The 134,028-nt window shown below is 36.5% G+C and overlaps 4 protein-coding genes, 1 long non-coding RNA gene and 5 pseudogenes across 7 annotated transcripts; 8 read left to right on the top strand and 2 right to left on the bottom strand.

Moving 5' to 3' along the window:
- The first annotated feature begins 51,970 nt into the window (after positions 1-51,970).
- LOC143535224 (uncharacterized) lies at positions 51,971-66,979 on the top strand. The gene is made up of 6 exons (XM_077029539.1): positions 51,971-52,214; positions 52,392-52,546; positions 52,631-53,055; positions 61,917-62,133; positions 62,681-62,963; positions 66,567-66,979. Exons 1-6 carry the CDS (start codon positions 51,971-51,973, stop codon positions 66,977-66,979), a joined length of 1,737 nt encoding a protein of 578 aa, XP_076885654.1.
- A 3,011-nt stretch (positions 66,980-69,990) lies between these two features.
- On the top strand, positions 69,991-71,415 carry LOC143535203 (uncharacterized). The gene is made up of 3 exons (XR_013135674.1): positions 69,991-70,071; positions 70,436-70,519; positions 71,144-71,415. It is a non-coding gene; the product is annotated as an uncharacterized LOC143535203 (long non-coding RNA).
- A 3,324-nt stretch (positions 71,416-74,739) lies between these two features.
- LOC143535201 (receptor kinase-like protein Xa21) lies at positions 74,740-77,825 on the top strand (annotated as a pseudogene). Its single transcript, XR_013135673.1, has 2 exons — positions 74,740-77,335; positions 77,405-77,825. The product of XR_013135673.1 is annotated as a receptor kinase-like protein Xa21 (transcript).
- An 18,345-nt stretch (positions 77,826-96,170) lies between these two features.
- LOC143535200 (uncharacterized) lies at positions 96,171-97,253 on the top strand (annotated as a pseudogene).
- Positions 97,254-97,512: 259 nt separating this feature from the next.
- On the top strand, positions 97,513-100,065 carry LOC143535227 (putative LRR receptor-like serine/threonine-protein kinase At3g47570; annotated as a pseudogene). Its single transcript, XR_013135676.1, has 3 exons — positions 97,513-98,670; positions 98,817-99,465; positions 99,540-100,065. The product of XR_013135676.1 is annotated as a putative LRR receptor-like serine/threonine-protein kinase At3g47570 (transcript).
- A 4,866-nt stretch (positions 100,066-104,931) lies between these two features.
- Positions 104,932-107,233, top strand: LOC143535199 (leucine-rich repeat protein 1-like). Its single transcript, XM_077029521.1, has 7 exons — positions 104,932-105,032; positions 105,113-105,245; positions 105,468-105,539; positions 105,884-106,027; positions 106,596-106,667; positions 106,736-106,807; positions 107,064-107,233. The coding sequence occupies exons 1-7, from the start codon at positions 104,957-104,959 to the stop codon at positions 107,137-107,139; spliced, it is 645 nt and encodes a 214-aa protein (XP_076885636.1). The 5' UTR covers positions 104,932-104,956; the 3' UTR covers positions 107,140-107,233.
- Positions 107,234-108,584: 1,351 nt separating this feature from the next.
- LOC143535223 (pyruvate dehydrogenase E1 component subunit beta-1, mitochondrial-like) lies at positions 108,585-109,554 on the bottom strand. Its single transcript, XM_077029537.1, has 6 exons — positions 109,465-109,554; positions 109,362-109,388; positions 109,194-109,256; positions 109,023-109,109; positions 108,821-108,946; positions 108,585-108,695 (listed from the first exon to the last, which is right to left on the bottom strand). The coding sequence occupies exons 1-6, from the start codon at positions 109,543-109,545 to the stop codon at positions 108,585-108,587; spliced, it is 495 nt and encodes a 164-aa protein (XP_076885652.1). The 5' UTR covers positions 109,546-109,554.
- A 3,849-nt stretch (positions 109,555-113,403) lies between these two features.
- On the top strand, positions 113,404-116,464 carry LOC143535228 (uncharacterized; annotated as a pseudogene).
- Positions 116,465-121,631: 5,167 nt separating this feature from the next.
- Positions 121,632-126,158, top strand: LOC143535222 (F-box only protein 6 pseudogene; annotated as a pseudogene).
- A 567-nt stretch (positions 126,159-126,725) lies between these two features.
- On the bottom strand, positions 126,726-128,989 carry LOC143535198 (uncharacterized). The gene has a single exon (XM_077029520.1). The coding sequence runs from the start codon at positions 128,910-128,912 to the stop codon at positions 126,990-126,992; it is 1,923 nt and encodes a 640-aa protein (XP_076885635.1). The 5' UTR covers positions 128,913-128,989; the 3' UTR covers positions 126,726-126,989.
- Between the last annotated feature and the right edge of the window lie 5,039 nt (positions 128,990-134,028).

Here is a 134,028-nt window from a genome sequence, read left to right as displayed (position 1 = left end):
ATGGGACTCTTCTTCTTTAAAAGGACAACTCTTGAAGCATGAGGCGATGCTGTAGAAGACTTTCATTCTTCTTGGAAGGGACTTTCCAATACCTCCTTCATTGGAAAGGGACTATTTTTCTTGGAAGTTTCTTTAATATGGTGATTTCTTTATGAGATACGTCTTCATGCATAAAAGCTGATGAATGGGGTCCCCCTTGCCTAAGTAAAGAGACTTTAATGACTAAAACCCACGACACAATGGTGCAATGTCAAATTAGTCCCCCGTCTCCATGTTGGTGTAGGGAGGGGGTTTCTTCTGAGTGGGATTGACCTTTCACGTGTGTCATCCCCTAGACGGGGATTTCACTTCTTTCTAGAAAACTCTTGTAGCATGAGATGTTGTGATGTAGTAAGGATATTTGGCGGAAAGAAGTACCTTTGAACACTCCATCCCCTGGAGGGGGATTCTTATCATTTGGATAAAATTCTTTTAATGCAAAAAGTTATTATAGAAGTCTCTCCTTTCTCACGGAAAGAACTTTTCAAATACCTCCTTCATTGGAAAGGGATTATTCTTCTTGAAAAATAAAATCTGGAAGCGGTTCTTTTCCTTTGCAGATAACTCTTGCCCAAATGATATTTTTTCTTCACGGAGGGAAGTTTTAAACACCTCATCCTTTGGAAAGGGAATCTCCTTCTTTAAAAAAGATTCTTATAATATGGAAAGGGGCTTTAATACGAAAGGGGCTTCAGTACGGATTGTCTGGGGATTGTTTAGAAAAGGACCTCGTTTTGAAGGTATTATTTTGTAAGAGGCTTTGTTCCAAAGGTATTTTTCAGTAAAGGGCTTCGTTCTAGGGAGATTTTTAGTGAATGACCTCGTTCTAAATGAATTATTTTTTTACGGGGGTTTGCTCCAGAGAGATGGTTTAGTAGGGGAGGGAGGGGGCGTTCAGGAGAGATTGTTCAGTAATACAAAAAGTTTAGTAGGGGGGCTTCATTCTGAAGGAATTGTTAAGTAGGGAGCTTCATTCTGAAGGAATTGTTAAATAAGAAGCTTCATTCTGTAGGAATTGTTAAGTAGGGAGCTTCTTTCTAAAAGAATTGTTAAGTATGGAAGTTCATTCTGAAGGAATTGTTAAGTAAAGAGCTTCATTCTGAATGAATTGTTAAGTAGGGAACTTCCTTCTGAAGCAATTTTTTAGCAGGGGGCTCATTCTGAGGGGATTATTTAGTAAGGGGCTTTATTATCCAAGGATTCGTCAACAAGTGACTCATTGTGGACTTGACCCGGAAGGGACTCCTTGAGAGATGTGTCACCTTAAAGACTTTCTTTATAACATATAGTACAAAAGCAGCATTTAAATAATATAGAACACATACATGTATGGTCATTTCACCCTTTTTTTTAAAGAATGGTGCATGTGGGCATGTATGGTCACATCAACTTTTTTTTAAAGAATTATGCATGTGGGCATGTATGGTCACATCACATTTTTTAAAAGCATCATTTCACATCAATTTTCCCTACTTTGAAAAACATGAAGCTTATGTTTGGAGAGTCAAACACATATGCTTGAAGCTTGTTCAATCCTTGTGACCATGTCTCACTTTTTTATGACAAATCAATATTAAATTACTACCTTTATAAAATTTCTTTACCATCCATGTGACTATTTCTTTTATTTTTTATTTTTAGATTTGTTTTGCTTTCTTATATGAATTCATATTTTGATGTTTTGGTGGAACTTCAAGTTTTAATGATGATATAAACCAATTCTTACAACCAAAGTAATGTGAACTGGATGCAGAGGACAAACCGATTATTCTCATTAGGAATGGAGGTGTCGACGAGATCTCCGGAGTCAACCGTAATATATCGTCAAGATTTTACTGTTCCACTGGATGGGGGTTCCCCTAGAAGATTAGCTATCCGAAGCTAAATAAGCTTGACCATGTGCGGAGGGGGGCTCCAAACTGAGCTGAAAGGGCTTCGAACCTACAAAGAGGGGGCATAAAACTGAGCTGCCTTTTCCCCCCATTTTGCTGAACCATGTGTAGACCTAAATAAGGTGTAGACATTTGCAATTTTCTTCCCACTTTTTCTCTTCGATGCATGCTAAACATCTCTGTGAGTTCATATGAACTTTGCGGTTATCATGGGCCTTTCGGCCGTAATGTCTACAACCTCCATATCGTCTTCATTTTCAAACAAAACTGGTCCACTGGTGTTTTTTATATCTTCCCGGTATGGATGTGCACTTGTGGGCACTACGGACTTAGTGAAGGTGTTGGTTCCGATGAAACCGGGGGCGGCGGTTGCGGTGGTCTGTTGCCGAAGTGGTTGAAATTAGTACCAGAAAACGAGCATGTGCCTTATTGGCTGAAAGCAATCGTCGTGTCCGACTTTTTAAGACCCGTCAGAGGATATTTCAAGATCCTTGATTTCATGGAATATTCTGAAGAGTCAGGAAAACGATTCCGACGTCGGAAATGACGTCGGAAATCCTGAACAAGGTTGGTGCTTGTTTACCGAAACAGTGGACGGACAAACCAAAACCTTTTTCCGGTGAGACAACAGTGGTGGCGGTGGATTTGATCGACCATTCTTCTAGAGGTTTGATGAGACCCTGATCAAGAGGTCCCACGGATGGCGCCAATGTTAGAAGCTATTCTTACGAGGGGGGTAAGGTGCCTAACAAGAGAGAGAATGGTGATCAAATGTGGTACTTGTAAGTACTAGTGAGTGTGTTTGGAATGCTTTACATTGTTCTTCCTCCTCCTTTTATAGGGGAGGGATATTATACATAGTGTCACTCCAATATTTCCCTCAAATATCTTTTCCTCTAAGGTTTCCCTTCAAGGTTTTCCTCCAAAATCTTTCCCTCTAAGGTTTCCCTCCCAATAGACTTTTAGAATGTTTCCCTTGCTGGGCTTCTTCTGTTAGGCTTCTTGTCACCTTTGTTGGATCTGAGCCTACTTATGAGAGCCGCTTCTTGAGTAGGCTCTTCAATTTTATAAAGACTTGGCATAACTTTTAGCGTCACCAAATAAAAAGGATCAAACCCATTACAATTGAGGGAACACTTTAGACCATATATATAATATTTGGAAGAAAAGTTAACCAAATCCATAGTATAGTGTTACCACATGAGATTTCATGCAATTTAATCTATAAGATTTGCTATGCCATGGATTCATGTTAGGTGATTCAGATTGTTTTATCTACGAATTCTCCTTAATCGAGTTATGTCACATGAGAGTAAATATCCAACCCGAGATCATAGTAGAACTTTCTTCGAACTCGTTTCAATTATTTTATCAACAACAATTATAGAAATAAACTATAAGAAATCGACGACATCGGTGCTCGATTTATTAACCTAAGCACAAACAAACGAAGGGCCGTAAACCTCACAACACTTCTTTATTTCTTTTCATGACTGAGTTATAATGAGCATGCATTCTTTGTTATAGTGATCAGGGGTGAATCTTCCTTAGGGCCATGGTTAGGCCCCGACCCCTCCTAACGTAGTAGTGTAAATTGACCATTTTTGCCTGAAAATTTGTATACGTAGTTTAAAGTTACTCGTTTTTGGCCAAAATTTTGAGCCCCCTGTCTATGAATTCTTTAATACATATTGAGTTTGATCCTCCGATGAACTTGTCCAAGCTTCACCACTGACGGTGATAGAAGTTCACATGACATGTTTTATATTATTCTAAGTCAAAACAATCAAATTGAGATCCAAATTGAAAGGATAATAAGTAAGAGGTGTTGAATGTTATTTATTTATTTTGGTTTAAATAAATGATAGTAAACTAGAAGAAAGAAACAAGAGTGTGGGAATCTAATTCTAAGATGGACAGGGGAGCTGGCTAAGTTTGTCTCGCATGACATGACAATAACATTACCCACCACCACCTTTTGTTGTCACACATGCAACCCACGTCCCTAGGTTTATACTTTCTTAAAAACTAATAATTAATGGTTGAGGTCAAATGAACCCGTGTCCTATAAGTAAAAAGTATAGAAGGGGTGCCTTATTTGGTAGAGGACATTTAACTGAAGGATGACAACAGGTCAGGTTTAGGCGTTTCCAAATTCATATATAAGTATTAAAGCTCGTTTCAAATCCGTCATAATTACTCATCGGGTTTTGGGTTTTCTAATCGGGTTTTGGGTTTCCTATCGGGTTTTGACAAAAAAAACCCGTCGGGTATACCCGGCCCAACATCCGTCGGGTTTCTATCAGGTTTTGCCAAAATATAACTAATTGATTACAAACAATGATCACCATAAAAATAAAATTTCTCAAATAATTGTTATAAACATATTTCGACAAATTATATATTTAAAATATTTAGAACGGGTACGCAATCGGGTAAATTGGTTAACGTTATCGGGTATATTACAAATCCCAAACCCGTCCCAAACCTATGAAAAATTTCAAAACTAATCTCAAACCCGTCTCAAACCCTAATGGGTCGGGTATTACCCGTCCCAATTATGTCAGAGTTCGGGTTTTTCCAATAGATTCAGGTTTCACCGCCATCCCTAAACACAACTCTGGTTAACGGATATTGATTTGATTTTTGCATAAACTACTTATTCAACGTGTAAATCGAGTCAAGTTTAAATGGGTTTTATGCTTTAACTTTTAAATCGCGTATAGGTCAAATTTTATATTGAGAATAAATATAGTTATATTATTTATAATAAAATTGGATAATTGGATTTTAATAATCTCAACTTTCATATATTGGTCGGAATTAATAATAACAGTTCCAACTTTAAATGTATTTACTAAAATAGTTTCATACTAACTAGAAAAAGTAATGCCGTTATGTTTTTGATGATGTGGAAGATATGTATAGGATTGTTGGAGGAAAATGCGTTTAAAGTTGAGACTGTTTCTAAACATTTCCTGAGTTGAGATTAATCTCGACTTAGGTGAAAGTTGAGATTATTGAAAATCCAATACCTCTTATTATATAATATATAACTCAAGCATATGCCAGTGAATGAGTTAGTGCCTTAGTGGTGTTAAAATGTTTAATATCCTTTAATGGCGGAAGCTTCAATACATTCTTTCTCAAATCCTGCTCTCTTCGGTTATATTGTATTATACTACTTAATTAACTCAATTGTTAAATAATAAAAAATTTGTCATTGTACTGTAGATTATGACTGACATTCAGTCAAATTCTTCTGTTTGGCTGTTTCTATATATTCCATATTTTCTATTCAATGATCACTGCTTTTAATATTAAAAAAAAAATCTGAATTATACTTGGAGTTCTTCTACTTTATTCTTGTAAAATCAATGAATAATGTAGCATCCTAAGAAAATCTTGCATAGTCCATGAACAAGTTGAACAATGAGTTTATAATATATGCTCACCCTTAAATACTTGTAACGCGCTTTAACAATGAGTTTATAATATATGTTCGCCCTTAAATACTTGTAATGCACCCTAGTGTTGGTAATTCTTGACCATATACAAAGATCGGTAAATATGAAGGACTAAATTTGACAAGCTGGTCAAAGTTGATTAAGTATCCAAGTTAGAATATAACAAGTCCGTTTAGTATAATCATAGTAATTTAGTTACCTCGCCCACAAGTTTGGTGGTGTTTGAATTGGACTATAAAATCTCCTATAAGTTAGCCAATTTGTGTTGTAGAGAGTCTAGGTTAATCCAATGTGCTGTTTGTTTTTTTTAAAAAGGTTTGTGCAGGCTGTTTTGTCTGCGACGCACAGACATTGCAATCTGCAGACTGTTTGTTTTCCCGAAAGCATTCCACTAAAAGATGTCTGCGCAAGCTCATTCTTGTTACAGACTTGGTCTATCCATTTCTGAGATTTTCTAAGGTCTGCAGAGGGTTAAAACACCACACCCTACCAACATCCACTGTCCACCACCATCCATCGTCCATCACCCACTGTTTGCCACCACCACCGTCCACCCCCGCTACCCACCACCATTGTCCACCACCACCACCCCGCACCGTCTACCACCACCATCCACCATCACCGTTTATCACCATCGTCCACCACCCACCACCACCGTCCACCACCATCACCACCCACCCACCCACCATCCGCCACCACCACCCATCACTACCACTATCACCATCCAGCAGCACCACCACCCACTACCACTGTTTGTACACCACTCCCAGTTTATTTTAGCAATCTACATACGTTAAAAAACAAATAGTTTTCTTCTTGCAGACTGCAGATGTTTAATCCACATTTTCTTCTACAGATGTCTACAGATGTGATCCGCAGAATGTAGACATTTTACCCCTGAAAAACAAATAACACCTAAATAAGCCGACTCACGGTTTAATTAACATTGCAATTAAGTTTTAGAGTTATATTATTTTAGTTATAATAAAGTATTTGAAATTACACAATTAAACGTGTTTGAGTGAAAGTAGCCCGTTGCAAAACATACGATATTATGATATTGGTTGATACTCGAATAATAATAAACAAATAATAATAATAAGAGTGGGGTTGAGGGAAAGTAATTCGACAAGAGGAATGCATAGGAGACCGGAAGAATATATAAATAGATACAAAAGGTTGTATCTAAAGTTATAGGTGGGGGTGGGGGGGGGTGGGGGTGGGGGTGGGGGTGGGTATATATTCGGTTCACGAGGGTGGGGGTGAGTGAGAGAGTAAAGTTGTAAAGATGATTGGTGTGTGTTTTCCTGATGTGGGAATCTCATCTGACAACTCTTTTTCACTTTCTATACATTACAGCACTACACCCATATTATCTCTCTCATTTATGTATCCACCATCTCTCTCTAGGATTTTTTTTTTACTTTCTTTACCTAAGTTATTTATTTTATAAAACACGTAATTTTAGCGGTGTGTTACGATGGAGCAGGTTAAATACGTTACGTATTTAAAAGCTACAGTATGTTATGATAGGAAGTTGGTCGGTATTAATTATATTTGTTACGGTAAAAGTTTCATTACAAAAGTTTTATTGTCAAAGTTAAGAAACAAAAAGTAAATATGTAAGTTGAGAAAGAAAATGTTTAATTACTAAAGTTGAGGAGTCAAATATAAAATATATAAAACTAAAATTAAGGTGCCAAAAAGCATATATGTTAAACTTTTATGACAAAAATTTAACGAATCAAAGTTTCTAAATGAAGTTAAAAGGTTAAAAAATATATGCAAATAAGTTTAGTGGCAAAAGTCTAAATATGTATAATGTTCTAAAATCTCCTAAAGTTCAACATACAAGTTCATAAAAAGTATTTTATAAGAAGGTAGGCTTTACAATTTAAGATTATTTTAGTGTATCATCTTTATTAAGTTAACAGAGGTTTATTTAATTCTTTGCTATGAAAATATAAGATACCAAATGGTGTTTCGATTTTCACCGATACAGTGACGGATCTAGACCATAACATTAGGATTAGGGGTAACGTTCAAAATTTATTTTTTACCGTATTTCATACAAAGTAAACGATTTTTTTACCGTATTTCATACAATAACCGAATTTTTTTATGATGTTTCATACAATAGTTTTTCATTTTTTTTAACTTGCCTTTGGACCGATATCATCATTTTCTTGTAATTTTCGTTTAAAATGATTACTAATAAGAATTTCTTGTTTCATCTTCCAAGTTCCCTAATTTTAGAAGGGACAAAATTTAAACAATAAATCTATAATTAATTTCAATTTACATATAAACCCTAAATCCCCAATCAATTACAATTTCCAATTTATATTATCCGAATATCCAACAAATCATAATCAATCATTTAATTGCTATCAATGTGGTGATACTCCATTGCCAAAGACAAAACCTTTAAAACACTTGGGTTTGGAGGGGAGGTCTTGGGTTCAAATTCTAAAGACAACAAAAATTAAAAAAAGTTCACTCTTAAAAAAAATCATTTAATTGCCCATAAATAATTCCAAATTAACAATTTATATAAACAAATAAACAATTACAATTTTAAGTAGAAGTTAAAAAATACCTAAATTGAACAAGTGGAATTCAAATCATGGACAAGGGAGTGAGGGACTAAAGGAGCACCGACCGTTGGTTACTCGCCTGCAGCATGCAGGGGGTTGGGGCAGTGTGGGGTGGAAGCCACGACTAAATGCAACTTTGTTTTGTTGAATGTTGATGTCCGACCTAAACCAAACGTTTAAGCATAAAGGTAAAGCAAACAAATGGTTTTAATTAGTTTGTGCTTAGATTTGGTTGGGCTTTTAATATGGTTGGGCTTCAAACAAACAGGGGTAACGTTATATTTTTTCAGGGGCAGTGAAATACGAAAACCGACCAAAACGTGTAAAATTTATACTACCGGAAAAAAAGTTAAGGGATAGCGGCACCCCTAGTTATATACTAGGTCTGCCGTTGCCAATACTTGTAAGTTTCAAACACAAATTTCCGATGCTATGAAATAATATGAATTAAAGTTAATTTTGAAAGCTACCAATAATAACATTTTTTTTAATTTTCTTTTATTTTTAAAGATGACATGAAAAAGAAAAAAAAACAATTATTGGCATGTGATATATATATTTGAAAAACAAAAACAAAACAAAATAATATAGCATGTCTGTTTAGCAATTTCAAGTTTCAACGTGGAGAGCGAAATTAAATTAGAATCCCGACCTTGTAGGATACGAAGAAAAAGAAAAAATAAAGACTCGACCAATTATATCAAACAAAATTGAAGAGTGCTTGTGTAAGGGTAAAAGTATTTAAGGTTTAATTGTTTGTAAAAAAGTTACATAGTGAATCTAGCCCACAAAAAGAAACATAAGGCCCTTCAAGAAAAGCCCACTTGGAGTTATACAAAATTACAAATTAAGCATTATTTTTGTATGAAACTTATGGCCATCTTAAGAAAGAACCATGGGTTTTAGGCCCAAAGGATATGGTCTACAAATAATATCTTCTCGTTATTTCAACTTCTTTAACATGTTAACTTAGAGGTGCACACCCGAATCCGGAACCGGACCCGAAAAAGAACCCGGAATCAGTTTTTTTATATTGAACACGTACCCGATCCTATCTGTAGGATACGGATAGGGTATGCATTTAAATACCAAAACCCGTACTTAGGGGTGCAAACGAGCCGAGCCGAGCCCGAGCTCGACTAGACTCAAGCTCGGCTCGTTTAACTTACACAGAGCTCGAGCTCGAGCTTGGCTCGTTTCGAGCTCTATTTTCAAAACTCAAGCTCGGCTCGTGAGTAGATTTTCAAACTCCAGCTATAAACTATTTTTTTATATAATTATAATTTTTATTATATATTTTTTTTCTATTATAATTTTGTGTATAAAATAATATATATTATTTAGTTATTTTTATTTACTTTTTCATAACATTACATATATTAATTAATAATTATTAAATATATTCTTTTAAAAGATTCTATAAATGGCAGGCTCGTTTAGGCTCGCGAGCCGGCTCGATCTCGACGGGTGAAACTCGGGCTCGAGCTCGTTTTTTAAACGAGCTTACTTTTAGGCTCGGGCTTGATTAAGCTCGGCTCGATCGAGCTTTTTAACGAGCCGATCTCGAGTAGCTCGGCTCATTTGCACCCCTACTCGGAACCGAATTCGATTTGTACCTGATAATACCCGAAAACCGGAACCGGTTCCATACCAAGAACCGGGTTTTTCCAATACTCGAAACCGGGTTTTTCAAATACCCGATCTATACCCGAATTACCCAAAAAATACTTTAGAAAGACCCAAAAAAAAATACCCCTAAAGAGTGCAACCTTAAAAAACCCAATCTATACCTGAAAAAAGCTCTAAAAAACCCGAAATAGGGTTTTTTCAATACTCGAAAATAGGATATTCAAATACCCGGTTTTTGAATACCTGGTTCTATACCCGACCCAAACCCGAGCTGTGCATTGCCAATACCCAATCATACCTAAGCCCAATTCCATACCCGGAACAGGTATTTGAAAACCCAATTTTTGCACCTCTATGTTAACTTCTCTTGTCATGTTCACTATTCACATGAACAAACATGCACAATTGCACGTTTACACAAACACATGTTTATTCAAATTAAAGGCATCTAAATACTTTCTTAAAGCTTGAAATAATCTTGAGTATTCAGCACTTGAAATTTAAATAAGAAAATATGAAGAAAAAAAAAGTTTACTAATGTTTGACCAAATACAAGCTGATTAAATTTACCATAAATCCAACAAACATCGAACACATGACAAACATGTCAAAATTCACTATTCTACCATAAATCTATCATCAAACGTTATTGAATATCTAATCGAGTTGAGCCATTTTAGTTTTTGACACCCCCTACCCTAACCAGCCCGTCTAGCTCAAAGTCTTCTATAATCTTTAGCCCACCTAACATAAGCCCAATTAGCTACAAGCTTCCATAAACTAACCCACAACAACTACAAGTCTACAGACTACAAGTCCCAAGACACACAAAATATGCATCAACAACTACACTCGCTATCCTCCCTAACAAGTTGTCTACTTTTACAAACAATTAAGAAAACCACCTATAAATACGAATTATTTTCCTATACCACCTAGAAATATAAAAAAATTCCCAGTTCAGGCTATGTGAGCCCATTAATTTATCACTCACGGGCTCGCGTCTTATAATTCTCACATAAAAATGAGTCGACTAATAGATATAATATGAGTCATGGCAGATTTTTACAACCTAATTGTTTACCATGATTAATTATTTAACTATACATTTTTATAATAAATTCTATTACTTTAAAATGGTTTAAGAAAAAGCATTATTCTAGATGGTAGACTTATTCATCCTAATTTGCTTTAGCTGGTGACAAATTACATGATTACTAATTAAACAATGTTAAGCACTACAAATAAAAAAAAATTAAGCCCTACAAATATAAAATTAAGCACTACAAATATAAAAAAATTATAAGTTTCTTTCATAGAAATTGGAGTACTGCCATAACATGCATATTAAAGGCCAACATTTATCCTTCTGATCTTAAGTTACTTTCCTAAAATTTCTTAAAATTAATTCAAAGCAAACAACCATTTCCTTACTATCTTCCTCTGTTAACAATTTCTTCTTTTATGCGCTTATCATATTTCTACACATCACCTCCATCTCAGCTTCCTATGACCACGGAAATGAGACCGATCATCACGCTTTGCTCATGATCAAGTCCATGATCGCTCAAGGAGCTCTGACCTCATGGAACAATTCCCTTCATTTTTGTGATTGGACCGGTGTTACATGTAGAAAGCACTTTTTAGGGGTATTTGTCGGATATTTTTCAGGTATTTTTCGGATATTTGAAAACCCAGTTTCGGGTGTTGGAAAAACCATTTTTGGGTATGGAACCGGTTCCGGTTTTCGGGTATTACCGGGTACAAAATGGGTCCGGTTCGGGTACGGGTTTTGGTGATGAAATGCATACCCTATCCGTACCCTACGGGTAGGGTCGGGTACGGGTATTAAAAACCCGGGTATAAAAAAATCAGTTTCGGATTTTTTTTTCAGGTCTGGTTCCAGGTTCGGGTTTTTTATGCATCTCTAGTCTCCCCCAACCATAATGCTTCCTTATCTTGTCCACCTTCAATTATGGGGTAACCAACCAACTGGGCCTCTCCAGCCATCCATTTCTAATTGCTCGAGGTTAGAATTTCTTGAAATGACTGACAACAAGTTTAGTGGGAAGTTGGAAATCGACTTTGAAAATCTAAGAGAGATTAATTATATACTTTTAGGTAATAACAACTTTGGAAGCAAAGAAGCTGATGAAATGAAGTTTATTGGTAGTTTCAAAAACTGCACTAGATTAATCATGTTAGAACTTCCTAGTTTCAAGTTACAAGGAGTGCTCCCCACATCAATAGGTAATATTTCTAATCAACTCCAATATTTAGATTTATATGAAAATCAATTACATGGAAACCTCCCTAGTTCGATCGGTAATCTCGGTTGTTTGACCAAGTTATCTTTGTATGCAAATCAATTCACGAGTAGCATCCCCTCAACCATTGTAAACCTTTAAAAGCTAGTAGCCCTTTACTTAGATAATCAATTTTCAGGGCAGATTCCTGATGCCATTGGGAACTTATTGTAACACCCCGGCTTAAGCGGAAACGTCCAAGTGTGACGTACAGATTGTTCAAACACACGTGACACTATTTGGTGACAATAATAACATTAATTCATTTCAAACATCATGTAACACAAGTTCCAAAGTAAACAAATACATCCAAATCAAAGAAAAACAATAATAATAATCCATTTATTTGAATAACCTAAATAAACTAAGCACTTCAATACTTCAACCTCTAATCACGGTACCTGTAACATATGTATAAAATACGGTCAGCTATAAATATAGCTGGTGAGATTTCCACAATTTGATATATTATATAAAAACCATACAATTCCATGAAACTTGTAAATGTGCAAGTAAGGGTTCTTTACACTCGATGCAATGGACATGAGTGTAAAGAACAAACGAAGGTCCTTTCTAGTTGGGGCTACCAACGTACTTGGATATGAGGTCCCTTTTCCACTCGATACAAAGGACCTGAGTGCGGGGGGGGGGGGGGTATGATCATTGAGGCAACCACTTGAAATCCATATATATAACAAATAAGCAAGTAAGCACACAAGTCCATGATATGAATTGTAGTTTGTAAACAAAGTTGTAAACCTTGAAGTTTGATAATAAATACATATGCCACCCCAAAATATGAAAGCATTTAAAAAGGGGTTATGAAAACTCACCTTAGCTATTGAAGCAAAAAGGAGAACTCGAAAGCGTTGAAAAATGGCAATCAACCGAACGCGTCATGAAAGCCGAAACAAGCGATCCGCACTAACTAAATTGAGTAAAACGATACTTAATTGATAATCGTACGGGATTGTTTATTGTATTACTTGTAAGGAATATTTATATTATTTTTATATTCTTGATTATTATATTGTTATTTATGCTTTAACGGCAACTCGTTTATTAATAAGATTTAAGTATTCTAACGGCGGGAATATGAAGTTTAAACGTTCGAAATACTTGAATTATTGTTTATAAGTCGTAAACATAATTGTTGCTTTAACGAAACGATTTTTAGAAAAATTAAAGTTTACGTTACGTTTAATAAATGATTTTTAATAACGGTTTACGAAAACAAGAAACTTGGTTTTTAAATGTAAAATGGTGAGATATACTTTATAGTTAATTTACATAATTTTCATTTAATTTAAAAAGATTTTTATAAATTTATTTTGATTTTTAATTGATTAAAATGTTTTAATTGTTATTAATAAACTGGAAATTGTTTAATAAAAAAATATGGGATTGACCCGGGTTTGAAACCCAGGTCTTGGTGGTATAAGTTCTGTGTTAACCATCTGCTCTAGGTGGGACATTCGTTTAGAACACAGTTTTAAATATACATATATATTAACAGATTTTAAAGGTTTTAACTAATAATAATAATAATAATAATAATAATAATAATAATAATAATAATAATAAAAAAAACTGTCTAAAAAAACGAAGAAGGACGCGCGACCCGGGTTTCGAACCCAGGTCTGACCAATATTGCTTAGACGTTCTAACTAGTTCCTCTATGTATTGAACTCGTTTTAGTTATGAAAAATATTATATATATATATAATACTTCAGAGTCATCTTCTTCACATAAACCCTAAATTTACAATTGAAGATTCTATTCTTTGTTTGTTAAAATTACTTTAGGGGTTTTGTTAATTGTGTTAACGCTAAGTAAAAGCATATTACAAATACTTGTTATTGTTACGAATTGCCTAAGATTGAGGTCGTCAGAAATAGAGGGGGGTTAAGAGGAATGAGCGAGTTTAGATTGATGTGAGCGTCCTATTTATACTAGTGGAAGGAGCGTCTACGCGTTAAATGCTTTGATTTGATTAACCCCAATTTCCGGTGAAAATCGCGGGTTTGATTTGGTGGTTATAGTTTGTTATAATGTAATTAACAGGTTAGATATCGATGTTAATTGACGACAAACGCGTTAAACTAAAAGTTCGGGCCAAAGATTATGTATTTAGGGGGTGTTTGGGATCTCTGGCGCCGCCACCGACGACGGTCGCCGGAAAAACGTGCAGGAGGGGGGGGGGGTAGGGTTGGGGTTATATTATTATATTAATATATTTTAAATACTATTTACAATTTAGTCCCCCTAAGTTTCAACTTCTTTTTAAACTAAAATTAATTTATAGATTACAAGAATGATCCCTCACTTTTAAGATGTTATTTAAGTTAACAAACTATGGTTTGGCTATTTACATGCTCAACCGGATTATCAATAAGCCTCGAGATTTCATAAATAAATAAATGAATGTTGATCACAAATGTCGGGAATAATTTATTAATGATAAATAATAATGACAAAATATCCAAACGACCTAATGGGTCGGGTTTACAAATACAAATACGAATCAAAATTTGACGAATGTCACACTTATCATCATTGACCATACTTCAATTATCTTCAAACATGATAGATGGGGCTATTCCATCAAGTTTGGGAAATTGCCATAATCTATTGCAGTTATACCTTGATAACAATAAAATTGAAGGGAGTATTCCTACAAAACTTCTCCAACTTTCATCTTTATCCTTGGATTTGGAGCTTTCTAATAACAATCTGGTTGGTCCATTGCCAATAGAAGTTGAAGACCTTAATATGTTGAGTGCATTAGATTTATCTGATAATAAATTATCAGGTAATATTCCTAGTTGTCACACCCCAACCTACGGCGGAATATACCGGGGCGCGACATAATTGTATCATAGCTCAAAAGACACTAAAATAAATCCACATGTCAATATCTAAATTATTAAATTCATATTATTCAAATACGCAAAAGCACAAACATTGTCTCATATAAATAAACATGACAATTAAATATAAAGAAATAAATAGTCTTTAATTAATCATGCATCCTAAGGTCCAACTACTCTTTAATCCCTTGATTCTTCATCCAATGTAGCTACTTGCGCCATGCGGGAAAATACATAGTTTGTCAACATAAAGTTGAGCAAGTAATCACGGTTTTTGAATACATATAATATAAAAATGACAATTCGTTACGATAATATGAAATAATACAACTAGCATAACAATATCATAACAATAATATAAAAGTCGTCTTTTCACTCGAATCCAATGGATAACGAGCTACTCCAATGGCGTATGATCATACTAATGAGGATGAGATACCAACCACCAATACATAAAATAAACACATAGTCACATTTGCACGTATAACTAATTGAACAATATCATACAACGCAAATAGTGGAATTGTAGTGAAAATGATTTAAAGCATAACGCCCCCAAAATATAAAATGGTAAAAAGGGGGATGTGAATTACTTACCTTTAGTGAGTGGATTAATGAGGATGAGATAATAATAGAAGAAAATGAGGATGAATACGTTCAAGCCTTCGAGATACGTCAACAAAGATGCCCTAATTGTTAATGATAATATAATTAATAAATGAGAAAAAAATTAATAACAATTTGAGGTTTCATGAGATGTCATTATTGTATCTTAATCGGTTTGAAATATTTGAGAGTCGTTTAGGGTTTTTTTTAGGAGATGCATTATTTGTTGTTATTATAATTAAAATTATTATTATTATTATTATTGTTAGTATTATTATTATTCTTATTATTATTATAATTATTAATATTATTATTATTATTATTATTATTATTATCATATTTATTATTATTATAAATCTTGGTGGGATATTAAATGATGACAAATATTATGTATAATCGTGTATATTAACGAAAAAGTTAAACGGAATACATATAATGAACTTATATATATAAATATATAGTTGGTTTAGATGGAATCATATTTTGTTATATATCTTGTGAACTCATATATTATACATATGCGTGTATATGTCATCAATAAATGAAGGTTCACAATAAGAAACATGAGACTTTGGGGTTCGGTTTCGCTAAAATATTGTTTATTTATTGTTATTCATATCAAATATTGATTTAAAAGCCTTAAATATTAAATAAAAAAAAGAAAACGGGTCCAGGGGTTTGAACCCTGTTATTCATATCAAATATTGATTTAAAAGCCTTAAATATTAAATAAAAAAAAGAAAACGGGTCCAGGGGTTCGAACCCGCGCCCTGGACCGTTCAGAGCCTTAACCATTTATGCCCTGGCTACCGGGCCAGTTTGTTTGTTTGTTAAAACCATGGAATCAGTTAAATAAAAAGACACAGGCAGTTCTTCCCCAATTCAAATGCAAACCCTAATTTAGTAAACAGTTTAATTGTTCCATGTTTGGTTAAATAGATTTGGGGGTTTTGTTAATCAGTTAAAAACGAATTGAATGCATATATAAATTACCAGAAATTGTAATGAATTGAAGGAGAACGATGATATAGATGTCGCGGCCTGAACTCGGACCCAGATCATGACTTAACAGCTGCGTATCAGGTAATTGAGCTAGGGTTCTGTGTAGCGAGGATGAGAGGAATGTGTGTGCATGTTTAATTGAATTATCATTGTGTTTATATAACGTTTTGAGGGTCGGTTAGGCCGCGGGTATGATATACGAAATTAATGGTCGTTTTGATTCGTTTTTCCAATTTTAACGTGTCGGTGAGATCGTTTTTGAGTGATAAACGATTTGGTGAGATCAATTCCTATATTATAACGAGAATTAAGGTCCAAGCAAAGGGTTTGGGAGAGGTTTGATGTGGTCTAAAAAATATATATAAATATATGAATATTTCCTACATTTTTAGATACTTTTGAGGCAAGTTTTTATTGAATATTATTAATAATTGGTTCACGTGTGAGTTAAATGGTTTTTAGAGACTATGAGCTAAAAGGGTGCAAGTTTACTAAACTTGAAACGGACAAACGAAGAGTCGAGCAAATATTATATATTACTAATTTCTATTATTACATTAACTATTATATATAGCATTTAAGAAAAAAAGAAAAGAAAAAAAGGGTTACGTAACATACTACTACTGCTACTACTACTACTAATAATAATAATAATAATAATAATAATAATAATAATAATGTTTGATGATTCTTATGTTTATGTTGTTGGTTTGTATTGGGCAGGCCCACATCACGTGGGGATTGGAGACAAAAGAAAAAAAAAAAACCTAGCAGGTGCAATATATATAACAGATTGGAGAGAGATCAGAGGATTATTATTATTCAGTCTTGAAGGAGCCGCCATCATCAGCACATACAGGATTCTTTTCGTGGTCAGTGGAAACAGAAGAAGGGTGGAGGAAAGTCAATGTGACATCCGTGGCAAAACCGAGTACACCTTAGCACTTACCAATTCGAATAAGCGTTTAACCGTTTATTGCGTAACGAACAAACGAATAACCAAACGGGTCTGGTTATGATCCGGATATCCCGGGGTGCCATCTATAAGTGATATACGTTTAATATAAGCTAAAATATTAGTAATATGGACTTAGTTCGATAGCAAACAAGTTAAACGAAAACATGCTCGTTTAACTACCCGCTATAGATTTAAACGCGAAAGATAGTTACAAACCAAGCATTGTATCATCCGTTAAGCCGAAAAAGACTTACCAAACACTTATTTGAAATGTTTTAAGAGATCCGTGAAAATATTTTCGATTTTTACAAACGTATAGTATGTTTTTATAATTTTACACAAAACTAGCCGAAAAACACTCGTTTTCGCTCCGTTTGTCGCACCCGATATATTTTTGTCGCCAAAAACCGAACCCGAAATAAATTTGGACTCGGCATTTCACGTTCGGGCATGTAAATCGAGAAAAGTGGGCCAAACGGGCCCAAAAAGGGGACCCAACGAGCCCAGCCCGCCAAAGAAGACTTTTACCCCTTTATTTTCCTTTCACATATAAACTAGATTTTAGATATTTTCACACAATTTTCCATATTCAACTTCTGGAACTCTTCTTCTCCTGCCAAAACCGGCAAGAAACAAGGTAAAGAGGTCTTAAATAATCGATTTTCGGCTTGTTTAAACTCGTTTAACAACATATAAACATGTCTTGATTGCCATAAATAATTCCTTACCATGTAAAAACCCTAAAAATGGTCCATAAACATTTTTTGAACATGCACATGGTGAGGAACCTGGTTTGATAGTTTTTTTGGCCATAAACACGGATTAAAGGGTTGAAACGGCGTTTCTACGGTTCAAAAGTTTGTCTTTGTGCACTAGCCGAAACCCTAAGTTAAGGGCTGTTATGTTGATGAAAAATTGCTTGGTTTGTGATATAGGACCTGAACCTAGCTTATATAGAAGCACAAGAACCCGAAAATTGGATTAAGAGAGCGAAAACGAACCAAAACCGCAAAGGTAATACCGATTTACTCGATTACGGGCTGTTTAGGTTAAGGTTGTGATGTGCATATTGTTAGGCCTTGAAATTTTTCAGGAACATCAGGGACCATGTCAATAAGTCCCTGTTTAAATTTGGTAATTTTTTGACCATCCGAGAATATTTGGCGAATTTATTACCGAATTGAGACATTTATTTGGGAAAAATATCTAAAATACTTCAAAAATTATGAAATTTTTCTGAGAACTCATATTTGATGTATTTTGATCACATGAATTTTGAGATCATTTGGAGAAGTCTAAAGGTGTTTTGTACATATGCGTTCATGCGAATTTTTATAGCCGAATTTGGGCCGAAAAGAATATTGAACAAGCTTTTTACATTCTGGAATTGATACAAGTTGTTTTGGGACATGATTTGAGTATTCAGGAAATTTTGTAGAATTGTTGGAAATTTTTTGGGATAAACAGACGATTTTCAGGCGAAATATAGCTGATAAAATGAATTTTTATAAATTATTAAATCATTAAATAATTCCAGAAATATTTTTATAAAAGTCTACATATTTTAATTGATAAGTGGCTAAATTTTCATAATTTAATGATTAACGGTTAATTAATTATGCTAATTTAAAGATTAAACAAATTCTGTTTTTATAAAACCGGCAAGTTCGTGACTAACGAACCTGCGGGAAAATCAAAACACCAAGAGTGATCAAAAATCATATTTTTGGACTAATTATGTAAAAACGAACTTTTCTATGAGAAACCTGGACAATCCGGATAGATTGTGCGCGTTTCTTCTTAAATCAAACTGAATAAATGGAAACGGGCCCCGAGGCTAATCCGGGACCCCAGTATGTGATCCTTCTTTATAACTTAATCATTTTATTAACCAATACATTTACCCAAGCTTATTTTCCCATAACTGTTTTCTGAACGCATAAACGAACAACTTGGCCCAGCTGGGAAAACAGGAATCTAAGCCAAGTTCGGTTTTAAGTATTAGACATTGAACAACATCACAACTTAAGCCTATTGTCACTTTCTGGGCGTTCCAGTTATACCCACACTAGTTATACAGCCCAGTTTAGTACTGAGATTATAATAATAATAAAATATTAATATTATTATAATATGGACTATAGGGACTAAGTGATAGCAAGGGAAACGAACCCCGAGCTGACCTCGCACTGAGTGCCTAAAAACTGTGAGTTTCATGACCCCACTTTTTAAACTATTTTACGAACTTTTGGGGTGGAAAGCATGTTTATACACGTTATCTATCTGAAAACGGATCAGGATATAAAATATCTGAACATTTATATATGAAAAGTCCCTACAAGCATAATGATTGACTACGTGCTGATGAAAGATGATTATTATCGTTGATTGATATATTGAGTGGAGATAATACAAATTGCAAAACATAATGAAATTACACGTGACAGCATGTTTATACAAACACGTTATGTAATGTTAAACATAACTAATTTGGGAGACAACGTGGTCTGTAATGGCCATGAGGATAACATGGTCTGTGATGATTATGGGGCTATTGTGGGCGGAAGTGGGGCCACAATAGTAACAAACTAAAGTTGTGTATGGCCTATGAGCCAAGTTCTGCTGCAACTTACTAAACTAAAGTTGAGTATGGCTTATAAGCCAAGTTCTGCTGCAACTTATAAACTAAAGTTGAGTATGGCCTATGAGCCAAGTTCTGCTGCAACTTACTAAACTAAAGTTGAGTATGGCCTATGAGCCAAGTTCTGCTGCAACTTATAAACTAAAGTTGAGTATGGCCTATGAGCCAAGTTCTGCTGCAACTTATTAAACGAACTAACTTGATTATGACATGAATGTGATTATGCGTATTGTGGGCGGATGGGGAGCCACAGTATTTGGTGATACGTGATAAATACTATATGTGTATATGTGTCTATATACATGCTATGTGATTAGCCGTAGGAAATACTATGTGTAGAATATACTAATTATTTGCGTGTACACTATATAATGTTTGAGTTTACGTGGAATCATTGTGGGTGGAAGGGGGGCCACAGTGGTTGAGTTTATGTGGAACCGTTGTGGGAGGAAGGGGGTCCACAGTGGTTGGTTAAACACGGAAATTGGAAACAGGTAGTACGAACAAATAATCACGATTTTACAGAAATTTCGAATTTATATTATAAACTTACATGTGTGCATATGCACACACAAGGATATGGCTGTACATATTTATTGTTGGTACATGATGTCAGTAGTTCAGTGTCAAGTGTCTGTAATCGAGTTTGTTAGATTTGTGTTTTTGTATGTAAGCGAAGTTAAGTTCGCTGATACAGGCGAACTTGTGAACTAAGCGAAGTTAGGGACAACTTCGCCTGAACATGCCAGGCGAAGTTGTCGCCTTTATAATCAGCTAGGTTACGGCAATATTGAAAAAGACAATCAGTTATTTGAGTTTACGAGTCAGAGAGTTTGTGTAATCAGTGATCATTGTATCACGTGTTTCCGGTTGCAATACAACGTGTTTGTGTTTATTGTAACGTGTGTTTAATCGTATCGTCTTCTACGCTCGTAACGTCTTACGTAGGGATTCCGCACCTACGTAGAACGAGATATCTCGTGTAGATCCGGCTGGGAACCTACAATTGGTATCAGAGCTTTTGCTCGTGATTGTGGTTCGGGATTATCACGCGGGTGTAGAAATCGTTCCGTTCGACTATTCGCGGGACGTGTTTATCGAGTTTTTGTGTTATACTCACCTCCTACCATCATAAACAACCCATTACACCTTCACAAACCTCGTAAAATCCAGAAATTAAACCTGCAAAAACTTCGTGTTCATCAGGCGAAGTTGCCGTCACTGTTCGTAGGGTTTCGGCGAAGATATAAGGTTAAGCGAAGTTATCCACAACTTCGCCTACCTTCTCAAGTTCGCTTATCTCAAGCGAAGTTATCCACAACTTCGCCTACTTCACAAGTTCGCTTACCTTAAGCGAAGTTATCTACAACTTCGCCGAATCAAGCGAATTTAACAAAGGGAGCGAAGTTCAGAATCAGCGAAGTTCAGACTTAAGCGAAGTTATCCACAACTTCGCCTACAGTACTGTTAAAAATAAAATTTTTATTTTTTCGGGTTTCTTTGTGTTTTGTGAAAGATGTCTTCAATAAACATTACGGAACTGGTGAAGATGGAAGTGGAAGCGGGTTCAGCTAAAAAGGCACCAAAGATGCTTAAGGGAACTGATTTTGTAGCGTGGAAAGATCGGTTTGAAAAATATGTCAAGTACCAAGATACTAAAATGTGGGTGTGCATACAAGATGGCTACATTCCACCAACTGCTGAGTATGAGGGTCGTGATCAGATAAAGAAATACAAAGAGATGGAAGAACAAGAAAAGAAAATGTATGAGGCTGAAAGCAAAGCTCATGCAGCGATAACAATGGCTCTTCCACAAGAGATTCTACACACCTTCAGAAAGTATAAAACTGCTAGAGAGCTATGGGAAGCACTTGAAAACCGTTTTGAGGGTAATGTGGGAATTCGCGCATCAAAGATTAAACTGCTTAAAACCCAATTCTCGGTGTTCAAGTACTTGAAGAATGAATCACTTGATGATATCATCACTAGATATTATCATCTGATGACCGAACTCAGCAACTATTCAATTACTTACAAAGAAGATGAGATTGTTGAAAAGCTTCTTGATGCTCTCCCTCCGAAATGGGAGATGTACACTGTGTTGATGAGAGAAGACAAAGACTTTGCCGACTATGACAAGGAAACAGCAGTTAACAAGCTACGAACTTTTGAACTAAACATGGTTCGAAAACAGACACCAACTGATCAGATTCAGGATCCAGGAATGTATGGTGCAAAATTTAACTCAAGTTCAAGTTCGAAGTCTGAATCGTCTGCTTACTACTCTAAGGGAGACTCGGGCGCTAACTCAACACATGAAGGTCATGTATCTCTCAACATGAATGGTGATGTGTGTTTTGTAGCTGGTGGATCAAACGCTTCTAAACCTCAAGCAACCAAGAGTAGTTTTTCCCCAAGTGTTTCGAACAACAACTACTCAAAGATGCTCATGAGTGTTAAATCTGCTGAACAGCAGTTTGCTCTCTATGCATCTTTCATTGCTTCGTATGAAAATTACATTCAGGGTAAGATTGTTGATCCTGCAACATTGGATGAAGACTATGATCAGATCGATGCTGATGATCTGGAAGAGATGGATCTGCAATGGCAGATGGCGATGATTGTGAGAAGGGTTAAGAGGTCTATGAAGAAGACAGGTAGGAAGTTTGTTGGTGAAAGACCAGGGTTCGATAAGTCGAAGGTCAGGTCTTACAACTGTCAACAGAATGGCCATTTTGCGAAGGAGTGCACAAATGAACGTGTAGAACATAGTCAAAACAGGTCTACACAACAGAGTGGGGGTGGTAGTGAGAATAGAGCCATGATTTCCAGACAAGACGGGGAGTATAACTGGAATCTGCATGTTGAAGAAGTGTTCGAACAGGCCAATTTGGCGAACATCGAAACTGCAGATACTGAGAAAGTGACTGGCGAAAGTGAAGCTTACATGGCAGAAGCTCAAAATGAAGCTTACATGGCAGATGTGAAAGACCAGCTCTTTGAGGTAAGTACCAAACTCCCTTGTACTAAGTGTGAAAATCTGTCTGAACAATTGACAACTATAACTGATCAGTATGTTAGTTTGGATGCTCAATTTAAAACATTAAAAGAAGATCATCATTTCACTAAAGCTAGAGAAAACAGTTATAAAGTGAAAATAAAAGCTAGTGAGAAAGATATTAGGAGTCTTAAAGCAAATCTAGCTGAAAAAATTAAAGTAATTGATCTTAGCTATGAAGTATTAGAAGAGAAAACCAAACTAATAGCTGAAAGGGATAAACAGATAGCTGATCACCAGGTGAAAGTGGTGGAACTAAACAGGAAACTTGAGCAATTCAGAAATTCCTCCGCTATACTTGATCACCTCGTTAGTGATCAAAGTTCCTCAGTTAAAAGGGGAGGAATTGGTTATCATGAAGTTCCACCACCTTACAATCATAATTACACTTATGATCCTAGTAATCAGAAATCTGTTGATGTTGATTATAGTCAGACAGTTCCGGTTAAGGTTAATATTAAAGAACCAGAAGTTAGTAAAGGCGAAACAAGTAAGCCTGTTTCGAGTGTTAAGATTTCTGCTCCTAGTCCTGTCTCATCAAACTCGGACAAGTCATCCGAGTCGAGAGAGACAAAAGAAGAGGCAGTGTTACCAAAAGGTGGAGAGAAACATAAAACAACTGAAAAGAAATCTCCACTAAACCCGTATGTCCCACCATATGTGAGACAAACGGGTAGTAATGCAGCCTCAACATCTAAAACAACTATTGAAAAGAAAGTTGAACACATGAGTTGTTTCAGATGTAATCAATTAGGACACCTAATTGCTGATTGCCCTCTAAAGCAGAGATTCAGAGGTATGAGACCTTCAAAAACTGAGAATAGAACTAATCACTATAATGGTAAAAATGAAAACTCTTCAAAGTTCAGAAATTGGACTAATCCAGGTTTTCAAAGAAATCAACCTCAGTTTTTCCCCGTTAACAACCAAATCATGAGAAATAATTCATTTAATTCTAGAAGGTTTGGATGGCCTCATAGTCAATCTCCAAGAAGGTATCCTTTTAGGACTTGCAGAAATTATTCTGATACTAACTTTGGACAGCCAAGGTACGGGATGTATCGACCCAAGACCAATAGGTCTTGGGTCCCCAGATTTTAATCCTCTGCTTTAATCGTGCAGGAACAGTTGAACAGGGCTGCAAACAATCTATGGGTTGTGGATAGCGGCTGTTCCCGGCACATGACGGGTAACAAGAGTTTGTTACACGAATGGAAACCTGTTCAGGGAGGAAGAGTGAGTTTCGCTGGAGAGAGTGGTGGAAGGATCACAGGAATTGGGACGGTGACTAACGGAAAGATGACGTTAGAGAAAGTAAATTTTGTTGAAGAACTGAAGCACAATCTTCTGAGTGTTTCGCAGATTTGTGACAAAGAGTACCCCGTGCACTTTAACAAGAATGAAGCGATCGTGCTATATCCTGGTTTCAAGATACCAGAGGATTGGATTGTTATGAAGGCTCCAAGAGAAAAGAATACGTATATTATGGACATGAGGTCGACTGAGATGGCAACAGAAGAATCGTGTCTCCTGTCAAAAGCAACTGAATCGGAGTCCGAGTTATGCTTGTTGAGCTGAATGGGATGATCAATCCCGAGTAACCATGTTTTTTTGTCTTTGTTTAAAAAAAAAAAAAAACGTCATTATCGCTTAGAATTATGTCGGTTGCCTCAGTTTGAAGGACATATTTTTGGATATGTTTGGTCCTCATTTCTACTTGTAGAATATGAGGATAGCCATTAACCAGATAACTGAAAGTGACCGGGGCGGTTTATGATGTGTTTTTATTCTTTCGCTGAAAATTAGTCGTTCAAACTTAGTTAGAATGACACATACTTGAATGTGGTCGGTCCAGCTGATCCATTGGATCTTCACGATAGCCGTTTACATGAAGACTTTGACTTGATCGGGGCGATAGAAGTTAAAATTTTTTTTTCTCTTTCGGGAGATGAAATTATTTTTCAAGTCTACTACTTCGTAAGAAGTTCCTTTACTATGTTTAACAGAAAATTGATCCAACTTTGGAAAGTGATAGATATACTGATTCTGTGTGCTTAACTAGTGAAGTTATAAGGCCTAAAAGACTTTAGAACAGTCATTGTATGTCATGGTAGCTTTTTATGGTGCGTAACAGTAGAAGTGATACTAACTAAACCTACTCGATGTTATGTGGAAACTCCTTATGAGTTGTGCATGTCTCCATATATATCTTTCCGTATGATAGGCAGAAAAGCGATTACCCAGTCATACACGAGCCCGTGAGTGTTCTGATTCCCGTGAAGATAGCGTGTCAAGATACTGCAGTGATCCAGATTCGGGACTTGCAGTAGTTTATCTGAAGTTGTGTAAATACTTAAAAAAAGGTGTGAGTTATTGAGACATTCTGGAGTTCATAATGTTAAGACTTCTCAATCAAGATGCAAGATAGAGAACGGGAAGAAGAGTCTAAAGATCGAAGAGTACTTACTATTTAATTAGACACTACGGGTCGAGGTCAACTCGGGGTGACTAGGGGAAAGCCAAATACGCTTTGAGAATAGATAGGAGGCGTCATAATCTCTGAGTTGTTGCCCATTTAAATTTTGAGCTTAATTGAACCTAACCCGTATCACAGAAACGATGAAAACCATTCTAAGTTATTTACCTGCTTACAACCTGTTTCTTTATGTCATAATACGGCTGAACACGGATCTGTGTGACAGTCACGTAGTTAGTATGATTCCTGTTCGGATCTTTTCTAAAACATGGTAGTCCCTATCGAGACTGAAATTTGATCCCATGTACTTTATTTTTAAATTTTTTCTACTTATGTAGTTGTATGATTTTATACCTGGTTACTTGGTCTTGATCGTATCATTTAATGCCTTGAAGGAGTTCTTGGCATCTCAGGGGGAGACGAGCTGTAAAGGCGATGAGTTGAGGACGAAGAAGCGCAATGATAGAGACGATGATCCCAATGCATCGAAAGGTGCAGGTGGAGAGTTGCCAAGAACTGAACAAGCTCTTGGGACTTCCACAACTCAGGGGGAGTCAACAAGTGCAGCTGGTGGTGATGATGTGGTGGTAGTGGACGTTGAGTCATCGGGAAGATAGTATGGAAGGAGAGTATAAAGGAAAAGAAGTTCGAGCTGTTGAAACCACAAAAGGGAAAACTTATCGAAGATAAAGATAGAGGGTTGAGAGCAGATGGCAAACCTTGGATGATTATGAAGTATAAGCCGATCCGGTGTTTGAAAGAAGTGCCGATGAAACAATTGCCCAAGGATGTGCTCAAAGACCTGAAGTGGTGGTATGTAGATTGTGAGACAGCTGAAGCAGTAATGGACGACGAAGATGAACAAGAGCTACTGAGAGTCTATGATCCGATGCATCTAGTGAACTTGTCGCAAGCTGATCTGCAGGTGCTGAATGAGAAGAAGATATTTTATATTCATGCTTGGAAAGACGAAGTGAAGAAATATCAGAGAATTGTATCATTTTGTGTACGTGAAGGAGTTCATGCTTAAAGATGAAGATTCAAGATTTTTGAAGATTACAAGACACGTGTTTGAAGATAAAGATATGAAGCTACTGCCAAGGGGGAGTCTGTTGGTACATGATGTCAGTAGTTCAGTGTCAAGTGTCTGTAATCGAGTTTGTTAGATTTGTGTTTTTGTATGTAAGCGAAGTTAAGTTCGCTGATACAGGCGAACTTGTGAACTAAGCGAAGTTAGGGACAACTTCGCCTGAACATGCCAGGCGAAGTTGTCGCCATTATAATCAGCTAGGTTACGGCAGTATTGAAAAAGACAATCAGTTATTCGAGTTTACGAGTCAGAGAGTTTGTGTAATCAGTGATCATTGTATCACGTGTTTCCGGTTGCAATACAACGTGTTTGTGTTTATTGTAACGTGTGTTTAATCGTATCGTCTTCTACGCTCGTAACGTCTTACGTAGGGATTCCGCACCTACGTAGAACGAGATATCTCGTGTAGATCCGGCTGGGAACCTACATTTATACAAACGTAAATACATATTTTTACATACGCGCGTACATACAAACTATGACTGTGTGGTACGCAGAACTGATTTCGTTAAACTTATGAAACTCACCAACTATTCGTAGTTGACCTGTTTTAACATGCTTTTCAGGTAATCAGATATGAGAAGTAATTTGTTGTGCGTTACGTGTCTGATTGGTGATTGATGTCATGGGCATTTGAGTTAGAAGTAAAGTAATTGAAGAACCGGTTTGATTGTATCACCTAGTTTGTAAAAGATGTTAGAACGATATAATATATTGTAAATTAGTTATTAATGTTTCTTTATGAACAATGTATTTGATACCAGTTGTATCTGTTGCATTTCCGTTTTACGCTTCCGCAATTCGCTTAACGGGGTGTGACAGTCAACATCCACTTGATTCCCTTGTTATTATTCTTTGTCTTTATACATTGTGGAGAGTACGAAATTATTATTGTTCGGTGAAGATGAGAATCAAGAAAGGGCAGTAGCAATTCAATTATTTTGGAGGGGTTCGGGTCATACCTACTCAGGCAAACACGGTTATCTTGTTTTTAATTCTATTAATTTTTATTATGAACTTTGGTGTTAAAATATTTATTTTAGTTTCTTGAACATGATTATTGGCTAAACCTCTATAGTTATCTAGGTTTGGATTGATGTTTTATGATTGATTAAGGGTTTAAACGGTTTTCAGGAATTGTTTATTGGATTTTGGTTAATTAAAAGTTTCGATCAGATTTATTGGATGTTATTTATGCGTATTTACTTCTGATCTGTGCTTGAATGAATGTTTTACATGTTGCTTGATTGAATGTCTTTCGATTATAGGTGCATGTTAGGGTTGTTTACTATGTGTTTGCAACTTGTTTATGGTTTATTGAGCTCATACACCATAGAAACTGATTTTTTTAGCTTATTATTAGAAGTTTATATTCTTACTTGCTTAGATATCCGACGGGTGATAAGTTGTCGGGTTTGTCTTTGTTATTAGGGTTTTAGGTTAAACTGTCTGACAGGAAGTTTGCCTAGTTTTCCTTAGTTTCACTGCTTACCCGTGTCCTTTAGATCTCTTCTAGACCACCCCATGTACTTAGGTGCATTGAGATAGTGAAACCGACGGGTTAGCTGTTTTTAGGGTAATTAATCATAATTGGTGAACTGACAGGTTAGCGAATAAGCCGGTGTTTTTACATGATCTTTAGGATTTCCTCTTAGGTGACACCTTGAGAGTGATTAGGGATCCATTAGGTTTCCTGGGGTTCATATTTTTAGATTCCCGGTTCCAGTAGCATTTTTCCGTAACCGATAAAAGCCCGAGTCGTCACCATTCGGATTCCTTGCCTAGGTAACGCCTTTCTCATTGGTGTTTTCATCTAAGTTTTAGAATTTTAAGTTTAATTTATTAGTTTAAATTAGTCTAAGTAATAATTATTTTTATAATAAAATAAATAAAAATCCAAAAAGAATCTTTTACTTAATTATTAATTTAATTAGTTTTTAGAATCTAAGTTCATTAATTTAATTAGTGTCTCTAGGGTTCTATACTCTCGGACTTCCCATAGCTATTCTACACCCGATAGGTTCACTTGCCTGTTGCTAGTGGTTTCGTTTAGGGTATTCTAGGTTTTTATTACTCGTTGTGCTAGGTTGATTAATAGCAATATTTTTATATACCACTTTTAGGCACATCAAGGTTGTCGGCCGAAAGAAGAAAGAGGAGGGAAAAAGATTATTTTATTATTAAAATATTTGAATACAATTTGTGATGTGGTCTAAATTATATATATTATTATATAAATATTCCCTATACTTTTAAGTATTTTTTAGCCAACTTTTTATTGAATATTATTATTATTTGGTTCATATGGGAGTTTAATGATTTCTAGAGACAAAGGGCTAAAATGAAACACTTTTGCTAAACTTGAGACCGACGAATGACGAGTCAAGCATTTGATATATAATACTAATTATTATTATAGTTTTATAAAGTATTTTAAAAAAAAAGATATCACATAAAAGTAACGTTCCAATAATAATTAATAATAATGTTTATTACGTATGTTTAATTAGAGTTGGGCTTGGGCCAACTTAATTGTTTGAGTAGGAAGGACCGCCATCTTTGGTGAAAGAGAATTAAAGTCGGTGGGAGAGCTAGGGAAAGAAAGCCGTCAATCACATTATTATATAATTCGACGGGTAGCAGCAAAGCAGAGGAGCTTGAGGAGGAAGGAAGCCGCCATTTGAAGAAAAAATTATTATTATTCCTTCTTGCATGTATTCGGTGGAGAGGAGACAAGTCAGAGGGGGCCTACGCATAATTCATATATTTTCTTTTGGAGCAGAAACAATTAGTTTGGTTTGCATCAAACAGTTGATCTGAGAGCAGCATCTCATTCACTCATCAAAATCATATTTTGGTTTGATTTTATTAATTTTTATTATGAAACTAGTTGAACCAAATTATTTTATTATTGTTTTGAACATGATTATTGGCTAAATATATTTAGTTGCCTAGGCTTTGAATGAATACTTGTTGAGTTTGGTTTGCTTGTCGGTTTTATTGGTTATTAGTGTTGGACTAATATTATTGTAATAGACTTTTTGATGTTTTTAAGATAAATATGCATACTTATTATTAATTTACTTTTATTCACTAGTTCCATATGTGTCTTTGTGAAACTCTTTCATGTGTAGACGCATATTAGGTTACCTACTATGTGTTCGTAACTAGTTTATGGTTTATAGTCGACATATTCCATAGGAACTATTGTTTGAGAGTTTAGAGATTTTAAGTGTTCTACCTATCTTGAGACTGAGAGGTAATAGATAGTTGGGGTTGTCTTAGTCATTAGGTGGTTTGGGCATAGATTACACGAGAGTGGATTTCCCCCTTATTGTCTTTTGATTTTTGCTATCCTAAGTCTTTTTGAGCATCTTTAGGTTACTCCTTACGTCCCTTATACTCCCGGATGTATTGTGATTAGTGAGACTGAGAGGTGATCTAGTCATTAGAGTACTTTAATACTGTTGGAGAGACTGATAGGTAATCCAACCAATCGGTTTGCGTCATACGTCCCTTAGGTATTCCTTTTAGGTGACACCCAGAGAATGATCAGGGATCCACTAGGATGTCTAGGGCGTCGTATCTTTAGATCCCGGTTCCATCACAGTTTCCATAGCCGATAAGCATCCATGATTCACAAGTAGGATTTCAAGCCTAGGTAATGCCTTACTCATTAGTGGTTTTATCTAAGTCTTTAGAGTTTAAGTTTAATTTATTAGTTAATTTAGGTTAATTAATTTAGTTTAAATAATTATTAGTTTTAAAATAAAATAAGTAAACATCCAAAAATAATATTTTTTCTTAATTATTAGTTTATTTAGCTTTTAGAATATAGTTTCGTTAATTTAATTAGTGTCTCTAGGGTTCGATATTCCCGGACTTCCCATAGCTATTCTACACCCGATAGGTTCACTTGCCTGTTACTAGTGGTTTCGTTTAGGGTATTCTAGGTTTTTATTACTCGTGGTGCTAGGTTGATTAATAGCAATATTTTTATATACCACTTTTAGGCACATCAATTTGCATCTTGGTCCTTGGTCTATTGAGTTGGGTACAAAACACGTTTAAAGTTTAGTTAGGGTTTGTTTTTGCCATTCTTTAATAGTTGTATAAATATAAAAAGGAATAAAAGGAATATTTTATTAATAACTCGCCCGAACACGAACCGGGTCGGGTGACATTTACAATTGAAAGAAAAATAGAAAAACCGAAATGTTACACTAGTAGCATTAGTGGTTGCGTTAGTCTTTCATTGTTGTATCTCGATGGTAACTTATTTCAAGGTACGATACCACCATCATTGAGTTCCTTGAAAGGTGATGTGCTAAAAGTAGTTATATAAAAACACGTTAATCTAGACACTAAGTAATAAATTCTAGACTCTTAAACTTAACTAGACTACTAACCGGCAAGTGAACCGGTCGACTATAGTACAGCTAAGTAAGTCCGGATATCGAACCCACGAGACTCTTTTAATTACGTAAACTAGCTAAATTAGACTCAACTACAGACACGACTATTTATTTATTATTTGTTTAAGGGGGGGTTTTACTAATAAACTAATTTAACTAATTAAGAAAACTAAAGACGACTAAACTTAGAATTTGGACTTAATTCAGATGATGATGAGATAACTACCTAGGCTAGACTCCCCTAAATTTCAGTTGTTAATTAATCGGGAAAATAATTAGTTATAGACTGGGATCGTAAAATAGATACCTAAGAGAAAACCCAAACATGACCCCTGACCCTTCTCAAGAGACACCTATGGGTTTCTAATAAGTTTTAACGCACACTAGTATTAAAAATCAAGTTTCCTTACGGTCACCTAATTATTTATGACTTAGTTCCTTTATACGAAATCCTACCTTACAGCGCAGAAATCAAAGGCAGTTTAATATATTTAATTGATTCAATAGACAGTAATTAAATAATCAAACCTAGACGGACTCTTTACGAAGAAGTAAATCTAGCAAGATCAAATAATAAAGATCTATAAATAACCTAGCACTTTACAGATTTAGGTTAGCAGTACACTTAGGTTTATTTAATTAATAATTATTATTCCTATAATCTAATCGTGAATCAATCATAAAGTAGTTAAAAACACAAAGTAGATGACCTAATAGCAACCTATCATAATGACAAACAATAATCAAGGCAACTATGGAATAATAATAATTAATCAAACAATCCTAAATATCCATACGCATCAATTTAATATATTAAACCTTTTACTAAATCATAAAACCATAACGATAAATAAATCCCAAATCAAAACACAACGTCAAAGTAGGTTCATCATAAGCCTAGGCAGTCTATAATGTTTAGCCTAGCATCTTAAAACAAAACAAAACAATGATAAACGAAATCATGGCGAAAATAAATAAGAACGGAAGATTAAAGGCAATAAAACCCGGAGTCTTCTTCCTTGAATAATAAGCACTTCGCTGGCTGATTTGTAGCCTTCAACCCCTCGGAAATATCCTCTCTTGAGCTCCCAAATTCGTCCAAAATGACAAGGGTATTCAGGTTATGTTTAAGGTTGGAAAAATCAAGGCCCAAACCCAAAAATCGTAGAATATTCTGGAAAATTGCCCACCGCGCCGCGTGGTGGGCTTTGGCCTCCCCACCGCGCGGCGCTCCGGAGAAATGGGAGAGGAGACCGGTCTGGTCCGGTCCGGTTCGTTTCCTGATGCGGTCTGATTCACCGGTTTGGCTTGTTTTAGCTCTTTTTTCGCCCTTTTAACCGATAAACCTCCGGAACCTACATTATTCAAATATGTTAGTAATATACAAATTCTAATAAAAAACGAATAAAAACTAATAAAATATTATATAAAATATACAAGGGATTTATATATATATATATATATATATATATTAAGCATTATATCAAATATCCCTACACTTATCTCTTTTTCGTCTCTGAAAAAGTCTAATTGCAATGGGATCAGAATCGGAGAAATACAGTCTTAAAAACATATTAGGTTATCTTAAAGCTCAGATAAACGTAAAACCGCGATTACCGATATTGTTGTCCACTTAAACCCAGCCACCAACCTATCAAGCCCCAACGCACATTAAGCATTTAAGTTCATGTGATATCAAAAATCTATGGGTCTCACACCTTTAGAGTTAAGATCCACCTACCCCATCTCAAGCATGGTAAAGACAATTAAAAATAATCTAGTTGAAACAAACTGGTTCAACATATCACTGTAAGATAAGAACCCCTTAATGGTAAGAGGAATATACACTTAGATGGAATTATGGATGATATGTCAAATGAGGTCGTACGAGCATGCCCTAAACATTATTAGACTGTATCCTATATATTCCTTAAGAAAATATTTATTGACTAGAAACTTTCGAGCCCTAATAGTGTATCCTCAGAGTCACCATCCCCTTGGTAACACGTAAACTCTCAGTCTCGTCTAGTATGTGCACTTTGGCCTCTCTTTCTATTTTTGAGAATGCTTTTTTGGCATTTTTCATTACATAACTTTTCTCACTTTTGCTTTTCTTTTCTTTTTTATTTATTTATTTATTTTTTTATTGTGCACTTAGGCGTCTTTACTTAAAAATATATAACTAAAGACTAAAGCTCATATAAAATTGGACATTTGCGGGGCGCCACCACTCTTTATTTATTGAAAAATGTAACCGATTCTTTCGTTTATTTGGGCCACTTCATAAAACGGAGTGGCGTGCTAATTAAAGTGCATTCAATTCTCACCACCTTAGGGTAATCAACTTATGGTAATACTCTCTATACCTTATCGAATTTCGGCCTTACTGTCCCCCTTTAGGATGAGAACCCACAAAATGTAAGATTAATTAGGTTTATTAAAAATATGCAATGGGAAACCTTTCAAGACTAGTTGGGCATACCAACACATCCCAAGCTTAGTACGCCTTCTTTAGTATTATCTTATATTATTAGTAGTTTGAAAAACCGATTCTCGATAAGTATCCTCATCTCCCATTTAAATGCAAAAAGAGACAAAATCAAGGGACATTTTTCAAAACTTTTTTTTTAATATAATTATGACTCAAATGTCCTATCTCCACACTTAAATTTTGCATTGTCCTCAATGCAAGGATAATGACTAAAAATAAAAATAAAATCGAAATACAAAAAATGAAAAACCTAAAAACCAAAAACAAAAACAAAAATAAAAAAAAATAAACAAGCAAGATAGATAATGGAAAAGACTTAGCTGGTAATATGCGCATGACGATATGATGCCAAAGTCTTCTTCCAAAGTTGCCCCCCAACTCCAAACGTGTGCATCAATCAAACATTCATCTTCAATCTTATTCCTGCGACCTAGATTCGACTCCCGGTAGGACCTCCAAGAAACTGCATCACGATACGACCATTCATCTTCAATCTTATTCCTCTTATCTCCAACTTTTCCAAACTTCAAAAACTTTTGCAGACCACCACCTCTTTCTCTATTAAACGTCATCGACTCTCGAGAACTCACGACCTCTCTCTCCTCCTCCATACAAACTTTGACGGAATGGGGGTGCTCAAGAAGTGGATCCATGCCTGGAATAAAAGACTCAATCGCATAAACGGGATGACATGGATCAATGAGACCGTCTTGACCACTCGGGTGTCTCATGGATTTAGTAACATATGTGACACTATCGTCGATGACTCTGAGAGTGATCTTGCCTTCAAATGCATCAACAAGTGCCCTAACAGTACGCAAGAATTGACGACCTAAAATAATAGAAACTCTCTCATCGGCCTCCATATCTAAAACCACAAAATCTACGGGGAAAACCAAATTTTCGACTTTCCCGAGCAAGTTTTCTATGATCCCCCTAGGATACTTCATCGAACGGCCAGCTAAAGATAATGACATACGAGTAGGTGCAAGTTCTCCTAGGCCTAGCTTCTCAAACAACGAATATGGCATTAAGTTTATGCTAGCTCCTAGGTCCGCTAAGGCCTGACACGAGGTATCCCTACCGAACAAACATGGAATAGTGAAAACACCGGGATCGGGTAACTTTTCTGGAACAGAACAACTGCAGAACACTCTCGGTTCAGTGGAATGGTCGAAAGCTCCCCCAGACTTTCCTTTTGTTAAGAAAATTTTTCAAAAACTTGGCATATTTCGGCATATGCTGGAGGGCCTCGATAAACGGGAGGTTAATCCTAAGATGCCTAAACATATATAAGAAGTTCCCGTACTCTCTAGTAAATTTCTGATTCTTAACACGGGCTGGGTACAGGATACGGGAATGATCTATAAGCGGTGAAGGCCTAACATCTCTCTGTTTGTTTTCCTCACTTCCTCTAACTATGGGCTCATTGGTTGGTGCGGTACTTGCTAGGCCTAGCCTAGGTTGCACCCTCCCAGGAGTGTTCATCACTATCTCCTCATCAACTAACTCAATCTCTCTCTCCAGACCTAAAACCCTACCACTACGAGTAGAAATGGCATTTAAATAAGCTGCCGGATTTTGCTGAGTGGAACCCGAAAACTGACCTAGGGGTCTCTCATCTAAACTTCGGGTTATATCACCTACGGTTCTCTGAGGATCTAAGTGTCACACCCCGTTGAGTGATTTGCGGAAGCATAAAACGGAAATGTAACAGATACAACTGGTATCAAATACAATGTTCATAAAGAAACATTACTAACTAATTTACAATATATTACATCATTCTATATCTTTTACAAATTAGGTGATACAATCAAAACTCGTTCTTCAACTACTTTACTTCTAACTCACATGCTCACAACATCGTTCACAATCCGAAGACGAAACACATAAGCAATTTATCCCACCTTTAGATTACCTGAAAAGCATGTTTAAAAACGGTCAACTACAAATAGTTGGCGAGTTTCACAAGTTTTAACGAAATTAGTTATGCGTACCACACGGTCATGGTTTGTATGTATGCGCATATGTAAAAATATGTATTTATATTTGTATATATATGTACAGCCGTATCTTTGTGTGTACATATGCACACATGTAAGTTTATAATATGAGTTCGAACTTGTGATGAAATCGTGACTGTTTATTCGTATTGCGTGTTTTCATTTTCCATATTTAATCAACCACAGTGGCCCCCTTTCCGCCCACAACGGTTCCTCGTAACATCAACCAATGTGGCCCCCCTTCCGCCCACAATGATTCCACGTAAATTCAAACATTACACAGTGTACACACACATATAATTAGTATTTTCTACACATAGTATGTCCTATGCCTATTCACATAGCATGCATATAGACATACTTACACATATAGTATTTATCACGTATCACCAATCACTGTGGCTCCCCATCCGCCCACAATACGCATAATCACATTATTTTCTTAACATTCACGTTATAATCAAGTTAGTTTGTTTAGTTGCAGCAGAACTTGGCTCATAGGCCATACTCAACTTTAGTTTATTAAGTTTCAGCAGAACTTGGCTCATAGGCCATACTCAACTTTAGTTTATTAAGTTGCAGCAAAACTTGGCTCATAGGCCATACTCAACTTTTGTTTGGTACTATTATAGCCCCCCTTCCGCCCACAATAGCCCCATGGTAATCACAGACCACGTTATCCTCATGGCCGTTACAGACCACGTTATTCACCCATGGCCGTTACAGACCACATTATTCACCCATGGCCTTACTGACCATGTTATTCACCCATGGCCGTTACAAACCACGTTATTCACCCATGGCCGTTACAGACCACGTTATTCACCCATGGCCTTACTGACCACGTTATTCACCCATGGTCTTACAGACCACGTTATGTTTAACAGTACACAACATATTTGTATAAACGTGTATTCACGTTTAATTTCATTATGTTTTGGTATTCGTACCATATTCACTTAATTTGTCATTCAAGAATACTATTCACCATTCATTCGCACGTAATCAATTGTTATGTTTGTAGGGACTTTTTGTAAGTAAACATTCAGACAATTCATATCCTGAATCGTTTCCAGGTAGATAACGTATATAAATATGATTTTCACCCCCAAAAAGTTCGTAAACAGTTTGAAAAGAGGGGTCATGAAACTCACGGTTTTGTAGGCACTCAGTGCAAGGTCAGCTCGGGGTTCGTTTCCCTTGCTATTACTTAGTCCTCATAATTAATATTATAATAATATTAATATTTTATATTATTATAATCCACATACTAGACCGAGCTGTATAGCTAATCTGGGTATAGCTGTTACACCCAGAAAGTGTCAGTAGGTTTAGATTGTGATGTTGTTCAATGTCTAATGTTTAAAATCGAACTTGGCTCAGTTTCCCCGTTTCACCAGCTGGCCCAAGTTGCTCGTTTATGCGTTTGGAAAACAGTTATGGGGATGTAAGCTTGGGTAAATGTGTTGATTGATAAAATGATTAAATTATAAAGAACAATCACAATTTAGGGGTCTGGATTCACTACGCGGCTCGTTTCCGTTTATTCAGTTTGATTTAGAGAAAAACGCGCACAATCTATCCAAATTGTCCGGGTTTCCCACAAAAAGTTCGTTTTCACATAATTAATCCAAAAATATGTTTCTTTATCGTTGTTGATGTTAGATATTCCAACAGGTTCGTTAATCACGAACTTGCCGGTTTTAGTCATAATTGAATTTGTTTAATTTTCAAATTAGCATAATTAATTATCCGTTAATCATTAGATCATGAAAATTTAGAAACTTATCAAATAAAATATGTAGATTTTTATAGAAATATTTCTTGAATTATTTACTGATTTATAAATTTTTAAAAAATCATTTTATATGCTATATTTAGCCCGAAAATCATCCGTTTATACCAAATAATTTCCGAAAAATCCACCAAAATTCCTGAGTGATCAAAACTCTTCCCAAAATAACCTGTAGCAATTCTAGAAGCTAACAATCTTTCCAAATACCATTTTTGAGCCAATAACGACTATGAAAATCCGAATAAATGCAATTGCACAAAATATAACTAGGGTTTTCCAAATGACCCCAAACTTCATATGTGATCATAATATATCAGATATGACTTTTTCACAAAATTTCATAATTTTTCCAGCATTTTAAGTATTTTTCCCAAATAAACGCCCCAAATCGGTAATAAATTCGCCAAATATTCTCGGATGGTCGAAAAATTACCAAATTTGGTCTGGGACTCAATGATATGGTCCATGATGTCCCTGAAAAATTTCATGACCTAAAAATATTTACATCACAATCTAATCCTAAACAACCCGTAATCGAACATTTCGGCATTACCTTTGCGGTTTTCGTCCGATTTCGCCCTCTAAATCCAATTTTTGGGTTCTCATGCTTCTATATAAGCTAAGTACAGGTTCTATATCACAAAAGAAGCATGTATCATCAACATAACAGCCTTGGAAGCTAGGGTTTCGATTAAGGCTTTAAACCAAACTTTTGAACCATAAAAACGCCGTTTAAACCCTCTAATCCGTGTTTATGGCCAAAAAGAGTATGATTCTCATTTTTAACCATTTGTATGATCAAATCATGTTTTTGAACAAATTTTAAGGTTTTTTCATGGTTAGGAATGATTTTTGGTAATCAAACTATGTTTATATGATATTAAACAAGATTAAACATATATAAATTGATTAAAAATGAGCTTAATACCTTATGTTTTTAAAGAGTTGATGAAGAGTAGCTTGTATGTTCCAGAATTTATGAAGTTGTGTGTGTGTAAAATATCTCTTGATATTTTATAAAAAGAAAACAAAGCTTAAGGGGGAGGCAATCTTCCTAGCGTATGGAAGTGGGTTGGGCCCCCCTTGGGCCTATTTTGGGCCAATTTTCTTGATTTGTGTGTCCGGACGTGAAATGCCAGATCAAAATTTATTTTGGGTTCGGTTTTTGACAAGAAAAATATATTGGGTACGACAGAAACAATCGTTTTTCGGCAATTTCTGTGTAAATTTATAAAAACATACTATTCGTTTGTAAAAATCAAAAATATTTTCTTGGATCGCTTAAAACATTCCCACTAAGTGTTTTGTAAGTCTTTTTTGGATTAACGGATGATACAATGCTTGTTGTGTAACTCTCTTTCGCGTTTAAATCCATAGCGGGTAGTTAAACGAGCATGTTTTCGTTTAACTAGTTTGCTATCGAACTAAGGCCTTAATATCAATATGTTGGTTTATAATAGACGTATATCACTTATATATGGCCCCTCGGGATATCTGAGTCATAACCAGGCCCGTTCGGTTAATTGTTTGCTCGCTACCCAATAAGCGATTAAACGCTTATTCGAGTTTGTAAGTACTAAGGTGTATCCGGTTTTGTCATGAATGTCACACTAAGAGTGCGGACTAGTGATTCCATAAAAGCAAATCATGATCAGCAAATTTTTTCTGAGTTTCCTGATCTTTAACTAGTATTTGCTTCGTCATCTCCTCTAGCCTACCAATACCACTACTCAAATCCTACCCATACTCCCACCTTGACTACTTTGATCCCCACTAAACGACTGATCCTGCCCCCGATTAGGATTTAAATTTGATTGGAAACCAGGGGGTGGACCGGAGGGACGCCAATTAGAATTATACCTATTATTTTTAAAATTATTCCAATTCGGAACCCTATTTTGCCCTCCTATGAACTCTACCTGCTCCTGACTCATCAACAGACAATCTAAAGTCCCATGCCCCCCTCTACACAACTCACACTTATCTACCTTAGCCTTAAGTTTTTTAATCTCACTGGCTAGAATCTCTAAGGCAGTCGCCACACTAGTATCCAGATTAACCTGGTGCACACCTTGGACGGATGAGGGTGTACTAGTGACGGGATTTGAATTCCTGTGACGTGGCTTTTTAGCATACTTGGACTGGGCAAAACTTTCAAACAATTCATTACACTCAACTACACTTTTCTTATCCATTAAGTTACCTCCAGCAGCAGTGTCGAAACGAGCCTGAGTCTCATATGTCAGCCCATTGTAAAACTTCTCAACAAGGGCCCACGGAGTAAGACCATGCTGTGAACAACGGGCCAGTAAACTTTGAAAATGCTCCCATGGTTGATAGTACGCTCGTCCGGCTCCACATGGAAAAAATGAATCTGATCTCGGAGACGAGATGCTTTGGCAGGCGGGAAGTATTTCTTCAAGAAAGTGGTACGCAGCGCCTTCCAAGTAGTGAATGCTCTAGCAGGTTGCGAATCGAGCCAAGTGGCGGCACGACCCGTAAGTGAAAATGGGAACAAATGGAGGAAAATGGCATCTTCATTAGCACCTTGCAAGTTGAACGTTCTGAGCACACGGGTAAGACGGTTGATGTGCGCTGGTGCGTTTTCATCGTCACGCCCATGGAATAGATTATTCTGGGTGAGATTGGCTATGACATAAGAGGGAATCTGCCAGGAATTAGGGTTATCGATTACGGGGGTGATGATGGGCGAGTGGTCTTCGGTGAAACCCTCGAAGGCTTGTCGGTAAATGGTTCGGTTGCTGCCCACTTGAATATCGGGAATGGTTCTAGGACTCGACGGCGGTGAACTGTGTGGTGATGACTTCAGTGGAGAATTTATGATGATCGGTGATGACGAACTGGCTTCAGACTTTAACGGAGGTGGTCTTTGCGAACGAAGATGTGGCATAAACCTGAAAAACACATAAGACCAACTGAGTAGACTCTATGTAAATACGAAAATAAAACTAAAAATAAATAAAATAAACTAGACTTAAAATTAAACTAAAATTAATTAGACTCCTATGACTCAAAAACAAAACAAAACAAAACAAGTAGCACGTATGTAACAGACAAATCTAATCAAAGCTAATAACATAATCGCCAAGACTCCCCGACAACGGCGTCAAAAACTTGATGTGTTAAAATTAGTTATATAAAAACAAGCTAATTTAGACACTAAGCAATAAATTCTAGACTCTTAAACTCAACTAAACTACTAATCGGCAAGTGAACCGGTCGACTCTAGTACAGCTAAGTAAGTCCGGATATCGAACCTACGAGACTTTTTTAATTACGTAACCTAGCTAAACTAGACTCAACTACAGACACGACTATTTATTTATTATTTGTTTAAGGGGGGTTTTACTAATAAACTAATTTAACTAATTAAGAAAACTAAAGACGACTAAACTTAGAATTTGGACTTAATTCAAATGATGATGAGATAACTACCTAGGCTAGAATCCCCTAAATTTCAGTTGTTAATTAATCGGGTATATATTTAGTTATGGACGGGTATCGTAAAATAGACACCTGAGAGAAAACCCGAACAGGACCCCTGACCCTTCTCAAGAAACACCTATGGGTTTCTAATAAGTTTTAACGCACACCAGTATTAAAAATCAAGTTTTCTTACGGTCACCTAATTATTTATGACTTAGTTCCTTTATAGGAAATCCTACCTTACAGCGCGGAAATCAAAGGCAGTTTAATATATTTAATTGATTCAATAGACAATAATTAAATAATCAAACATAGACGGACTCTTTACGAAGAACTAAATCTAGCAAGATCAAATAATAAAGATCTATAAATAACCTAGCACTTTACAGATTTAGGTTAGCAGTACACTTAGGTTTATTTAATTAATAATTGTTATTCCTATGATCTATTCGTGAATCAATCATAAAGTAGTCAAAAACACAAAGTAGATGACCTAATAGCAACCTATCATAATGGCAAACAATAATCAAGGCAACTATGGAATAATAATAATTAATCAAACAATCCTAAATATTCATACGCATCAATTTAATATAATTAAACCTTATACTAAATCATAAAACCATAACGATAAATAAATCCCAAATCAAAACACAACGTCAAAGTAGGTTCATCATAAGCCTAGGCAGTCTATAATGTTTAGCCTAGCATCTTAAAACAAAACAAAACAATGATAAATGAAATCATGGCGAAAATAAATACGAACGGAAGATTAAAGACGATAAAACCTGGAGTCTTCGTCTTGAACAATAAGCACTTCGCCGGCTGATTTGTAGCCTTCAAACCCTCAGAAATGTCCTCTCTTGAGCTCCCAAATTCGTCCAAAACAACAAGGGCATTCAGGTTATGTTGAAGGTTGAGTTTAGGGGTCTTTAAATAGGAAAAATCAAGGCCCAAACCCAAAAATCGTAGAATATTCTGGAAAAATGCCCACCGCGCCGCGTGGTGGGCTTTGGCCTCCCCCACCGCGCGGCGCTCTGGAGAAATGAGAGAGGAGACCGGTCTGGTCCGGTCCGGTTCGTTTCTTGATGCGGTCCGATTAACCGGTTTTGCTTGTTTTAGCTCTTTTTTCGCCCCTTTAAACCACGATAAACCACCGGAACCTACATTATTCAAATATGTTAGTAATATACAAATTCTAATAAAAAACGAACAAAAACTAATAAAATATTATATAAAATATACAATGGATTTATATATATTAAGCATTATATCAAAAGGATTGGTGGAACTCGATATTTCTCAAAACAATTTATCCGGTCAAATTCCTCAATTTTTAGAAGGTTTTTCATCACTAGAATATCTTAACCTCTCATATAATGATTTTGAAGGTGAAGTGCCAACTTTAGGAGTGTTTTCTAATGCAAGTGCATACTCTGTTTTGGGTAATAGTAGACTTTCCGGTGGCATTGTTGAACTTGGGTTACCCAAATGCAAAATGCAAGGGAAAAAAGAAACATGAAAAGAAGTTTCTTATGTTTGTAGTGGTCATTTTGATTTTATCCACACTTTTCACCATAGCATGTTTGGCATATGTTTGGCTTAAGAAGAAAAGCAAGAGTCGACCGTCTCAATCATTAACAAGAGATTGATTCTTGAAAGTTTCATATGATCAACTTCTCAAGGCTACCAATGGCTTTTCCGAAGCCAATTTGATTGGTAAAGGTGGGTTCAGTTTCGTTTTTAAAGGATTCCTTAATGAATATGATAATAGGGTTGTTGCGGTTAAAGTTCTACATCTTCAAAATCGAGGAGCTCAAAGTATCTTTATGAGGGAGTGTGAAGCATGGCGAAGCATTCGCTATCGGAATCTGTTGAGGATTATAACTTCATGCTCAAGCATTGACTTTCAAGGAAATGATTGCAAAGCTTTGATATACGAGTTCATGCCTAAGGGGAGTTTAAAAGATTGGTTGCATTCAAGTGAAGGAACATCTGCACTCAGCCTTCTCCAAAGAATAAATATTCTCATGGGTGTAGCCTTTGCACTTGATTATATTCACAATCGTTGCATACCAGCTGTTGTTCACGGTGACTTGAAACCTAGCAACATTCTACTCGATGATGATATGGTGGCTCATGTCGGAGATTTCGGTTTAACTTGGAACTTCATACCCAGAAAGCACAATTGGGATTCGAGGAACAATAGGTTATGTTGCTCCAGGTAAATTAAAATTTTCACATGCACTTACTCATAGTATTACCTTATTTCTAAAGTACTTGCTTGTAAATTACAGAGTATGGTCTCAGAAATGCAATGTCAAGTAGTGGAGATGTCTACAGTTTTGGAATCTTATTACTAGAGGTTATGACAGGGAAAAAGCCAACTGATTATATTTTTAAAGAGAGCCTTTGCCTTCATAATTTGCTTCTATGCAGTGGCGGATCTTGAACGTCTAGTATGGATGGGCCGAAATTCATGAGAGCCAAATAATTTTGTTTTCCCCTACTCCTATGTTTCAGGTCGGCAATCTGGTTCGGGTCGGGTCAAACAATAAAAACGTACTATATTCAATCAATCAACTCAAATACCAACTCAATAATTTAAATTCAATCATTCAAATTACCGTTCTTACACAAATAATTTGGATAGGCCGGACTCAAATCTCAAGGACGAATTGATATAACTCACCAAAACGTAAACACACAATAACTAATATTAAATAACTCTCAATATTATATAGAGGAAATGCAACTCAATAAACCCTATTACACATAACTCGTGTTTCTCTAGATGACCCATAACTCAGTTGCATCTCGTGTGTGTTTCTAATGTCTAACCATAACTCGGTTTATATATACTAACCTAACTTGCTGGCCAAGACATTACCAAATATAATAAAACTCTAATTGCAACCTTATAAACCCATTACATATTAATGAACCTCACGGACCCAATAGGTCCGACCCGATCATCTACACGTGACAGGCCTGTTAAGATGGAAATTACATCCAACAAAATCTGGGCTTATTTTTTGTACCGGCCTTAATTTTTTAACCTTTCGTGGCTGGCCCGGACTCAAATAATATGGATGGGCTAGACTCCAATAACATGGATGAGTCGGACTCAAATAACATGGTTAGGCCGGACTTAATAAATATATTTTTTTTGGAATTTTTCTGGTAAAAATACACTACTAAACGAAAAAGATGATGGGGCCGTGGCCCAGTTTGGCCCAAATAAAGGACCGCCCATGCTTCCATGGCCTTGCCAGACCATGTAATGGATGCTATTGATGTTAAATGCTAAATGTTTATGAAGAGAACGAAACTTTTATGCAAAACAGGGAAGAAAATGTAAAAAAAAATGAGGAGTGTTTCGCTTTAGTATTAAGGATTGAAATATCATGCACTCTTGATTCTCCATCAGAAAGGATGGACATGAAAAGGGTTGTAAAAGAATTGCAACATATTTGGGATTCACTTCAAAATATTTGAGGTATGGTTTTTATGATCACAACACTATCTTGATTAAAATAGCATAATGTGATGAACTTTCTTTCAGGCCAAACACCAAGCGTCTATGGGGAGTTTAAAAGAACCACATCTAAGAGATGGTGTTTCATGTGAGTCTTCTTTATTACTTTGTCCATCATGCATGTTTGTTAGTTTGATTTATTGTTGAATAAAGTGTACGAGTTTTGTGTTGTAATACTTAAAAGAATATATATTGTCTTCTTGTGTTAAAAGAATATTTTATTGCCTTCTTGTGAAACATCAAGTAGTCTTTTTCGGGTAAGTTGTATCACTAATGAAAATACATTTGGTAAGGTTCTGGATAACATAATAAAAAGATTAAACTAATATAAAAATTTCAAACACATAATAAAAGTACGTCAATCGTTATTATAAATGCATAGTAACACATTACAATTGCTCATTACGGATTTGGAATCCGGAAATACAATACTCTACAGTTGCTCTCTAAACAAATAATTAGTAATCTTGTAATAAATCAATTAATCAAGTGAAATTTAGAAAATTTTTTAGAGTTACATGAATCGAGGATATGCGGCCTGTTTAGAATCGGATTCGGAGCTTTGAATAGTGGAATTATGGAGTGAATTGGGCGATTTGAATTGGAACAGAAGCATGCTCATTAGTCATTAGTGACCGGTTCTTTAGCTCGTAACTGAGTCACTTGACACCGAAGTATGTTAGTATCAAAAGTTAATTTGGTCTGGGCATATTAAAAAACAAGGCTTTATGTGGGTAAATTGATCGGTCCATATGACCATATTCATGCACCGACCCTATGATTGTTTCATACCGATTAGAAAATGTCACCAACTGACTTCTCACGTGTCACAAATTCACGGTGAAAAGAAAAAAAAAACCTAGAACTGTTTTTTTATACTCAAATATTCTATATCCGAAACCGGATTTATACATTTGATCTCAATACCAGGAATGTACCCGAGTTATACTGGTTTAATACCCAGAAATTGTGATAACTTATACATGTATTTAGTTATACTCTTTATCTGATATTGGTTGTTTTTAATACCCGAAAGAATACAGGATTTAAAAGTATATTTTTATGTTTACTTTACAACGTCTATAATATTTAAGTTTTTTATAAATGCATATTGTAAAGTAAATATTTTGTACTTGATTATTTATTATTTTTTTAATTAACCATCATAAAGTTATATAAAACGGTTGAAAGGTAAGTTTGTTGAGGAAAGATTCAAAAGTAATTCACTTTTTGCATTTTTCAAAGAATCTCCTCAAAAGAATGTGCAACAAAAGTCTTCTTGTATATCTTTTGTAAATTATAAAATATACTATATTTATATAAAAAAAAATATTATTATAGAGTAGTTTAAGTCATGTTCGGTTAACAGGTTGAATTGTTCAATTCGGACACGACTCATATAATGATTATTGTTAAAACAACAACGCCAGCATGCTCACCTAAAATCGTGTAATCGAACACAACTTATTTAACTCACTTGTTCAACTCGTGTAACATGAACTTCAACTACTAATATTATATATATTTTAAATTAAATATTTATGTTTTGTTTTGTATGAATAAAAGAAATATTTATCTGACCCGTTTCAACCGATCTCTTTTTGTATTACCATTGAAAAAATTAGCCCAGTCTGATATAATTAGAAAACAAATCTTATTTGAATTAAGTGTTTTTAAAGCCAGACTGATTTGACACGTTAACTAGAAACCACTGGAGCCATCGATATGTTTACAAGCTAATGAACATGTTAATTTTGAATAAATCAAACACTTCTATGAAATCAAGTAGAAAAGGATTGCGCTTACCTCGCTCATTTGTGGGAAGGCCAGTTTTTAAATGGTATATACGAGGAGTATAGGCCTACATGATTGGTATATGTCTTTACGGATCCCATAGACCTATACAAGTTATATAGAGTTGGTCAATGGCACCAGACAAGATTTGGCACCTATAAGATCGAGTCACATGACCTATACGCCTCATATAGGTGGAGTGAGGTGTCTGAATAGTAGTAGGTAGAGTGTTTGTGTGGATAGATCCGTTTTTAAAAAGCTCACCTAGACAGTCTTTACCGTTAAATTACTGAACTCATAAACCAAAATGCGATTTTAAAAAATGTTAATAAACTACATTTGCGTACTAGTTATTATGACTCATTTGTCACAATAACAAAAGTTAGTTTATTCTTATAATTTTGTTGGGCTTTCACTTTCTTTTAACTAGAAAAATTCAATAATTCATGATCTTGTCAATAAGTCGTGGGTCTCCCTTGTTCATTGTTTTTTGGATCAAGCTACTACACATTAAAGTTAATTTACTCAAATGATCTTTTCTCCTAGAAATCAAGTCAAATTTTAATACATCAATGATCATTGAGAAGTTCAGGCGGGTGTTGGTACGCACATAACCCAACGCATGAAACGCTGCATCAAACGTGGAACCGGTGATGATAGGCTTGTAACCAACTCTGGTACGTGCGTAAGCCTGAGGTCTTTTGCTAGAAATCAATTAAGGTGGTTTTTGTTTGGACGTGTGGTTAGGCAGATTCATGATGAGAGATCTCTTCATAGACCTTTATAAGCCTGAGGTCAATAAAAGTTGTTTGGTTATTGATGGGGTTTCTTTAGACGAAAACGGGACAGGCTTTGTTTGATCTAAACGGAACTTATTTCCGGAGGAGTTTTCTAATTTTACTAATCTCAAAGAAATGGTAGAGTTGTTCACTTTCAATGGAGATAATGAAGATGTGTGGTCTTGGAACGGTGATGCTTCGGGCAAGTTCTCGATTTAAGCAATTAGACGGGTTATGGCTACTACTATATATTTATGAAGAAGATACTCCCATTTGCGACTCGGAAAGTAGGGTTCCAAATAAAATCAATTGCTTTTTTGGAGGTTGTTGAAAAACAGGATTCTGGTTATGCCTTATCTTAGGACTAGAGGGATGTCCTTGCACGTGTGTGTGCTTTTGAGATCGAAACAACAGAACAATCATTTCTAGACTGCTTTTGGGTATGCGGTTTGGACTAATTGATGGGTCTGACTTCTTTTGAACATCTCTTTGCGGTGTTGATAAGTTCTTTATGATAGTAATAGAAAACATGATAATAATATAAACATGTGTACCAGCTACAACTACAGTAGAGAGAGTAACAATTGCAGCAGAGAATGATGTAGACGACATATTTATCAGTTTGATCGAGTTCCCCTCAAGGATGTATAGTTAAGGATGAGGATTAGTGTTTGTAGTAGAAACCGATTATAGGAGAGAGAGTAACATAGTTCTCTCTCTAATATATTATTATATTTATTATTCTTACATGTGGGCATCTGTTAGAAATGTCTTATTTTTTGTATCAATTCAGTATTTTCTAATATGATTTTATTTTTTATGTGAGGTTAAATGGGCTTGTTTTACATTTGGTTACAAAAGGCCCGCTTGGGTGTGCTTTGGGCTGGATGGAGTCCAAGACGGTGTGGTTATTATAAATCCAAGAAAGAAGCTGGTTGTTTTAGTGGTTCGATATATTTTCCTTCTGGTTCTCTGTTTTCTCTCTCAATCTTACAGATCTAGGTCTGAGGTTTGTTCAGGTTATTTTCATTCTTGGGAGTTCGTTAGATAATCAGAAAGATGATCTGATAGTCGTTGATATTATTGGTGTTGTAATATTCGTTTATTGGTGTATTTGATTGAAGATTCTTGATAGTTTTTGGGCTGATTGTTCTTAATAATAAACGAAGTTAGATTTCTGACATGGTATCAGAGCTTTGAATCTGATCCGTCGCACTTCCGTGTTGAATCTACCATTCCGTTTTGAATCTACTCTGGTGGTTTTTTAGGGTTGATATAACGTTTATTATACATTAAATCCGTGTACATTTTGTTTAATATTTTATTAATTTAGTTCGGTTTCTCGTAAGATTTGTATACTACTAACATGGTTTTACGTTTTAGGTTTCGGGTTTTAATTCCGGTGAAAAGAGGGCGAAAAACAAGTCGAACCGGAGAACCGACGCGTCAGGAAACGAACCGGACCGAACCAGGAGTGAACCGGACCAGACAAGTGGACCAGCCCCCCCCCCCCTTTTGGCCGGAGCGCTGCGCGATGGGGGAGGGGAAGCCCGCCGCGCGGCGCGACGTGGTGGTGACGGTGCCAAGTTTCCAGAATCTTCCGTTTTTAACCGTCTTAACCTATTTTTGGACCCCTGTTGCCAATATAAAGACCCCTAAACTCACCATTAATCATACATTAATCTTCCATCCGAATTTGGTGAGTTCCGAGGCGACCGAGACGAGTTTTCAGCAGCTTTAGAGTTGAAGAATCAGCTGGTGTTGCGCGTGTTAGTTGAAGACGAAGAACACGGGTTTTATCTTTTGTTTCTTTCGTTTTCGTTTATTATACGCCATGAATTCTTATTTGTTTGTTCTGTTTAAACCTAAGATGCTAGGCTAAATTGCATGAACTGCCTAGGCTTATGATGAACTTATTTTGATGTTTTGAGTTGACTTTGGGATTGTTTATCGTTATGGTTTTTATGATTTAGTAAAAGATTTACCTATAATTGATTGATGCGTATGGATACTTAGGATTGTTTGATGAGTTTTATTCCATAGTTTTCCTTGAATATTGTTTGTCATATGATAGGATTGCTACTAGGTCAATTACTTTGTGTTTTTGATTATTTTATGATTGATGTCATGATAAGATCATAGAAATAATATTGTCAAAATAAACCTAAGTGTGCTGCTAACCTAAAATCTGTAAAGTGCTAGGTTATTGATAAGTCTTTACCATTTAATCTTGCTAGATTTAGTTCTTCGTAAGGAGTCCGTCTAGGGTTGATTATTTATTATTGTTTATCAAATCAATTAAGTATAGTAAATTGCCTTTGATTTCCGCGCTGTAAGGTAGGATTTCGTATAAAGGAACTAAATTATAAACAAATTGGGTGACCGTAAGCGAACTTGATTTTTAATACTGGTGTGCGTTAAAACTTGTTAGAAATCTATAGGTTTCTCTTGAGAAGGGTCAGGGGTCCTGTTCGGGTTTTCTTATAAGTGTCTATTTTACGATCCCAGTCCATAACTAAATATTTTCCCAAGTCAATTCATTACTGAAATTTAGGGGAGTCTAGCCTAGGTAGTTTTCTTATCATCATCTTATTTTCATAACAAACTTTGCTTTCGTTTAAATTACTTGTTTTCTTAACTATTTTTTAATTATAGTATTAAATTAGTATTTTAATTAAAAATCCCCCAAACAAATATAATTAATAAGTCGTATTTTGTAGTCGAGTCTAATTAGCTAATAAACGTAATTTAGAGATTCTCGTGGGTTCGATATCCGGACTTACTTAGCTTTACTAGAGTCATCGGTTCACTTGCCGGTTAGTAGTTTAGTCGAGTTTTAGAAAGTCTAGAATATTACTTAGTGTTTATTTTTAGTTAATTTAGTTAATAAATATTAGTCTACTTCAAGCACATCAAGTTTTTGGCGCCGTTGCCGGAGACTCTTGGCAATTGCGTTATTAACTTTGATTGGACCTACTTGCTGCATACGTGCTACTTGTTTACGTTTTGTTTGAGTTGTAGGAGTCTAATTAAGTTTAGTTTGTTTTTAATTAGTAGTTTGTTTTTATTATTCTCGTTTTATTAGAAACTACTTACTCGGTCTTGTGCGTTTTTGTAGGTATATGCCATATCTTCGTTCGCAAGGACCACCGTTGAATTGTTTTGGACCTACTCCGTTGAAGTTCGAGCCAAGTCATCATCGTCTGAAAAGCAACCAATCACCATAGATACTTCACCGAAATCATCACTCACAAATTCACCCGCAAATTCACCACCACCAAGTCCTAGACCCGTTCCAATGGCCGAGAATAACCACACCGTGTACGAGCAAGCTTTTGAAGGGTTCCATGGGGACCACTCACCCATTGTCGCTCCTGACATTAATAACCCTAACTCGTGGCAGATCCCATTCTATGTCATGAACAACATCACCAATCACCACCAGTTTCGTGGTCGTGAAGATGAAGATGCACCGGCACACATCAACCGTCTGACCTGTGTGTTTAAAACGTTCAATTTGCAAGGTGTTAATCGGGATGCGATCTTCCTTCACTTGTTCCTGTTTACACTTTCAGATCATGCCGCCACTTGGCTCGATTCACAACCTGCTGGAACATTCACCACATGGGAGGTGCTTCGCAATGCATTCCTCAAGAAGTACTTCCCACCTGCTAAGGCCTCTCGCCTCCGTCATCAGATCCACTCCTTCCACATGGAATCGGATGAGGCATATTACCAAGCTTGGGAGCGTTTTTAGAATCTGTTGTCCCGTTGTTCACAACATGGGCTCAAACCTTGGGCCCTTGTTGAGAAGTTTTGCAATGGGCTTACTTATGAGGCTCAAGCGAGGTTTAACACAGCTGCTGGGGGAAATCTAATGGACAGGAAGAATGTGACCGAGTGTAACGAGATGTTTGAAAGTTTTGCGCAATCTGAGTACGCGAAGAAGCCACGAGGCGGGAATTCAAATCCCACCACCAGTACACCCTCATCTGCTTGAGGTGTACACCAGGTTAATCTGGATACTGGTATGGCTGCTGCTTTGGAGAATCTCACCTGAGAGATAAAAGAGTTAAAGACTAAGGTGGATAAGTGTGAGATGTGTAGAGGTGGTCATGGTACACTGGATTGTCCGTTGATGAACAATCAAGATGTTGATTTTGTGGCTGGTCAGAACAGGTTCCCTAATGCTTACAACAACAATCAGAACTGTAACAGCTACAAGAACCAGAACGAAGGGTAAGGTAATTCGAATTGGCGTCCGGCTGGTGGGCCACCTAGCTTCCAAGCTCCCTATAACCGTAATCAAGGTCAGTATAACAGTGGAAGTTCTAATGAGCAAGGTTCGGGTAATGGGAAAGATTCGAGTGGTGGAATGGGAAGATTGGAAGAAATGATGCAGCAAATCATTAATAGAGATCAAGTCACCCAAAAAACCCTTGCCGACCATGATCTACTTTTGAAGAATCAACTATCAACTATGCTCGAAATGCAACGAACCATTGGTGATATTGCCCGACAGTTGAATGAAAGACCTTCGGGACAGTTTTCAGGTTCTACTCAGCAGAATCCGGCCGCTCAAATAAAGGCGATTACTACTCGTAGCAGCAGGGTTTTGGGTCCCGAGGTGTGAAGGAATGAGGTTGAAGTGGAAGAAGAGGAGGTGATGGATGAAGAGATTGAGATGGAAGTACCGAGTAAAGTGCAGAACACCGCACCAGTTGCACCGCCAGTAGAGAAGAAGCCGGTTGAAGTCCGGCCATCACCTTTGATTGACCATGCTCATATCCCGTATCCTGCTTGCGTGAAACACCAGAAATATACGCGGGAGTATGGGCACTTTCTTGATATGTTCCGACAGTTGAAGATCAATCTCCTATTCATTGAAGCCCTCCAACACATGCCGAAGTACGTGAAGTTTCTGAGGGACCTGTTGAAGAGGAAGGATAGGTTGGGGGAGGTGTCATCGATTCCCCCATGGGAGAATGTTCGGCCGTAGTATTGAAGCGCGTACCGGAGAAGTTGTCAGATCCGGGTGTGTTTACGATTCCAGTTTTGTTTGGTAGTGATGCGATGAGCCATGCATTGGCGGATTTGGGCGCGAGTATTAATTTGATGCCGTATTCCCTATACGAGAAGTTGGAGTTAGGCGAGCTCACACCGACTCGCATGTCTTTATCGTTAGCCGATCGTTCGGTTAAGTATCCGCGAGGTATTATTGAGAACTTGCTAGTGAAGGTGGATAAGTTTGTATTGCCAGTTGATTTTGGGGTGCTCGACATGGAGGCCGACGAGAAGGTTCCCATTATTCTTGGTCGTCCGTTCTTACGAACCGCAAAGGCGCTTATCGATGTGTATGATGGGAAGATCACGCTTTGGGTTGGTGATGAGAATGTTACTTATAATGTCTCGAGGTCGATGAAGCACCCGAGTGATCAAGATGATTTCAGTGGTCCATGCTATTCGATTTATTTTATTAACTCTTTTATTGCAGGTGTGGATAAGTGTTTTGATTACATTTGTGGTATGGATCTCGTAGGAACTAATGGTTTGGTCGATTGTTATGATTTGGGTGAGGATGAGTTGTGTGAGAACGATTCGGTTTGTGATGAGTTGGCTGAGATTTCAGGGTTGCCCGAGATGATAGAGGTGAATGAGATTAGGTGTGAGAGTGAGGGAGATCCCATGGAGAAACCCTCTCCATTGGAATTGAAAGTACTCCCGTCACACTAGGAGTATGCGTATCTTGATGAGGGCTCGAACTTGCCCGTTATTGTGTCATCCAAGCTGACGAAAGAACAAAAGACGAAGTTGATAGAAGTGTTGAAGCTGCACAAGGGGGCGATTGCATGGAGATTGTCCGATATTCAAGGTATTAGTCCCGCTTATTGCACGCACCGGCTTTTAATGGAGGATGAGTACAAACCGGTGGTGCAACCACAAAGACGCCTCAATCCCAATATGCAAGAAGTGTTGAAGAAGGAGGTATTAAAGTTGATGGATGCCGGGATGATTTACCCGATTTCCGACTCGCCATGGGTGAGCCCGACCCAAGTTGTTCCGAAGAAAGGTGGTATAACCGTGGTGATAAATGAGAAGAATGAGCTAATCTCTTCGCGTACGGTTACTGGTTGGCGTGTGTGTATTGATTATCGGAGGTTGAATGATGCCACCCGGAAGGACCACTTCCCGTTGCCGTTTATTGATCAGATGTTGGAGCGGTTGGCAGGTCAGCAGTTCTATTGTTTTCTTGACGGTTTTTCGGGTTATTTTCAAATTCCATTGCACCGGAAGACCAAGAGAAGACGACTTTCACATGTCCCTATGGCACGTTTGTGTACCGTCGCATGCCGTTTGGACTATGTAACGCTCTGGCCACATTCAGCGTTGTATGGTGGCCATCTTTCAAGATATGATAGAGACGTTCATGGAGGTGGTTATGGATGATTTTTCGGTTTACGGTAATTCTTTCGATCAATGTTTGGCTAATCTTGAGAAGATGTTGAAGAGGTGTATCGAAATGAAGTTGATGCTAAATTGGGAAAAATGCCATTTTATGGTGACGGAAGGGATCGTATTGGGTCATAAGATATCGAGAGATGGTATTGAGGTGGTGTTGGGTTTCTATGGAATTTACAAACTTAGTTAACCGATTAACTAGTTATAATATATGCGGAAACGTGATAGACAAACTAAACATATGAACAACCTAGTTTATTCATTTCAAGATTACCAATAATCTATTTACTAGAAACCCGAAGCAAGGATCACATGATACGGGAACAACTAAACTATCAAAGCATATAAACACTTACAATCTTAACCCTTTAAGAGTTTAGTAGGTGGTTGAAGAAGATGATGATGAATGCAAGACTTTCAAAGGAAAACTCTCAAACCGAATATACCCCGAGCCTCCAACACGCACCGAGCTATGCTAGGGAGCTTGAACACGAAAAACCCGAGCCCTTTTTTCTTCCCTTCTTGGCCGTGAGGTAGAGAGGAAAAAGAAAAGAAGATTTTTTGTGTTTTTGATTACTTGAAAGTGTTATCCAAATTATCATCCATCACATGCATACATAGGGTAGAGTTATATCCAAGTCCACACTCCATCTCCTTTTGCATGTTGACAATTTGACCAAGTTGGTGGGGTGTGGGGCCCACCCAAAACCGGCCCCAACATATTTTATTTTTTTTTTTTGTTTATGTTATATATATATTTTATACTTTATAAAATATATAAACACCCCATCTTTTATAAACCATTTTATAAAAGAATACATAGTTAAATAATCATTCCAATAATAATTATTTGAATAAATAAATTAACCAATTAATTATTTAATACTTTCAAGTAATCATTCAGAAACCCGATTTTCTGAAAGTGTCGTGTTCTGTATTTGTCTTAAAGATCTTATCTTAACAAATACATAATTGGTGTGTGTCTAACTCGTTATTGGGTATGACCCGACTTGGATCAAACATAACTAGCCACATTAACTTAATTATGTGTCTCGGGCATACGATATTCCAACAATCTCCCACTTGCACGAGACTCATAGGAAGTTAATGCTAATGGTGAATACCGCCTAACAACAGGTCACCACCCCTAGTATGTTTGACTAAGTGCCATTCAATAACATCATCCCCTTCAAGTCCATACTTGATATGATATAGGTAAGTCTTATCATTACATCCCTTTGTTACTAGATGTCCTGTCAAATCGAAGAGACATAGATTGATCATTCTCTCATTGATTTAACTTAACAGGCCTTAGACATCTAAACTCTCAACACATAAGAGGAACAAATCCCATCTTGACTGCATACATCCTTGTTGACATCTCGTATGATATCTGAGCTCTTTCTTTTATGTCATCGTGTTACCGAAAAACAAAGAAGAGAGTCAAGTTATCAGACTTGATGAAAGGTCAGATCCAATATGCATCTCAGGTCAAAGGACACAATGATACTCGCCTTTACTCAAGGATTACTTATGATCAGTTGCACTAACTCCATGCAGTGATCCTCGAGAGCGGATCATGTCCAATATTTGTATCCCACAAATATCTATGAACCTTGGTGGCAAACCTATGCCTTATATTCATCACATGAATATCAACCAATCCGGGTTCATAATAGTCTTACCTTCATACTTGTTCCCACAAGCATGATCGACTACGGACGTTTAGAACAACATAAGTCATTCATGGATTAAACATGCAAAAATAGAACATAACTCATTTAATAATTAAAACTTAATTAATTTCATGAGATACCCATTACATTCGTTCTTAAACAAACACTAAACACGGATTAAATCCACTCACTAGAATACCGAAGTCCTAATGCACAAACATGACCCTCATGCTTTGGCCTATCGAGGAGCTTCGTGAGTGGGTCCGCAATATTTTGATCGGTATGAACTTTATGAATACATATTTTTCTCTTTTCAACTTCATCCCTTATGTAGTTGAATCTGCGCTCAATGTGCCTCGTTTTCTGATGAGCACGAGGCTCCTTGATCTGTGCAATAGCACCCTCATTGTCACAGAATATCTCTAGGGGCTCCTGAATGGAAGAGATAATCCCTAGATCCATGATGAACTTTTTCATCCATGCAGCCTCTTGGGCTGCCATTGAAGCGGCGATGTACTCAGATTCTGTAGTGGATAACGCGACAACATCTTGCTTCGAACTCTTCCAAGAGACAGCGCCTCCATTTAAGATGAAAACATATCCCGACTGTGACCGAGAATCATCTCGGTCAGTTTGGAAACTCGCATCCACGTAACCCTTTACGACGAGTTCCTCCTCACCAGACCCATATATTAAAAACATATCCTTAGTCCTTCTAAGGTATTTTAATATATTCTTGACAGCCATCCAATGACTGTCACCTGGGTTGTGCTGGTATCTACTTGTTATGCTTAAAGCATACGAGACATCCGGTCTAGTGCACATCGTTGCATACATAATAGATCCTATTGCCGAAGCATAAGGAACATGCTTCATCCTATCCTGCTCTTCCTTAGAGCTAGGACTTTGGGATGAGCTTAATACGGTTCCTCTAGGAATAGGCACCAAACCTTTCTTAGAGTTTTCCATCCTAAACCTCTTTAGGATTTTATCAATGTACGCACTTTGATTGAGTCCGATCAATTTCCTTTGTCTATCCCTATAGACCTTTATTCCCAAGATATATGTCGCTTCTCCAAGATCCTTAATTGAGAAACGACTACTTAACCACGCTTTAACGTTTTCCATACTTGGTATATCATTTCCAAATAAAAGTATATCATCGACATACAAAATAAGGAACATGATTATACTCCCACTAGCCCATTTATACACACACGCCTCATCACCGTTTTGGACGAAACCAAACGCTTTGATTTCTTCATTAAAACGATGATTCCACATCCGTGATGCTTGTTTCAACCCGTAGATTGATTTCTTTAACTTACAAACTTTATCAGGATTAGATGGATCGACAAAACCTTCAGGCTGAACCATATGGACATCTTCCTCAAGATATCCATTTAGAAAAGCGGTCTTGACATCCATTTGCCATATCTCATAATCAAAATGAGCTGCAATGGCAAACAATATCCTGATCGACTTAAGCATCGCGACTGGCGAGAAGGTTTCAGCATAATCAATCCCTTGAGTTTGCGTGAAACCTTTTGCGACAAGTCGAGCTTTGTAAGTATCTAAATTTCCATGCATATCGGTCTTCTTTTTGAAGACCCACTTACATCCAACCAGTTTGGAGTTAAGTGGACGATCAACCAATTCCCAAACTTGGTTATCGTGCATGGATTGCATCTCGGCGCTCATGGCTTCAAGCCATTTGTCACAATCAGGTTGTGACATAGCATCTTTGTAGGAGATCGGTTCATCCGAATCAATCAAGTAGCAATCATCCACAAGAAATCCATATCTCTTGGGAGGTTGACTAACCCTACTAGATCTGCGAGCAACGTGCGTATGATCAACCATTTGATCATCTTCAACATCCTCGTGTTGAAAGCTAGTATCGACCAACTGTGTATCATCCAGTGATTCTTGAACCTCTTCAAGTTCCACTCTCTTTTCACTAGGTCCTTCCATAAGGAACCTAGTTTCTAAGAAGTATCCTTTGCGTGAAACAAACACTCTTTGTTCACTAGGATCATAGAATATATATCCTATATCATCCTTTGGGTATCCTATGAAGACACACCTGATGGATCGAGCCTCAAGCTTATTTGGGGTGTCACGTTTAACATAAACTATGCATCCCCATATCCTTAAATATGAAAAGGATGGAACCTTTCCATGCCACACTTCATAGGGTATTCGATCCACCTTTTTGGTCGGGGCCATATTCAAAATACGAGCCGCTGTGAGTAGCGCATATCCCCAAAATGATGGCGGGTAGTGAGCTTCGTGCCATCATTGATCGAACCATGTCCAACAGTGTTCGATTCCTCCTCTCGGATACTCCGTTATGTTGAGGAGTTCCAGGAGGAGTGAGCTGTGAAATAATTCCACAATCTCTAAGATGACTTTGAAAGGTATCACTTAGGTATTCGCCTCCTCTATCGGAGCGGAGTACCTTGATTGTTCGGTTGAGCTGATTTTGCACTTCATTTTGAAATTCTTTGAACATTTCAAAGGCTTCATGTTTGTGTTTCATTAGATAAACATACCCATATCGACTAAAATCGTCGGTAAAGGTAATGAAGTACCTTTCACTATTCCTACTAGTTGGCTTGAAAGGTCCGCATACATCCGTATGTATGATACCTAACAAATCCTTAGCCCTTTCATTTGTACCTTTGAAAGGCTCTTTGGTCATCTTGCCTTGAATACAAGATTCACACTCATCAAACGAACCTAACTCGTTTGTTTTCAAAAGACCATTCTTTTGGAGAGTGTTTATACGATTCTTGTTTATGTGTCCAAGGCGACAATGCCAAATGTAGGAATCACTCAAACCCTTTTTGAGTCTTTTAGTAGAAGTTTGATATAATGAGCTATTTGAGGTATTATCATGAACCAATTCATAAATACCGTTGTTTGGTACAGCTTTAAAATAAAAGATACCATTAGATGACACATGCATTTCCGATCCTACAAATTTAAAGTCAAAGTTACATTGTCTAAGAAGGTGCACAGAAATAATGTTCCTAGTCAAACTAGGAGCATACAAAACATTTTTTAAAACAACTTCCAAACCACTTGGAAGTGATAAAGTGAAGTCTCCTCTAGCGACCACGTGTACTCTTGCACCGTTGCCCATGAAAAGATTCACTTCGCCCTTCTTCAAGTCTTCATTCCTTTTGAACCCCTGCAACCAATTGCAAATATGAGTTCCACATCCGGTATCCAATACCCATGTGTTAGAAGAAATAAGATTTAGCTCAACATTAATCATAAAGACATTACCCGAGGTATGCGCCGCATTCCTCTTGTCTTTTAGCTCTTTTAGGTAGACCGGGCAATTGCGTTTCCAGTGTCCGGTCTCCCCACAACCAAAACAAGGATCATCCTTATGACCCCTTGGTTCCACAACCTTTTGTTTCTTTGCCATAACCGGTGATTTGCCCTTACCCTTAAGATGCATAGGGGGACCCTTCCTTTTAGCTACCTTAGCCTTAAGATTGGGTTGAGATCGATTCTTGGATCTACCTTCATTGATTGCAAACACGGGTAAAACCCTTTTGCCCATGCTCGCCTCGGCTGTTTTAAGCATTGAGTGAAGTTCTCCAATGGTTTTGTCCCACCCGTTCATGTTATAATTTAACACGAAAGTGTCGAACCTTTTCGACAAAGAGTTAAGGATCAAATCCGTTGCTAACTCATTTGAGATGGGACAATTGAGCTTAGTGAGCCGATCAATATAACTTTTCATCTTAAGTACATAAGATGAAACTGGTTGACTATCATCCATTCTACATGCATGTAAGGCTCGAACCGTTTCGAACCTTTCCACTCTCGATTGCTTAAGGAACATTTCCTTAAGTTGAGTAATCATGTCGTACGCATTATGGTTTTCGAAATCCTTTTGGATTTCGGGAACCATAGTCGCCAACATGAGGCATGATACTTGAATGGAATCTTCCGTGAGTTTGACCCAATTCATGTATTCGACCTCAGTTCCCTCTTCCGGTTCTTCGGGGATAGGTGTTTCCAAAACATGATATAATTTTTCTTGTTTTAGAACAATCCTTAAATTTCGGAACCAATCCGAAAAGTTATTGTGGTTAAGACGGTCTTTAGCGAGAATAGATCGGAGAGATACGTTTTGGACGTTAGGGATTATGTTGTCGTCGACGTGTGCGGCCATCTGCAGAATTTTAATTAAGTTCATTTTAGTGTTTTACCTTTTAATCATTAATACCCTTTTTATATATGCAAATATAATTAATAATTAAAATCTAGAATCCAACGATAAACCCGACTCCGGTTAGGTGACCTTTTTCCCATTGTCGGTTTATCAAGGTAGTTATTCATAACAATTGCAAACCCTTTTGCAACTTCTAGAATTTATGGGACCGGTTCGAAATCATATTTCGTGTTGGCATGTTTATCCCATCAACACCTATTAGACCCCATGCTTGGGTGACCCTCTTCACATGGTTCTAATTTAAGTCGTCCTACTTGTATCAACTTGTAATATTAACATACAAACGGTTAGGTGACCTTTTTCCCATTTTATGCCAATATTACCTCAACATGTTAATTTACTCTATGCGGTTAGGTGACCTTTTTCCCACTAAGAGCTTATTAATATGTTAAGTGTTATACAAAAGGATGGTGTTCAACTTATTATCCTTAAATTTAAAAAGGGATTTTTAGTTTTAATAATTCTAGTTGTAAAACTTTAAATCATGTTCTAACATGCATTTAGTAACATGATATTTTGAAACCATTTTCAAAATTCTAATTTATAATAAAGCCATTTTATTATGGGCGTGAGACGGCTAGTTAATAAATCCATTTTATTAAACTATGTGTCACGTAATTACCGATAATTATTAGAACCCGTTTTATGCTTTGTTAATTAATTCTATGTGACGGAGTTGATATCCTAATATCTAACAACCACACAATCAAACAATCAATTAACAAGCATACACAATTATACTAGACACGAGCCACTAAGTTAGACCACACTTGTTAGCCGAAACAAGTGTGTGTCTTAGGTCCGATCCTAAGGGACACATGACACATGGATGTTGTAGCTCCCACTCGATCCCGCATCCAAATGCTTCGAGCATCTTCTTCAACCTTGTTGTGATCCATTGGGCTTGAACTTGGGCCTTAGCTTCCATAAGCTTCCACTTGGGCTCAATTGGTGGGCTTAGGTCCTTTTGGGCTTGAATCCCTTAATGGGCTTGTGAAACCCATTATCACCATACCCGGCCCAATTAGGCCCAAACTTCCAATTTTGCAATCTTCTTTAATTTTACAAAATCAAATGTCCTAATACATTTTTCTATAAAATAAAGAAATTACAAATAACCTATTTATTACATACCCATATGAATAAATAATTACAAAATTACAAAATTGCCCATAATTAATTATTACAAACCGAAACTTGAATAATTAACTACAATCACAACATCAACCACAAACAAACATCCACATTGGTCTACGGCTCGGTCTAGTATTAGCAAACATAACCCGTTATGTCATAGGAACCCGTTCCAAAACCCCTTGCCTTTATCGGGCCTAGCCCAACCCATTTGGGCTCGACCCAATAACAAGATTATGGGCCTCGGCCCAATTAAAAAACTGCTTGGGCTCGGCCCAAACAAAATTACATGGGCTCGGCCCAAATGACTTACATGGGCTCGGCCCAAATAAAACTTATGGGCCCGGCCCAATAACAAAAATGGGCTTCGGCCCAAATTTCACCCGAAATGGGCTTCGGCCCATTAGCCCGGTTTTTATATTTTTTTTTTTTTTTTTTGAACTTAGCCAAAAACGATAGCAAGATTAAATACAAAAATATCATGCATGTTAATTTTTGTATAAAATCTTTCAAGGGGAAAATAAAAACCGAGAACCCGAAGCTTAGTATCCCGTATCCCGGCTCTTGATGCCATTTGTTGGGTTTCTATGGAATTTACAAACTTAGTTAACCGATTAACTAGTTATAATATATGCGGAAACGTGATAGACAAACTAAACATATGAACAACCTAGTTTATTCATTTCAAGATTACCAATAATCTATTTACTAGAAACCCGAAGCAAGGATCACATGATACGGGAACAACTAAACTATCAAAGCATATAAACACTTACAATCTTAACCCTTTAAGAGTTTAGTAGGTGGTTGAAGAAGATGATGATGAATGCAAGACTTTCAAAGGAAAACTCTCAAACCGAATATACCCCGAGCCTCCAACACGCACCGAGCTATGCTAGGGAGCTTGAACACGAAAAACCCGAGCCCTTTTTTCTTCCCTTCTTGGCCGTGAGGTAGAGAGGAAAAAGAAAAGAAGATTTTTTGTGTTTTTGATTACTTGAAAGTGTTATCCAAATTATCATCCATCACATGCATACATAGGGTAGAGTTATATCCAAGTCCACACTCCATCTCCTTTTGCATGTTGACAATTTGACCAAGTTGGTGGGGTGTGGGGCCCACCCAAAACCGGCCCCAACATATTTTATTTTTTTTTTTTGTTTATGTTATATATATATTTTATACTTTATAAAATATATAAACACCCCATCTTTTATAAACCATTTTATAAAAGAATACATAGTTAAATAATCATTCCAATAATAATTATTTGAATAAATAAATTAACCAATTAATTATTTAATACTTTCAAGTAATCATTCAGAAACCCGATTTTCTGAAAGTGTCGTGTTCTGTATTTGTCTTAAAGATCTTATCTTAACAAATACATAATTGGTGTGTGTCTAACTCGTTATTGGGTATGACCCGACTTGGATCAAACATAACTAGCCACATTAACTTAATTATGTGTCTCGGGCATACGATATTCCAACAGGTGGATCGGGGGCAAGATTGATACTATAAGTAGGCTTCCTCCACCGACGAATGTGAAGGCGATCAGGAGTTTCTTGGGCCATGCGGGGTTTTACCGGCGATTTATCAAAGATTTCTCAAAAATTACTCGCCCAATGACCCGACTCCTCGAGAAAGACGTGCCGTTTGTGTTTGATGATGAGTGTGTGAAGGCGTTCACGTATTTGAAAGAAAAGCTCGTAAGTGCTCCCATTCTTTGTTCTCCCGATTGGATTTTGCCGTTTGAGCTCATGTGTGATGGTAGTGATTATGCGGTTGGAGCGGTTTTGGGGCAAAGGCGAGATAAGCATTTTCACCCCATCTATTATGCTAGCAAGACGTTAAATGATGCCCAAGAAAACTACACCACCACCGAGAAGGAGCTTTTAGCCGTTGTTTTCGCATTTGACAAGTTCCGCTCGTACCTCGTGCTTTCGAAGACCACCATTTTTACCGATCATGCAGCCTTGCGTTTCTCTTTCAGAAGAAAGACCCGAAGCCTCGTCTTATACGGTGGATTCTTGTACTTTCCGAGTTTGACATGAGATTGAAGATAAAATGGGTGCGGAAAACGTAGCGGCCGATCATCTATCCCGGTTAGAGGACCCGAGGAGAGAAGAGTAGCATGAGGAGGAGATTGGAGATACATTCCCTCACGAGTCGATCGATTTTATTGCGGCTGAAAAGCAAGGTATGCCATGGTTCTCTGACTTTGCTAATTATTTGGCTAATGGTTTTATCTTGGAGGGTATGACTACGCAACAAAAGAAGAATTTCTTCTGGGATGTGAAGAGGTATGTGTGGGATGACCCGTTCTTGTTCAAAATTGGTGGTGATCGGATTCTGAGGAGATGTGTGACGAAAGTGGAAGGTCGGGATATTCTCAAGCATGTTCACGAGGGGTTGACTGGAGGTCATCATGGTGCGCATGCTACCGCTCAGAAGGTGCTTGATAGTGGGTTCTATTGGCCGACAATTGTTAAACATGCTGAAGAGTTTGTGAAGCTTTGTGATGCGTGCCAAAGAACAGGTAATATTTCATCCAAGAATGAGATACCTCAAAACCCCATACAAATTCTTGAAATCTTTGATGTTTAGGGCACTGACTCATGGGACCTTTTCCCACATCGAACGGTCATAAGTATATTTTGGTGGCGATTGATTATGTGTCGAAGTGGGTGGAAGCCCAAGCATTGGCCACAAATGATGCACGAGTCGTTGTGAAGTTCCTTAAGAAGTTGTTTACTCGTTTCGGTACTCCGAGAGCTATAATTAGTGATCGGGGAACTCATTTTTGTAATACCGTCATGGAGAAAGCGTTAGCTCGTTATGGAGTTACTCATCGTACCTATACTGCTTATCACCCTCAAACGAATGGTCAAGTCGAGAATGAAAATCGAGGGGTGAAGAGGATTTTGGAGAAGACGATTGGGGTTAGTCGGAAGGATTGGTCGGAGAAGTTAGATGATGCGTTGTGGGCATTCAGAACAGCGTACAAGACTCCATTGGGTACTACACCGTTTATGCTTGTTTATGGTAAGTCTTGTCATCTTCCGGTTGAGTTGGAGCATCGTGCTTATGTGACATTTGAGCCAAAACAAGGTACACCTCAGTACGTATTTACCGATTAAGCAAATAAACATTTTTTGTGTAACAAACGAATGATTAACCGAACGGGTCGGGTTAAGACCCAGAAATCCCGGGGGGGCTATCTATAAGTGTTATATGTTTAATATAAGCTAAAATATTAGTAATATGGCCTTAGTTCGATAGCAAACAAGTTAAACGAAAACATGCTCGTTTAACTACCCGCTATAGATTTAAACGCGAAAGATAGTTACAAACCAAGCATTGTATCATCCGTTAAGCCGAAAAATACTTACCAAACACTTATTTGAAATGTTTTAAGTGATCCGTGAAAATATTTTCGATTTTTACAAACATATAGTATGTTTTTATAAATTTACACAAAACTAGCCGAAAAACACTCGTTTTCGTACTGTTTGACGCACCCGATAAGTTTTTCGCGCCAAAAACCGAACCCGAACCAAATTTGGACTGGGCTTTTCGTTTTTGGGCCTTTAGAATCAGTTATTTGGGCCAAAATGAGCCCAAGAGGGCCCATACAACCTTGCGGCCGCAATATTGGAACCCCCCCCTTTTGATTCTTTCACATATAAACTAGTTCAAGGATATTTTTGCACATTCATCCACAAGCAAATTCTGGAAAAACCTTTCTTCATCAGGAAACTTTGTAAACCCTAAGGTAAACAACTTAAATAAGCTACTTTTATACTTGTTTAACATTGATTTATACCAAATAAACATAGTTCGATTGCCAAAAATCATTCCTAACCATGTAAAAATCCTAAAAATGATTCATAAACATGTTTTGATTATACACATGGCAAGGAACCTGGTTTGATAGTTTTCTTGGCCATAAACACGGATTAAAGGGTTGAAACGGCATTTTTACGGTTCAAAAGTTCGTTTTTGTGCACTAGCCGAAACCCTAAGTTAAAGGGCTGTTCTATTGATGAAACTTGATTGGTTTGTGATATATGACTTGTATCTAGCCTACATAGGAGCACAAGAGCTTGAAAATTTGATTAGAAAGGCGGAATCGAACCAAAACCGCTAAGGTAATGCCGAAACACTCGCTTACGGGCTGTTTAGGTTAAGGTTATTATGTGCATAATATTAGGCCTTGAAATATTTCAAAGACATCAGGGACCATGTCATTGAGTCCCTGTTCAAATTTGGTAATTTTTCGACCATCCGAGAATATTTGGCGAATTTATTACCGAATTGGGACGTTTATTTGGGAAATATAGCTAAAACACTTCAAAAATTATGAAATTTTTCTGAGAACTCAGATTTGATGTATTTTGATCACATATGAATTTTGGGATCAATTGGAGAAGTCTAAAGGTGTTTTGTGCATATGCGTTCGTGTGAATTTTTATAACTGAATTTGGGCCGAAAAGAATATTGCATGAGCTTTTTACATTCTGGAAATGATATAGGTTGTTTTGGGACATAATTTGAGTATTCAGGAATTTTTGTGGAATTTTTGGAAATTATTTGGGATAAACGGACGATTTTCAGGCGAAATATAGCTGATAAAATGAATTTTTATAAAATAATAAATCAGTAAATAATTCCAGAAGTATTTTAATAAAAATCTACATATTTTAATTGATAAGTGGCTAAATTTTCATAATTTAATGATTAACGGTTAATTAATTATGCTAATTTGAAGATTAAACAAATTTAGTTTTTATAAAAACCAGCAAGTTCGCGACTAACGAAACTGCGGGAATATCAAAACACCAAGAGTGATTAAAAATCATATTTTTGGATTAATGAAGTAAAAACAAACTTTTCTATGATAAACCTGGACAATCCGGATAGACTGTGCGCGTTTCTTCTTAAATCAAACTGAATAAACGGAAACGGGCACCGTGGCTAATCCGGTACCCCAGTATGTGATCCTTCTTTATAATTTAATCATTTTATTAACCAATACATTTACCCAAGCTTATTTTCCCATAACTGTTTTCTAAACACGTAAACAAACAACTTGGCCCAGCTGGGAAAACGGGAATCTGAGCCAAGTTCGGTTTTAGGTATTAGACAGTGAACAACATCACAACCTAAGCCTATTGCCACTTTCTGGGCGTTCCAGCTATACCCAGATTAGTTATACTGCCCAGTTTAGTATTGAGATTATAATAATATTAATATTATTATAATATTGATTATAGGAAACCGTGATTGCGATTTATACAAACCTTGAACCGACGTGCTACTGATTATCTACTAAACAGTGAGTTTAATGACCCCACTTTTAAATTGCTTTTACGAACTTTTGGGGTGAAAAAAATGTTGATACATATCTATATATATTCTGAACTGTTTGATGATGGGAATTATCTAAGTGCTAACACATGAAAGTCCCCACTAACACAGTGATTAACTTCTAGCCGGTGGCTTGTGAATAGTACTATTGGTTTGACAAACCCAGGCGGGGCCAACACGGTTTGCTGAGACATTATCCCGTTTGCACATGTCCATATTTTTACGAACCAGCTATGTAGTGATAGACATAGCTACTTGGGGCATAATGTGGGCGGAAGGGGAGCCACAGTGGTTGATTGAGCGTGGGAAATGGAGGCACGCAGCACGAACAGTCCAGGCTTCACTGTAGCCTAGCATAATTATATCACATATATCAACACATACACATATACTTACATGCGTATATACAAATTATGTCTTATGATTACGCATATTTATTTTCTTGAAACTCGTGAAACTCACCAACTCTAGTAGTTGACCCATTTTAAACGTGCTTTTCAGGTGTGATACCGAAGTTGGAAAATCTGTGAATTTGTACTATCTGTTACCAAACGTGATCGATGCGGTGTGAATAGACGCAGACTTACTAGTACGAATAGAATAACTTACAAGTATATTTTGTTGTAACACCCGGTTTTTAATCAAAGATAGATCACTGTAATATAATGTAAATTAGTTGTAATGTTTCTTTATAAACAATGATGTTGATACCAGAGGTGTCTGTTACATTCCCGTTTTACGCTTTCGCATTGTGCTAGTCGGGGTGTGACAGCTTATTGGGCGTTGAAGACGATGAATGTCGATCTTACCGAAGTTGCGAGGAAAAGATATTTTCAGATTCATGAGTTGGAAGAGCTTCGGGATGCAGCATATTGCCGATCGTTGAACATCAAAGAAATAACAAAAGTGTTACATGATCGGCGTTTGAAAGGCAGAAAGGAGTTCAAGAAAGGCGATAAGGTACTTTTATTTAACTCTCGTTTGAAGTTGTTTGCAGGAAAGTTGAAATCGAAGTGGTCGGGACTGTATTTGGTGAAAGAAGTTTTCCCGTATGGAGTGGTGGAGTTAGAGAACCCGGATAATAGAACGTCTTGGAAGGTGAATGGTCATCACTTAAAGCACTATCTTGGAGGACCGGAGGAATCATTCGAGATGGAGGAAACTCCTCTCGATCCGTCGCACTGATTTGTCACATGTGGTTTTTGAGTGAAAACTCAAGTGTAGAGTTTGTACAGTTTTTTCTATCTTTTTATTTCTATTTTATTTTTATTTTTCCTTGAGTCATTAACGTAGTTTTTTGTAGTTTTTATTTGTTTTTAAGTTTTGAAAGTTTTGAAGGAAGAAAGTGTGAGATAGAAGACCCCCCTAAAGTATAATGCAACATTCAAGTGTGGGGATGGAGCAGCAGAACTCGTATATTTTTCTTATTATTTATTTGTTGCTTTTATGTTTGGTTGGTTAATCCGGTTCCATACTTAGAAAGATTAATATCTATTAGGTCAATAAGATGAATTTTTAGATATTGTTTGTATCGTTGACACTTCCGTTCGTGTACGAGAAAAAGGAGCTACTGGTTGTTGAGCACGTTCGGGGATTGAGGGCATTTTTTGAAGACTTAAGCGTCATACTCAATGTGCATACTACCAGCTAAGTCTTTTCCTTTTTACTTTGTTTTTAGTTTTTATATTTTCTAGCTTTGTTTTATTCTTATTTGTTTTTGATTTTTTAGGTTTTGTTTTGTTTTTTTTTTAAATTTTGAGTCGTGTTTCCGTTCCTGCATTGAGGACAATGAAAATTTTAAGTGTGGGGATAAAAACACATGTTTTTAACTTGTTTTGTCTTATCTATAATTAAAAAAAAATAAAATAAAATAAAATAAAAGTTTTGAAAAATGTCCTTTGAATTTGTTTCTTTTTGCTTATAAATGGGAGATGAGGATACTTATCGGGAATCAGTTTTTCAAACTACTAATAATAAGATATAATTAAAGAACACACACTAAACTTGGGATGTGTAGGTAGGCTCAGCCTTGAGAATGAAAGGGCAGTTTGATAGTTGGTTTTTATCAATAAATATGATTCTTAGTGGGAAACATGTTGAGTCTGTATAAAATACGAGATGAAAAGTCGGCCATACTCAAGCCTCATTTTTAGTTTGATTGTAGAAATTATGAATTTTAAAGAAATATGAATACGCTATCATACGATGCTTGGGTAGGTTTAAACGTTAAAGTATACCGTGTAGCCGGTGATATAAACTTAAAACTTGCACTTGTAGTTTTAGTGTTTAACACTTCATAGGCGTATGGTTTTATAGCCTTAAATCCTGTATTGATGGGATGCATCGGGTTCGGAAACCACGGGTCTTTTTACGGTTGTTCATCTGGGTATCTTCGGATATTTAAATAATAAGAGCTTTTAAGCATAAACCCGGAGTTTACTGCCATTACACTCACTTACATCAATTACAGTGAAGTAAAATCTTGATGATCCAGTGATCATCCCGCTGTTAATCATACGTGGTCCTCTTACTTGTGTCCCATACCATTAAGAACAGGATCAACTAGAGACACGACGTATGTAAACTGACAGATAGAAACTTGTAAAATCACGTGTGGTAATGGGTCCGGGGTATTGCTTGATAACGGGGTTATGTCATGTAGTGGGGAACACTTGCTAGTCAGTTGAATAATTGAACCTTAATCGTATCTAATGGATACTTGGTATACTTTGATGTTTAAATTTAGGTGGATAAACAATATCCTTGATCGTCTTAGCTATTTATGAAAAAGGTGCAACAATTTTTTAATCTGCTATTATGAGGTTTAAGTCAAGTTGGGGTGGTTTCAACCGGTAAAATCTAAAATAAAGCGGGTCTTGACTATGGGTTCCACTAGATTGTATACAAAATAATAATAATAGTTGGATCTTACTTGTCCCGGTAAAGACAAAGGCATGGGTTTAGGTGGACAACAATATCGGTGATCGCAGTTTTTGCGTTGTTCTAAAAATTTTAAGATAATCTATATGTTTGTTAGACTGTATTTCTCCGATTCTGATCCCGTTGCAATGAGACTTTTTCAGAGACGAAAAAAGGTTAAGTGTGGGGATATTTGATATAACGTTTATTATACATTAATCCCGTGTACATTTTATTAAATATTTTATTAATTTAGTTTGGTTTCTCATAAGATTTGTATACTACTAACATGGTTTTACGTTTTAGGTTTCGGGTTTTAATTCCGGTGAAAAGAGAGCGAAAAACGAGCAAAAACAAGTCTAACCGGAGAACCGACGCGTCAGGAAACGAACCGGACCGAACCAGGAGTGAACCGGACCAGACAAGTGGACCAGCCTAATTCAAACTTAATGGTACTGAAAACTATTCTATGTGGGCTAATGCTATGAAACTAGCACTTCAAGTTAAAAATAAGCTAGGATTTGTTACTGGTACTTGTGAACGGCCTACTGATAATGAGGTTCTCATGAGTCAGTGGGATAGGCGTAACTCAATCGTTTTAACTTGGATTTTAAATTCTATTTATGAAGAGTTGTATGTTGGGCAAGTGTATTCACAACTTGCCTCTGAGGTTTGGACAGAACTGAGGGAGACTTATGAAAAAATTGATGGTTCGGTAATTTTCAACAATTTTCAAAAAATAAACTAATTAAAACAAAATGGAGACACGGTTTCTGAGTATTATCACAAACTAAATACTTTATGGAAACAATTAGATGCTATGGTACAGTTGCCCTCGTGTTCTTGTCAAGCCTCAAAAGGCTTTAATGATTTTAACACATTAATAAAATTGTTGCAATTTCTCATGGGTCTAGATGATTTTTACCAAACTGTTAGAACTACGTTGCTGACACGTGAATCACTACCTTCTGTTAAGACTGCATTTTCAATAATATCTAGAGAAGAATCACATAGGAATTCAAATGCTAGTTCTAAAATTCTAAGTTCAAACGTTGGTTTTGTTTCTAAGGCAAGTCAGTTTGTTGATAATAAAAAGAAGTTTAATCAACCTTATCGTGGACCTAATCCCAACTTAAAATGCACACATTGTAATAGGATAGGTCATACTGTGGAAAGATGTTTTGAGATTGTAGGTTATCCTCAAGGTTCTAGACCTAAGGGTAATCCAAAGTTTGCCAATTCTAATAGTTCATCTTCTAATTCCACTGCTTGTTCTTTTACCCCTGATCAAGTGACTAAGTTGTTAGGTCTATTAAACGAAAAAAATGGAGATGGACAACTAGGTGCTAATGTAGGAGGTAAATCTATGTGTTTTTCTTCTACTTCTTTAATGAAAAATAACGTGTTCTGCTTTAATAGTAATCATAATCCATCTACACACACTAGATGGGTTATAGATTCTGGGGCTAACCAACATATGGTTATGAGTGACAAAGGATTTTTAATCCTATAGATGTTTCTGATTTCAACATAAGTGTAAAACATCCAAATGGTTCTAATGCTATTGTAACTAAAATAGGTTGTTTTAAACTAAATGATGAAGTCACCTTAACTGACGTGTTTGTTTTTCCAGATTATTATGTGAATCTCTTATCTGTTTACAAACTTGCTAGTGATAATAAATTGTCTGTGACGTTTAATGAAAATAATTGTTATATTCAGGACTCTCTCACAAAGAGAACCCTGGTGACTGGTAGTCAACTAGATGGCTTATATCTATGTGGTGTTAATACTAATATGGTGAAGGTGTGTTTTACTAGTTGTGATCAATTAAATTTGTGGCATTCTAGATTAGGTCATCCTGCTAGTCAGGTGTTATCTGTTCTAAAAGATGATTTAAATGTCAAAATAATAAATGACTCATTACCATGTGATGTGTGTCATAAGGCCAAACAACATCGTGAACCATTTCCATTAAGTGACCATGTGTCATTAAAGGTTGGAGAGTTGGTTCATCTTGATGTTTGGGGTCCTTATAAACTTAAGAGTAAAGAAGGTTTTAGATACTTTTTAACAGTTGTCGATGATTTCTCTAGGGCTGTTTGGATTTATCTATTAAAAGATAAAAGTGAGGTTTTTTGTAGTGTGGAAACTTTCGTTAACATGTTAAAAAATCAATTCAACACTACTGTTAAAAGTTTTTCGTAGTGATAATAGAACTGAATTTGTAAATCATTGGGTGCAAGAATATTTTAGAATCAATGGTATTCAACACCAAACTTCTTGTACTCATGCACCTCAACAAAATGGTATAGTAGAAAGAAAACATCGGCATTTGTTAAATGTAGCTAGGGCTCTTCTGTTTGAAGGGGGAGTTCCCCTAAGTTTTTGGTCAAAGTGTGTTTTAACTGCTACTTATTTGATAAACAGGACTCCCTCTTCGGTTTTGAATGGTAGGTCTCCGTATGAGCAGTTATTTGGATTTAAACCCTCCTTGAAACATTTAAAAAGTTTTGGTTGTCTTTGTTACTATACTATATTAAATAATAATAACAAGTTTAATAGTCGTGCCAATAAAAGTGTGTTTTTAGGATATTCTTTCAATAAAAAGGGTTATAAATTGTGAGATATTGATTTAAAACAAGTTGTTTTTTCTAGGGATGTGAAATTTTATGAGTCGGTTTTTCCTTTTAAAGATAGCTCGTCACTACAAGATTTTGAAACTGTTTTTGACAAAACTATAAACAATTAATCTAAATTTTTTTTATTTGTATTGTGATATTGACAACCAAAGTATTTTTAATAGAAGTCCCAATGATGAAGGAGGGAGTGTTTCATATGACATGTCAGTTGATCAGCCTCCTAGTGAAAATTCAGGTGTTGAAAGGAGGGCTGGCGATCAGCAACCTTCAAACACTATCGGATCTACTAGTGAGGTGGGTCCTACTAGTTCAAATGATGAAACAAACCCAACTGAGGGCACAAATCTGAAAGTCCCTTCGGATCCTATAAATATGAGGAGATCTACGAGGAGTTCTAATTTACCGAAAAGATTAGATGATTTTATTGTTGAAGGAAAGGTCAAGTATGGTCTAGAAAATGTGTTAAACTACTCTAACTTATCCAAAGAAAATTTTTGTTTTATCTCTGTTTTAAATAAAAGTGTTGAACCTAAACATTTTAGAGAAGCTGTAACTGATAATAATTGGGTTGTTGCTATGTATGAAGAGATGAGTGCTTTGCATAGGAATAATACTTGGATTTAGTTGATTTACCTAGTGGGAGGAAACCTATCGGGTGCAAGTGGGTATATAAAATAAAATATAAATCCACTGGAGAAATAGAGAGATATAAGGTTAGGTTAGTTGCTAAGGGTTTTAATCAAACGGAAGGTGTTGATTTTGATGAAACCTTTTCTCCAGTAGTTAAAATGACTATTGTTAGATGTGTTATTTGTTTAGCTGCACAAAATGAGTGGCCTTTGTTTCAATTAGATATTAATAATGCGTTCCTCTATGGAGACTTATATGAGGATGTATACATGACTCTACCTGAGGGATATTTCTCAAAGAATGAAACTAAAGTGTGTAAATTAAATAAATCCTTGTATGGCCTAAAACAGGCACCAAGGATGTGGAATGAGAAACTTGTTGGCGTGTTATTAAGTATAGGTTTTATTCAAAGTTATAATGACTATTCTCTTTTTATCAAAAATGACAAAGATGTGTTTGTTGTCCTGTTAGTCTATGTAGATAACATAGTTTTGACTGGTAATTGTCCAAGTGAAATTGACAAAGTGAAAAGTTTGTTGAAAACCAAATTTCTTATTAAAGATTTAGGTTTTTTGAAATATTTGTTAGGAATAGAAGTTCTAAAAACCGAGAAAGGTTACTGTCTTTCTCAAAGAAAATATTGTTTAGATTTACTAAAAGAATTTGGCTTAACAGCGTGTAAGCCTGCTAATGTTCCAATTGTACAAAGTTATGTTATTAATGCTTTAAGTAAGAAAAGTGAAACTCCTTTGCAAAACATCACAAAATATCAAAAATTAATTGGGAAATTAATTTACTTGTCTCACACATGCCCAGATATTTCTTACTCTGTGCAACATTTAAGTCAGTTTATGCATAATCCAACAGATGTTCATTTGAATCTTGCATTGAAACTAATAAGATATCTAAAGAAATCTCCTGGTGCGGGTGTATTGATAAGCAAAACTGGTGGGCTAAATCCGGTTGCATACTCTGATTCTGACTGGCCAAGTGTTTGGTCAGTCGGAGGTCAGTGACTGGTTATTGCGTTATGCTTAGATCTTCCTTAGTGGCTTGGAAGAGTAAGAAGCAGCCTGTGGTTTCAAGGTCTTCAGCCGATGCTGAATATCGGGCCATGTGTGATGTGTCTGGTGAAGTGACTTGGGTGGTAAAGTTGTTAAGGGAGTTAAAAGTAGATGTGTCTTTACCGGTACATTTGTATTGTGACAATTCAGCTGCAATATCTATTGCAGGAAATCCAGTATTTCACGATCGAACTAAACATTTTGAAGTGGACTTGTTTTACTTACGTGAAAAAATTGCTGCTGGTTTAGTTAAAGTGGTGCAAACCAAATCAAATGATCAATTAGTTGATATATTCACGAAAGGTTTGTTTTCGACTCAACTCTCTGTTATTTGTGAAAAAGGTTTAATAGATTGTTTTAAATATTGAATTGAGGGGGAGTGTTAGAAATGTCTTATTTTTTGTATCAATTCAGTATTTTCTAATATGTTTTTATTTTTTATGTGAGGTTAAATGGGCTTGTTTTACATTTGGTTACAAAAGGCCCGCTTGGGTGTGCTTTGGGCTGGATGGAGTCCAAGACGGTGTGGTTATTATAAATCCAAGAAAGAAGCTGGTTGTTTTAGTGGTTCGATATATTTTCCTTCTGGTTCTCTGTTTTCTCTCTCAATCTTACAGATCTAGGTCTGAGGTTTGTTCAGGTTATTTTCATTCTTGGGAGTTCGTTAGATCATCAGAAAGATGATCTGATAGTCGTTGATATTATTGGTGTTGTAATATTCGTTTATTGGTGTATTTGATTGAAGATTCTTGATAGTTTTTGGGCTGATTGTTCTTAATAAAAAAAGAAGTTAGATTTCTAACAGCATCGCAACATGGGTAGGCGTTTAATGAAAGCAATTATATATGTATTCATCGTTGTAGTTTATTTGGAAGCTCAGAATGCAAGGGATGACTTTTCACTCTTATTCCATCGAGTTTACTATCGAAGAAATTATAATGTGTTTGTACGGTTGGATTAATTAATAAACTCATATCCAAATATAAGAATATGGATTGGTACTTGGTTTGAGTAAACTTCCCACTTTCTTGCTTTGAGGCATGATCTGATTACTGATGCATGTTTCATTTTCGCAGCACAGGGATTTTTTTGTTGCTTAGTTTACTGGTGGTCTTTTTGGGATGTTTCTTTGTTTTATTTTATCTTTTCTTTGATCAGCTTTCTCAAGTTATTATATATATATATATATATATATATATATATATATATATATATATATATGTCATCAAAAGAAAAAAAATGCGAATGGAGCATTACTTTATGGCTACTTTGTCACTACCAACCAAGAAAAAGCCTAATTCTAGATGGTAGGCATTGAAGAAAGCACTACAATAACATGCATATTAAAGGCTAACAAGTATCCTTATGATCTCAAGTTTCTTTGTTTTATTTTAGCTTTTCTTTGATCAACTTTTATCAAGTTATAATATATATTTCTTTTGCCGTCCAAAGAAAAAAATGTGTGAATAGAGCATTGATTTATGGCTAATTCGCCACTACCAACCAAGAAAGCACTACAAATAAAAAATATATATATATAATTTCTTTCCTAGAAATAAGACATTGACTTAAAGCATTACAATAACATGCATATTAAAGGCCAACAAGTATCCATGTGATCTTAAGTTTCTTTTCAGAAATGAATTCAAAGTAACCAACCATGTATTTGTTATCTTCCTCCCGCAGCCATTTCCTCTTTTATGCTCTTATTATAGTTCTAAATTTCACCTCTATCTCAGGTTCCTATGACCACGGAAATGAGACCGATCATCACGCTTTGCTCCAGATCAAGTTCATGATCACTCAAGGAGCTCTAACCTCATGGAACAATTCCCTTCATTTTTGTGATTGGACTGGTGTTACATGTGGAAAGCGCCATAGAAGAGTGACTAGTGTTGTATTGGAATCACAAGGTTTGGAAGGTTCTTTATCTCCTCATGTAGGGAACCTTAGCTTCCTCCGTGAGCTTAATCTCATTAACAACAGCTTTCAAGGAATCATCCCTTATGAACTCGGTCGTCTTTCAAGGCTACGTTTTCTTCGTCTGTGAAGAAACAAATTCAGCGGGGTCATTCCGGCTAACATATCTGGTTGTTCTAATCTTGAAGTGCTTACTCTTTCCTATAATAATCTATTTGGAAGCATTCCCAAGGAGATTAGTTACCTCTCCAAACTTGTTGTTGTTCGACTTTTGGGTAATAACTTAACTGGTGGAATACCGCCTTTCTTGGGAAATATCACAACAATGAAAAAGTTTGCTGTTGTCAATAACCCATTGGGTGGGAGCATTCCAAATACCTTAGGCCATTGGAAAACATTAAAAGGAATTTACTGCGGGGGTTGTAATTTATCTGGAGACATCCCTCGTTCTCTTTATAACCTTTCACTCATAACTCATTTTAGCATGTCTGAAAATCAACTCACAGGCAGTCTACCTCTAACCATAATGCTTCCTTATCTTGTCTTCCTTCAGTTACGGGATAACCAACTAGCAGGGCCTCTTCCACCGTCCATTTCTAATTGTTCGAGGTTAGAATATCTTGAAATGAGTTACAACGAGTTTAGTGAAAAGTTGGAAATCGACTTTGCAAACCTATGAGATATTACTTATATAAGATTAGGTAATAACAACTTTGGAAGCAAAGAAGCAGATGAAATGAAGTTTATTGGTAGTTTGAAAAATTGCACTGGATTAAAGGAGTTAGGTCTTCATAATTGCAAGTTTCAAGGAGTGCTTCCCACATCAATTGCTAATCTTTCTAATCAACTCCAATATATATACTTATATGAAAATCAGTTACATGGAAGCATCCCTAATTCGATCGGTAATCTCAGTGGTTTGACCAAGTTGTCGTTGCATAGGAATCAATTCACAGGTAGCATCCCCTCAACCATTGTTAACCTTCAAAAGCTAGTGGGCATTTTTTTATATGAAAACCTACTTTCAGGTCAGATTCCTGATGCCATCGGGAATTTATCATCTTTGACCGTGCTTAAATTGAATTCAAACATGTAAGAAGGGGTTATCTCGTCAAGTTTGGGAAATTGCCATAATCTGTTAAAGTTATACCTTTATAACAATAAATTTGAGGGAGTATTCCTACAAAACTTCTTCAACTTTCATCTCTATCCATAGAATTAGATCTTTCTAATAACAATCTGGTTGGTCCATTGACAACGGAAGTGGGACACCTCAAAATGTTGAGTGGTCTAGTTTTATCTGATAATAATTTATCAGGTAACATTCCTAGTTGCATTGGTCGTTGTGTTAGTCTTTCAATGTTGTATCTCAAAGGCAACTTATTTCAAGGCATGATACCACCATCATTAGCTTCATTAAAAGGATTGGTGGAACTCGATATTTCCCAAAACAATTTATCCAGTCAAATTCCTCAATTCTTAGAAGGTTTTTCATCATTGGAATATCTGAACCTCTCATTTAATGATTTTGAAGGTGAAGTGCCAACTTTAGGAGTGTTTGCCAATGCAAGTGCATACTCTATTTTTGGTAATAGTAAACTTTGCGGTGGCATTGTTGAACTCCGATTATCCAAATGCAAGGAGAAAAAGAAGCATAAAAAGAAGTTTCCTATGTTTGTAGTAATCATTTTGATTTCATCCACAGTTTTCACCATAGCATGTTTAGCATATGTTTGGCTTAAGAAGAAAGCGAGAGTAAACCATCTCAATTATCAACAAGAGATCAATTCTTGAAAGTTTCATATGATCAAATTCTCAAAGCTACCAATGGCTTCTCCGAAGCCAATTTGATCGGTAAAGGTGGGTTCAGTTCAGTTTTTAAAGGAATCCTTGATGAATATGATAATAGGGTTGTTGCGGTTAAAGTTCTAAATCTTCAAAATCGAGGTGCTCATAGTAGCTTTATGAGGGATGTGAAGCATGGCGAAGCATTCGCCATCGGAATCTGTTGAGGATTATAACTTCGTGCTCAAGCATTGCCTTTCAAGGAAATGATTTCAAAGCTTTGGTATACGAGTTCATGCCTAAAGGGAGTTTACAAGATTGGTTGCGTTCAAGAGAAGGCATGTCCGCACTCAGCTTTCTCCAGAGAACAAATATTATCATTGGTGTAGCATTTGCACTTGATTATATTCACAATCATTGCATACCAGCTGTTGTTCACGCCGACTTGAAACCTAGCAACATTCTACTCGATGATGATATGGTGGCTCATGTTGGAGATTTCGGTTTAACTCGTTTACTTGGAACTTCATACCCAGAAAGCACAACTAGGATTCGAGGAACAATCGGTTATGTTGCTCCTGGTAAATTAAACTTTTCATATGTACTACTCATAGTATTATCTTTATTTCTAAAGTACTTGTAAATTACAGAGTACGGTCTTGGAAATGAGATGTCAAGTAGTGGAGATGTTTATAGTTTTGGAATAGTATTACTAGAGATTATGACAGGGAAAAAGCCAACTGATGACATTTTTAAAGAGAGCCTCAACCTTCACAAATTTGCTTCCATGGCCTTGCCATACCATGTAATGGATGCTATTGATGTTAATGCTCTAAATGTTTACGAAGAGAATGAAACTTTTATGCGAAACAAGGAAGAAAATGTAAAGAAAATTGAGGAGTGTTTGGCTTTAATATTGAGGATTGGAATATCGTGCACTCTTGATTCTCCATCAGAAAGGATGGATATGAGAAGGGTTGTACAAGAATTGCAAGATATTTTGGATACACTTCAAAATATTTGAGGCAAGGTGCATACAAATCACAACACTATCTTGATTAAAGTAGGCCTAATGTGAACTTTCTTTCAGGTTTAACTCCAAGCTTCGACAGGGAGTTAAAAAGATCTATATCTAGGAGATGGTGTATCATATGAGCCTTATTTATTACTTTTCACATGCATGTTTGTTAAGTTTGTTTGATTTCGTATTGAATAAATAATCGAGTTTTGTGTTATAAAAGTTAAAAGAATATTATAGGCAAATATCACAAAAAACCAATATATTTTTTGTTTTTGCTCATAAAAGTATCTCAACTCAACTTTTGCATATAAATTAAAGTCCCTCCATTTGTTGAATTTTATGTTCAAATTCAACAAATGAGGGACTTTTATATGCAAAAGTTGAGTTGAGGGACTTTTGTGAGCAAAAACAAAAAATATGTTGGTTTTTATTGGTATTTACCCAAAAATATATTGCCTTCTTGTGTTAAAAGAATATTATGTTGTGAAATACCAAGTAGTCTTAACACCAAGTCATGCATCAGGATCAGCGTATCAAGTAGCATGTATTGTATGTTAAATAGAACTAAAAGATGTATTAATCAGCGCCCTGTAAAATTTTCTCATAAGGCTGGAAATTTCAGGGTGATTTGCATCGCTAAATATAGAAAAAAAAGCCTTTGGTTAGGTTACATGAATGCAAAATAGATATACAATTAATACTCTACAATTGCTTATGACAAATCTGGAACCCGGAGATACAATACTGTATAATTGCTCTCTAATTAAAGAATTACTACTAATCCTGAAATTAATCAAATAATCGAGTGAAATTTAGAAATTGTTGGGTCCTTTTCATTCTTTCAAGGAATAGAAAGAAAAAAAAAAGCAAAGCACCTCTTCTTAGAAATGAAAATCTTATATATGGAATGAATTTTTTTTCTTAAGAAATAATCCATTTTATTAACACATGACAACCAAATATGTTTTATTTCATTTCTTTGTAGTTTGTAATGATTCATTACATTACTTCATACAAAACACTGCATTAGAGTTTCGATCAAGTGACGGAAATGCACCACTAGTTCCAAGTAACTCCAATTCCGCAACTTTCAACCCATCCAAGCCTACAATAAGAAACTCCTAACATGACACTAGCTGTCCAAGTGGTGGTAGAGAGATCCCCAACCCAGTTTAGAAACTCTAATCGACCATATGACACAAGTTTGAGTTGCTTTTTAATCATTACTACTGGGCTTTTGCTCATTACAGACCTCTTTATAAAGCATTTTAATTTGTGAACCACTGACAGGTCACTCCGTACAACCTCTGACTCACTAAGAGCATCCGCAACAAGCTTCAAATCCCAAGGTTTGAATCTAGGTGGCATCAAACAAGCTAGGAGGTTACAAACTTCATTGTTGTGGAGTCAAGTTTTTTGGTGTGAAGTCCTTTTCTGCAAACTTGAGGGGAGACAACGTGGCTACCCTACTTTCTCTCTCCTTCTCTCACTTACATTTATACACACAAGCATTATACATACATACATATATATATAGTTTTAATACTAATTGGTGCTAGACTGTCGATATCTAGTCAAAAACAAGTAAATCAGTGTTCTAATCACCTAAGCAAGCTAGGGTAAATAGGGTGTCGAACCACGAGGAGTATGTGGTCAGTGTAAAGTGTAAACTATTCCTATCATTATGAAGTAATTCAATTAAAGTGCTGATCACACTAGCAAAAAATTTGTGTTTTATAATAAACGAACAATTAATCAAGTATCCAATCAATCAAACAAAGCAAATCACACCCGGGAATCCAAGTACATAACCTAACAGCAAACTCATGCAACTTAACAGATAAACTATCCTGTGTTAACTACAGACTGACTAACCAGTTAAACCTTAGGCATCCACGCTCGCTAACACACGGCATTGGTTATCAAACGGTCCCTGCCAGTGTGACTCAACTAAGGGCAAACGTTTGCTTTCTTGCAATTAACAGGTCAAAACAATCCTACAAGCCATTATCATAGCAACTGGCACACTAATCGTCCTGATCGAAATAAACCTAAACTGATGTTGTGCACAATCATACTAGACATCAATACTCATAGATTAACATCAAAGATAGTTACAATCAATTCGTTCTTAATACATAAGAAAAACTGAAAGATACAATACTCTACATCCCGGGTATGACTCGAAGGATCTAGCCGCATCTCGGCATCTCTCGGGCTTCGGTTATGATCTGATATAACATATATGATGCTTGGAGATGATTGGAAGTGATGGTGGCTCCCTTTGCTGCTCTGAAAATCGCCTCCCAGGTGTCGAATAGAGTCTAGGGTCGTCAAAATATTGTATAAAAAAAACCCTAACTTTCCCGATTTTGGGGACCATCGCGTAGCGCGATGGTTTCCTCCCCAGGTCCATCGCGCTACGCGATGGACCAAAAGTCAACGCCTGGTCAATATTTCCAGGGCATCGCGTAGCGCGATGCCCCGCCTTCAACACCCATCGCGCTACGCAATGAGTCTCTTTTCACAGCAAATCTAAATTAATGTCTCGATTCGCGTGCTGGACATCCTGGGTCTTCATTCCATGCTCGTGCAGGTCCAAATTAAGTGCGTTAAGTACCTGTGACCTGAAACACAATAAACATGTATGAAGTACCAAAGTTCCTAAACTAAACGATTAAAACAACTAAGTTAGCAACTAAAATATGTACAAATAAACCGAACATCACATCCCCACACTTATCGTTTGCTTGCCCTCAAGCAAAACTCTAAAGCAAACATTAACCGCCATCATAAGTCAACCAATTATCACCATTAATACTAGTAAGGTTTAAGGTCATACCCAATTTCCCAGACTGACACTTTCTAGATTGACAACCCACAAATCAAGTTAATGTTACAATAAAACTCTAGAATCACCCAGACAAGTGTACTTTGTTTCCGGTTAGGGCATACATGTTCACACCCCTCACACTATCAACACTCCACTCGGTTATATATCTGGATTGACAAAAGATGTGCCAGTATATGTCTCTCCCCTCAATATACCTAATATGAGTTACAACTTAATATGTTTGCAGGTCGGTCTTATCTCCACCCATTAACCACCGGTTGCATAAAGACTCGGACTATGGGCTTGCTGAGGCTTAGGTTCGGGTGCGGATTAGGCTTATTTAGTGACTCAGGTGGATGAAACCCAGTTAAACAAACCAATATACAGACTCACGAATACAAACAACTAATTACACAATCGACTGCTATTCACATACTTGACTGCTAATAATAACTGAAATACCAAACTGATAACTTCTTTTTGTCTTTTTGCTGATTTTTCAATTTTTTTTTTCTTTGAACTTTACAACTCATCTGACTAAGTACAACTCGATAACAAACTGGATTTCATCACACGGGTAAAAATAAAATAAAGGCCAAGGCTGAAATGGTGTGTAATGTTCAGTTTAACAAACGAAAAAGGAATATGGTCTAAACGGGCTCCTAAGAGATAATGTCGGGTAAGGAATTTATTTAGTGAGGAAAATATGTACGGAATGGGTTTTCTAAAGTCCTAATCTCCATACAGGTGGTGGTATTAAGATCTCGAAAAGCATGGTGACAAGCAAGTTCTAATTCTGTAAAACATACCGGTTTCCCTCAATAAATGACATGACATGTTTTATATCTATTATATAATATGTGTATTAAGTATAGGGGCCAATCTCACAATATGTCTGGAAATATGGGCTGCCAATATGAAACATGTATACCCGTCCCCTTGACTCGTTATCCCGGCCTAAACTATTCCATTTTCAACTTCTCATTTTAAAACATTTGTCGGGAAAACTATCGAGAAGCTGAAAAACCAACCATGACCAAAAACCTCTAACTTGGCATTAATAGCAATAAGTGGCAGTTAATAACTTAAGTTTCTGAATACTCTTCGAGGTACTATTGGGCTAAAAATTTTCAATTTTCCCCCATCCCCACACTTGAGGTTGACATTGCACTCAATGTTAAAATAATAAAACAAATAATAATCAATCGGGGGACGGGGTTGAACTGACAGTTTGACCACCTAAAAACTTGGGGGAACAAATGTGATGAACTAAAGCAAATTATACAATTACATTTCTACCACTAAAATAAAAATAACAAAATAGTTTATGAAACTGATACACCTGATAATAACAACAATGCAATGCTAAAATCGGCCCACAACTCTCAACGCACTTGTGACACACGTCTCCACCCCTGACCAAGACTGGCTAACCAAATCTGCACAAATCTCGAGACATGTATAAGCAACCACTCACAAGTATAAAACTTAGGTCTTTCGAGAGTTAATATTATTATTATATTATTAAAATCATTACCGAGCCGAGTTAGTCAATTTCTTAAAAAAATTTGTTAATTAAGTAAAAACAATAAAAGACTTAACTCACTTTCGTAGGAATTACGGTTACATTTAGCATATGCATCAAGCCCTTTAAACCCCCCGGTAGCCCGGGTTGACGAGTGAGGTCTCGTGAGGGTTTATAGTGAACACACCCACAAAGTTCCTAAAGCAACATAAACAAATATACAAATATATAAATATTATTATTAATTATATTATTATTATTTATTTTATTTATGTATTTTTTTAAAAAAATTTTCGGAGGTTCGAGGATCCATCGCGTAACGCGATGGGTCAGGTAAGCCAAGGTCGCGCTACGCGACCCAATTGATATGGAATTAGGGTTCAGACACCATCGAGTAGCGCAATGGTGTCTGGTCTAGCGTCATCGCGCTACGCGATGACGTCAGACGTCTGGGATGTCTCAGCCACCATCTCGTAGCACGATGATGAACTGTCCAGGGCCATCACGTAGCGCGATGATCCCCAGTGAACAGAAAGTTTTTGCCGAATTGGGTTCGGGCATTTTCGGACCTGGTCACTTTTCGACATCTCGACATTACCCTGAACACGTTTCCGAGGTCGGAATTTGCAATGTGTACCTGGATTGACGTGAAATTAACCAAATGCTTACCGAACCTCATGATACACACCTCACCAACAGCCTCCCCACACTTGAGAATTGCTACACATAACTCGAGACAAAAATCAAACAATGACTCAACAAAAAAGAAAATAAAATGAAACATACTTACAAACCCCAGGTTACCTCCCGGCCAGCGCTGAATTGCGTGTCTACAACTCGACAATGCCTCAAACGTTTTAAGTATTTTCGTAAACCGGTGAGGTCACCGTAGAACTCACCAATTTCTTTCCTCTCCTTCCTTTCCTTGCTGTCGGTTTCACTCCATCTTTCATCTTAACGCCTCTCTCATTCCAACCTTTCTTCTCACCGCTACCTTTCAGCTCGTTCCTGTCAATTACAAAACATTCCTCTCTTGTATGATGTGTGCACGATGGTACACACTTGTCAACAAGAGGGTTAGTAGCATTTTCAAACAATAATAACCGTTTAACACGGTTCCCACACTTAATGCCCAAAAATCCCTCAGCACAATCAATTACCGCATGTGCTGTTGCAAGGAATTGCCTACCCAGTATGACTTCAGATTGTTTAATATTACCATTAGCATAATCAAGTACAAGGAAGTCAACTAGGTAGCAAAATTCATCCACTTGAACCATTACATTAGTGACCATGCCCCGGGCTTGTGTATGAGTTTGATTCGCCAACACCATGGTGGTGTTTACACTTTCTAACGGGCCAAACTCATACTGATCATATAAACTACCGGGCATGACACTAACACACGCTCCAAGATCGAGATGTGCCCGATCAGTTTTAAAATCTTCAATTTGAATTGATAAAAATGGCACTCCCGGGTCTTGGAGTTTACTTGATGTGGTATTATCCTCCACCTCCTCATCATCCGTGTTGGTCAATTTTGCATTTAAACATTTTTCACAAGTGCAATTTTCACAAAAAGTTGATTCATTAGAGTTCGATTTCAATTCATTTTGAAAAATTGTTTCCTTTTAACCAACACATTCATTCACATCATTAATATCATTCACCACCGCTTCAGCAAACTGCGGTGGTGACTCAACTTCAACACAAGTAATTTCAAAATGAGGTATAAGACTTACCGTGTTGATGTGCACACTATTACTCTTCTTCGAGCTTGAGCTGGCATGTTGCGGGTTTACTGTGGTATCGCTTGGTAGCTGACCCGCGTTCTTCTGAAACCTCGCCACGTCTGCTGCGAGCTGACCAATCTGCTTTGACATCGATTCTGCTGACTTGTCTCTCAACTCGAACTGTCTCTGCGTTTCCTTCTGATTATCAGTCACGAGCTTCAACAACGCATCGAGTTTCGAATGAATTGACTCGTCTGAATTTCCTGAACTACCCTTCTGCTGGTCCTGATTCTGATTACCCGACGAACTGTTACCCCGGTAACCATCTCTGTTATACCCCCGACTGTTATACTGACTGTTCGAACCACCCTGAAGGTAGCTGTTCTGCTGTCGGTTCTGACCGGACCCCTGAAAGTTCGGGTTCGACTGATTCGACGCGTTCCCGTATTTGAAATTCGGGTGATTCCTTAGGCCCGGGTGATAAGTATTCGAATTAACTCTTGGTCCTTGGACTCCCCATACGCATAACCGACTTCCTCCTCATCGGTATACTCGTCATCATCAACCCCGGTGCAATCTTCAACCTTATGCCCCAACTCGCCACAATCTGAACAAACCGGGAATTTAACCCCGACTTTACCAACCTCTTTCTTCTTCTCTTTCGGATAACTCGCGAGTTCGCGTTCTAATTCTGCAATTCTGACTTACTCGCTCAAAGCTGATTTAACTGTTCGGGTAACCCTGACTTTTCGTCTTTGTTCAGCTGCTGCTTCTGACTTGGAATCCTTACATATAAACTCAAGGAAATCCCAATCATCCCCTTCTGGTTGGTTCAACAACATCCCATTACATGACGATTTCAAGTACTTTCTGTCCTCGTAAGTCAACCCGTCAACAAAACACTTCACTAACTCCCACAACTCAATCTGGTGGTGCGGGCATTTCCTGATCATCTCCTTATAACGAATAAATGCCTCATGAAATAACTCACCCGGTGACTGTGCAAAATGTCGAATCTCCATCCAGGCTTCGTTAGTCTTCGACTGCGAATAATACTCATTAAGGAAAACCTGCTGCATCTCGGCCCAGCTCTCAATACTGTGCATCGGTAGCGAGTTGAACCAGTGTTTTGCCTTGTCTTTTAATGAAAACTGGAATAACCGCAACCAAACCTCATCCTGATCATAAGTACCATCACCAATAGACCCGCAAATAGCTGAAAAATCTGACAAGTGTCAATACGGGTTTTCTAATCCCAGTCCGTGAAAATGGGGAACTATGTTGATGTAGGAAGGACGGAATTTAAATGTCGGCTGTCCCTGAACACGCACATGTGGGACAATCGGTGATGCACCATCTGAAATAGCCGGTCTAAACCGACTGTTAACACCCTGAACTGGAGGCCTGTAATTCCTTTGCCTGGCCCTTGGTTCCTCAAAACCTCCCCAATTAACCTGAATCGGCTGTCTCTGTTCCTCCCGATATCTTCCTATACCACCTCGATCAAGATTCCTGTTCCTCCACCTGTTACCTCTCACCTTCCTCAATCTCTTCAACACGAAAACCTACATTGTCATTTCTCGGCCCAAATTCCTCCTCATCTCCCTCTTCTTCGTCTTCAGTGTGAATACTAACATGGTCAAAATCTTGAATAATCGGCTGTCGGTGACGAGGGGTATTGTTCGGGGCTGATGGCCCGGGTCTGTCATGGTTTCGGTTTTGGTTTCGGTTTCTGGAGCGTCGGGCTGAATTTTGGGGTTGTTGATTAGTGTGTATTGGTGGTGGTAGGTCATTATTTGGTGGGTTTTGATTATTCGGTGGGTTTGGTTCGGGTTGGAAAACATTAATTTCGGGTGGTGGGTCTTGGTTGTGGTTTTGGTTCTGGTTCTGACCTTCCATAACTGGCTGTCTGATCTGAGCTCGGTTCTGCTGAGCTAACCGTTCGATTTCTGGCTCGTAAATCAATGGAGACCGTCTCCCTGAATGGCGGGTTTGCATAAACCTGCTACCTGCACAAATAACACACCCGGCGTAAAATGGGAAAATAAAACTAAACTAAAATTAAAACAAAAACTAAATTAAACTAAGAAATCAATTAACACAAAACACTAAGCGCACTAACTCCCCGGCAACGGCGCCATTTTGGTGCTAGAATGTCGTTATCTAGTCAAAAACAAGTAAATCAGTGTCCTAATCACCTAAGCAAGCTAGGGTAAGTAGGGTGTCGAACCACGAGGAGTATGTGGTCAGTGTAAAGTGTAAACGATTCCTATCATTATGAAGTAATTCAATTAAAGTGCTGATCACACTAGCAAAAAATTTGTGTTTTATAATAAACGAACAATTAATCAAGTATCCAATCAATCAAACAAAGCAAATCACACCCGGGAATCCAAGTACATAACCTAACAGCAAACTCATGCAACTTAACAGATAAACTATCCTGTGTTAACTACAGACTGACTAACCAGTTAAACCTTAGGCATCCACGCTCGCTAACACACGGCATTGGTTATCAAACGGTCTCTGCCAGTGTGACTCAACTAAGGGCAAACGTTTGCTTTCTTGCAATTAACAGGTCAAAACAATCCTACAAGCCATTATCATAGCAACTGGCACACTAATCGTCCTGATCGAAATAAACCTAAACTGATGTTGTGCACAATCATACTAGACATCAATACTCATAGATTAACATCAAAGATAGTTACAATCAATTCGTTCTTAATACATAAGAAAAACTGAAAGATACAATACTCTACATCCCGGGTATGACTCGAAGGATCTAGCCGCATCTCGGCATCTCTCGGGCTTCGGTTATGATCTGATATAACATATATGATGCTTGGAGATGATTGGAAGTGATGGTGGCTCCCTTTGCTGCTCTGAAAATCGCCTCCCAGGTGTCGAATAGCGTCTAGGGTCGTCAAAATATTGTATAAAAAAAACCCTAACTTTCCCGATTTTGGGGACCATCGTGTAGCGCGATGGTCTCCTCCCCAGGTCCATCGCGCTACGCAATGGACCAAGTCAACGCCTGGTCAATATTTCCAGGGCATCGCGTAGCGCGATGCCCCACCTTCAACACCCATCGCGCTACGCGATGAGTCTCTTTTCACAGCAAATCTAAATTAATGTCTCGATTCGCGTGCTGGACATCCCGGGTCTTCATTCCATGCTCGTACAGGTCCAAATTAAGTGCGTTAAGTACCTGTGACCTGAAACACAATAAACATGTATGAAGTACCAAAGTTCCTAAACTAAACGATTGAAACAACTAAGTTAGCAACTAAAATATGTACAAATAAACCGAACATCACTAATCCAGGTATTTGGAGTTACAAAGGTGTGGCTGGAGCGCATATTTTGTTTTCTGGGTTGTGCTTGAAGAGCCTACCCATAAGGCGGGCCTCATAGGTAGGCTCTGACTCAACAAGACAATAAGAGCCCAATACTTAAGGCCCGACAAGGAGGACATTCTAGATCATAGGAATAATAATTATTAATTAATTAATTAAACCTAAGTGTGCTGCTAACCTAAATCTGTAAGGTGCTAGGCTATTGATAGATCTTTATTATTTGATCTTGCTAGATTTAGTTCTTCGTAAGGAGTCCGTCTAGGTTTGATTATTTAATTATTGTCTATTATATCAATTCGATATATTAAACTGCCTTTGATTTCCACGCTGTAAGGTAGGATTTCGTATAAAGGAACTAAATTGTAAACAATTGGGTGACCGTAAGCGAACTTGATTTTTAATACTGGTGTGCGTTAAAACTTGTTAGAAATCCATAGGCTTTCTCTTGAGAAGGGTCAGGGGTCCTATTTGGTTTTTCTTTTAAGTGTCTATTTTACGATCCCAGTCCATAACTAAATATTTTCCCGAGTCAATTCATTACCAAAATTTAGGGGAGTATAGCCTAGGTAGTTTTCTCATCATCATCTTATTTTCATAACAAACTTTGTTTTCGTTTAATTTATTTGTTTTCTTAATTAGTTTTAATTATAGTATTAATTTAGTATTTTAAATAAAAACCCCCTTAAACAAATATAAATAATAAGTCGTGTTTTGTAGTCGAGTCTAATTAGCTAGTAAACGTAATTTAAAGAGTCTCGTGGGTTCGATATCCGGACTTACTTAGCTGTACTAGAGTCGACTGGTTCACTTGGCGGTTAGTAGTTTAGTTAAGTTTAAGAGTCTAGAATTTATTACTTAGTGTCTAGATTAGGGTGTTTTTATATAACTACTTTTAGCACATCAATCCCACATGGAAACAAACAAAGAAATGGAAGCTCTTTATAAGGAAGCAAGTTTCCATAGAAATGTTTTAATGTGGCTAACCACTCTCCATAGTCCTAGCGAAGGGTGCGAAGCACCCGAAGCGCACGCGCACGGACTCAGACTCGGGCGATGGGCGTAATGTGGCGTTTTTGGAAAATGGAAGTATGATCAAGAAGTGGCAAGTTATCAAATACGAGGGACTAAAAATAAAAATTCTGAATTCTGGAACCCATCGCGCTACACGATGAGCCCAAACTCAAGACCATCGCGCTACGCGATGGCCTCTGATGACACAGCAACACGTGTCGCAGCCAGGGGACACGTGGCAGGCGCTAGGGCTGAGTCAGCAGCCACGCATCAATTTCCTGACATCGCGCTACGCGATGGCTTAAGACAAGGGACCATCGCGCTACGCGATGGATCCCAAATTCGGCTATAAAAGGGAGGGGTTACGGCACATTCAAATCACACCTCCAACACACATTTTCACGCACTTTCTCACACACACAAGCCTCGGTTTGCGTGCCGACCTCGTGGAACGTGCCAAGCTCTGATGGTTTAAGCAGTAGTACACAATATAGAGTAGAAGTGCCGCTCGATCAGTCATAGGCATATAACTCCAAATATCCGTGTGAGGTAGGGGTTCTGTTTAAATATTATTATATTATTATTATAATAGCTTAGACCATAGTCGGGGGTATAGCCCGAACCTTGATTACTGATAAGTATAATATAACTTTTCATAAGTAAGAGTTATAGTTAAATTATTGTTTCTTCACGATTAAGAAACGTAATCATTTACATGCAAAGGTTATAGTTAAATAGTATTTCTTAATGATTAAGAAAGATACTATTCATTCACACAGGTTATAGTTAAAATAATGTTTCTTCTTGAAGAAGAAACCTGGTATAAATGTTTCATCCTGAAGAATAAACCTGATATATAATTAATAAATAAACAAAGGGACTAAAGGTCCACATGTTTTATCTAAACAAATAAATTATCAAGTTTACAGCTATACAAAACAGACTACAGGGTCTGAAGCTAGATCGTTGATCTAGATATTTATACAAATGTTATTCTCGTACTTTAGGTTCAGGATAACAATCAATCAATCAATCTGAAAGCTGAAAACAGAAACAGGAATCAGTAACAGAAACTGATTTACAGACAGGGGTCAGTAACCGAAACTGATCAAATATACAGGAATCAGTGTCAGAAACTGATTACAGTCATAAAAGGTGAATACGCCCCAACCTTTTACAACTCTTTTAGAGTCTGAACTGTTTACATAGGATTTACGAATCCTTAAAACTTTGTGTTACAATAATGAGAAACGGGCATACTCAAATTAAGAGTATACATGTGTCTGGATCCATACATACATGGTGACTCGGATTTCCCCGAGGCCATGCATATCATCAAACACGCTTCTGGTAGTCTACGGGACTGATCAGAGAAATGATATTATGTATATGATTAATTGTACATGTACTCAGGGTAATTGTAACCCAATTGAGTTGGGTGCCTAATGAGTATTGTCACAAAGGTATTGTTATTGTTTACACACTGGTATTATTGAGTCAAAGTCATTCACCAGCTGTGTGCTGACATATTTTTCCCCCGCATTTCAGGGAAACTGTAAAGAATAGAACTGACATGCAAGCTTGATAGAAGATTGCAGACATAGTCATTAGAGGTGATCTGATGGCTCAGATATTTTATTTAGAATATTATTAATAAATTATATTTTCAAAAGACGGTTAATTGAAATATCAAAAGGGTATTCTGGCCCGACATTAAATGAATATTATATTTTAAAAGACTTTCGCTAATAACCCGCAACTCTGATATATTTTCAAAACAGATACCAACTAACGGGCGTCGCACCCAGGCCCTGGATCAAGGTGTGACAGGCTTCTAACACATATTAAAAATATGCTTTTATATTTATGACTAGCAAATATAATTTGTCGATCATTGCTTATAATTCCCCCATGTGGATTACGCCTTCTTTAAGAGGCACAATACTTATAATTCCTCCATGTGGGACAAAGCCCTCTTTAAGAGGCACAATACTTATAATTCCCCCATGTGGGACAAAGCTCTCTTTAAGAAGCACAATACTTATGATTCCCCTATATGGGACAAAGCCCTCTTTAAGAGGCACAATACTTATGATTCCCCCATGTGGGATAAAGCCCTCTTTAAGAGGCACAATACTTATATTTCCCTAAAAATGAGATAAAGCCCTATTTAAGAGGCATAATACATATAATCCTCCCTAATGGGAAAATGACATAAATTCTCCTTCACAAGTGTGAAAGGAAGGCCCGTCTGAGGGGCTTGGATCCATATACAAAAATAACCCCATCTATGAGGCTCAATACTTGTAATTTCCCCCGTGGAAAATAGCCCTATGCACAAGGCTCGATAATTATAAATTCCACAGAGGAAAATAGCCATATGCAGTGGTTTGATACATTTTCATCATCACATTGGAAATTGTCTACGCTTTAGTTTCTATGTCCAATACTAGTAAAGCAAGAATAGCATGATCATTAATAGAGTCTGTTAATCGATTACTAACAACTTTGGCAGGGTTATTCAATAAGAAGAAAGAGATTACGTAGAAAGAAAGCTTAACATTGTCTTGGTTATGGCAAAGAAACTTGGGCTTAGAAGTCCCTTATCCCAATCATAAATAATTAGCATAAGGAACTAGGGGACTTGAAGGGGTGATTCCTGGATTGGGCCTATGGTATGGGGATGAGTTTAGAGATGCATAATCTTTGTCTCATCCATGACTTCCCCATCTTGACTATACTGGGTCCAAATTTGATAAGTCAAAATAGAAGAAGGACCGCGTGTTTCTATCGAGGTAGATTTAAATTATTAAGAGAATTGGATCAGATCATGTGAACTAAGTATCTTCTACCTCAACCAAAATATCAAAAGAGGATCTCGCCCGAAACTGGTCCAATAAGTGGGTTTAAAAGGGATGAACCTATCCCGTATGTGATAGATGAGCTAAGACTACATTAGTCTCTTGTCCATATCAAAATAAGGACTAGAGGGACTTGCAAAGCCTGTTGTGAAATAGGTCTCCGTCCCATGATGAAGTCCAAGCCAGGAAAGCCTAAAAGAAACCAAAATACTTGGGGAGTTCTAGTTACTCTAACCAAACATCCTACCAACCAGATAAGAAGGAGATAGGAAATGCAACTTTGAAAGTAAGAAAATGGGGAACAAGCAGTTATGAGAAAGGCCGGCGATTCGAAAGGTGTCATCGCATCTTTAGGGGAGCGTGAGAAGCTTTTTCAGAACTGTCGCCAGTTTAGGTATGGGCCTGACGATGGGCTGAAAAGATAAAAGGGGATCGGATAATTTAAGTCAATGAAAAGTCCGAGTTGGTTCATCACCCTTACCACAGACGGGAGGAGACCTGATGAAGCTACCCTAGAAAGGAACCCAACAATAGCATTCCCACTTTAATAACCGTTAAAGTAAGGGTGATGTCAAAAAAGGGTGCCGGCGCTAACCTTATGAAGAAAGTGCGAAGATGGGCAAATGCCTTTAGGAAATATATAGAGAAATGTTGAGCCATTTAAGATAACACGAAAACCGGGTTGACAGAGGAAACAACATAATCAGACACTTCCGGAGGATAAAGAAAGCGTCGGGATAAAAGTATGGTGGAGAATTGATATAAGTCCATTACACCCGTCATAAATAACGAGCACAATGGCCTGGGGAGACTTGAAGAGAGTACCCTTGAAACGGGTCCTTCGAGCGATAAGAGAAATAGGCCTAACACATGCTCAAAGTAAGGGTGGCTAAAGAAAGGAAGCCCAAAATTGAATAACCAAAAGACCTCCCAAAATAACTAAATGAAATCAAAGGTTCCAGAAGGTTTAAGGGCTTGTCCAATCAATCTAAACAAGTGGTGATATCAGCCTAAAATAAAGGATTGGAATAACACATGTTGCTAGAATGGATAGGGCCTAAGTCAAAGAGAACAATGGCCAAGAAGAAAGCTCGTAGGTCAAGAACCAGCATATAATAGTTCTATGGATATTAGTTTTGTATCAAGATACCTCCTGACCATATGAAGGTCAATCGGAGAATAAGGAGGATAACACAAGAGGTCACAACGGAGGAAGAATAGAGACTTGTTGTGAGTCCATTGTACTCGTCATAAATAACGAGCACCATGGACTAGGGGACTTGAAGAGCCTACCTTGGAATTGGGCTCCGGAGGTTGGCTAAAATCCATTAAGCAAGAAAGAAGGCCCAAGGCCGAAGGGAGAAAAGGAATACACAACGGGCCAGGTACCAAAAGCTCAAAAAGAAGAAAGTGAAGAAAGACACGAGCGACAATAGTCATTGAGTCTATTACCCTTATCATAAATAACAAGGGCAATAGACTGGGAGACTTGAAGAGCCTACCCATGAGGCAGGCCTCATAAGTAGGCTCTGACTCAACAAGACAATAAGAGTCCAATACTTAAGGCCCGACAAGGAGGACATTCTAGAAATGGATTTAGAGGGAAAGACACTTGTAATCTTGGAGGGAAAGCCTCTTGTAATATTGGAGGGAAAGCCATTTGTAATACCTCCCCTCTATATAAGAGGAGGAAGGAACCATGTAAACACATTACACATCCACTAATACTTACAAATATAACATTTGATCACCATTCTCTCTATCTTGTTAGAAACTTTACCCCTCGTGGGAATAGGTTTCAACAGTGCTTTTTGGCAACTATCTGGCATTGGGTATATTGGGATCTCGAAATATTTTTGTGATGAACGTACAGGAAAACCCTCTTTGGCTTTGCCCAAGATCTTTGGAATACAGCTATTTCTTGCAGGTGTGGCTTGCTTTGGTTTTGGTGCATTTCATGTAACAGGCTTGTATGGTTCTGGCATATGGGTATCCGATCCTTATGGGCTATCGGGGTTTAAAGGTTTGTGGTTGTAGAAGAAAGTGAAGGTTTTGAGAAAAAATTGGAATACAATGTGTCGATGATGTGGTGGGTTGTATGAGTTTGTTGTTGTAGATGCAGCCTTTTTTGCAAATGTTCACATCTTGTGCATGTATTGCATTTCGCGCTTTGTCCAAACCCATAATGGAAATCTCCCCGCCTAGAAGTCTTTTAAGTTTGGTTATTTCAGTTACACCTTCAACTCTGATAATGAACTTGGAGAGAGTTTGTAGTCTTTTCAACTCCATTAAAATGTCTTGGGTTAATTTTGAGTCATGCCTGTCGTTTTCGTTTTCAGAGTAAGATATGCTTTCCTGTTTTCCTCATCAACTTCAGATGGTTTTATGGCTACAAGACATTCAATGTATAATTATTTGGAATTAGCACATTTATAATGGACATTATTATGGTTGAATAAAACGCCTTAAACTTGTAAACATTTGACCAGAACATGACTTCATGGTCTGTTCTTAAGCCAGAGTCTAAAATTTGGCCTCTTACGTTATATATAAATGCAAAAATATCTGCGAGGGTCTATAGTCTTTTAGTCTAGTACGTTGGATGTGTTAGGTGTTATGGATGCACGAATTCTGGATACGGGCCTGGTTGGAATGTTTGTGCTCCTATCAACACAGGAAGATCAAACGGGCCGTTTGTTAGTCCCAATTTGTTAAGTTAGAATTTTTTAGAAAACCAAAACTTAATTATGGTAAAACATGTTGAGTAGCTGTTAGCAGATCTTTGTTGGTGGTGGTGATCAACTGTCCGCATCTTATATCGCTTCGAAGTGCAAATATATTTTTGGACTGAGTAGCACCGGTTTACCTGAAGTGAGTTGATCAGTTTCGCAGCAGCCGTAGCCTCAATTATCCCTGAAAACGTCCTGATAATTATTGGTCGAAATATTAGGCAAATGTGTGATAGACAGATTTTGTTAAGTTATTTAATAACAGATTTTGTAGTTAAACTGCGGTTAGCGAATGCTGTTAAACAGAGTTTTGTTGTTAAACTGCTGTCGAGCGGCCTCTGCCATAATATCTGTTAAACGACTTTTGCAATTTTTTTTCCGTCTAATTTTTAAAAAAATATGTCATGTTAACCTGATCAAACTGATATCTTTATAAAACCGCTTTAACGTGCCGAAACAGCAACCTGAGCCCAAACTGTTCAGACTGATATACAGATCCTGTTGGCCCATAAAGCGTTTATAAAAAAATTAAACTCATTACATAAAACATTAATAAATTATAAATAAATAAATAAATTGCAGAAAAAGCAATCTGAGCTCTGATATTAACGGACTCTGATGATAACATTGTTATTAAATGGGTTCCGCCATACTAAAGTAGGCTTACGTTGATGTCGACTAGTAAGAAGCATGTTTCAGGTCGTTTAAAGGGCTGCAGTCATCGTTACCTGGTTGTACAGAAAACGAGAATTAAGTAAAAAAAATATATAAGTTCCGTGTGGACCCGTGGTGTTGGTTTGGAGGATCATCATTACCTAAAAATTCTTGAAACGCTAGAAAATGTTTGGAACCGCTGTTACTGTTTTAACATACTTGAAAACCAACACCACAGGTCTACACAAAACTTACTTCAAACGGTTAGTTGCAACAAACCTACCTTAGATTACGGCAGATAAGGATGCTGAAACAAATGCGCGAAACCCAGAAAAAAAAAAGAAGACACCATCAATAGTGTGCAATAGAGATCACAAGGCCATCAATAGTAGTAGGAAGACTAACATACAATTATCAACTTTGTGTGCATTAAGGTTTGTACATTGCGCATGAAAGTTTTTTCCATATTTTTTTGTTTTTACTTTTAACCATGCACTACTAGTATTTAACTTTTAACCTTTATACTTTACATTATTTACAAGTTTGTCAAAAAAAAAAGAAAAAACATTTTCATTTTTAACCAAATCACTTTTTCACTTTTCATCATTGACAAATTTTTGTTTAATGTTTCATCTAAATTTCGTGTATTGTCCAACATTTTTTTGTATATTTTCTTCGTCAACGTTTCATTCCTAAGTCGACTTTATTCTTTTCTATGTTTTACGTCTCGGTCTAATTTTGCATGTTAACACGTCACACCCAGGTGTGGGTGGCTTAACGTTTTTGCATATACTATTCATTCAGCTTAACAGTCCCGCTGTTAAGCACGGGTCCGCATCAACGCACGAGTTCAATAAAACGTTTCAATGTTACTTTTGCATGGTTTTACGCCTCCAACTTAAATGTCGTGTCACACCTAATTATTTTTAATACTTAAATTCGTTCAATATAGATAGTAATATTAGATAGTAATTAATATTATATTTTGCGCATATGAAATTGTTATATAAACAAAAACATAGTGTTAATATAATGTCATGTTAGCATATCGCGTATTAGAACTGAACTATTATAACAATGCAGGTGCCTCAAATATATTCGTTTTCCTACTAATAATTTAGCACGAATATTTTAGTACCTTTACAAGAAAATATCTTCATTTTGTGTGCAAAAGGTGTAGCATGCATACTAAAAAGATGATTGAAGATTAAAGTAATTTTCCCAGAAAATATCTTTATGCCGTGTTACGGGCTGTGGGGGTGGTCCGTTATTGAAGGTGATGGCCTCACGAACACCGCCGCCGGTCCCCCCATCACGCGTAATGGGGGTCCGGCCGTGATGGCCATCACGTGGTGAATACCAAGAAATCCGACCGTTGGGTTAAGGAATTAAAAAAAAAAAAGGTTATACAGTATAAATTAACAACCATTTCAATCCAACTCAAAATCAAATCCAACTCAAAACACTCTCAATCTTCTACTACAAAAACCTATTTCTTCACCACTTCAATTCAAAACAAAAAAATATGGATTTTCCGAGCAACTCGTTTCCGCTAGACACCGATAGCTCTTCGTCTTCGGACGATGACATTGTTGAATGGTTCCCGTTGTTATATAACGAACTTGAAGGCCCGAGCCGTCCAAAGAAAAAAACGGTGGATCGTGATCGTATACATGCCCACGAAGTGCTAATGAACGACTATTTTGTGGAGGAGCCGAAATACAATGACGAGACGTTCAGGGATCGGTTTCGTTTGCCGAAATCTTTATTTTTAAAGATTGTAGCGGACGTCGAAGCAAGCGAAGAATGGTTTCAAGAATCTTACGACGCGAGGGGCAAACGAAGTTTTACAGCGCTTCAAAAATGCACATCCGCTATTCGTCAATTAGCGACAGGTAACCCACCCGATCAATTCGATGAATACTTACAAATGTCTCAGAGAACTTCACGTGAATGTCTGCAATTCTTTTGTAACGCGATTATTAAATTGTATGGCAAAGAGTTTCTACAAAAACCAACAAGACACGACATTACACATCTTTACGCCGCGCATGAGGCTAGATGGCACTTTCCAGGGATGCTCGGTAGCATCGACTGTACACATATCGAATGGAGGAATTGTCCACGGGAGCTTCGAGGGGCGTATATTAGGGGTGATATCAAACGACCGACTATCGTACTTGAAGCGGTTGCGTCAAATGATTTATGGATTTGACATTCTTATTTTGGTGTTCCTGGCTCAAACAACGACATCAGTGTTCTATACACATCACCGTTGTTTCAAAGCGTGACAGATGGTACCGCACCCTTCTGTCCGTATTTTGTCAACGGGAGATATTACAGACGTGGCTACTTTTTTGTCGATGGTATCTACCCGGCATGGTCTGTTTTTGTGAAAGCCTTTTCGTTTCCTGTCGAGGTCAAGGAAAAGGCGTTCAAGAAGTTGCAAGAATCGGCAAGAAAAGATGTCGAGAGAGCTTTCGGTGTCTTAAAGGGTAGATGGTGCATACTTAGTCGACCGGTTCGTGCAATGAAAAAACCCATGATCTCTAGCATATTATATGCATGCATCATATTGTACAATATGCTAATAAAAGAAGACGGACGTGCAATTTCTCCAGATTGGGTGCCGGATCCTCCTACTCAAGTTCTCGTTCCTGAGAACGTGCAATTAGACTTGCGGAACGAAGATATTCACCATCGGTTAAGATATGATCTAGTTGAACTTATAGGTTCTTTAGGTTTGGAATTTCCGAATTCGGACGAGGAGTAGATTGTTTAATGTAACTTTTATTTTTTTTAATTTACTATTGTTTTTAATTTTTAAGTTGTAAAAAAATATCAAAAAAAAAAATTTCCATCACACCACACCACCACCCCCACCAAAATTCTATCACCAGTGATGGAAAGTGATGTTGAGGTGGGGTGGGGTGAGGTGACACACTTGTACTGGTGGGAGCAAGTGATGTTTTTAAACCACCCCCACCCCCACCCCCACCCCCCTACTCATGTACTCTATGGTAGTAATGCCTATTAAAGGCCAACAATTATCCTTGTGATATATCATAAGTTACTTTCCTAAAATGAATTCAAAGCAACCAACCATCTCCTTATTATCTTCCTCCCGTAGCCATTTCCTCTTTTATGCACTTATTATAATTCTAAGTTTCACCTCCATCTCAGCTTCCTATGACCGCGGAAATGAGACCGATCATCACGCTTTGCTCAAGATCAAGTCCATGATCACTCAAGGAGCTTTAACCTCATGGAACGATTCCTTTCATTTTTGTGATTGGACCGGTGTTACATGTGGAAAGCGCCATAGAAGAGTGACTCGTTTAATATTGGACTCCCAAGGTTTGGAAGGCTCTTTGTCTCCTCATGTAGGGAACCTTAGCTTCCTTCGTAAGCTTAATCTCGCTAACAACAGCTTTAAAGGAGTCATCCCTTATGAAATCGGTCGTCTTTCGAGGCTACGTTTTCTTTATATGCACCGAAACCAATTCAACGGGGTCATTCCGACTAACATATCTGGTTGTTCTAATCTTGAAACGCTTGATCTTTCCCATAATAATCTAATTGGAAGCATACCCAAGGAGATCAGTCTCTTCTCCAAACTTTTTTTTGTTAACCTTGCGATTAATCGCTTAACTGGTGGAATACCACCTTTGTTGGGAAATATCACAACAATGAAAATATATTGCATTGCCTTTAATCCGTTGGGCGGGAGCATTCCAAACACCTTAGGCCATTGGAAAACATTAGAAGAAATTCACTGCGGGAGTTGTAATTTATATGGAGACATCCCTCATTCTCTTTATAACCTTTCGCTCATAATATATTTTAGCTTAGGTGAAAATCAACTCACAGGCAGTCTCCCTCCAACCATAATGTTTCCATATCTTGTCTTCCTTCAGTTACGGAATAGCCAACTGGCAGGGCCTCTTCCACCCTCAATTTCTAATTGTTCGAGATTAGAGTTCTTGAAATGAATTACAACAAGTTTAGTGGGAAGTTGGAAATTGACTTCGCAAACCTAAGATTTATTAGTTATATATCATTAGGTGATAAGAACTTTGGAAGCAAAGAAGCAGATGAAATGAAGTTTATTCGTAGTTTAAAAAATTTGAACCTCGCCTATAATGATTTTGAAGGTGAAGTGCCAACTTTAGGATTGTTTGCCAATGCAAGTGCATACTCTATTTTGGGTAATAGTAAATTTGCGGTGGCATTGGTGAACTTGGATTTCCCAAATGCAAGGAGAAAAAGAAGCATAAAAAGAAGTTTCCTATGTTTGTACTAGTAATTTTGATTTCATCCACAGTTGTCACCATAGCATGTTTGGCATATGCTTGGCGTAAGAAGAAACCTAAGAGTAAACCATCTCAATCATCAACAAGAGATCGATTCTTGAAAGTTCCATATGATCAACTTCTCAAGGCTACCAATGGCTTCTCTGAAGCCAATTTGATGGGTAAAGGTGGGTTCAGTTCCGTTTTTAAAGGAATCCTTGATGTATATGGTAATAGGGATGTTGCGGTTAAAGTTCTACATCTTCAAAATCGAGGTGCTCAAAGTAGCTTTATGAGGGAGTGTGAAGCATGGCGTAGCATTCGCCATCGAAACCTGTTGAGGATTATAACTTCATGCTCAAGCATTGATTTTTAAGGGAACGATTTCAAAGCTTTGGTATACGAGTTCATGCCTAAAGGGAGTTTACAAGATTGGTTGCATTCAGGTGAAGGCACATATGCACTCAACCTTCTCCAAAGAATAAATATTCTCATTGTTAGCATTTTCACTTGATTATATTCACAATCATTGCATACCAAGTGTTGTTCACGGTGACCTGAAACCTAGCAACATTCTGCTCGATGACGATATGGTGGCTCATGTTGGAGATTTCGGTTTAACTCGTTTACTTGGAACTTCATACCCAGAAAGCACAACTGGGATTCAAGGAACAATCGGTTATGTTGCTCCAGGTAAATTAAACTTTTCATATGCACTTACTTGCACTACTACCTTTATTTCTAAAGTACTTGCTTGTAAATTATAGAGTATGGTCTCGGATATGTATTGTCAAGTAGTGGAAATGTCTACAGTTTTGGAATCTTATTACTAGAAGTTATGACAGGGAAAAAGCCGATTGATGATATTTTTAAAGAGAGCCTTAGCCTTCATAAATTTGCTTCCATGGCCTTGCCAGACCATGTAATGGATGCTATTGATGTTAATATGCTAAATGCTTATGAAGAGAATGAAACTTTTATTCGAAACAAGGAAGAAAATGTAAAGAAAATTGAGGAGTGGGTTTGGCTTTAATATTGAAGATTGGAATATCATGCACCCTTGATTCTCCATCAGAAAGAATGGATATAAAAAGGGTTGTACAAGAATTGCAGCATATTTTGGATACACTTCAGAATATTTAAGGTTAGTTTTATATGTTTCAAAACATTATATTGATTAAAGTAGGCCTAATGTAAACATTCTTTCAGTTCTAACATCAAGCTTCCATGGGAGTTAAAAAGAACTACATCCATTAGATGGTGTGTGCTAAAAAATAAAATAAAATGTGAGTCTTATTTATTACTTTGGCCAGGCTTGTGTGTTACTTTGTTTGACTTTGTGTTGAATAATGTATACGAGTTTTGTGTTGTAATAGTTAAATGAATATTATATTGCCTTCTTGTGAAACATCAACTGGTCTTAACGCTAAGTCATGCATCAAATTCAATGTATCAACTTGTATGATACTAAGAACTTAAAATCATGTAACTTGAACACGACGCATTTAATCAATTTTAATATACTAATGTCTAACGGTGGTGGACATGTATGGTGTATTAAATGGTTTAAATCAATTTATGAGTGTGTTAAACAAGTTGGAGGACATGGCTAGTCTCGTGTTAATAAGTTATATATTTTTAATCCTACATACATAAAACTCAAACATTAATTATTGAACTTTGTAAACTATAAACTTTTAGTTTATTGATGTTCGTCTCAATTAAGTTCTTTTTAGCAGAAAAATCCTCAAAAGTTACAATTTTGTTTGAGACTTCAAAATAGGTTGAGCTGCACTTGCTAAAGTGCTGTAAACTTGTAATACATGTCTTAGATAGTTTAAAGGGTCAATTTATTTAAGCAAGCAGGTTAATGAGGAACCCGAACACAACCCACTTAATTAAACATGTCAACTCAAACACGAAATGCTTATTAAACGAGTTATGCATAAAACTCAATACCTCATTATATTTGTATCGTACCTGGAATCAATAATAAACATGTCAACCCAAACACGATATGCTTACTAAACATAACATAACAACTCAATACCTAAATATTTTTTATATCATATTAGGAATCAATACCCATAAATATCATACCACAATTGAAAGGACATACACTATGCTAGCAACATCCATTAAACAACATATCATCATTCTAAAACCATAATATTCTGGTAAAAAAATAAAGGAAAAAAAAAGTCAAAAACAACATAGATTCTTTTTAGTTTACATTGGACGGCCATTATATTGTGAATTTTTTTTTAAAATAGAAAAATTGAAGAAGATAAAATGGTTTTTAGGAGAGAGAAAGATTATTGATTGAAAATAGGAGATCCGTCATTTGAAATGACGGATGTCAGATTACACATAGGGGTTGTCAGTTTTTGTCTGGTAATGTGGACGAGAACCATTTCAAATATTTTATTCGTGTTCCGTCATTTCAAATAGCGAATGTCAGTTACAGCTGACCGTCGGTCACCTAAATATTTTTTATTGACATCCGTCATTTCAAATGGCGGATGTGAACAGTGGCCGTCTATATTTTATTATATTTCAATGTCATTCGCCATTTCAAATGGCGAATGTGAACATTGACTGACATGACAACAAGATTCGGTCAACCGAGATATTAAGCTTTTGAATGGAGTGAACTGCCATGGCCATGACTCACCAAACTCCGAATTATCATCACCGTTAAATGTTAGTTTATCTTTTTTTTTTAACAAGTTTAATTATTTACTTTATAAGTTTTTTACGTAATTATTATCATTTGTTAATTCAGCATATGGAACAACATGAAAATTTTTACGTTATTATTTTTTTTTTTAAATGTTAGTTTATCTATTTTTTTTAAACAAGTTTAATTATTTATTATTTATAAGTTTTTTACGTAATTATTATCATTTGGAACAACATGAAAATTTGCTTATTAATTCATTTTTACTTAAAAATAGTTATTGTTACCAACTTTTTTTAAGAGCATGCTACACAGACTCAACATAGCGTGAAAGGTCACATCCCTAGAAAAACAAATTTACGGTTTATATGGTCATCATATGTAACATCCGTATTTTGAGAATTAATAAATAACGGAAAGTTTTATTATTATCGGTGTGTCTTTAGTTTGGTTGTGTGCGTGTTTGTATTTGGATAAGATTGGAATGGAGGTGGATGGTGGAGCCCATGGCTCCCTATATAAGGCCATCCCCCAGTCTTTCACCATTTCTTTATACAACACACACACTAGAAAACACACACTTTCTCTCTAGCAATTCGGATTCGGATCCAAGCAAAAGGAAGGAAGAATCTTGGGTGTAAACACCATAAAACAGCAAGAAACACCACCAAGCTCCACGGATCTGTCCAGATCCGAACCCAAGACCAACCAAAGGTGAGTTTTGGTTTTAAAGGTTAAGTTTTAGGTCGGATTCGACATGCAAACCGATAGAAGGATAGATCGGGTTATATGATGGAAGAAAAACATGAACTTGATAAGTTATAACCCCACGAGAATGTTATATGGTAAAAATGTGATGTTCGGGCCTTATAAAACGCAAGTATACAAAGTTGGTACAACCCAAAACCCTTAACAAGGGTAAAATCGGGTCCTAAGGAAGAGTCACGAAGTAAAATGGCCATTAAATGGTAAAAAAGAAGAAAAAGAAGAATTTCGCTTCGCATAAGCCATGCGAAGCGAAAAAGGCTATTTCGCATCGCATGACCATGCGAAGCGAAAAAGGTAATTTCGCATCACACAGTCATGTGAAGCGAAACAGTTTCATGCGAAGCGAAACGGTTCCATGCGAAGCGAAACAATTCCATGCGAAGCGAAAAGGTTCCATGCGAAGCGAAAAAGCATGCGAAGCGAAATTCTCTCATGCGAAATTTTAAAATGTTGTAAAACGTGACCCGATTCATTTTTCTGATACGTTTTTAATAAAGGACCTATTTATGAAAATAAAATTTTTCCGAGCTGACCTGGCAGCACAACCCCAACCAGGGGCTCTGCCCCTTGGACTCTGCTAGGGGCTGCCGCCTCTAGACCCCGCTACCAGGGGCGCTGCCCTGGACCCCCGTTAGTTGAGGTTTTCATTCACCTAGATGTAAGAAGTAGTTGAAATGGATAATTGATACCCGTGTCTTGTTACACAGTTAGCCGTGCACAGATAAGGAAGGGCATCACACTTAACTCCGAGAGAAACAGAACCCAGGTGAGTTTCTAGCCCCATTTCTGTGTTATGTTTTGAGGCTGTGTGCATACTCAATGTGATTAGTTAATACACTTACCTTAAGTGGTAAGGGTATGCCGTATGAATGTTTATAAATATACCTAATTAGTGTAGAAAGAGCTAAACGTATGTGTGAAGAGGTATATGAGAACAGATATAGCTAATGAAAGAAAGGTATGTACGATATGTGTAGTGTAAGAATGGTATGTATGATATGTAAATTTGAAGAATTAAGGGTTGCCTACCCTAATAATATAGGCGAAGAATAAAGGGTTGCCTACCCTAATAATATAGGCGAAGAATAAAATGTTGCCTACCCTAATAATATAGGCGAAGAATTAAGGGTTGCCTACCCTAATAATATAGGCGAAGAATGAAGGGTTGCATACCCTAATAATATATGCGAAGGTTATAGGGCGAAAGGCTCTTTAAAAACATAGAAAGGTTATGTATGTATAAAATAATGAAGGTAAGTAAAAGTAGGAATGTATGGAAGTAAGAATGTAAAGAATGAGAATGAAATGTATGTTACCTGCTTAACTAGAACTCACTCAGCGTAGCTAACTTTTAGTATGCACGCAGGTAAATAGATTGAAGGAGCTGGCTTAAGGATAACACGTGGCAGGGACCGGAAGACTGGCATCTCGGGATAGGAGTGTTATGAATTTATATGATATGTATTAAGACAAGTTAAAGTTTGTAAGACAAGATTTGATGTTTTGTTATGTAATGCATGAAGTTTTAAGTATTCCGCAAAAAGTTTTAAGTAACTCGGATTTTGGAACTATGTTTACGAGTAAATCCAACACCAAAGTAGGGTTCCGGGAACGGGGCCTTACATCATAGCTATGGTCAAAGTAATCAACAATGCAAGTGCAAGTTTTAACCTTTTAGCATGTATTTAATTATATTTTAATGACATCCGTCATTTGAAGTTGTGAACAGTGACTTTTCGTACTTGACATGACAACCACTCTATGTATTTTATTATATTTCAAAATGGCGGATGTCACCGAAATATAATAAAAAATACATAGGTGGGTCATAGGAAGTACGAGTTACTGTTCACATCCGTAATTTGAAATGGCAGATGTCAATCAAAAATATTTAGGTGAACGGCGGTCAGCTGTAACTGGCATCCGCCATTTGAAATGGCGGAACACGAATAAAATATTCAAGATCCGCCATTTCAAATGGTGGAACTCATGGTTCTCGTCCGCATCACCGGACAAAAACTGACAACCCCTATGTGTAATCTGACATCCGCCATTTCAAATGACGGATCTTCTATTTTCAATCAACAATCTTTCTATCTCCTAAAAACCATTTTATCTTCTTCAATTTTCCTATTTAAAAAAAAAATTCATTATATTGTGTTTGGGTATAACCCATAAAGCAAACCAATTTCCTTTTTCATTTTATTTAAATATTAATAATATTGTTGGGTATTTGTCTTCATAAATTCCCACCGCACCAAGTCACCCTCCATTTAGAGGGTGTTTGGGATTGCTTATTTAACTCTAAAAGTGCTTTTTGTTAAAAGTGCTTATTGGCTTCTGGTTTTTTGAAAAAAAGTTCTTAAAAAAATGTTTGGATTAGCTTATGTGGTTTGAAAAGTCATGAGCACTTTTTAAAAAATGTTTGGCTTAGCTTATTTACATAAAATGACCAAAAAGGGTAAAGGGTGGGTAGATTAGTAAAAATCCAATCAAAAAGCCAAAAGCATTTTTGAAAATCCCAAAATTGAGGCTTTTGGAAAAGTGCTTTTTCAAACCAATCAAAAAGCCAAAACAAAAGGAGCTTTTACATTTGCCAAACGCATTTTTTGCTTATTGGCTTCTTTAAAAAGCCAATAAACCAATAAGCATTTTTCAAACTCAATCCCAACCACCCTCTTAAAGTTTCTTCAAGTACACAAAAACACAACTCAAACCTCTTAAAACTTGCTTAAAATGACAACTTTTATTCATCTTCATCTTCATCTTCTTGTTCTTCAAATATTCATATGTGCAAATGCAAACATTGAAGGTAAATAAATCATTCATCTTCACTAATTTTTTTTTTTTTTTGAATATTATTGATGAATAATTGGATGTTTAAATTAATAGATGATGCTTTGTATGCTTTGAGAAGAGGAGTGAATGACCCCACCAATGTTCTTCAAAGCTGGGATCCAACTTTGGTTGATCCATGTATTTGGTTTCATGTTACTTGTGATTCCGATAATCAGGTTACCCGACTGTAAGCTTAGACTCGTTTAAGGGTTCTTTAATATAGTACATTACTATTATATAGTCATGAGATAATATATTATTAGACTTTGTTTATGTTATGTTATTTAATTCCTATAAGGTTTGTTGTTGTATGATTAATATCTAATAATATCATAATCGTTTTGAGTTAATGAGATATAAATATCTAATATATTCTTTTTAAACTATATGTTATATATTTTGGGTGTAGTGATCTTGGAAATGCGAAGTTGTCAGGCAATCTCGTTCCTGAACTGTGGAAGCTTGAGCGTCTTGAATACTTGTAAGTTTTTATCCGAGTTTACTATCTATTATAATAATTATTATTTGATTTATCATTTAAATGTACGTTTATTTATTAGTTATTATTTTATATTTGGCTTGAATATTGCGATAGCTATTAATGTTTTATTATTAGCATTAGTTGGTTAGCTTTATCATTATTCTTTGCAATACATAAAAGATATTATTATTCACGATACACTTCTGAGTTCTTTTGAATCATGCTAAATTAACTTAAGAACACATGCTTCATCAAACTCCATAACTCAACGGGCTTTTGGGCCATAGCGTTCTTTTAATGCTAGTTTCGCTTCTTACATGTTCAGATGGCGTGTTTGTTTGCAGGGAATTGTATAGGAACAACTTTGTGGGGACAATACCATCTCAACTTGGAGGACTTAAGAATCTTATAAGCTTAGATCTCTTCCATAATAACCTCACTGGTTTTATTCCTCCTTCTCTTTCCAAGCTTTCCCATGTCAAATTCATGTATGTTTTTACTTATATATTTCATTATACAATACGCTTTAGAGGCGGGAAAATGGGTGGGTTAGTATGGTCACGTCAAGTCAAGTCAAGTCAGGTAACTTGTCAAAACCACTATTCTCAAAACCCGACCAATGGTTCGATTGGATTTTGGAAAATAAGAATTACTTTTTTTCTTTCAACTCCACGTTTTGCTTGTTATAGGCGTTATTATTTTGTTAACATTATAAATCGACATCAAAATATATGGTAGCTTCACATTTTGTTTTTAATGTTTTAGATTATTTTTTATGCAGTTTGGTTTTTTTTAAGCCAGTTTGATAAGTGGACTAGCAAGGTGCTTGGTTCGATGACCGGTTTGGTTATGAAAACAGTGGTTTTTGACACGTATTTTGGTACATGTCAAAACAGGTTGAGTTGACCCAAAACACTTTTTGCCCATTTTAAATAAATATACTTTGAATGTGTTAAGACTACGATTTTTAAACGCTTTGGCTCGTTTGACGCGTTTCATCATTAAATGGGTTGAAGACAACTAAAATGAATAGAAAACCGTTAACGATGAATGCAGGCGACTCAATGGCAACAAATTGACAGGAAGAATTCCAAAAGATCTTACCAAGCTTCCTAACCTTAAGATTTTGTGAGCTCACAATTCTCTAAAACTTTTATCAGGTTTATCATTTTCTGTTTATAATTACATTTATGCAGTGATGTATCGAATAACGACTTATGCGGCACGTTTCCAACTTGGGGATCTTTCTCTAATTTGACAGAAGAAAGGTGAGTCTTCTTGAGATAGTTTGTTACTTTGTATTAGTCACATTATTTTCTTCGAATTTTAATAAGGTAGAACCACTTTTTAAATATAGAACTGCTAGAACTGCATTATGCATATACACTTTTATAACAATCTTTTTATCTTCTTTGCATTGTTTTGCATACCTAGTCTTTATGTGGTCCTATAATTCTTACTTAAAACTATTGTGTACTGAATGTGGCCCTTGTAATAAACATGTGAAAGCTGTTTTTGATTCAGTTTCAAGAACAATCCAAGACTCCAAGGACCAGAGCTTATGGGTTCGGTTAGGCACAATGATAGTGACGGGAACTGATCATGTTTGGGGTGAAAATCACAACTGAACTGCAAAGTGCAAACAATAATAAATGGTGGTCAAATGAAGTACCACCACCACTACTACTACTAGTACTTGTGTAGTGTATTGTGTTTTGATGCTATATAATTATATATGTATTTGTGACGAAACCGTATTATATATCCGTGATAAAACCTTATAAATAGAAATTGGTGATTTGAACTCGAGCCCACTTGTTAGGAAATCATGTCCAAGAACACGAACACAAAACGACTCTTTTGGTTTATTATAACTCTTGACACCTTGTTCCATAACACTAATATCGATCACTCTAAACATTCAAACTAAAGCAATCTCACCTAGCCCCTTCAACTTTCTCAATAACTATTTGTAACTTGTTTCGAGCAAACCTCGTTTTTTACATGCAAATTTAGATCTTATGACCATCGTTTAAGTTTTCATATTCTCGGTTTTCTAAGTAAACTTTGAATCAATAAAGAAAATACATGTCAAGAACCCAAACACGAGATCTTTCGCGTTGCATTTGCATCCAGCCTTATTGAATCAATAATTCATGCCTAGAGAGAATTCGACATGTTTAATTCACACGATACACCAGGAAGTAAAAAATGAAGCTTCCGACTTTTACAGCTACTCCCTCAAAAATCGAATTTGGTGCATTCTCAAAACAAAAGGAGTCAGGCATTTTGATAACCTTCAAGAAGCATTTGAAGTACCTATACCGAACTGTAGCATGCCCTCTTAACCGCCCGGACAATATCCTCAATCTGCCAAAAAATATATACGTATATAATTTATAAAAAAATAATAGCAAATATTAAAATAGTAAAGATTTTTTACCTGAGAGAAAGCCATCCTCTTGAGATTGGCAGCATAAGGCGTGGGAACATCAGCCCCTGCAATCCTCTCAACGGGTGCATCTAGATAACCAAAGCTGTCTTCAACAACCGATGCACTGCAGCACGCTAAGGGTAAAAAGGTCATGTCAGTTAGCGAAAGACCAAACGTGCCATAGATGTAATTTCTTAAAAGGAAAGACTAAAACCGTAGCATGGCCTTACCACAAGGACCATCCGTGTAATTTACTTGTATAATAATTTAATTTTGTAATCAAACTTACCTCGCAAACTAGTTATTAAAAGAAATTAAATTGGAAAAAAGACGATACCAGATCTCAGCACCAACGCCGTGTGGAGGGAACCCCTCCTCAACAGTGACAAGACAGTTGGTTTTTCTGACTGAAGCATTGATTGTGGCTCGATCTAGTGGTCAGATAGACCGCAAGTTTATAACCTGAAATATTTTGCAACTTTTACTTAAATAAGCACAATATTTTTTTATTAAAAGAAAAATAATTTGCTTTTAGTCATAGAAATATTATTACCTCTGCATTTATACCTTCTTTTTCAAGTATCTCAGCAGCCTAAAATTGCACAACACAGTCACATACATACATATAGATATATATGTATAACAACAAAGACCGCCTCATAAGCTACAATAACCATCTTAGAGAAAGCTGTAATTGTGACATCTTTGCCTTCTCTTTCAATCTGTGGCAAACAAATACAGTAAGCAAATCCAATAAAACACTGCATAACATTGTTATCACTCGTGTGGGGACCACGTGGCAATTGATGAGAAACTAAAAGAGTCAAGTCAAGTCACACAAACAAACCTGTGAATGTTGAGCACCAACACCAGCAGCGGGCCCATTTGGCCCACGAAACACAATGGGTACATTAATTTGACCAGCAGACATGTAATTTGACTTTGCTGCAGAATTGATGACATGATCAATTGCCTGCAGAAGATCACCAAAATGTAAAGGATAAAATAGGGACAATAATTATAAAGAGAATTAAGATTGAAGACGAAACCTGCATAGAGAAGTTGAAAGTCATAAACTCAATCACGGGCCTCAAACCATGATATGCGGAACCAACTCCTATACCAGCAAATCCAGCCTGAAATAATGAACAAATATATAAATTCTATAAGCGGTTAAAAGTAAAAGTATATAGTAAGACTGATGAGAATAACTTGCATACCTCTGTGATAGGGGTATCAACAACCCTTTCTGGACCATATTTGTCCAATAATCCCTTGGTTATCTAGAAATTAAAAATACAGCTAGTGAGACAAGAACACATAAATTTATATTATTTATTTGTAGAATCTGAGGAATCTGAGAGAACTGAGAAGCATAAAATTCTAACCTTGTATGCACCTTGGTATTCTCCTACCTGCGCATTACAAAAAGATAAACATCAAGCAAATAAAAATAGAGCTCTCAGTAGCTTTTAGTAAAAACACTTTTACCTCTTCGCCCATAACATAAACATTGGGATCAGCAGCCATTTCTTCATCAAGAACAGAGTTCAGAGCATCTCGTACTGTCATCTGTAACAACTTGGATTATAAATCTAAAATCTAAATCTACATAAAAAAATTTTACTGCTTGACAGAAATAAATTGTAGATATCATATTGCAGTGATCCTTTTGAGTAGGCCTGTAAACTCACCGAGCGAAGACAAACAAGGCATGTCCGTGTTCGTTTGTTTAACTTTTACGGAACACAAACAGTTAAACGAACGGAGTTTCTTGTTCGTGTTCATTCGTTAAGAAAATGAGTGTGTTCGTGTTTGTTTATGTCCATTCGTTCGTTAATAGTATAAAAGAATACAAACAAAATCAACGAACATAACTTAACATAGATGAATGAGCATCAATGTGTTAGACCTAAAAAATTAATAAAACTAGACTAAACTGTATATGAACAAATGTAAACAAACATTCACAAACATAACTGAATAAACAAGATATGTGTTCATGTTTCAAAATAATCATTTATGAAAACAAATTTCTAGTTTTAGGTACCATTTGCAAAACATTCCAGAAATAGGTATTATAAACCAGTCATGACTAGTAGTTCGTAGAACCAATTAAAACTTGCCGCATGTCCTTAAACTAACCGTAACGAGCACTTTCATAAGTCCTTTTGTCGCGACGAGTAGATTATAAGGTTAAACTAGTCGCGTCAAGTTAACTACTAATAAACTACTCGTGTAGGAAATGTATACCAGGTAAACTAGTCATCGCGACTAAATGACTTATGAAATTCCTGTGGGCGTTGATTACGAGGCAGAAACTGATTTAGTCGTGACGAGTAAATGATTAGTGAACATGCTCGTTACGGTTAGTTTAAGGACACGCGACAAGTTTTAATTGGTTCTACAAACTACTCGTCATGACTAGTTTATAATACCTATTTCTGGATTTTTTTGCAAATGATACCTAAAACTATAAATTTATTTTCATAAATGCTTATTTTGAGGGTTTTCCCAAAAAAAATATTGTGCCTGAAATTAGTTGAGTAATTTGGTTTATACATTAAGAATACATATTTTTTAATATATATATATATATATATAGGGGATGGTTCAAGAGAGAAATGATATTATTGTGAGAAGTGTGAGAAATCAATCTAGACCATTGATTTTGTTTAATCCATGGTTCATAACTATGATGACAAACTTGTAATAAAAAAGAAAAAAAGTATGGAATGTTTTTAAGAGAAGGGACATTTTAGTCTTATTATTTGATGAGGAAAGTATATTCTCAATCAATTTATACCATTTAAATAATGACTCTTAAACTTATCTTGTGTCTCTCTAAAATCTAATATTCTCTTTTTCTTGAATCTTATTTATTTCTCCCTATATCTTCTTACATTTTAATTAGAGATTTCTATTTAAACTCTTACCTTGGGGAAAAAAATTAACGACAAATGATGGATGCACTCATGGAATTTCCTAAATATATGAAATTTTGTAACTCTATGAAACTTCTAACCTACACATATGAAGTTTCAACCTACACTTTGTATGTCTACACCTAAGCTGTATTGGAAACATTCTACCTTATGTATGTAGGTTGTTTACTTTGTTGTATAGGGTGTATTTTAATTTAGTCAATGAAAAACATGTTATGAAGAAAATGTTCTACCATGTTGGAAAGAATTCTAATGCTTATGTAGTTGAATGAATGTAAAATTTATTAAAGATCGTAACCTTAAAAAATGTTCATGAGACCGCTAATCCTACACACGTGTTTGAGCCGATTGTGTAGTCACTAAACATAAACATACTTGTGTGACTATCAGTTATATTATGTAGGATATGTATTTCAAATGTATGGATCCATTATGAATACCTGAAGATGTTAAGTTACTTGTGTAGGTATAAGTTAGTTTGTGTTTTATACAGTAACATTATTTATGGCATTCTATGTGTAGGTTGTCTACTTTGTTGTGTGGGTATATGAAATTACGTATGAATGTTTTGTTAGCTACTTATGTAAGTTGTTTACTTTGTTGTGTAGATAGTAACTACGAAATTATGCATGAATGTTTTTTTAGTTTTTAATGTGTAGGGAACGTCAGTTGTTGTGTAGGATATCGTGTTTATAATTATTATGGCTCACTAGTATGGTGGATACGTATGCTGTTGTGTAACATAAAAAAAAATTAAAGAGTGGATTGGAATTTTCAAGCCTAGCACTATATTAATCGGTTTCAAAAGAATTTTAATGAGTTTAAAGAAGACATGTATCAAAGCAAGATTCCATCTACATTATTAATGGTGAATTTACAACAATAGTTTCCATATAAATTAAATATGATGATTTACTATACTACCCCTATATTTAATTAAAAGAAAATAAAAAAAATCTGATTGGCTACATCAACTTCTCACCCTTCTCACAATAACTTGACCTCTCTTCTGAACTTAAACATATATATATATATATGTTTAAGTTCTATATATATATATATATATATGTTTAAGTTCAGAAGAGAGGTCAAGTTATTGTGAGAAGGGTGAGAAGTTGATGTAGCCAATCAGATTTATATATATATATATATATATATATAATTTAAAAAACAGAATTCGGGTCTATCAGGGTGTCGACCCTGGGTCGGTCGACAACCTAACCCTGCCCTCGTATCCGGCTCTTGCGCTGTCCTTTCCTTTCTCATTCCTTGGTTTGCCGGTATGGTCTCTCTAAACACTGGACTCCGGGTGATGTTATAAAAAACCAATCGGGTTGCTTGGGATATCATTGTGAAGCGTCTAAACGGTATAGAGGTCTAGGTATAGGCTGCCTAAAGTCTATGAACAATCGGCTCTTCTTGCCAAATGGTGGTGGAGATGGTGGGCAAGAGGCGTGAATGCAATCCATTACACTCGGTTTTAGAAAGATGGGCATGTGGCAAGGCAATCCATCCATGGAACATGACATACTATTACAAAGATTGATAAAAACTTCTAGTATTGGGTTAAACTTGAACGGGTCTTTTGCTAGATAGGTGGTTTTTGGTTGGATGTGTGGTTAGGCAGATTCATGATGAAAGATCTCTTCCTAGACCTTTATAAGCCTGAGGTCAATAAAAGTTGTTTGGATATTGATAGGGTCTCTAGACGAAAACGGGGCCATGATAGTGGGTTTCGTTTGGTCTAAACGGAACTTATCTCCGGAGGAGTTTTTTGATTCCACTAATCTCAAAGAAATGGAAGAGTTGTTCTCTTTCAATGGAGATAATGAAGATGTGTGGTCTTGGAACGGTCATGCTTCAGGCAGGTTACGGCTGCCACTGTTTATGGAGGCGATACTCTCATTTGCGATTGGGAAAGTTAGATTCCTATTAAAAACAATTGTTTCGTTTGGAGGTTGTTGCAAAATAGGACTCGAGTTGCGCCTAATTTTATCGTTAGAGGGATGTCTTTGTTATCGTTTGGAGGTTGTTGCCAAATAGGACTCCAAGCTTTGTTGCTTTGAGGCATGACCTATTGTTGTCAATTTTGGCAGGTTCTTTCATGTTTAGCATTATTTTCATTATAAATTGTAATCTTTCTGCATCAAAAAAAGACTAATTGTTTCAAAGTCTTGTGTCTATTATCTTTTAGTTCTTAGAGTTTGACCCCTTCTTTGGGTTATCCTAACAGGTTTTTTCGTATGTTTCTTTGATTTTGCTTCTTCTTTGTTCTTTTATAATACATATTTTGTTTGCCGTCTCAGGAAAAAAACTATGAATAGAGCTTTGAGAAAAGTACTACAAATATTAAAAAATTAAGTTTCTTTCCAAGAAATCGGAGATTGAAGACTCGTTCACTTAATACATTACCGTACTACAATAACAATAACATGCATATTAAAGGCCAACAATTATTCTTGTCGTCTTAAGTTTCTTTCCAAAAATGAATCTAAAGCAACCAACCATTTCCTTATCATCGTCCTCCCATAACCGTTTCCTCTTTTATGCTCTTATTATAGTTGAAAATTTCACCTCCATCTCAGCTTCTTATGATCGCGGAAATGAGACTGATCATCATGCTTTGCTCATGATCAAGTCCATGATCACTCAAGGAGCTCTAACGTCATGGAACGATTCCCTTCACTTTTGTGATTGGACTGGTGTTACATGTGGAAAGTTGCATAGAAGAGTGACTTGTGTAGTATTGGACTCGCAAGGTTTGGAAGGCTCTTTATCTCCTCATGTAGGGAACCTTGGCTTCCTCCATGAGCTTATTCTCAATAACAACAGCTTTCAAGGAGTCATCCCTAATGAACTCGGTCGTCTTTCAAGGCTATGTTTTCTTTATCTATTCGAAAACAAATTCAGCGGGGTCATTCCGGCTAACATATCTGGTTGTTCTAACCTTGCAGCACTTGGTCTTTCGAATAATGATTTAATGGGAAGCATACCCAAGGATATTAGTCTCCTTTACAAACTTGTTTTCGCTAATATTATGAATAATCACTTAACCGGTGGAATACCACCTTCTTGGGAAATATCACAACAATGAAAATGTTTTCTGCTACCAATAATCCATTGGGTGGGAGCATTCCAAATACCTTAGGCCATTGGAAAACATTAGATACACTTGACTGCGGGGGTTGTAATCTATATGGAGACATCCCTCGTTCTCTTTTTAACCTTTCACTCATAACTCGTTTTAGGTTCGCGGAAAATCAACTAACGGGTAGTCTACCTCCAACCATAATGCTTCCTTATCTTGTCTACCTTCAGTTACGGGATAACCGACTAACAGGGCCTCTTCCACCATCGATTTCTAACTGTTCACGGTTAGAATATCTTGAAATGAGATACAACAATTTCAGTGGGAAGTTGGCAATCGACTTTGCAAATCTAGGAGATATTAATATTATAAAATTAGGTAATAACAACTTTGGAAGCAAAGAAGCTGATGAAATGAAGTTTATTGGTGGTTTGAAAAACTGCACCAAATTAAACGTGTTAAGTCTTCCTAGTTGCAAGTTTCAAGGAATGCTCCCCATATCAATAGGTAATCTTTCTAGTCAACTCCATTATATATACTTATATGAAAATGAGTTACATGGAAACATCCCTAGTTCGATCGGTAATCTTGGTGGTTTGACCAAGTTGTCATTGCAAATGAATCAATTCACAGTTAGCATCCCCTCAACCATTGTTAACCTTCAAAAGCTAGAGGGCGTTTTTTTATATGAAAACCAACTTTCAGGTCAGATTCCTGATGCCATCGGGAATTTATCATCATTGACCATGCTTGAATTGAATACAAACAAGTTAGAAGGGGTTATTCCATCAAGTTTGGGAAATTGCCATAATTTGTTAGAGTTATACCTTTATAGCAATAAATTTGATGGGAGTATTCCTACAAAACTTCTTCAACTTTCATCTTTATCCATAGAATTAGATCTTTCTAATAACAATCTGGTTAGTCCGTTGCCAACAGAAGTTGGTGACCTCAATATGTTGAGTGCACTAGATTTATCTGATAATAATTTATCAGGTAATATTCCTAGTAGCATTGGTGGTTGCGTTAGTCTTTCATTGTTGTATCTCGATGATAACTTATTTCAAGGTACGATACCACCATCATTAAGTTCCTTGAAAGGATTGGTGCAACTCGATATTTCTCAAAATAATTTATCAGGTCAAATTCCTCAATTCTTAGAAGGGTTTTCATCATTGGAATATTTGAATCTGTCATATAATGATTTTGAAGGTGAAGTGCCAACTTTAGGATTGTTTGCCAATGCAAGGGCATACTCTATTTTGGGTAATAGTAAACTTTGCGGTGGCATTGTTGAACTAGGATTACCCAAATGCAAGGAGAAAAAGAAACATAAAAAGAAGTTTCCTACATTTGTAGTAGTCATTTTGATTTCATCCACAGTTTTCACCATAGCATGTTTAGCCTATGTTTGGCTTAAGAAGAAAAATGAGGGTAAACCATCTCAGTCATCAATAAGAGATCGTTTCTTGAAAGTTTCATATGATCAACTTCTCAAGGCTACCAATGGCTTCTCTGAAGCCAATTTGATTGGTAAAGGTGGGTTCAGTTCCGTTTTTAAAGGAATCCTTGATGAATATGATAATAGGGTTGTTGCGGTTAAAGTTCTACATCTTCAAAATCGAGGTGCTCAAAGTAGCTTTATGAGGGAGTGTGAAGCATGGCGAAGCATTCACCATCGGAATCTGTTGAGGATTATAACTTCATGCTCAAGCATTGACTTTCAAGGAAATGATTTCAAAGCTTTGGTATACGAGTTCATGCCTAAAGGGAGTTTACAAGATTGGTTGCATTCAAGTGAAGGCACGTCCGCACCCAGCCTTCTCCAAAGAATAAATATTCTCATGGGTGTAGCCTTTGCACTTGATTATATTCACAATCGTTGAATACCAGCTGTTGTTCACGGTGACTTGAAACCTAGCAACATTCTACCCGATGATGATATGGTGGCTCATGTCGGAGATTTCGGTTTAACTTGGAACTTCATACCCAGAAAGCACAACTGGAATTCAAGGAACAATCGGTTATGCTGCTCCAGGTAAATTAAACTTTCATATGTACTTATAGAATTACCTTTATTTCTAAATCACTTGCATGTAAATTACAGAGTATGGTCTCGGAAATGAGATGTCAAGTAGAGGAGATGTCTACAGTTTTGGAATCTTATTACTAGAGATTATGATAGGGAAAAAGCCGACTGACGATATTTTTAAAGAGAGCCTTAGCCTTCATAAATTTGCTTCCATGGCCTTGCCAGACCATGTAATGGATGCCATTGACACTAGTATGCTAAATGTTTATGAAGAAAATGAAACTTTTATGCTAAACATGGAAGAAAGGAGTGTTTGGCTTTAATATTGAAGATTGGAATATCATGCACCTTTGATTCTCCATCAGAAATATAAAAAGGGTTATACAAGAATTGCAGCATATTTTGGATACACTTCAGAATATTTGAAGTAAAGATTTTACGATTCACAACATCTTGATTAAAGTAGGAGTAATGTGAATGTTCTTTCAGGTCGAACACCAAGCTTCTATGGGGAGTTTTCGTGTTAAATAAAGTATCATGTGAGATTGTGAGTCTTCTTTATTACTCTGCGGTGCATGTTTGTTAGTTTGTTTGATTTCTTGTTGAATAATGTATATGAGGTTAGTGTTGAAGAGCATTCTCAACACGTTCTCTATATTATTTAAGGTAATTTTTATATGTTTCACTACACTATCTTGATTAAAGTATGCCTAATGTGTACATTCTTTTAGGTCGAACACCAAGCTTCCATGGGAGTTGAAAAGAACTACATCTAAGATATGAGAGATGGTGTATTGCCATTAAAAAAAATAAAATAAAATGTGAGTCATATTTATTACTTTGCTCATGATGTTTGTTAGTATTTTTTGATTTCGTGTGTTGAATTATGTATATGAGTTTTGTGTTATAATCATGAAAAGAATATTATATTGTCTTCTTGTGAAGAATGATAGACCCATAAATTTTTTTAAATGGTCGATATCAAAATTTAATAGGGTCGATCCCCATGTAAGCAGTGGGTTTGCCAACGCTTGTGAACCAAGTGGTGTTAACACTAAGTCATGCATTCAGGATCAATGCACCAAGAAATACTATGTTACCCCGATTAAAACATATATTAAGTTGGGTCGTAGAAAATTTTCTCATGAGTTTGTAAAATTTTCAGGTTAGTTGTATCTTTAAATATATTTAAAAAAACAAAAAGAAAACATTGGATAATTAGCGGGTCAAATAATATATATTACGCCAATCCCTATTATAAACGCATAACAGAAATATAATACTTTATAAGTGCTATTTACGAATCTAAACCTTGGAAATACGATACTCTACAATTGTTCTTTAATCAAATAATCAAAAATCTTGTAATTAATCAAATAATCATGTGAAATTTAGATTTTCATTTTTTTAAGTTGCATGAACCATGGACGCTTTTCACATCCAAATCATGCTCATTTGTGGCATGTTCTTGAGCTCGTAAATGAATCATGGACCCCCAAAGTTTCTTAGTTTCAAAAGTTTATATGGGATGGGCTGTATAAAAATTAACCTTTTGTGGGTAAACCGATTGACCCATATTCATGCACCAGCCTAATGATAATTTCAGAAGGATTAGAAAGTGTCACGTGTCGCATATTAAAGGTGAAAAACACCGGACTTGTAAGCAATACCCGGAACTTTTTTTTATACCCGGGTACATTTATACCCGAAATTGGAACTGGCCCTACCCGCAGGATATAGGTTGGGCATGCAATTTGATCTCAATATCTAGGACTGAAACCGTACCTGATTTATACTCATTTAATACCTAAATCCGGTGATACCCTATGCCCGACACCGATTTTTTTAATACCTTGTACAATATACAAAATTAAAAAGCAAAGTCTTCTAAAGGTAAAGTGTCTCCTTAAATCATACCCAAATTTCTAAGAGCAATGATGCAACTTAATTATTTTATCCACTTTAAAAAAAAAGAGTTTTTTTTATGTTTTAAAACAGAACAAAAGCTTTATTTTCTATATAAAAAAATAATTTACCTGCAAGCATTCGATAAATTAACAATTAAAAAGTTACATAAAATGGTTTATATATTGTGCAAAAGTACAAGAAGGCAAAATGGGAAACTCAAATGGAAAGCAATAATGCATTGCATAGCCAAAGATGAAAGGTAAGTTGAGAAAGATTCAAAAAGTAATTCACTTTATGCATTTTTTTCAAATGAATCTTCTCAAAAGAATGTATATAACATAATAACAAAAGTCTTGTTGCATATCTTTTGTAAATTATATAATATAGTATGTTTTAAAAAAGAATTATATTATAACAATAATTGCGTTAATTATTTTCAGTTCACAGGTTGCAAGTCGAATTGTTTAATCTAGACACGACCCAACATCAATCCTAACATGCTCGCTTAAAATCATCTTACCCGAACAGTATTCGTATAACCCATTTATCTAAGTATGTGTAACGGTTTGGCGGGGTTTGGCGGGCAAAGTTTTAGTGTGTAGATTTTCTATAGTTTACATTATATACTTTTTGAATATTTTTTTGTGTTTTGAATAAATAAAAGAAAGTTGATATTCATGATATTGGCTAAAAGTACAAAAGTTTGACTACACACGTAAAAGAGAGATTGTGTTGTACATTCAATTGCATTTTAGCACAATATAATGATGGTCATAATGATTCATGATTACCATTTTACCACCTCTAATCATTATTACCTCAAATCCCAACTCCTTTTTAATGTCACAGCCAACACCCACCAACTTTTTTTAACAGTCAGCGAATCATTCAAATAGACTACTGGCTAAATTCATTGTATCGGATATACTTGTCTTTCGATCTAGAAAAAACCCTCACCTAAGGCTAATGCCCGTGAACACTCTACTAAAGGCACGACAGTACGGTGAGATAAAACTCATTCAATTCAAGGATCCAACTAGTGAAAGCCACCTACTCGCCTAGTCTCTCATCATCACCCTGGTGCCTCTGAAACTAAATGTTATAGCAGTAATCGAACCTGGGTTACATGGAACACCAAGTCTCTTCTTTACCCACTCCACCCACCAACACTCACCAATTAATATTTAGACATGTATGGTTTATTTTTAGAATTACCATATTATACGGCTCTACTTATCTTTTTTATTAAAAGACATTTGTTGTAGTGGCAACGATGTCACTCTCAATACGTCATAACACTTGTCATCCTCATTACACAAATTTGAATCTCCTCTACAGTGGTGTTGCCCATATTTCAGAACACACACATGACTACATGAGAGAGGAATATGAATCGAACCTAAAACCCCGAGAAGAAAATCCTAAGGAAAATCATCTGCTCACCCTACCAAAATGGTGATGCCATATGGCTCTACTTAAGTGCTTATGAATTGCAAATATTAAATATGAAAAGGAAATTAGTGACACTCTAATTATAGATAAAGTTACCAAACGTTCAGGTTTTTTTCAAACTGTAAACTTTTATAGACAACCGGCAAGAGCCGTAAAACAAGATCCCTCCATAAACTGAAGGAGAGCAACGACGAACGCACTATGTAAAAATGAACTTACTATTTTTGTAAATCTATCGACTTACTTTTGGATCTATGTTTATACCAAAGGTAGTGATTGAAGTGGTTTCCACAATATTTTAATTTATTATGATAAAACAAACATGTTTGAAAATAAAATTGTCTTGCATACTAGAGTAGAGATATTAAGTTTTCTTGTATAGATTCATTGCTCTTGTTTTTTATTTTTTATTCATTCAAATGGATGATGGTGGGTTGGGTGTTGATGGAATGTGGAGTGGAAGACAATCAAGTTAGGTTATTGGTTATAATTATAACTTTTTTAAGTTGATTTTATTTCAAGAGACTTTATGATGCGCCATAGTCCGCTATACTATGTTTCCAAATATCGTTATATCTTTCAAACACTGCGTAAATGCGTTATACTATTGTCGCAACTCTTTATATTGAGAATAGGGGTGTTCATCGAATCGGATAACGAATTTTCAAATTAAATCGAATCAAATAATTAGAATAATGATTTTTTTTACCAGTATTCGTAATCGATTCGTATTCTATTAAAAGTTTAACTATTCGATTCGTATTATATGCCCAATTCGAAATTCGATTCGAATTCGAATAAGTTCAATTTGAATCCGAATAAATTCGATCTGATACAAGTTTATATATGCCAAAAACTTTGAAAACCATAATTATAACTGCAAAACAAACATATAAATTTAAAGTAGCTATAATACCATAATAAGTTCAAAATTAAAGTATTAATAGTCTAAAATTCAAAATGAAACTCGAATAGAATTCGAATAAGTTCGATTTGAATCCGAATAAATTCGATCTGATTCAAGCTTATCTATGCCAAAAACTTTGAAAACCACAATCATAACTGCAAAACAAACATATAAATTTAAAGTAGCTACAATATCACATGATAATAAGTTCAAAACTAAATACAAATAGTCTAAAATTCAAAATGAGAAGTCAATAACACCCATAGTAGTATGGGCTAAGAAACAATAATATGGCCCACTGGGTTAGTTAATTTGTAGTGGGCATTATTTATGGATTTGACATAAATTAAAAAATAAAATAATTATATATATATATATAATTTGAATTCGAATTTCGAATCAAATCAAATAATAAAACATAAATTCGTATTCGATTTATATACTCGAATACGAATCAAATTCGAATTGAAATATGAACACCCCTAACAGGGAAGGCCTCACCCAATTTTCACTCTAGTGAAAGAAGGTTATATAACATGTTACATAATTAGTTTTCATATAACTTTATATAATTATTGTTCTTAACCAGTTTGACACAGAATAAAACATGTTTGTATTAACAAGAAAATACACTTTTATATATTGGTTACTATTCTTTTGAGAAATCTATATAAAACTTTTGTATATATTTTCACAATTTTGTGGCAAAGAAAAACAAACGTGTATTCATTTGGTTAAACTACCACCCTGATATTAAAATAAAATATATATAATGATGAAATTGCACCAAACTGTTCTTGGCTTAAGTGGCAACGAAGAATACCTTTGAAGTAACTATTGATAGTTTATATTCGACACCTTTTATTATTTTTACACAAATTTAACGTACTATTTATTTCAGTAAGTTTTAGTTTTAATAAGAAAAATTTTTAAAATGTTTATCATGCCTAATGAGCCTAGTTTTACCCAACCTGTCTAAACATTTTTTTTTTCGGTTATCACTGATAAAAAAAATAATATGATGCAATTAGAAAAGTTAGTTTGTTGAATTAAGTGGTTTTAAAGCCGAACTGATTTGACACGTTAATATTCGAATATTATCAGGGCTTAAGCATGGAACTTCCTAACCACGGGTCACGTCACTTCTTGTGAGTCCCTTGCAAGACCATGGCCGTCCACCACTATCGCTCCTACATTTTTTTTTTATTTTGATGTTTACCTCTTCGTTAGTCGGCCTACCATTTTTAAAACCTCACCCAGATGGTTTTTACCGTTGAATTGTTAAAGTCGTCAATGCAAATGCAGTTTTCAAAAATTTTATTAAATATGCCGGCTCCTGGGATTGATGATCTATTGACAAAGACAATAGCTCTTAAACATCTAAAGAACATGGGTTCAAGTTTCGAAAAGTAAGAAATTCACCATTCAAAAAGAGATTTATTAAACTACAAACGTGCACAAGTTATGAATCATTTGTCATAATAACAAAAGTTAAATTTCGGTTTATTCTTATAAATTTGTTGGGCTTTCACTTTCTTTAACAACAAAAATTCAATGATTCATAATGTGGTCAATAAGTCATGGGTCTCTCTCACTATTTGGTCATAGTTGTGGGTCACCCTTGTTCATTGTTTTTTGGATCAAGCTACTACATGATTAAAGTTAAATTGCTCAAATCACCTTTTATACTTGAAAGTTAAATTTTAATGCATCAATAATCATTGTACATGTTGCATATAGATAAGTTATACTCCTTGGCCTGTATTTGTTTATATCCGTGTACAAACTAAACTATTAGAAGAGTTCACTTCATACTTAAAAGTTAAAATGTAATTTGTTAATAACGGTGAGAATGCATCTTTAATCGAGTTGATTTTGAGCGAGGCTATTTGGTAACGAGTTTCGAGCTATTTGAAATGCCCCAACTCAAAAGTGATTATTGCTTGAAATTTCTATTCTACCTTCTAATTCTTTTGTGAGGAGACATTGTATGATATTATAAATCAAATACCAAAATTTTTAATAACATATAAATCTATGCACAATAAGCTTGATTAACATTTGAAGCTAAGAGCAAACTACGCTGCTGAATGTGTAACATAATTAAACTAAGATTAAAATAAGCCTAACATCATACAGACAAGATTTGACAAGTTACCCTAAAATAGACTAAAACGAGCAATATCTCGAATATGGCACCATTCTTCACATCAAAGCATATGAGCATTGAGAATATCTCGAATATTAGGTCCCCAAATCATTGTGATAATGAAAATAGAAATCAGGTCATACCACACCAAATCAATTATCAATACGAAAGTATCATGGTTGGGTATTTGGGTTAACCTACATGGAGTTGTACACTTGGGTTGTACTATTCGGGGTCTGATATGTGTAAAAGTAGGTTAAAAAGAATAAGAATGAAGTATAATATAAAGCATTAAAATATATACTTAATAGAACCAAGCCAAGCCAAGCCAGGGTCTGCTCAAACTCAACTGCTTAGAAGTGAAGTCGAGCCCATCGACGTGTTTGTACCTAAGCCAATTTCAAGCAGTTATTTCCAAACCTAGTTCAAACGAGTTTTGAGTTTTGAGCTACCTCAACAACCATAGTGGTGGTCAGAGGTTGCGTAAAAGGTGAATATCAATAGTAGTGCACAGTTTTGAAATATGTTTCACATTCACGATGTTTACACTTGTTACATGTGACACCTCTTAACTTTATTTTAGTTACATAACTAACCCCGCTGCTTTCATTTACAATTACAACATTAACCCCATAACTATTTAGCATGGTAATTGATAAGCCATTAAGTTCCATCAATTACACAATTAACCTCATAACCCTCACTTTCTTATAAGTTATCAACCTAGTTCCGGTGGGTTAAAACCAGTGTTTTGAAACCCTGCCCGGCTGGTCGGACCGGTCCAACCGGGACCCGGTCCCTATACCGGGGCAGGTCAGTGTATTTGGGACGTTTCTAAAAACCCGGCCGGGTTTTGCGGATGGCGGTCGACCCAGTTGACCCGGCGGGTGAACCGGTAAAACCCATTTTTTATTAAATCCAAAATGAGATGTGTATGCCGGGATTCGAACTTGAATCATTTCAGAGATAAAAACTTTAATAATTACCCTCATGAGCTAACCAACCAAGCTTCATTGATATCTCTATTGATCAAACATAAATCATATATAATTAAAAAGCAATGTATAAAACATAAATAAACATTAAAGTTTGTTATTATTATTATTTTTTTATATGTATATGAATTTTATATATATGTGGGTGTAAATTTATATTTAAATAATTTATGATGTCATCCGGTCAAACACCGGTCCGCCCTTCTAGATTGGTCCGATCTTTGACCCGGTAAAGCGTACGAGTTGACATCCGGCCGGGTTTGAAATTAAAGTAAAAACAACTTGTATTTAATATTTAGTATTTACCAGAAAAAACACCAAAGGAACAAGGGACAAATGTATCGTATTGGTCACCATCATTGCCGACGTGGAAAATAAAATTAAAAAAGGAAAACAGTAAGAAACAAACTAATATTATGATGAAGATGAAGATGAAGAAGAAGATATCTAATAATAATGGTAACTACTGCTATTTGTGGCTGGCGTATTAAATGTTAAAGCATCTCATCGACCAATTTCACTTTCAAAACCTCTCCGCCGCCGACGATACTCCAACAACCGCCGGAAGTTTGGAATTACAGGTAATTAATTACTATTTTGCCCCTTTCTGCTGCTTAGATCGATTGATTTGTGTACTTTACCTATTTGCATGATTTGTGATGTAATATTACGGTTTAAATTTGTGTATTGAATTGTTCGATTGAAAGCTTATAAGATCGGAATTTGTTCAAATCAGGTTTAATTTGGCTCGTTTTGACTTACTAGAGCTTGAGGTCCACTCGTGAATCATTTTTTCAAGTTCCGTTCGGCTCGGTTGTTATTTATTAATTAGTTTATATACATTTTTCATTAACTATATATTTTGAGGAAAAGTTTAAGAGCTCGGCTTGTTTTTACTACGAGAGCTCGAGCTCAGTTCGTTTGTTATTTATTAATTAGTTTATTTACATTTCTTAATAATAATTTTTGTATGTTTTGAAAAATACTTTAAAGTTTAAAACCTCGGCTCGAGCGCACGTGTAGTACCTAAAACTAGCCAAAGCTTAGCTCAAGCTTGGCTGTGCAGTGTGAATTTAATAAATAGAAGTTCTAAAGAGTTACAACTTAAGAATACACTAGGCTTGACGAGCCTAAAGAATCGACCTCGGGCTCAATAACTAAACGAGCTTTATTTGAGGCTTGGCTCGTTTCAAGCTTCTCGACCTGATATCGAGTAGCTCGTGAGGCTTGGCTTGTTCACACCCCTACTTGATGTATTCAACTCTTCATGTGAAATTAGTGAATCTGTGAATGTGATCACTGTACATCAAACATCTAGATTTTAGATTTGTAGTTATTGGCAACTATCTTATTTGTATAATATAATTATTCAACCTGATTATATGATATCTTAATTATTCAATATTCATCATAAACTTTATTTTCTTTGTAGATGGTGTGAGAACCTTGAAGATAATCCATCAGAAGATGATTACTGCAATCTTGTAATGACAGAAAAGTTTAAGATGTTAGAGCCTGTGATTGGCCCACCATCCAAACGGGCCCGAAAAGACCGAACCCAAGACTATGTTCCAACTGAGCCTATGGAACCAGAAATCTGGAAAGAATTCCCGGAAGACTTGTATGAAACTCTAATTGCCTGACTCCCGGTTGCAACCTTTTTTCGGTTCAGATCCGTTTGCCAGAAATGGAACTCGCTGTTGACTTCCAACAGCTTCTCAGTTCAATGCAGTCAACTCACTCGACCCCAACCGTGGTTCTACGCTGGAACACTTGAAAATATTACCAGGGGAGCCTTGTACGACCCGGTTTTAAAAAAATGGCACCACCCGACCGCACCCCTGGTCCCCACAAAAACGTTAGTTTTACCTGTGGCATCTGCAGGCTGGCTCGTGTGTTTAATAGACGTTAATCATAAAAGCTTTTACGTGTGTAACCCGTTGACCCGGTCTTACCGTGAGCTACAGGCTAGATCTGGTCCGGTCAGTGTCTGGTCAAGAGTGGCTGTCGGGATGACTGTGGAGAAATTAAGTGGGTCCTACCGGATTATGTCGGTCTGGTCGAGCGGTTGGTATGAAATTTATGATTCTAGACACGAAATGTGGACGCGCCCGGGTGGCGTGCCCGCGTGTGTTAACGTGCCACTTTCGTCAAACTACAGGTCACAGGCCTTGACTGTATCCGGGTGTATGTATTTCCTAAGGTCGGATCCGGATGGGATAGTGTCATATGACATGGAAACGGGGATTTGGAAACAGTTTCAGGTTCCAACCCCTGTCCACTTACGGGAGCGCACGCTGGCAGAGTGTGACGGCAGGATAATGCTAGCAGGGTTGCTGACGAAGAACGCCGCCACGTGCGTTTGCATATGGGAGCTTCAGAAGATGACTCTGTTGTGGAAGGAGGTTGACAGAATGCCAAATGTATGGTGCTTAGAGTTTTATGGAAAGCCCATTAAGATGTCTTGTTTGGGTAACAAAGCATTGCTTATGTTATCGCTTCAGTCTAAAATGATGAACCGGTTCGTCGGCTATGACATGGCTAGGAAAGAGTGGTTTAAGGTTCCTAATTGTGTGTTTCCACATAGTCGGAAACGACAATGGGTCACTTGTGGGACCGCATTTCATCCTTGTCTGACCGCAAAGGCTTAAGTCTTTTGTTTCACGCGTAGGATAGTTTAGTAGGGTGGTTGAAGATTATAGGTTTAAACCTTTTTCTGCAATAGCCCGACCCGGCCCGCTTGGGTAGCGTTAACCGTGTTTCATTATTTTTGTCGTTTTTGTAATAAGACCCTTATGCGTAAATGTGTAATGCTAATATTGTTTTATTCCTCTAGCCTAAGATGTCTTTCAAACATAAACCTATAGTAGAATCTAAATAAGTTAATAGTCCAAACAGCAGCGTTCTAACCCGACCAGACCTATTAAAAAGTCCAAACAGTTTTCAGACTGGCTTGACCCATCCTACCAACCCATCAGTCTCAGTCTCGGTCTCAGGCCAGTTCGAGTTTGATCCATCTCACCCCTGGTAATAACAGTTATATAAAAACAGATTTCTAAATAATAAAGAACATCAGAACACAAAACCATGAAAACAACCCGCTGCATACAAACCACGGGTGGGCATACACACGAAGAATGAGGGGCAGCCGCCCTCCATAAAAAGATTTGTGATATTTTTACCAAAATTCCTATGGCCCCCATGAAAGAAATTCTAGATGTTAGAAACAACTAAATTTCATTAAATCAAATTAAGCTAAAATACGAATAACATCCATTCATCCTGTATTCATTGCTGACATTTTGACCCCGAATCACAAAGTCAAAATTAAACAATGTAATCAGAACATATATCCAGTAATAATTAAAGAAAATCAGCAGTTACGGCGGACAAACTATTATGCACAGTGTCCAACTGCTTAATGCGCACTCGCCTCTTCCATCTCAACACCACCACTTTCTTCATCTATCTATCCCTGCTAAAACTGCTGACTCATCATCACCCCCGCTGATATCATCATCTATCTCTGCAAATCTCACCTCACAACTCTTCAACATTCACTACTTCCTTAACTTCTGCTAAAACCGCTGACTCATCATCCCCGCCGCCGCTGACATCATCAATTTCGATATCCTCTTGTTCTAGCAAATCTGCTATAACTTGAAGAAACTCACCAGGGGTAGCTGCAGGATCGAGCTCACGACAACCTTTGACAGCATTGACTGATTCTTGACCGGTCAAGAAGTGAGAAGGAATTTGATGAGAAAACCGAAATATTTCACTTTCCGGAATTACCCTCACTTCGTTAACATTTATCTGCCTGTGAAAAACTGTTTTAAATCCTGCAACTTTCACAAGTTGAGTAACCATAAAACCCGATTCTTCATCGTACTCGTCAACTTCGACAATTTCATATATATGTTTTACTTCGTTCGGTGTTTCGTCATTCCATTCAGGTGACCAATTTCTGTATAAAGCCCAGACTTCGCCTTTCCGAGGGTAAATTTGTAAAAACCTGTTTTCCGTTTTAGTAAATTTGACCTTATGTGAGAAATAATTAGTAGCCATAACCGTCTCGTGTTTGCCCGTTTTGAACTCACCGAAACCTAATGGTTTTGAAAACCCGAATATTGAATCCAACTCATTATTAGTTTGGAAGTTAAGCCAGCGTACCTTTATCTTAAAGGGGTCAACCGAGCTGACCTTTTCAATTATCGCGTAATGCCTTGGCATACCGTCATCATCATACGCAGCCCATACTTCACCTTCTTTAAAACACGTTTCGCATCTTTCCCGATCAAAATTATGAAAATCGGGATCCAAGACATCGAGTACAAGTGGCTCGATTGGATCCTTTGTTGACTTTCCGTTTACCAAGTCAACACATGTTTCTTCTTCTTTTTGTTCACTAGTGTTGACCACGGTTTCACCAGTTTCTGACTTCCATTCTTGCAATTTTTTCTTGATTTCATTCCTCGCCTTTTTAACTAACCGCGATTGAACATCGACATCAGATACGCCTTTACCGGCATCAATTTCCTCTCGATTTTTCTTCAGCCCAGATGACGAATATTTAGCGTGTTTCGAAATCTTTTTCCTTTTTAACGCTTCCTCTCGTTTAATAGCCGCTTGACCTTCTTCTCTCTCTCTTTTGACTTTCTCATACGCGAGTTGGACCATGGTTGCAGCTTGAGAAGACGAAGCAGGAGTACCCGTTTTCGAAAACGGGGCCCACTGAAAGCTTTGACTCGTTGACCTATGCTTCCCAGCCATGTTTTTGACTTTTTGACTTTTGAAACCTTTAGTAGAAACTTTCGTAAACGGTGGCACAGTTTCCATTGCTAAAAACGGTTCATGGCAATTAGGGCACAAAAGGTTTTGATGTAGATACATTCTTAAATACTCATATTGCATTTTACACCTGTGACAAACCGTCCAGAACGTCTTCTGAGTCTTTTGTTTCTGATCTTTCGGGGTGCTACTAGTAGCTTTTGCTCCAGCAGTTGTACCTCTTGTGAAATTGTAAAACCCGTTCTGTCCAGCTGACGGTGGTGCCGCCATATCGGTGTTTTTCCGCCTCTGATCATACGCGGTTCGTTTGGTTCTATCAGAAAGCAAACTCCATGCTTCTGAAATATATTTAAATGCCCCATCTGCCCCTACAGATTTATTCTTATCTGGATGAAGAAATAAAGCTAGTTTTCTGTAATGTTTCCTCACAGTATCATCATCAGCCGATGGGCTTACGCCAAGTATCCCATAAAAATCTGACTCGTTATTTGTTTTATTTTCTGCAGCGATATAAATATCCAAAGTTGATATCATTTGAGAAATACCATCAACATCAGGGTACAGATTTTGGGCTTTCAATGCGAATTTTTTTGCCCCTGTAATGTCTTTATTCGAAAACTTAATCTCAGCAATTTCTTTCGCCCGTTTAGCTTCGTCTCTGTTGCACTCCATCTTTTACTTAATTTTTTGCCACTTGGATAAAAAAACTAGTTATGCTCCGTCAGCGCAAAGATTATATACTTAATTGAATTGGTTGTTTTTGTGCTTCTTCATTCAACCTTCAAAGCAACACAATTGCGTCAAATTAGAATCTGTATTTATTCAAAGATTATGGTATATATTTAGAGGTGAGTTCAATGGTATATATTTTCTGCAGCGATATAAATATCCAAAGTTGATATCATTTGAGAAAAAACCAGGGAACCATGTGTTTTATATGTAAAATATTCATAATAAAAACACTTTTACATGTAAAAAAAACCCATTTTTACATAATTTTAAACCGAACATTTGCATATAATATAAACAAATGTAAAAGCCCTTTTTATAAAAAAAAATAAAAATAAAATAAAAAGTTAATAAAACAGTTAAAAGAGAGGTAAAATTTTCTTTTACAAAAATGCGTTTTTTTATTATATCGCCTTCTGCATGTACTTATATGCAAAAACTCTGAAACTTAATTCTGATAGTTCACTGGTTCACAGGGCTAAAGGATAATGGTCATTGCAATAATAAAGATAAAATGCAGATAATAAAAATAAAATGCAAAATCAAGGATCATTATTTGTTATCGCATGTAATAGCTACTTCTATAGTGCACGTTAAATGTGCCATAGCCATAATGAAGTTAGAAAAGAGAAAGAACATTTACAGTTTATTATCTGTATTCTGTAACCTAACCATAGTTATTAAAAGCCCTCTCTTCCTGCACCTAGGTCCATTTTCCAGGCAAGGCTCAATAAATGCGCTTCTAGTTCCTAAGCGAGCGCTTCAGCATTGTCTAGTTCATCTAGGCAGAGAAGGAAAAAAGATCAATGATCAATCTTCAATTGCAATTATATTAATCCAAAATTCGAAAAACTAAGAAATGTGCTTGAACAATTAAACCGATTCCAACAAACACCGAAGCCTGGAATTAGGTATTGCATCAAGGTCATGCTATTGTAGAAGAGAATCGCAAAAGGGTGTCATCTGATTCTTTGCTAGACAAGCGAATTATTAAAGCCGAAGATTGGGGTTGTGTAGAACCAAGAAGGCGACAGAAACATGAGAAGATAAAAGCCGAACAAAAGAAACGCGGGAAGTGCGATTGAAACTTAGATCTAGTAGAGGTCAAAGAAATGAGGAAGTTTTTGTTATTCAAGTTTTGGAATTACATCCGAATCTTGACTATTTTAAAAACTTGTGGTACTAATTAGATGATACCAAATGCTATATAATAGCTTTTGTTTATTTTTTTAAAGAATAATATTATTTTTCTTACTTGTAATATAGTTTTAATTTTTATTTAAGTGCGCTTTTTTATTCAGGCCCTCGCTTATTTTACCCTTTGCGCCTAGGTCCCAGGCGAGAGGCCTATGCGCCATAAGTGGCCCAACACATTTTGATGCAGGAGCATTTATATTTAATTAGAATCTTTTATTTTGTTAGTTTATCTTTTATTATTTTGTTTTTATCTCGTTTTCGTTTAGTATAATTAGGGTGCTAGGGTTTGTTGTTTAGGGAGTTTTCGATTAAGAACAATGTTCTTGGAACCTATGGTTCGGTTTATCATCTTTGATTATCATTAGTCTCTTGAGCCATTGATCGCTTCCGAAACGGCATCAGTTGGTAATACCAACTGAGCTTTTGGTTCTCAAAAGGCTCTACGTGAGGATAAATACTTTCTTGCTCTTAGATTCGCCGCCAGAGGCAACGACAGAAGTATGTTTGATTCGCGTGCCCCCGATAGAGATTGGTACTCTACTAGCAGAGTCGCCACGAGAGGCAGCAATGGAATCCATCCCAACCCGCGGGATCTTGAAGAGATCAAACGACACCGACAACGAGTTCGCGATCTTGAAGAGATCAAACGACTCCGACTACAAGTCCGGGATCTTGAAGAGATCAAATAGCTCTGAACACGAGTCCGCGATCTTGAGTTACAACGGGAGATGTGCAAAACGGAAACCGAGTCGAGCACCATCGTCGGGGACGAAGGTGGCGACGGAGAGGAGCATCCATTTTACTATCACCCACCTCGGTTTGACGAACCGATCTATCATGAGTGTGTATCGGAAGACGGTCCGTTTGATGAAGACGGATTTGAATTCGACGAAGAAGAATGTTTGTGCAAACTATTCTTAGTGGAGTTACCGGTGAGGAATCAATTTCGAAGATTTGTAGTGTTGAAGAAGATGAAGATGGTAGAGGCACCCCTACGGTTGTGATAGGTGGTCCTATGGTTAGTGGGGGGACTCGATCGCAACCTAAAGTAATCCCTTTTCTCATGCCGAAAGAAACGAGTTTTCAAAAGGAAGGTAATTTCACAAAATCTTTAAATGATAAAACTCCTGCTTTTGTGAGTATTCAAAATGGTGAAGAGATGTCGACTAATAGAGATAAGGATCCTTTACCTATTATGGATGCGTGTATGGCCCCCATTCATGAAACACGTATGGCAACCAAGTATAACGCATTGAATATTTTGGACTTCAGCACAATATTAATGGGGTTTACGGGAGGATTATTTCTAGCCCTTTTGTTTATCAAAACCCACCTAGTGTACATAAGGGTGGACCTCACCAAATTGTTCGCACATATGTGGTTGGCCTACCTACTCACAAGGTATCTCTCCAAAACAGCCTACTACTTCTAATAGTTTTTTATGGTATTGATAACTATCTAAGCTTAGATAATCAAGAATCCTACTATGACTTTATTCTGGGCAAGAGAGGAGTTGATATTTCGTTTGAACCCGGGTGATTGCCTTTGAAGTTTTCAAGTTTGTTTTTAAAAATTTTCAAGTTGTCTAGTAACAAGAACAAAGGAACCAATCTTTTATCTTGAGTTGTAAATGATTTTTTCGACGTTCTCAAGACTCGAGGACGAGTCTTTTCTTAAGACAGGGAGAAGGAGGTGGAGAGAACCGGCAACCTGATCGACCCAAGTGGTACGAGTTTAGAGTCGGGTGAGACGAACTGTGAAGTTGAACGGATTGGGCGGGTCATGGTGTTGATAAATAAAAAGCGAGTTGATGTTCCTTTCGATCCAGGTGGCTTTGTTTTAGAGACAAAACTCGAAGACGAGTTTTTTTGAAGACAGGGAGTACGATGCAGGAGCATTTATATTTAATTAGAATCTTTTATTTTGTTAGTTTATCTTTTATTATTTTGTGTTTATCTCGTTTCCAAGTTTATCTCGTTTACGTTTAGTATAAATAGGGTGCTAGGGTTTATTGTTTAGGGAGTTTTCGATTAAGTTTATTGATAAAGAACATTGTTCTTGGAACCTACGGTTCGGTTTATCGTCTTTGAATTATCATGAGTCTCTTGAGCCAATGATCGCTTCCGAAACTGCATCACATTTGATAACTATGAACCTAACAATTGAGATTCTAGTATAGTACAGTATTATTAGTGTATACATATATCGAAGCTAAGCATAACACAACAATGCACCAACTACCAAGTAGAGTATAAAGCTATGAACATTAAGTCATCTCCAACATATAACTTTGTAATGTAATAAAACAGATGTTTCGAACCTAAGCAAATGAAAAAAATCTAAATCTTCAAATTAAATTTAGAGGACTTAATGCTTCAAGAATTACAACTTCCAAGAATAGCATCTACCATCTAAGAGCGTCAAACTAATAATGGACGGTTTGAACTCGTGTATTGGTGATCGGTAGACCTAATAGCTTACCGCAGAGTCAAAACGCCGTAAATAAAAAAAATAAAAAAAAATCAAATCACGCACATTGATTCTACAAACTATAAGTGTTAAGTGACTTCAATTCCACAAATCAAAACCTAATTTACATAAAAAAAACCTTATATAAGTAACCAAAAACCAAAAATCACCAACAAATTCAAAAAAATAACAATTAATTCACCAAACAATTCAACAAATCAGCATCTTTACTTAACATACAGAGGATTTAATGCTTCAAAAATAACATCTAGAAACTAAAAGTGTAAAACTAATAATGGCCGGCTGAATCTGTCTCGGGTCTTGAACTCAAGTATTGGTGCTTGGAAGGCCTAATAGCTTACCGCATAGTCAAAACACCGTAAAAAAAGTACCAACTCACACACATTGATTTCACAAGCTATAAGCCTTTCATAACTTCAATTCCACAAATCATAACCTAACTTACATAAAACCTTTCTAAATAATTAAAAACCAAAAATCACCAATAACAAATCCAATTTTCAGTAAAACATTGATGATATATCGGTTATCGGTCGCTTGGTAAAATATCAGTACCGATAACATCGACGACATTGACCGACATTCCCGATATCAGTGTTTTAAGTCTTGATTATCAATTTTTCAAATTTTAGTGTTTTAAGTCTTAATCAGTTCCTACTTGCTACGATTGTTAGTATTTTGCAAGTTGCAAAATGTTAATTTGTTAATGGTAGGAGAGTATATCTAATTATTGGGCAAGGTTCATGTACAAAATAATCTTAACATGAGAACGTAGGAAACGATACCAATATACCAAAAATGAGAACGTAAGAAACAATATCAACTACAATACCAATCTACATAAGCAATGCTTTATAATAACAAAGAGAAAAACCTAATAATAGCAACAAAATAATGACAGCAAATACTTTTAGCAGCATAAGAAAAAAACTTAATAATAACAACAAAATGTAAATCAACAAATACTTAAAACGTAACGGAAATCAGCAAATACGGACAAAAAATAACAACAAAACAATTTTAAAAACAAACCTAATAATAACAAAAAAATCGATTCTTACTGTTTTCATGTTAAGAATAAAATGTATTTGATCCAGAAACTTTAATTATTAGTGTTAAATTGCTATATATATATGAACTTTACATGACATTAAAATTACCTATATCCAACCGCGATATCCGATATGATCAACAACTAAAAATCACATATAACAAATTCAACAAACTAACAATTAACTCAACAATTCACAAATCAGCATCACACACAAGCCTAGGGTTTGTTAACTCATCGATCTACAAGCATTAATTAACAGCATCGATCATATTATTATCCACATCCGTACAACAGAAACCCTAACCGCTACCAATTGAA

This window comes from Bidens hawaiensis, unplaced genomic scaffold (genome assembly GCF_021521415.1).
Source record: "Bidens hawaiensis isolate Kalapana, Puna unplaced genomic scaffold, B.hawaiensis_p1.1 tig00010432_1, whole genome shotgun sequence".
NCBI lineage: Eukaryota > Viridiplantae > Streptophyta > Magnoliopsida > Asterales > Asteraceae > Bidens > Bidens hawaiensis.
The sequence above is the reverse complement of the archived record's forward strand: the minus strand, read 5'-3'. Positions and strand labels throughout refer to the sequence as shown.

Excerpts from the sequence above, each read along its gene's own strand:
- LOC143535224 (XM_077029539.1), top strand. The coding sequence starts at position 51,971 with ATGAGCCATGCATTGGCGGATTTGGGCGCGAGTATTAATTTGATGCCG. Across the intron at positions 53,056-61,916 it reads GTGTGTATTGATTATCGGAG|GTGGATCGGGGGCAAGATTG; the intron begins GTTGAATGATGC and ends ATATTCCAACAG. Across the intron at positions 62,134-62,680 it reads CGTATTTGAAAGAAAAGCTC|GGTATGACTACGCAACAAAA; the intron begins GTAAGTGCTCCC and ends TTTATCTTGGAG.
- LOC143535199 (XM_077029521.1), top strand. The coding sequence starts at position 104,957 with ATGACAACTTTTATTCATCTTCATCTTCATCTTCTTGTTCTTCAAATA. Across the intron at positions 106,028-106,595 it reads CTTTCCCATGTCAAATTCAT|GCGACTCAATGGCAACAAAT; the intron begins GTATGTTTTTAC and ends CGATGAATGCAG. Across the intron at positions 106,808-107,063 it reads TCTAATTTGACAGAAGAAAG|TTTCAAGAACAATCCAAGAC; the intron begins GTGAGTCTTCTT and ends TTTTTGATTCAG.
- LOC143535223 (XM_077029537.1), bottom strand. The coding sequence starts at position 109,545 with ATGACAGTACGAGATGCTCTGAACTCTGTTCTTGATGAAGAAATGGCT. Across the intron at positions 109,389-109,464 it reads TTTATGTTATGGGCGAAGAG|GTAGGAGAATACCAAGGTGC; the intron begins GTAAAAGTGTTT and ends TGTAATGCGCAG. Across the intron at positions 108,696-108,820 it reads TTGGTGCTCAACATTCACAG|ATTGAAAGAGAAGGCAAAGA; the intron begins GTTTGTTTGTGT and ends TGTTTGCCACAG.
- LOC143535198 (XM_077029520.1), bottom strand. The coding sequence starts at position 128,912 with ATGGAGTGCAACAGAGACGAAGCTAAACGGGCGAAAGAAATTGCTGAG.